At 42.6% G+C, this 144,179-nt stretch overlaps 1 protein-coding gene across 1 annotated transcript; it reads right to left on the reverse strand.

The window, feature by feature from the left end:
* Positions 1-26,498: 26,498 nt before the first annotated feature.
* On the reverse strand, positions 26,499-105,098 carry SHB (SH2 domain containing adaptor protein B). The gene is made up of 6 exons (XM_086479966.1): positions 104,297-105,098; positions 86,686-86,803; positions 62,785-63,000; positions 56,004-56,172; positions 51,183-51,302; positions 26,499-26,682 (listed from the first exon to the last, which is right to left on the reverse strand). Exons 1-6 carry the CDS (start codon positions 104,876-104,878, stop codon positions 26,499-26,501), a joined length of 1,389 nt encoding a protein of 462 aa, XP_086336092.1. The 5' UTR covers positions 104,879-105,098.
* Positions 105,099-144,179: the final 39,081 nt, after the last annotated feature.

Consider the following 144,179-nt stretch of genomic DNA (forward strand, 5'->3'; position numbering starts at 1 on the left):
ACCTAATCCAGTGTAATAAATTATATGATACATACACACTGGAACACCAATCAGTCTGAATTTATATATATATAAAACAGACTAACCTTAATTAATGCAAGTAAAGTACTCCAATAACAATGTGGCATCATTAATCTGAAATTATTCTTTTAAAAATAAACAATAGATTTGTAACATGTAATATAGATTTGAAAGAACCATCATGTTTTAAAACTTCCAATTACTGTATTTTTGCTGTCGATGCCACTGTGAATAAGTGGCTGCATCCTTTCATTACATGGAATAAACTCTTCCTTTTCTGACTTACTCGCTAGTACAAGATTTCGAAGCATAGGTCACTGTCTAAAGAATCATTCCCATCTTTTACTGGAATATTTTATACTATCAGTTCCTAGAACAATTCCATTTGGATATGAATGGAAAACATTTTTAAGGGGCTTGATGTTCTTCTGGAAATTTAGATACTGATACATCTTAAAGGAAGTGACAACTTTATCAACAACTTGCATAACTGAACTAGGACAAAAAAAGATGTTTGGGTTTTTTCCTTTTGTACTGTTGTCTTTGTGTGTTAGAACTGAAGAAATTAATTTACTTTATTAAACCACATCTGACTATGAGAAAGAAGAGGAAGAAAAAAGTAAACAAAAGATACTGCCATTAAGACAGGATTCTGTAATTCAAGAGCTTTCAACTCATTGAAAGTCTGTCACATACTGATTATGTAATAGCAGGACAAGACTTATACACTTTTGATGTCTCATTTTGCTAGACATAAAATGTGCTGGAGAGTGGGGTTCTGATCTGACAGTGATATTGGAAAGCTCTAAATTAATGAATCCAGTCTGTAGAGATGTTATTCTGGTGGTAGACATGGAAAGATCTGGAAATACAGATTGTGCATTCCTTCCAATCACAGTACTAGCGAGTACTGCTAGAGTGTTTCAGGATTCATTTTCCTCAAAACAACAACAAAAAAGAAAAACATCTAATATAAGTATTGTTGATGTAACAAGTTCTGGAATTCATCTTATCACAAGTTTCACTATGAAGTTATATGATCTCCTGCAAAACCTACATCTTTCATTTCATCAGCTAACTCAACAAAAGTTCTATCTATGCTGAAAGAAGCATTCTTGACAATTATAAAAGAGAGAACATCTAATTTCTTTTGAAAACAGAACATAAAAGTGAAGACATTTGTCTTTTCATAAAGAAAGGCAACTTTGATTGTCTAAGCTAAATCACAATCTTTCAGTTTGGAATATTTTCTTCTTCGTTCTGTGTTCTTAAAATCAATTCATTGCATCATAAAACTTCCCTAATGTTATGACATTCCCTCCAATGTTTTCCTCAGTCAGTTGACCAAGTTCCACTTAAATTAATAGCAGTTCAAAACCAATCAAATAAAGTAGTTTTTCATGCTACATGTGATTACACTATGGAACTCACTCAGGAGATAATTGAATGCAAGAAAATACAAAATTTTAGGAAATGTTTAATATTTTTATGGGAAATAAAAAAAAAACAGAGTTAATGAACTTCATTAAAATAACCATATTTTTTCAATGTTCAACTGTTTTTTCTAGCTCTAAGTCCAGAAGAAGGGTTTCATTACAGTGTGCATACACAGTGATCTTATTATGAACTGCTTCTGCTGGTAGGATTTTAAAAAGGCTCATCTTACAGACCTTTCATACCCAAAGTTAGACACACAACAGCTACTAGCCCCATTATGCTACATGTGCAGTTTGACTGCTCTGGGCACGGTGCATCAGGGCTCTGAGGGCACTGACAGCTTTACCTACCCCTGGCCACCCACCACACTGCCCACGGCCCAGGAGCCATGCCAGCCCCCAGGTCTGTCAGCCCCTGACCCAGTGACCCTGCAGGAGGGCCCATCTCCAGCTCTCTACAGACCTGCCCTGCCCAGCCATGAGCCCTGCCAAGTTGGGCCCACATCTTACAATCATAGAATCATAGAGTGTGTTGGGTTGGAAGGGACCTCTGAAGGTCATCTAGTCCAACCCCACTACAACAAGTAGGGAGTAGGTCAGGTTGCTCAGAGCCCTTACAAACCTGACCTTGAATGTTTCCAGGGATGGGGCGTCCACTGCCTCTCTGGGCAAACTTGCAGTGATCTACCGCTCTCATATTAAAGAAATTTTTTCTAACGTCCAATCTAAATCTACACTTTCCTAGCTTAAAACCATTACCCGTCATCCTATTGCTACAAACCCTTGTGAACAGTTCTTCCCCTGCCTTCTTATTGGCCCCTTTCAGGTATTGGAAGGTCTCTGTAAGGTCCCCCCCGAGCCGCCTTTCTCCAGGCTGAACAACTCCAACTCTCTCAGCCTTTCTCCATAGCAGAGGTGCTCTGGCCCTCTGATCATTTTTGTGGCCCTCCTCTGGACCCTCTCTAACCAGTTCACATCCTTCTTGTGTTGGGGGCTCCAGTGCTGGACACAGTACTCCAGATGAGGTCTTACCAGGGCACAGTAGAGGAGCAGAATCACCTCCCTCTACCTGCTGGCCACACTTCTCTTGATACAGCCCAGGATGTGATTGGCCTTCTGGGCTGCAATTCTGCATTGGTGGCTCATTTCCAGCTTTTCATCCACTAGTACCCCCAAGTTTTTTCCACAGGGCTGCTCTCTAGCATGTTTTCTCCCAGACAGTATCGATACCAGCAGTTGCCCCAGCCCAGGTGCAGAACCTTGCACTTAGCCTTGTTGAACCTCATGAAGCTCACATGGGCCCATCTCTCCAGCCTGTCCAGGTCCCTTTAGATGGCATCCCGTCTCTCTGGCATATCAACTGCACCACCCAGCTTGGTGTTATCAGCAAACCTGCTGAGGGTGCACTCAATGCCACTGTCAATATCATTAATGAAGATATTAAACAACACTGGTCCCAGCACGGACCCCTGAGGGACACCACTTGTCACTGTTTTCCATCTGGACATTGAGCCATTGACCACTACTCTCTTTTTTTTTTTTTTTTTTTTATGCAAGTATCCAGCCAATTCCTTATCCACTGAAAAGTCCACCCATTGAACCTGTATCTCCCCAGTTTAGAGATAAAGATGTTGTGGGGGACCATGTCAAAGGCCTCACAAAAGTCCAGCTAGACAACACGAGTAGCTCTTCCTTTGTCCACTGATACAGTCACTCCGTTGTAGAAAGCCACTAGGTTGGTGAGGCAGGACTTGCCCCTAGTAAAGCTGTGCTGACTGTCTTGAATCACCTCTCTGTCCTTCATGTGCCTTAGCATATCTTGTAGGAGGCTCTGTTCCGTGATCTTCCCAGGCACAGAGGTGAGGCTGACAGGTCGGTAGTTCCCAGGGTCCTCCTTTCTACCATTTTTAAAAATGGGCGTAATGTATTCTTTCTTCCAGTCACTAGCAACCTCACCTGACTGCCATGACTTTTCAAATATCATGGAGAGTGGCTTGGCAACTGCATCAGCTGATTCCCTCAGGACTCTGGGATGCATCTCATCAAGTCCCATGGACTTGTGTATGTTCAGGTTCCTCAGATGGTCACGAACCTTGTCTTCACTTATGGTGGGAGGGACTTTGTCTCTCTGGTCCCCATCTTGTAGGCCATTAACTTGAGAGCTGTGAGGAGAGAGGTTGCCAGCAAAAACTGAGGCAAAAAAGTTGTTGAAAACCTCAACCTTCTCCTTGTCTGTTGTAAGTAGTTCATCTTGCCCAGGCTTGGCCTGTCCTCATCCCCAGGGAGGTTCCTGATGTCTGGGGCTGGGGTTGCCCCTGGTGCCCCGGTGCTGCACTGCTACTGGCTGGGGCAGTGTGACAGGCCGGGGCTGGTAGGAGGACCACCCCTGAGGAATACAACACCACTCCCCACCCTAGGCAGCCCCCTGCTTCTGGCATAGCTGCACCCTTTGATAGTAATACACCTGTAGGAGAGCAGTTATCAGTGTGGGGCATGAAAGGTCAGTGGTTCTCCAAAGATTTTTGCAGGAGCTGAAGCTTACAACACTTTTACATCTCCAGAGTGAACATTGTCTTCCTCTAGAGTATGCACACAGGTTGGGTGCACATCACTGAGCACAACCTAAACTTATTTTTACTTTTATGCCAAACTGTGAAATAGTTTGGAATAGCAGTGAATGTGGAAATAAGTCAAGAAAACACAGCAGTAAACTGTCTGAAAGTAACAGTTGCCTAAGTGATGTTATCAGCCTGGCAAAAGACTTACTTTACTGCACAGTAGCACAGGGTGGAGGTAGGAACTGTGAAAGGCAAGATAGTAACTACAATGCATTTGTGTGAGATATAGGTGACTATATGACTCTGGCTTGCTTCAGTCTTACTAAATATAAGTTTAATTATAATAAACTCCTGTCTTGTCCTGGCGAAAACTTCCCCACTCGAACAGGATTTTGACAGAAATCACCAATTTCACAGAAAGCATCAGCCTTCTGACTGACTTATGTTTAAACAACAATTGTCAGCCAAATTTTTTTCAAGAGTTTTGAACAGCAATCTGAGGAGAAGCACTATCTCCCGAAGAGATTAAGACATCAGGCATATTTTGATGTCTTGAGACCCAGCAAGCATAGGATTTGAGGTGAAAGTAAATTACATCATTGAACCCTTGTTCCTCCACCAACAGTATGGTTATGCTGCTGCAGCACAATATACTTTCACTCTATCCTGTTCATGTGAACACCATCAGCCATCTGATCCGCACAGGAAAGGAACAAGAGGATCTGAGTGCTCCTATGGCTAAAGAAACTCTGCTAGATGGGATTCTTCAAAAGGCCTCACCCTTTCTCTTTTTCATGACTGATCCTGTCACATTTATGTTGTACACAGAGGTTCACACTTTGAGGGAAAACAAATTTGAGAGACCTTCTGATACAATTAAAGGAAACTGCTGGCAAAAATATACTGGTGGACTATGCTCTGACTTCCCACACATACACACATTCCTCCATCTTTCTCCTTTCACCCATGAGTGTCACAAGACCCACCTTCATATTGTTTTCCAGACCTATTCGCAACCTAACTCTGCATCTTCCCTCCTCCCCACCCCCGGCCCCATAATGAGCAATAGGCTGCTTGGTATGGTAGTACTGTTATTCCATGAACAGTGATGGAAAAGAGATACTTTGGAAATACTTTTGGAGCATTTTGCCAGACTACAGAAACCTAAGTAATATGCAGTGCATATTAAAAACCCAACTCATACCTCCCTCTACCAGATTTAGTGGTTAGGGGCATCATTGATACAGATCTTGGCTGCAGCAACTTAAACATTGATTCTTCGTAGGACTTCCTTCAGATCCCTTCAGTGTGACTTTGAATCAGATCAGAAAAATGACCAATGCGCAGGAACAGCAATGTAATATTGATTTATCATGATAAAACTTGCTTTATGAAGTACCTGGTGACTCTCAACGATATGTATGGGTTGGAGCCATGCAGTGGATTGGAAAACTGGCAATGACATGACTAGCAAGTAGGAAAAAGAGAAATTTCAGTATGCCCATATAGGGAAAAATTATAAAAATTAACTTTATCCCTTTCCCTTTGAGTAGGACATGTATGCACCCACCAAAAAAATGAACAGAAAGGAAGCTGACTGAACTTAATGCTAAAGGTGTTGCCACAGCAGAGGGCTTAATCAATGGCTTGCTGATACTCTTATGCCCTCCATCACGCAATATGACAATGGCATGCACTTTAAAAATAAAACTGTCCAAGGATAGTGTGAATGCTGTGGAGTCATCTGGGTATTCCAGCTGCCCTATAGACCTCAAAGTAATGGTATGGTCGAGAGGCGGAATGGTCTTTTAAAACAAGATCTAAGACAAAATTTGTATACAGAAAAATAGGTCAAAGTCTTACCTGAGGCTATTTGATGCTGAAATAACCAACAAACATGCACTGGATACCCAGTGAAATGAGCTCATTTTCCAACCATCCAAACCTACAAAACCTCCAGAGACCCCACTGTGAACTTGTCATTTTTCTCAGGGTGACTCTGTTCTTATTGGCCACTCTTCAATTGGTAGAATGTCTGTCACTTTACTCACTCCTCAAGAAGAAAGGCATATGGATTTCCAAATGGGGACTCTCTTTCACTGTCACTGAGGCTTAGCTAATCTCCAAAACTGGATAACCTCTTATCTCTTTCAGGTAATGAATTGTATCTGAATGGATTCTTTGGCCTGGACAAGGCTAGAATGCACACACAAAATCATATCCTTAAGATAACCATGACATCTGTGATACTGTGCTGATCCTTATATGTATCTTGTTTTTCCGTATTCCAAGAATGGAACAATAATCCTATCATTCGGTTTATGAATACAATTTATTAATTAGGTAAAAAGTACTAGATTTTTGGCATTGCCTACACCACCATCAATCATTTTTTTGTAGCTGAACCTGTTTCTGAAGCATCTTTATCAACCTAATTCAACACACTTGCTCCCCAACACTCCAAATTATACACACCAATCTTTTGAGGCACCTTCTTATGATAGAGCCCCACAGTGCATTAGAATGCCCTAGAGCACAAATTCAGCCTCGGTGGGAAAAGCAAGCAACTGTGATTACAGCCTGTATTGCTATCAAACCCAAACACAGATTTAATTTAAATGTAACAGAGTATAATGGTTGTGACCTGAAAGCCTCATGGACCTGCAATAATGAGGCAGCAATAACAAATGATCATGGTTTCGGTAGTTTAAAACTCTGGAATCTTACATAAAGTATTAACAATAAAAATTGTGACAGATTCTACAGCTTCAGTGGTCCTAATTAAATCATGGTCCAGCTGTTTAGGCCACTACTGTTTTTGGATAATCCTATTAAGCCAAACATGCTTAATGAAATTTGATTATTCTTCCTATTCATAGTGCTCACTTTGCCAATATGGCAAAAACTGCGGCAAAACTGATGACCTACCATTCTGATAACTGGATGGTTCTGGCTCTGCAACACAAGTGCCTATAAAAGTCTGCTACCACAGTGGGCAGGTACTTGTCTTGCTCAATATGTATCTCAATAAAAAGATTTAACTTCTACCTTTTTACACAACCATTATTCTGTACATAATAAGTGTAATGTGGTTAATTCCTTGGTAGAAAGACCAATCAAATTTCATCAATTTACACATGCATTCTTTCTAACTACTCTTGAACTTGAAAGAGCTATTGTAAATATTTCTACTATGCTTGAAGCTATCTGGAGTGCTATTGTAAAATTTTTAAAAGATTTACAATCTGAAATTGACTCACTTTATATAATATTAAATTTCTAATTATAACTGCAACCTTGTGGCCAGTTCTCATTCTACAAAGGATCCTTAAAAGAACGTGCCCCCATTGCGTCAGGTAGTGTTTGGTGACACACACCACAGGGTGACATGCCCAACCAGAAGCCTCAGGATTGGGAAATGTTACTTCCTGGGCCAGGAAGTGTTGTGACTCTTTTCTTCTAAGCAGAAGTGGAAATGTGAGGTGGGTGGGGGTTCTGGCGCCAAAGTTCAGGGGTGCCTGTTGGGATCCAAGCCCTGAATCCACAGCTCATCCAGGGTTTGATTCTAGGTGAGCCACACCTTTGGAAGGCCTGACTTCCTCTGCCGGGCTCCAAAGCAGCTGAAAAGTGGACCAGGTCAAGGAGGACTGCCACACCTGTTGGCTTACAGCATGCCTCTGTGGTAGTGCTGGCCTGCACAGGCCCAAGTGGCAAAGCCCTTGAGAGAACAGGGAGTGGAGACAGAAATCTACAGAGGCAGGGCTGAGATCTTAGCTTCAGGGCAGGACCTGGCTGAGAGCCCTAACCTGTGCCCATGCTTCCCTCAAAGGCACTGGGAAGAGGCAGCTTCAGGTTGCCTGAGTGGAAGCTTCTTAACTTTTCAAGAAAGAGATGGTCAGAAGCTGATTCAGGCAGGTAATGCACTCCACAGCGCTCTCACATACAGCTGCTGGCTGTGAAGTGAAGGGCATCAGGACCTGGAAAAAGAAAATCTGCTGCTCTGCTCTGCAACCTGACAGCTGCTCCAAGAGGCAGCTCTGCTGCCTGACCAGGTTTACACTTTGTCTCATTGGAGCAGGAACAAAGACTGTAATCCAGTGCTCTCCTCCAGAGTTGTTGGCAGCCAGACTGACATGGAGTGGCAAGCAGAGAACCAGATCCCATCCCTTCTGCAATCTCTGCTCCTTTGCAAAAATGGCCCAGGGACAGAAAGGTTCTGGAGCAAGCACTTCCCTAATGAAGGCAGCTCTAGGCCCATTAGGAAGACAGAGGAACAAAGCCTCAGGACTGGGACAGGCAGGTCCCAGTGGGTTGCTGCCCTGCTGAGTCCTGGGGAGGAAAGCACAGTGGAGAGTGGCCAGTGATGCCAAATACCAGCTGTGTAGGGCCAAGGAAGGAGGTTCCAATGCCTCCTCTGCTTTGCAGCAAGGGAAGGGTTTGGATGAGTGTCAGCCTGGAGTGGTAGAGGGCAGGTCTTTTCCCTTATACTGCAGCAGTAGGCTGGAGAGAGATGGGACTCAAACTGCGAGTGGGAGACATTGGACTCACAGATGAGCATGGTGGATGTATTGGGTCTGGCTAGGACGGAGTTGACTTTCCCTATAGCAGCCATTACAGAGCTGTGCTTTGTATTTGTAGCCAGAATGGTGTTGATAACACATTAGTGTTTTGGTTATTGCTGAACAGGGCTTGCACAACATCAAAGCTGTCTATTCAAAACCTGCCCAAAGGCCAGTAGGCTGGGGGTAGGAAAGAGTTTGGGAGGGGACGCAGCCAAGACAGCTGACACAAACTAACCAAAGGGATATTGTACAGTGTATAAGCCATTGTGCTTACCCATAAAATAAATGCTAAGGGCGGGGAGAGGGATTTGTTATTAAGGGATTTGTCTTCTGAAGCAACCACTACAAGTACTAAGGACTTACTTCCCAAGAAGTGGTTGGGCATCACCTGCTGATGAGAAATAGAGAATAAATCTTTTTGCTTTGCTTTGCTGCCTTGCACAGCCTTTGTTGTTTTTCATCAAACTGCCTTTATCTTGATCCATGAGCTTTTTCAACTTATTTTCTCCCGCATCCTGTTGAGGAGGCAAAGTCAGACAACTGCTTAATAGGCATCTGGTAGTCAGCCAAGGTCGATCCACCACAGTCCATTTTGGTGCCCAACATGTGGCTTGACACAGCAGGAGTTCTGAATTCAGCATGCTATAGCTATAGCAATTATTAGTTGGCAGGCTCCTGTGTCTATGGACTTTCCTTGCTGCACTGATTACCTCTTTTACTGAGCTTGGGAACATGTTAATACAAACAATGGCCATGTGCTTGACCATGGCACTGATGCACTTACTATGCTAGGGGAGCTATGTTGTGAAGAGGATGAGAGGATGCACATCCCTCTTCTCATCTGAGACTGATGTGGGAGGTTTTATTGCATAGGCTGCTAAGGTCCTTGTTCACCCTTATACGAGCTGTTTAATACTACTGACTAACATTGTTGACTTATTGTCGGGTTTGTGGCAAAAACATCCCATTGTGGCCAGTTTGGATTTTTGGTGTAGCCATCATGAATACAGAGAAGATTAAACAGCTGTCTAGCTTGCCCGGCCTCTTGAAAGATCCCTTTGTTGTGGGCTTATTGTGGTGCTGATTGCTACTGTGACAGTGCACCAGCAGCAATACTGCACCAATTGAGACTCCCTTGTTCCCATCCATGAGCTGATTCACCCATTGGAGAGCCAAGGAGTGATCAGCAAGACTCAGTCATCTTTTAAATGTCCGTGGAAGTTAACAGTGGACTATTGTGGCCTGAGCAAAGTCACGCAACTGCTGAGTACTGCTGTACTTGGTGTGCTAGAGCTCCAATACAAGCTGGAGTCAAAGACAGAGAAGTAGTATGCTACAACTGATGTTGCCAATGTGTTTTTCTCAATTCCTTTGGCAGCAGAGTACATTAGTTTGCTTTCCTGTGAAGGAGTGTTCAATGCACCTGAAATTGTCTGCCCCAGGGGTGGAAGCACAGTCCTATGATTTGTCATGAACTAATCCAAGCTGCACTGGAACAAGGTGATCCCCCTGAACATCTAACATACATCAATAACATCATTATGTGGGGCAACAAGCCAGTGCTAGATGGGCTGCAGGGTCTAGGAGTGAGAGTCTGGGATTTGATGTCTAAGGAACTGAGTAGCTGGGGCTGCTCAATTGTCTACACGGGCTACTCTAGTGGCTGGTGAAAAAGCCAAGACACCTGGGTTCTTTTGGTGTTGAGAAAATAGTTGGGGCTAGCAATTATAGCAGAGCAGGTGTAGTGAGCAGCAGGGCACCTAGTGCTCATCTCCCCAGCCTCTCCTTTCATGAGATGGCAATCTCCTCCCAGTCAACTGTGCTGATGGTTCAGGGTTATGTTTGCTTCCCCAGTGTTGCAAGTAGTTTTACATAACATCCTGTCACTCAGCTCAACCTGGAGCCTCAAATGGCCTTGCTGAGCTCAGCCCCATGAGGGAGCTATGTCCCCAAGACAAAGAGATTCTGTGTGGGGTGATACCCCAGTATATCAGCCCTAGAGACCTAGAATGGGTCTGGGGGAAAATCTCCTTTACCTCTTCCTGCACTCTCTGCCCAGGGGGTGTATCTACACAGCCCTCAGTTGTGCCATATAAGAGACATAGGGGCAAGGAACATGAGGATTTAGGGCTGCAGGGGACAGGGCAGGGAGACATAAGAACAGGGAAACAAGGGTTGCTGCCTGTGGGAGGGGAACTACATCTGGAGGAGTTTCCCCATGCTCAGCCCCTATATCAAACAGGGCCCCACAGAGGGCCAAATTGGGGCAAGTTCAGTCCTCACAAGGTCAGGAAAGACTGGATTCTCTCCAGCCCTTCTCCCTGCAGCCCAGCAGTGTCCTCACCCATCCCAGCTTGGAAAGTGCCAGCAGTTCTGGGCAGAGCATGCAGTCCCACCCACTTCAGCCTCTCCAGAGTCCTGGGGTCTGCACTGGCTCACCGGCCCCATCAACACTAAATGGGCTGGGAGTGGCCACACCATGCCAGGCTGATCTGGAGAAGATTAAATAAATTAAAAGACAACATTTTAATTCTCACATCAAAACATATACTTTTTTAATTTTCCAAAACTGAAACCAAATTATTTGGCATTTAGATATGAGCTTTTCCAGTCAGTGGCAAAAGGAGGAGGAATGGGAAATTAAGATAAAGGAAGGAAGAGAAAAATGCAGCTGAAGAGACAAATGCAAAAACTGAAATGACCACAAGCAGGCTAAACAGAGTTTCTGTTTTCTTTGTTAATGTTGTTGAAATAACCAAAATGCTAGGATTCAGTAACAAGAAAACTCAATATGAAGAAAAAACTCCAATATGATGAATATTAAGTTAACATTAAGCTTAAATAAATTAAAAAAAAATCGCAATAGTCCCCAGTATAATTGCTCTGGGTTTGGTTAATGCGTCGTTTCTTTAAAAGCAGGAAAACTTGAACCAGCTTTCCTCAACCACTGCATGGCACAGGGCTGTCAACTGAAGAAATGCAAACCGTGAAGGAAGGACACACACACGAGCAGCCAGAGGCTCCACGTTGAAAAAACACGGCAGCTCCACAGCTTTGGTGATCCCAGAATGATGTCACAACGTGCGTTTTCAGGAAGGCTTTGGGCTTTACAGAATGTCGACAAAATGAATGTAACTAGAGTTGCATCTAAGAACTCCACGAACCAGTTAGCAGCATGTCTGATGGTGCAGGGAAGAACTCTGTCCTGCAGCCGAGATGGTGAAGTTGAACTGGATCCAGCTCTAGAATTACAAGTTACAGCACAGTAGATTTTGTGAGTGTGGATGGACTCAAACCACCAAAAACAGAAAAACAGCTGGCAGGAGAAAAAGGAAAAAAAAATAATGGAGAACTGCTGGACTAGGTAAATGGCAGGGCAGTTTGAATGCCTCCTTCCTGCTCAGCAGAGCGTGCTCACTGCAATCCAGGTTTCCCAGAGTATGTTAAAACTTGTGACATGTTAAAACTTACTTTCCTGCTCCCACAGTTGCCTTTTTTTAGATGAGATTTACTGTTATCATGGCTGAGGGCAGCCCTGCTACCACACCAAGGCAAATGATTGCAGTGACCAAGACAGAGAACAAGCCTGTCATTTTTCTTGCTCTGTCACACCCCTCTTTCTTCCACCTCTGCTACAGCAGTACCTGATGTGTGTCACATGTCACACTGCTGTGACAAGCAGCACACTCAGGTGCCTTCTAATTCACTGTCTTGACTCTGTTTCCTTCAGTTTCTTTTTGCATCTCTGACTCTGGTCCTGATTTCATTGACACCCCCCCCCCCCCGAGTTCAAGCAAGCATAATAAACATAGACTGTGCCAACTACGCAGAATTATTGCTTTCTCACTGCACAAAAATGGTAAGAATTAAGAACCAGTGCAATGAGGAGGGCTACAGTGCTTCTGCAGAAATCTCTGTTCATGCACAAAGAGCACCCTGTTGAATATAGATGGAAGGTAGGGCATTGCAAGGAATTAACAATGAGATTTTCTGTCAAAAGTACTTCCTTTCTCTTGCGGCTAGATTAACTCTTCCAATGCTGCCAGGAAGAAAGTGAGGGAAGCACCATGCCAAAATTCAAATGTTTCGGATTTAGAGCAAGACATACAACCTCTTTGTCGTGTTGTCAGGGAACACATCCTTCTATACAGCAAAATGCCAAATTTGGACCAGATTTTTTGGGGAGGCTCAATGTGGGATAAAGTTCTTCCTTCCCTCCTTGTCAAAAGCAAGAATGTCAGCCTGTGTTTCTGGTTTCATTGTGGGAAGCAAAGCTTAAATAAAACTTTACATTCACCCCAAATTGCTTTCTCAAACAGGTTCAGATTTAGTGCAAAATATTTAATTCTGCAACTGAACTGTAAATTTAGCTTTACATAACTATTTGTTTAATCCCATGTAAACAGGTTGTAATGCTTTTACCCAAAGCTTGCTGTTGATTTGTTTAAGAACTGCTTAGCTGTTCTATCATCCAGTGTGCTGTTGTGGCTCCTCCAGAATACCACATATACTTGTCTTGGTATACTGGTACTCATTTAGAAAAATATTATTTATTGCCTTGGCCTTGTTCATAAATAAGTATATAAGGAGGTGAATTTTTTTAATTCAAGAATCTTGTCATGGAATGCTTCAGAGTACAAAGCCTGAACATTCAGTAAAACAGTGGTGATGTTCAGCCAGCTACAATGAATAGTATTTGCATGGCTCTCGTCATTCTGTAGTGATTAGCAGGAGCTGCCTAAGTAGTCTTAACTACAGCTGAAGCCAAGAGGAATTGGCTTCCGAACTTGGTAATTACAGGGAAGTCTGCAGCAGAAAAGGTGAACAATCAACACCTGTCCCACACAATAACATAGCAGTATAGTGCATTTTGGTCTTATGTCAATATTCAGATCAAAGATTCAGATGATCATTTCAGTCTATGGGTCTTCCACAGACAGGAAACAGTAAGGGGAAGTCTAGGACAGAGAGACTACTTGCATAAAGAAATATTGTATTATTGAGCCTAGACACATTTGGAATACAATTTCATTTGAAAAATGTTAATCTAGACAGTACCAAAGTTTTCTCTCAGCGGAGAATATTCTCAGTTACACCACTAGAAGATGTAAGGGTATTCTGGAATTGTACCAGAATCACAGTCCTGCCCTGTTCTCAGTGTTTGGGATGTGGTCTCAAATTCAGATGGGAGCAGGTGGGGGTAGGCAGAAGACAGAAGCTACTTCATTTTCCACCCATAATTATTCATGCAATTTTTTATTTCATCTTCTTAGGCTGTGGATACTTTTTCAGACATTCTATACATCCTGTTCATCAACAAGAATGAAGAAAATGAGAAATTTGTATGGAGTTAGTTTAAGAACCAAATATCTGGGAATTAACATAAAGAAACAAAGATGTCTGTATGTATTGGGTTTACATGACAAAATTGGCGGCAGGGGGTGGGCTACAGAGTCTGGCTTCTGTAAGAAGCTTCCCAATGCTAGTTGGCTCCAAGACGGACTTCCTGCTGGCCAAAGCTGAGACAATCAGCAACAGTGGTAGCGCCTCTGTGATAAGAAGGTGGAAAATCTTTTGCACAACAGCAGCTCAGAGAAAGCAGTGAGAGAAACAACTCTGCAGACACCAACGTCAGTGAAGAAGGAGGGAGAGGAGGTGCTCCAGACGTCAGAGCAAAGATTAGCCTGCAGCCTGTGCATTGTCATCGATATTAAAGAAATGTAAAATGTGATTGAAGCAACTGGAAAACTGCTAAGAGTCCTTTGTATGGTCCTGATCCAATTTTGGTGAAACAGTAACTAGACATGATTTAAGACTAGATTCAGGAACTATTAGACAATGTGGCTCTGGCAGTCCTAAGCACTTTTTCATGGTTTGCTGGCCAAACCACAATCCATCACCCTTTCTGACAAAATTAGAGAAGTAGACAAAAGGTAATTCTGGCAAGGGGAGATCGCAACCACCAACTCATTGATCACCTACCCAAATTATACCACCTACTCAAAAAGGACAATAGAAGAAGAAGACAGAGACTGCGCGCTAATTTGCATCAGAAGTGAGGAAGAAGAACCAATCATTTAAGGGAATAATGATGAACAGGTATTAGTTAAGTGTATAAATGTGGGAAACTCTAAGGCCAGGTGTCCTGTCTTGGGACAGACACCCATTGATGCACATCAATGAAATGAAATGAACCTTCACTCTGTGTGTGTATTGGTGTTTTGCACACCAGGTACCAGACCCTGCTGTGGGACAACATATGGAGGTCCATGGTGGGGCAGATATCCACCCTGCAGCCTACGGAAGACCCCATGCCGGAACAGGTGGGTGTGCCCAAAGAAGGCCATGACTCTGTGGGAAGCCCACACTGGAGCAGCCTCCTGGAAGGACCTGGGAGCACGTGGAGAGAGGAGCCTGTGCTGGAGCAGGTTTTCTGGCAGGAGTTGTGACCCCATGGATGACCCATGCTGGAGCATTCTGTTCCTGAAGTGCTGCACCCCATGAGGAGAACCATGCCGGAGCAGTTCATGAAGAACTGCAGCCTGTGGGAAGGACTCATGTTGGAGAAGTTCACAGAGAACTGCCTCCCATGGATGGGACCCCACACTGGGCCAGTGGAAGAACATGAGGAGAAAGGATTGGCAGAGACAACATGTGACGAATTGATCACAACCTCTGTTCCCCATCCCCCTGCACTGCTGGGGAGGAAGTAGAGAAAACTGTGAGTGAAGTTGAGCCCAGAAGAAGGGAAGGGTGGAGACAGGTTTTTTTACGATTGTTCTTATTTCTCATTATCCTACTCTGACTTAGATTGTCAATAACTTAAATTAATTTCCCTGAGTTGAGTCTGGTTTGCCCATAACAGTAATTGCTGACTGATCTTACTGTCTTTATCTTGACCCATGACCTTTTCCTTGTATTTTCTCCCCCTGTGCCGTTGAGCAGTGGGAGTGACAGAGTGGCTTGGTGAGCATCTGGCAGCTAGCCAAGGTCAACCCTCCACATCATATCAGTAAATGGAAATATATCTTATAACATAAATTCCCAAACAAAAGTCAGGATGAAGTGAATTATTTGTGAGTCAACTAAATACCACGAAAGAATGCCCACGTATTTAAAGAATAGGGGAACAAAAAGAAAAGCTTGCTCCACATTGCATCTTTGCTACTATTCTACCTTGTTAGCTATACATTTTACTTTTCATTTGTCATGCAACAGGTCTGGAGAAGTCCTAACTAACCCATGCAGGTATTACTATACATACTTCAAAGTTTGGTTCATACCACACTGCACAGGCAGTAGAGATTCGGAACCTGAACTTACATAAGTCTATGAGACCTGATGAGATGCATCACAGAGTCCTAAGAGAATTGGCTGATGCAGTTGCCAAGCCACTCTCCATGATATTTGAAAAGTCATGGCAGTCAGATGAAGTCCCGGGTGACTGGAAGAAGGGAAACGTTACACCCATTTTTAAAAATGGTAGAAAGGAGGACCCTGGGAACTACCGACCTGTCAGCCTTACCTCTGTGCCTGGGAAGATCATGGAACAGAGCCTCCTACAAGATATGCTAGGGCACCTGTTGGACAGGGAGGTGATTTGGGACAGCCAGCATGGTCCTGCCTGACCAACCTAGTGGCCTTCTATGATGGAGTGACTACATCAGTGGACAAGGGAAGAGCTATGGATGTTGTCTTTCTGGACTTCTGCAAGGCCTTTGACATGGTCCCCCCCTTATATCCTTATATCTAAGTTGAGAGATATGGGTTCAATGGGTGCACTGTTCAGTGGATAAAGAATTGGCTGGATGGTCACATCCTGAGGGTAATGGTCAATGGTTCGATGTCCAGATGGAGACGGATGACTAGTGGTGTCCCTCAGGGGTCCATGCTGGGACCAGTGTTGTTTAATATCTTCATCAATGATCTAGCCAGTGGGATCAAGTGCACCCTCAGCAAGTTTACAGATGACACCAAGCTGAGTGGTGCAGTCAACATGCCTGAGGGACAGGATGCCATCCAAAGGGACCTGGACAGGCTGGAGAGGTGGGCCCATGTGAGTCTCACGAGGTTCAACAAGGCCAAGTGCGAGGTTCTGCATCTGGGCCGGAGTAATCCTTGTAATCAATACAAGCTGGAAGAAGACATGTTAGAGAGCAGCCCCTGCGGAAAAAACTTGGGGATATTAGCAGCTGAAAAGCTGGAAATGAGCCACCAATGCAGAATTGCAGCCCAGAAGGCCAATCACATCCTGGGCTGCATCAAAAGAAGTGTGGCCAGCAGATCAAGAGAGGCGATTCTCCCCCTTTGCTCTGGTGAGAACCCATCTGGAGTACTGCATCCAGCTCTGGAGCCCTCAATATAAGAAGGACATGGACCTGTTGGAGCGGGTCCAGATGAGGGCCATGAAAATGATCAGGGGCCTGGAACACTTATCCTATGAGGACAGGCTGAGCGAGTTGGGGTTGTTCAGCCTGGAGAAGAGAAGACTCCAGGGAGACTTTATAGAGACCTTCCAGTACCTGAGGGGGGCCTACAGGAAAGCTGGGGAGGGACTGCTTACAAGGGCATGTAGTGATAGGACAAAGGGCAATGGTTTTAAACTACAAACAGGTAGATTTAGATCGGATATTAGGAAGAAGTTCTTTGCCATAAGTGTAGTAAAGCACTGGAACAGTTTGCCCAGAGAGGTGGTGGAGGCCCCATCCCTGGACATATTAAAGATGAGGCTTGATGGGGCTCTGGGCAACCTGAGCTAGCTAAAGATGTCCCTGCTCACTGCAAAGGGGTTGGACTAGATGACCTTTGGAGGTCCCTTCCAGCCCAATACATTTTTTGATTCTATGATCCTAAGAGCTTCTCCCATATATTGATACTTGATGGAAAGGCTCCATAGCAAATTAATCTGGTCAAATTTGTATGTGTCAGGGCCCACTCCTGCCTTCCCATGTTGTGGTCCTCAAAGAATCACAAGACAACACAGGATAACAAAGGCATGAGCTAAGGCCATCAAAGATGGATCACTTCCTGACTAGAGGAAGGAGAGAAGGGGAAGTGGGGTTGCCTGGGGGTAACCTAAGACTAATTAGCATGGTAAAAATCACACCTCTAGGAGAAGACCCCACATGCCAATGTCAGGCTGCCTCCGTAAAATGACTGAGTGTGCAACTCCTTCTTAGCCACTAATCAGAGCATGGACGGAAGGGCATATAATATAATCGAAAGGTGACCAATGAATAAGTGTTGTGTAACTTTTTCTTTCTTGTAACCTGTAAAAAAGTCTGTAACCCCTCTGCATGTCCACTAGCTTTGTGAACTATTGCCTGGCACCCCTTTCCGTACAGAACTGCATTAAAGGTTAGAAGGTAGATCTCAATTCTGTGTGCTCATTGGCTCCTGCACACCAGGCATGAACTTAAACCCTGACTGAGGTACAACATTGTCACATGTTCCCACTCATCTCTTGGTCTCCTGCTGCAAGGGGAACCAGTTGTAACAACTTTCCTTGCTGAAAGCTCATCAGCAAAATAGTGATGAGTTTTTTGGTTGACTTGACTTCCTGAGGTTCGGGAAGGGTCAGCTCAGGCAAATGAGGTATGAGGGAGCAAAGAGCCACACATTGTCCCATTCTACCATGGAGCCACCTCCTGCTTTAAAAACTGCAATAGCAGAATGGAACTTTTGGCAACAGTATTCTTGCTGATGCAATCAAATAATGGAAAAATGGACTGTGTATAGTAGATACATACCCGAACACCCAAGAAAGGAAGAATTGCTGACTTTGTGTTTTCTTTGGATGTTGAGTTTATCTAAGCTAAACCACGGAATAAGAGCATGAAATCTTAACTCCAACCAAAAAGGTAGATATGGTCCAATCTTCAGTCATTTTGAACTGACTTTCATAAGAATATAACACTTCATATCATAAAAAGTTTGGATCTTATGTGTACTATTTCCTCCCTTAAAATGTTTCTTTGTTTATGTTACATACAGCTTGACTTAATATTTATATCAAGGGTTGTAAGAAGACACACTCAGGGTAGGATCATGATGACTGGAAAAATGTAAGCCTCACACTCACCTTCAAGAAGGCAAGGAGTGTGGTCTGGGAAACTACAGGCCAGTTAGTCTCATTTCAGTCTCCAGGAACCTTATGGAGCAAGGCTTCCTTGGAAACCACTCTATGATGAGAAGATTGGCTGACGAGAGAGGGGGAGAGCAGTGGATGTTGCACAGTTTAGCAAAGCCTTTGACATTGCCTCCCATAGAATCCTTGTAGCCTAATGGGTAAGGCAGGGATTGACAAGTGACCTGTAAGGTGGAAGGCAAACTAGCCGGACCACTGAGTGCAAAATGCTGTGATGTGTGGTACAAAGTCCAACTGGCATCTGGGCATGCCCTTATGGACTGATAAGTAGTCCATCACCTTTTAATGTCTTGATTAACAACTAGGGATGGGCATAGTGCCCTGGCAGCCAATTCACAGAAATTAACAAACTTGGGGGGGGAGCAGTAGGTGTGGAGGGAAGGGCTATTATTCAAGAGGGATATTGACAGGTTGGAGGAACGGGCCAAGTGTGAACAAAGGGAGATGTGAATTCATGCACACACAGGATTGAGGCCCTGTACCAGTAAAGACTTGGCACTGAATGGGTAGAAAGCAGCTTTGCAGAAAAGAACCAAGGAGTTCTGTGGGACACACAACTGTATACAAGACAGCAATACACACTTGGTGGCAATGAAGGCCAACTGCACCCTGGGATACCTTAGCAAGAGTATAGCTAGCAGGTTTATTCCAAAATAAATTTCCAGAATTAAGTGACTCTTCCTCTCTACTCGGCCCTTGTGACACCATATGTGAACATTGTGCCCATGAGGCTGATTGATTTGCCCTCATCAGCTCACTTCCCAGGTAATCTTACTCACAAACACCTTTGGGTGGTATTTGTTCTGTACACCTTCTCTCACCCTCTGGAGATTAGTGACATGCAGCGTTCTGTTCCCATAAGGAAGCTATGTAATATGCTCTCTTGTAATGAGTGTTGCTCCCTTGAACCTCCTGAGGTACGAAATGTCTTCCCTGGCATTGTAAATACTGTATCTCAATGATGTCTTTTACGCCTGCTTCGTCCCTGTGCAGCCCAGGGTGGTGCTTGCTGCCTTTGCAGGAGATGATGTGTCCTGTTTCACCCTATCCCAAGAACCACAGATGGCAGGAGATGTAACAGCAGTGCTTGCTGCCACTCAGAGATGGGAAAAACTCAATTGTTCAGGAGAGCTGTTCAGCTGCCCTGAGAATAGCCATCCAAGTGGGTGTTTGCTTCTCAGTTCAGCCAAGTGGGAGTCCCTTTTCTGGTACTCAAACCTGAGGTTCTTCTGCCTTGAGTTTGTCTCAGATGCTCTGTATTTTCATTTGCAGGAAGGGTGCTGCTGCCACCTGATGAGACCTTCAAGAAGAAGAGGACTCTGCTCGTCATAAAGTGTCTGACCTCAGATAGCTCCTCCTGAAAACTTCCAGGCAGCCATAACCTGCAGTAAAGGGTGACTGGGAGCAATGCTGATAGGAGCTCTGTGGTGGCCGGTCACAAGTGGTATTCCCCAGGGCTCAATATTTGGGCCAGTTCGGTTTAATATCTTTACCAATGAACTTGATGAGGGTATCGACTGCACCCTCAGTAAGTCTGCAGATGACACCTACTTGGGCAGGAATGTTGATCTGCTTGAGGGTAGAAAGGCTTTTCAGAGGTATCTATACATGCTGGATGGCCAAGGCCAACTATGAGATTCAATAAGGCGAAGTGCTGGGACCTGCACGTGTGTCATAACAACCCCTACAGGCTTGGGGAAGAGTGACTAGAGAGATGACTGGTGAAAGAGGACCTAGGGGTGTTGGTTTACAGCCAGCTAAATATGAGCCAGCTGTGTGCCCTGTTGGCCAGGAAGGCCAACAGCATCCTAACTAGTATCAGAAATAGTGTAGCCAGCAGGAGCAGGGAAGTGATTGTCCCCATGTACTCAGCACCGTTTAGTCTGCACCTTGAATACTGTGTTCAGTTTTGGGCCTATCACTACAAGAAAGATATTGAGGTGCTGGAGCGTGTCCAAAGAAGAGCAACGAACCTGGTGAAGGGTTTAGAGCACAAGTCTTACAAGGAATGGCTAAGGATTGTTTAGTCTGGAGAAAAGGAGGCTAAGGGGAGACCTTATCGCTATCTACAACTACCTGAAAGGAGGCTGCAGCAAGGCGGATGTTGGTCCTTTTTCCCAAGTTACAAGTGAAAGAATGAGAAGAAACAGCCTCAAGTTGCACCAGGAGTGGTTTGGACTGGATATCAGGAAAAATTTCTTCACCAAAATGGTTATCAAACATTGGACAGGCTGCCCAGGGAAGTGGTTGAGTCACTGGCCCTGGAAGTATTTAAAAGATATGTAGCCATGGCATTTGGGGACATAGCTTAGTGCTGGACTTGGCAGTGTTAGCTTAACGCTTGGACTTGATGATCTTAAAGGCCTGTTCCAACCTAGATGATGCTATGGTTCTATAAAAACAAGAATATTCTCCATGAAAACATAGAAACAAGAATATTCTCCATAAAACCAAGAATATTCTCCTTCGTTGATAAAAGCAAGACTAGGGAAAATGTGGATCCTCTCTGGAAGGAAATGGGAGACCTGGTTATCCAGGATATGGAGAAGGCTGAGGTACTCAACGACTTTTTTTACCTCAGTCTTCACTGGCAAGTGCTGCAGCCACACCACCCAAATCTCAGAAGGCAAAGGCAGGGGCTGGCAGAATGAAGAACCACCCACTGTAAGAGAAGATCAGGTTCACGACCATAAGGAACTGAAGGTGCACAAGTCCATGGGACCTGATGAGATGCAGCTCCGCATCCTGAGGGAACTGGCAGAAATGCCACATCAGCTTTGCTTATAGGTAGGCATTGAAGGTGCTGTGTGCCACTTGGGGCAATACCACGACCAAGGAAGGTTCTGAAAGTCTGGCATAGAATTCAACATTTTATTTTTCCTTTGCTACTACTGCAGGCATCAACATATAATTGTTACCTGTATCCAATGCGATGTCACTATAATATCAATCTCCAGACCAAGCTTAGAAAGAAAATTGAGCCCTGCAAATGTCCAATTAAGCTACTGTGTTTGTATCTTAGTACTGTCAGCAGCAATAAATTCAATCCAGGGACCCTGAAAGACACTGGAGAAAACATGGGCAATGTTTGGATTGATCTTGCCACTGAACTCACTACAAGGTCCAGAGCACTGAGGTCAACACAAGAACTCTGAATTGTGGGTACATGGTTCTCAGAGTAAGCTCAAGACCTCAGAGAGGCAATAACATTCTGCAGAAAATGGGATTGTACATGGTCATCCCTTGAAATCTATGAACATCCCCTTTCACAGAATGGTACAGGTTGAAAGGGACCTCTGGAGATCATCTAGCCCAACCCCCCTGCTAAAATAGGTTCACCAAGAGCAGGTTGCACAGGACTGCGTCCAGGCAGGCTTTGAGTATGTCCAGGGAAGGAGACTCCACAACCTCCCTGGGCAGCCTGTTCCAGTGCTCTGCCACCTTTAATGTAAAGAAGTTTTTCCTCATATTGAGGTGGAACTTCCTGTGCTCCAGTTTGTGCCCGTTGCCCCTTGTCCTGTCACTGGGCACCACTGAAAAGAGTCTGGCCCCATCCTCTTGACATCCACCCTTTAGATATTTATAAGTGGGTAAAGTCCTCTCAGTCTTCTCTTCTACAGGCTAAAGAGCCCCAGGTCTCTCAGCCTTTCTTCACAGGAGAGATGCTCCAGTCTCCTAATCATCTTAGTAGCCCTAAGATAGGGCTTCAGTAGGACTTCAGTAGGGCTTCAGTAGTACTTCTATTTGCTTCATTTCAGACCAACCACTTTGTTCAGCTGCTGCTATTTCCTTCCTTCCTGTCTTCTTCCCTTCTTACTGGAGACTCCAGCAAGAAGTAATAAAAGGAAGAAATTTGCAGTGGTTTATGTGGGATCATTGCTGATCATTTAAAAAAGAAAGGATGTATGGAAAATAGTTGACTCTCCACTGTTCATTCCTCCTCTGCTTGGTCAGACCAGGAGCGCAAACAGGACTGTTTCATTTCCGTTTTTTTCTCCTTGTCCAAGGAGCTAGTGCAGCAGTGTGTTGGGTGGGTTTTGTTTATTTCTTTAAACAAGTGTTAAGGCCTTGCTTGTTCTGCTCAGGCACCACCCTAGGTACAACCTGAGGACAGCATGAATAACTAACAGCAGCAGAGGACCAGCTGAGCACCCCAGAGTGTAGCTCAGCAGTGCAGCAGGGTGAATATGGAATCAGAGCCTGGGTGAAATATGGCATTTGCAGTCTCCACCAACATTGGCACATGGTGTTTGTGTTGACAGCTTGAGCCATGACAGCAAGAGGAAGGGCAAATCCTGGACCCTATTGGAACGGCAAGAAGCAGCACATAAATGTGTCATCCTCTGAGCAGCAACCAGTCTTCCTTAGAGTCCACTCAGGCCATGTTCTTTGAGATGCTGGAAAAGTGTATTTTGAACCTTTGCACATAAGAGAACCCTGTAGTTTGTGTTCTGGCTCTAAAGACAATCTCAGAGTCAGAGAGTAAACTATTATCAAGTACGGAACCCATGGTGATGACTGTACTTCCACAAACCTTAATTTTTCTAATTATAGAAGGAGCTGTGAGATGTAATCTTGGCCACTAAAACTCTCCTACACATCATACAGATGTTCACAGCTCTGGGGCTTTCATCAAGCTGTGAAATACTCAGCAATATAGAATCCTAATTAACACCTCTTATAAAGTCTGCAAAAGTGGTTCACCGGTGTTATGCTGTAAACAGCAATAACTAGATTCCTTGAGCACCTCAAGCAATTGGACAGCAATGTCATTCACACATGCACCTGTGTTGTTTTGCTGCAGCCATTGCAAAGGTGAGCATTGCAAAGAGAATTACTCAGGGCAGAACTGATCCATATGATTTTCCAGACTCCAAACCAGATTATAGCCTAATGATTACCTTCACTACGCAGTTAAGACACACAAACACAAGCTGTTCTGAAAGGCCGCTTCAACTACAAGCACTTCAAGACAATCTGAGTACACATTGACAATTGGAGGAAGAAAAGGGAGAGGTTTATAATTTTTTAAATAAACTTTTAATGAGCTATATAGACACGATCATTGCAAGATCTTCCACCTATATGCAATACTACACACTGCAACACACTGCATTTTCACTGTACATTAAAAACTCTAGGAGGAATATTCCTTCACTAGAAAAATAACATACAATCACTTAAATAAACAAAGATAACATTATAGTGCAAACAAAATCCTGGTTTTATGTATTCTGCAAATACTGAGTACTTTCTAAAAGTCTTATTAAAAAGTAATCAAAAAAACTTTCCCACAAACAACCAACAATTTCCAAGGTGATTTTCTGTTGCTGAACCAAGAAACCTGATCTGACCCTTGAAGCTGTAATAAACTGTGTACATAATGATTTGTATGATGCATATTGATCTGAGTTGTATGAAGCAAGGGATCCTAAGCCAAAACCTGCAAATGGCAATAAAGTGGCACCTGCTGGCTTCAGGTGACTTTTGATCAGGCCCATGACAAGAAAGACTCAGTACAACAGTTATCTTCATGAGCTAAAGACAACGTGCTCAAGGAAGCCTGGCAAGGCCTTGGTTAATGGTGCTGTTGGTTTCTACCAGTAATTGTTGTTAGAGAGAGCAGGGACTTACTTTTCTATTACAGAAGAAGAAGAAAAACAGGCCATAGAACAGCAACAATGCCAGATTCTCAAAAATGCACTTCAACATGCAGAAGAAGAAATATTACATATTTCTGTGCCAAGGGGCATGACGGAGTTGCCAGAGCCCACCACAGACAAAGACTCAGACAGCAGCAGTTGCAATTGGAGTCCTAATCTCTGTGAGCTCTGTCATCTTCATGAACTCCTACTCTGGTGAGAGAAGAATGTGCTAACTTAGAAGTGCCTGCATGCCTTTGCCAATCCAGTGATGTCAAAAAAACAGAGTTCTGCAAAGGCTTTAGGGAGATAAAAAGCACATGTAAGTCAGTACATGAAAAAGGGGACATTTGGTTTCACTTGGACCGGAATGTTGTCTCTTTGTACCCCACTGTGCCACCTTTCTCTCAGAATACCTAAGAATCTATTCCAATGCAGCTTCAAATTCTGAGTGAGACAGGGACAATTTGACGTGCTACTGCTGCTGCACAGAATGACACTGGGCTCCTCACATATGTGTGATCCACTCCTGTTCAAACTGTGTCGGATGTCATAGAAAGAACAAGACAGGCTTAAAAGGAAGAAGAACATTCACCACCAATCATATGGGACATCCTTGAGGTTCTTATCAGATTAGACAATACAATGAAGGACTGCTTTTACAGGTGGTAAGTGGTTTTTCCATTACAATTTTCAGATTTATGCTTCTTTCTAAGCATATGTAAAAGGGAACAGTAGGTAAGAAAGCTAAATTAAATAACACTCAATTTCACGGTCCTATTGCAGTCTGTAAAATACATAAACTGCATATAACCAATTTGCTACTACAACAGCTTATGGGTTAATGCACAACATTCTAGACATAGGTGGGAGATGGCACAAAATGAGGACTACCAGCTTATTGATTCCCCAGTTCCAATTTCTGCATGATTATACTTCTCCACTTACCACATTCAACGAGCATACAGAGCATGCAGAAAATATCTCTCAAGTGAATGGGTACTGAGTTGGCAGGACTAAGGTACAGAACAGCTTCTGCAGTGCTACGGGCTGACAGTGAGTGAAATACAGCAGTAGGCTACTGCTCATGGTGAAAAAGAACACTGGCCAGAAGGTATGTGTCAAGGGACCATGTTTTAAGAATGCCTTGGTATATCAGAAAAACAAATTCTACTCTGCTACATATAAAAGTTCTTATTTATACAGCTGCAAAAGCCATTTTATGGAAAGGCAGTGTACACACACTTGTTAGTCTGCTACATCAGTAGGACATCTGTTTGATCCAGATGAATAAGCAAGTGAAGATTTTGCCTACCAAAGCTTTATAAAAGCTTTTGACCACCCTCATGCATAAATACTAAACCACATATTAAAATGACTCATTCTCAACTACATGGTGTAACTGCCTCAAACAGAATTAGCTGACTGCATCTATGAATGAAACTTGCAAATGAAGACACTAACCCTTAAGAGATTATTGTACCAAAAAGGATAAAAAAGTATAACAAACATTCCCTATTCATAAATAATCGACCACAATTTGCTCTCACAAAATTATTTTAAGATTGTGTACCTAATAGGAGTTCAACATTTGACTGTCCCAAGAAACTGCATTAAAAACCCCAAACCCCACCAAGCTAAGTGACCAGAGCCACAGGGACTTGCCTGCTAAGCAGCTCCTTCTCAGGTCCACCAAGTACACCCTAGGGTCCCCCAGAGTCAGGTTACTTTTTCATATCGAGAAGTTTCTCAGGGTAGCAAGAGAATAAAAGTTTCATGCTTAAGTTGCTGGTGTTTTAGTGCTGAGAACTTCTTGACTCTTCTCAAAACACGGAGGAAGAACTTTCGTTGGGAAGTACTTTCATTCACAGAGAAGCTCTGGGAAGGTTATCTCTTCTCCTTGCACTAAAATAAGATTTCTTTCTCCTGTGTAGAAGCAGTTACGAGGCATGCTGCAGCATAGAAGTACCCTATATACAGTCCCATACACAACTCTGCAGAACACCCATGTTCCCAAGACTAAAGGCTGCTGCTCTCCATCAGAGACTCAAGTGCTGAATTCAGGCAATGAATTCTGTGCAACCCAGCTTACCTCTCACCTCCCATTCACAAGAAGGGGTGAGGCTAGGTTATTAGAGGGTCCGCACAGCCACAGGGTAGAGCAGTGCCAAGTGTTCTGCTCCTTTGATAGGCAGCTTTTTTGTGGTGTAGTAGTGGATGACTTCAGGAACACTGTTGAAGGGAGGGCTGTTCTGACCCAGGATGTATTTCTCTTTGGTTTTCGTCAGTTTCATGTGCATAAAACCTTGACTGCTCCTGCAAGAAAAGCAAAGCATTAGTTCATGCTGGTGCATAGGGAAGAGGGGAGTAGCACCATGACAGGCTGTCCTTCATGATGGAGGGGAATGGAGAACAAAATGCAAGTAGTTGTTGGGTGACAGGCCAAGACAGTGGCCAGACTCTGACAGAGAGTGACTGCTAGGTGCAAATCCCCGTGGACAATCCAACACAAAGGCAGTCTAAGCTACTATTTTGTTTTCACCACCTATGCTGTCTGGATCCAGCTGCAAGGCCATCTCACCCTGGAATTGATCCAGAGATGTGCCAGAGGATAACTCTTTCCTGTTGCCACCTTTCACTACAGCCAATCACTACTTCTGGACCAAAAAGTATCATCGTTTTTGGTCTGTCTGAGGCCTGAGGCTCTCTTCATAGACAAGTAGGCAGGCCATGAGCCTCACTCACATGGCAAGGCCTGCCCTGTCCTGTGGAGGCCTTAGGACAGACCACACCCATACCACGCTGGCAGCAACTGGCCAAAACATGGCTATGTGCAGAACCTGGTGGCTTCAGCTGGGAAAATTTCCTCAGATGAGCCTGTTCCCAAGATTAATGGCATAAAGATGTTCACCTGCACTGTACTGAGTAAAGGCTGCTATCTTGCAGCCTTTCTGCAGGCAGAAACTGGCCTGTGACTTCCACACCAGAAGCATGCAATTCCTAGATGACCCACCTGCCTGCACAGTACACTGCCTCTTTGAGGGAAGGGTCATGACTACACAGGGAGAAGTGGCACGCTAACTGCCTTGTCTGCTCCTGCAAAAGCAACACATCCACCATGATGCCACTCTTAACGGGTAGCACCCACACTACCATATAGTACAGTGGCTGGTAAAGCTGATACCATCTCTTCCCAGCAGTGACCCTTCAGTGTCTGCTGGTTATAGCATGTCATACAGGCTATTTTAAGTGTAAAGTTTAACCAGGACAAAATAAAAGCAAAGGACAGCTCCTAGACTTCAAGATGTTAAATGAGGCCTAGAGGGTTTTTACAGCTTGCTTGACGTCCCAGTCCCTAACTTTCTGGTTGCAAACCATTGTTTCTTCCAAGTGTGTCCAAGGACAAAGACAATAGTGTTAAAACTGGAGTTTGTCTATGCCAGCAAGGAAACCCAGTTTACAATGACACAGAAAGCTACAGCAGGAAAACAAATCATGCTATGTTAAAAGCAGCTTCTCTAAAATCTGCCATTCTCTAGTTAGCAGGTGCAGCATTTCCTCCAGAAGTGCATGTAGCACAATGAAGTTCATATCTTTCAGATGTGTTTAACAATTCTTTGATGAAGTGACCCTTTCTGGTGAGCTGAAACCACTGCAGGCACTGTAATTATAGCTCTACGTGCTTAAAATCTTTCTTTAAATATCAATGTCTTGGCAGAAAAAAAAATCTCTCAAATCATAATTGCTCTCTAAATTATTTCCTTTAAACAAGGGTGGCATCTTTAAATACTTTATTAAGATGACAGAAGTATTGTTCCCTTCCTTCAGCTCATTATGCATATGCTTTGCTATAAAATATCTTAAAAGTGTGCAGATAAATTAATGGAATCACAGGTGCATCCTAATTTCAGGAGAACTAGAGAACAATCTGCCAAGTGCACTTAATGCAGAAAGGGCAAGGACACATGCCCTTTTTAAAACAGAAAGAAAATATAATGTAAACAAACTGCTATGAGCCATTTGTTCATGACAGATAGCTCTTGCTTTCCCCACAAGAACCTATGTAGGTACTTAGGTTTGAGTAGTTGTCCTGGTTTGAGCTAACCTGGAACTAATTCTGTTCAGTGATTTTGATTTTCAGTTAAGTCTCTTCTAAGTATCTGCACTTTCTGAAATCAACAGCATGTTTTTCCAGACAGTGACTGCTTCTAGTAGTGATAGTGCTTGATGTTTATAGTTAATATCAAGGCAGAAAGGCCTTGATAGTATGCAGAAAGGCTCTTGCTCCTATAGCAACCAAAGTCACTGCTAAATCTTGTGCCCATGTTCAGGCCCAGGAAGTGAAAAGCTTCACAAGTATGTAAAAAGGTTGCACCTGCAGGGAGAAGCGAACAGGACAGGTGACCCAAAACTGAGCAACTAAGTATTCCATTGCATATAGATCATATGCAGCACAAATCTGAGGGATCACAAGGGTCAAGCCTTCTTCTTCAATGGCCAACATCTGAGGAGGACTCTGTCCATTCTTCTGTCTTTGATTCCAATCTGTGCATTCCTGAATCCAGTGCTTGAATCCAGCTCCTGCATCTGGCTCCTGTCTGCTGCTGAGTCCAGCATGGGACTTCCCCAGTGCCAGCCCTACAGTGTCAGCGGTGATGTATCATCATCAGGGAGCGTTCAGTTCTGTACTGGTTTTATATATAGAATCATAGAATCACAGAATTACAGAACAGTTTCGGTTGGAAGAGACCTTCAAGATCACAGAGTCCAACCTTTGTCCTATCTCTATCAACAACATTAAACCATGTCCCTACGTACTACCTCTACCTGTCTCTTAAACACCTCCAGGGATGGTGACTCCACCACCTCCATGGGCAGGCTGTTCCAATGCTTGACAACCCTTTCAGTAAAGAAATTCTTCCTAATATCCAGCCTGAACCTCCCCTGGTGCAGCTTAAGACCATTTCCCCTTGTTCTATCGCTTGTTACTAAGAAGAGACTGACCCCTGCCTCGCTACACTTTCCTTTCAGGTAGTTGTAGAGAGCCACAAGGTCTCCCCTCAGCCTTCTCTTCTCCAGGCTAAACAGCCACAGAACCCTCAGCCATTCCTCATATGAGACATACTCCAAATCCTTTACTAGCTTGGTAGCCCGTCTCTGTACCCTCTCCAGCACCTCAATGTCCTTCTGGTAGAGAGGGGCCCAAAACTGGACACAGTACTCGAGGTGCGGCCTCACCAAAGCCCAGTACAAGGGAATGATCACCTCCCTACTCCTGCTGACAACACTATTCCTGATACAGGCCAGGATGCCATTGGCCTTCTTGGCCACCTGAGCACACTGCTGGCTCATGTTCAGCCAGCTGTCAATCAGCTCTCCCAGGTCCCTCTCTGCCTGGCAGCTCTCCAGCCACTCCTCCTCAAACCTGTAGTGCTGCTGCGGGTTCCCGTGGCTGAAGTGCAGGACCCAGCACTTGGCTTTATTGGAACTCATGGAATTGGCCTTGGCCCAGCAATCCAGCCTATCTAGATCCCTATGTAGAGCTTCCCTACCCTCAAGCAGACGGGCATTTCCACCCAGCTTGGTGTCATCTGCAAACTTACTAAGGGTGCACTCCATCCCCTCATCCAAATCATTGATAAAGATGTTAAACAGGAGTGGCCCCAGTACTGAGCCCTGGGGGTTACCGCTTGTGCCGGGCTGCCAACTGGATTTAACTCCATTGACCACAACCCTCTGGACTCCGCCATCCAACCAGTTTTTCACCCAGCAAAGCGTATGCCCATCCAAGCCAAGAGCAGTCAATTTCTCTAGGAGAACGCTGTGGGAAACAGTGTCAAATGCCTTTCTAAAGTCAAGGTAGATGACATCCACAGCCTCTCCCTCATCCAACAAGCGGGTCACCCTGTATTTCATTATTTCCTTATTTTTATATTTTCTTTTATTGCTATTGTTTCATTAAAGCTGTTTTTTGTTTTCTTTTCCAACCTGGAACTCTCTCTCCCTTATTCACTCTCACTTCCCCTTCTGGGAGGTGAGAGGAATTAATAGAGAACATCTGTCATTCATTAATGGTCAGCCCAGCCTCAACCCATGACAGTAGTATATACTGATTGAGCTTAAAGTATATGATGCCTGTGGCTACCAGAATTCCAGAAATTAACTAGAAGCATCTCCTCTATATCATGACAGGTTAGCCTTTTATGAGGCCACACTGTGAAGATGAGTAAAAAAGAATGTGACCTAGAAGTCATGGATAGCAGCCTAATTGAATTCAACCAAGACAAATAGAAAGCTTCTGTCCTTGGGATGCAAGCTGGGGCATGACTGGCCAGGAAAGGAACTACAGTGGACAGGACACAGAACACGATTCAAAAGTCCGCCCATGAAGGCCTACTGCAGCCTGGGCTGTGTAGCAAAAGTATAGCCAGCTGCTGGAAGAATGTGACTACTTGCTCTAGTGAGCACTGGTAAGGCTGCATCTCTATCTGTAACTGTAACTGGTGTGAGGACCTCCCATCAAAAAGAGAAGCCAACACTGAAACAAGTCCAGAGCAGCGCCACTAAACATGGTCTGAGAGTGGAAGACAGGCTGAGGGAACTGTCTCTGCTCAGTCTGAAGAAGAAAAGGTGAGATGGAAGGTGTCAGGTTGCAGTCATCCATTGCCTAAGTGAAGAGTTACAGAGAAGAGGAAGTTTCTGAGAGTCAACAAGCACAAGCTGCAACAGAAAGAGCACTCAGCAACAAATCATTTGGCAACCTGATGAGTGTGTCCTGCTTGGAGTAAGGGGTTGGACTAGACACCTCCAGAGGTCCATTCCTAACTAGACCTCTCTAAGAGTCTATGATTAATGTTTACCATCTGTGTATTTTCAGAAACCACTAAGTAGAGCTTCTAGTTCAACAACAATTTTGATTTGAAACATTTGTAAAAAATCTATTATTAAAGAAAAAATATCAAAAAAGAATCAAAGAAACCTGTGAAATTAAATTTCAGGACTCCTAAGTAAAACTTGCCTGAAATTGAAAACGTGTTTTTTGGTTTTATTTCACAAGAAAGCACAATAAAATCCAACTCCATTTCAAGCTAGACACAAAGCACTGTTAAGGGAAAGACCTGCAGAAGGACAAGTTTTGACACTTGAGAGGTTCAAGAAAGTGAGAAGTCAATTCAACGTGATGGCAGACACTACAAGGTGCAGGCTGCATGGCAGATTGCTCACCCACCTCCTGCTGTTTGGATTTGCCCTTTGCCAACCAGCCAGCAGGGATGACATTACCTTGCGGCTGTCTATATATAGAGAAATCTTGCAGTTGATGGGGACAGAACTGTAGACAAGCTATTGCCCTGAGCAGATGTCTATCCTAGTCTGATACAAATGCTGAGTAGCCAGCTATCCTAAACGGGGCAGAAGAGCAACTATGGACTCCTGCAAGCAGGGAACATGGTACTTTCCTATGCACTTGTGCATTTTAGAATTATAAAGTCTTCCCTTTTTTTTTTTTTTAAATGTAATTGGTGCCATCTACAATTTGGCAGCTCAGACCTGGGAAAGCAAAATCTGATTGCACGGAGAAAGGATGAAAACACTTTAGCTTAATGAGCTTGCCAGACCAATATAGTGGAGACCATCTCCATCAACAAGCTAAAGCCATGACCAGGAATTAGTAACCTATTTCTATTTCTATCCTATCCACTGCTTCAGCTCCTTTTGGAGCAGTGTTCTGGCAGTCGAAACTTCCCATTTGCTTATAAACAAGGGAATATTTCTGCTGCTGTTTTTTCCGTTCACTGAAAAGCAGCTGAAGTATGGCATGAACTAATAGATCTGTGATTGTATTGTTTCACCAAAGCACTGTCTATGACTCATAGTGATGCTGCACAAGTTAGCTCCAGCAGCCCTACTTCTTATAAAAAGAAGAATCTTGTCAATTTCTTTTCCTTTGCCAAAACATGTTTGAAGAGCAAGCTGCAATCACAGAGAACTCCCGAGCAGGTAACACATCTCATTAATGTATGCAGTCTTTAACACAATTCACACCAATGCTGGATATCACTCATTATCATAACAAAACAAAGTTTTCAATAAGATTATGAAATATTGCTAATGAAATTGATCCTAGTAGCAAAGTCACTCGTTCCGAAAAAGCAAGATATTTAATAATACATTAAGTAATTTTGCAGCTGCTGGTGCCTATTGCCGGCAGCTAGTATGCACTTTGCATACCTCTTAGTTTTCCTGGTAATTGCTCAATTAATTTTTCATTAAGAATATAGGGCAACACTTAAAATAAATCAATTCCTTTCATGACAGATGATGTAAAAACACTTGCATACAAAACTGATACAACCGGAGGTAAAACGGTCACCCTCATCTCTCATAAACAGTAGCATGCAATCCACATATATCTTTTGTTTGCATTTTGAGGACCAAAACTCCATCACTGGTTCCTGATATACCTATCTTATTTCATGGCAATGGGATGTTACCCCACACCCTTCTTTTCAGGCAGATAGCATTACAATTGTTAAGGGGCTTAGTCCTGCAATGTTAAAATCAATAACAAAGCAAACTGACTTGTGGGGTAGAAGGATTAAGCTCAATGAATAAAGGACCTCTCCTTGCATTCACTGAATCATCATTTTACCATCACAGCCCTCTGTGACATTTGGCTCATTCAGCCATTTAAAGCTGACTGCCTAAGACCAACAAACCTGGAGATTTTATTTGCACATATCTTTCCTGTTAAAACCAAATGCTAACCAGGATCTTTGTGGAACTTCCCAAATGATTCAACTGTCAACTGGCCATGTGAAGATGAAAACCTGTGAAGTTATCTTTACACAGTTATCAGTAATCTTCAGTCATCTTCATTCTCAGCTGTCTCCTCTGATTATTCAGTGACATCTTTAACAGCCCTCAGTCAAGCAGTAGTTCCCATTTTCTTTTCAAGGCAGTATGTTGGAAAACTGGGAGGAAATGGATGGCCATCTAACGTAGCATTTTGACTGTTGAAAAGCAGATATGTCCCACTCCATACCATCTCATGTTCTAGCTCCTTTGTAGCCTCTCCCCTTCTGCAAATATGGTATTTCATCGGATTTTAGAGTTAGAGCAGGTCAAAACCTAGAGTTCCTGTTTTGCAGGTCTTCCTCTTTATAGCATTTTGTGGCTGGTTTGAAATGAAGGTGGATTTCATTATGGTTTCTTGTAAAATAAGTCCACAAAAATCACACCCTAATCTATTTCTTCCCAGATATTTTATGGGTTTTTTGGCATTCCTAAAAAAAACAGATTTAGTTTCATTAAATAAAACCCATTCTGAATGGAAATCCCTCAGAAATGGATTTCAGAGGTAATTTTGTGTGAAGGCTGAGGAAGAGCAGAGGTGGCAATGGGCAGCTGTAATTGACCTCAAAGCTTTGTAATGTCAAGCATGTAAATTTGCTGTTCACAAAGGAGAAGAACTGAGACCCAAGAACATCCAGTCAATTAACTGATTTTACTGATTACTAATGTGTCCTGGTTTGAGCTAAACCAGAAGTAATTCTGTTCAGTGATTTTACTTTTCAGTTAAGTCTCTTCTAAGTAACTGCACTTTCTGAGAAACAGCAGCATGTTTTTCCAGACAGTGACTGCTTCTGGCAGTGATAAGGCCTGGTGTTTATAGTTAATACCACGGAATGGTATGCAGCAAGGCTCTTGCTTATACCTGCTCCTGTAAGCAACCAAGGTCACTGTGTTGAGGTGTCAGAAGAAAAAAAAGGGTCAGAGCGAAGTGAAAGGTCGCCCTGGCAGGGAGGAGTGAGCCAGACATGTGGTCCAAAACCGACCAAGTAAGTATTCCATCCCATACATGTCATATCCATTACAAAGCTGAGGATCATGAGTGTTAAGTTCTTCTTCTTCGATGGCTGACATCTGAGGGAGACTGTGTCCATTCTTCTGTCTGCTATCCTGATCCATGAATGCTTGAATCCAGCTCCTGCATCCTGTCTGCTGCTGAGTCCAGCCTGGGATGGCTCCAGCACCAGCCCTGCAGTATTAGTGGTGACATATTGTCATCAGGAGGGGGTTGGGTTCGGTATTGGGTTGTGTATATTTGTATGTATTTTATTATTTTCTTATTATTTATGTTTTCTTATTATTGTTATTGTTTCCTTAAAGCTGTTTTAGTTTTATTTTCCAATCCATAAGCCTCTCTCCCTTATTCTCTCTCCCTTCTGGGGAGGGGTCAATAGAGAGCATCTGTCATTCTTTAGTGGCCAGCCCAGCCCTAACCTGTGACATAGTGTTTGCAGCCAATATTTATCATCACATTGTTAATGATGGGCTGAGTTCTAATTTCTATCCTGGCTACTTTTCTGGATGTCCAGAACTCTTTAAATTGAGCATTATTCCAGGCTTACTAGTGAATGAAAGCAAAGATTATGCTTTCAAATATTTTCCTCTTCACTCTTCCTGCCTCCTTTTAGTTTCCAAAATTGACATTGTGAATCTGTTATCTGCCTTCCTTGTTTCAAGTAAACCAACTGAGCTGTCACTAGGTGCAGCTAGAAACACCAAACCAGACATTTCTCATCTTCTAGAATGAAGAACAAATTTAGTTGGAAGAAAGTCAGCTCAGCACTTTGAAACCATGCCCTTGAATTAAGCACTTCCAGGTATATAGGATTTGAAACTGTTCACATCTACACCAAGGATCCTTCTGTGCTGCCTCCCCTTCCTCATTTGCTCTTGAAGTTTCTTACAGTCTCCCTCTTCTGGTATACCTGTACTCATAGAGAATCGGTGCCTACTAGTAACTGGAAAGGGCAGAATGCATCTACACTTGTTTAACAGCACAAAGACACTGTTCAGAAAGGAACCTAGAAGTCATATTCCTCCTTCTTCCTCTCCTCCAAACACTTTTGATCTAAGCTCTGATTTTAGTATGTAGAGAGATTACCAAAATTTCAGGTAGCAATGATGAAAATTACCTCATGGTTGAACTGGTTGTAAATCAGTTTCTGCTTAGTTTTCTGAGCACTGTTGGAGTCTACCTGAACAAGCACAAGCAGAACATGTGCCTGATTGTGAGTAGTCCTAGTTTTGGAATACCAACTTCTCAGCTCTTTCAACAGCAGTAACTATTAGAACCTGCCAGGTCTAAGGTTTTCAAAGAGCAGAACCTAAATGGCAATCCCAAATTCACATATGTGAACAGTGATGAAAGCCAGTGGCTTGAAGAGATAAGACATACACGTTTTGCAACAGAAGATGCTGGGACCCAACATAAGTCATGTGATATTGTTAATATGCAAATTCTAAAAGGAATCATAAAATCATTAGGTTGGAAAAGACCTCTAAGATCATCAAGGTCAACCATCAACCTAATACCATCATGCCCACTAAACCATGTCTAGAAGCGCTACATCAACACATGTTTTGAACACCTCCAGGGACAGTGACTCCACCACTTGCCTGGGCAGTCTGTTCCAATGTTTGACTACTCTTTCAGTGAAGAAATTTTTCCTAATATCCAATCTAAACCTCCCCTTGTGCAACTTGAGGCCATTTCCTCCTGTCCTATCACTAGTTACTTGAGAGAAGAGACCGACCCCCACCTCACTACAACCTCCTTTCAGGTAGTTGTAGAGAGTGACAAGGTCTCCCCTCAGCCTCCTTTTCTCCAAGCTAAACAATCCCAGTTCCCTCAACTGTTCCTCATAAGACCTGTTCTCTAGACCCTTGACCAGCTTTGTTGCCCTTCTCTGGACACACTTCAGCACCTCAACGTCTTTCTTGCAACAAGGGGCCCAAAACTGCATACAGTATTCAACATGCCACCTCACCAGTGCCGAGTACAGGGGCACAATCACTTCCCTACTCCTGCTGTTCACACTATTTCTGATACAGGCCAGGATACTACTGGCCTTCTTGGCCACCTGGGCACACTGCCAGCTCATGTTCAGCTGGCTGCCAAGCAGCATCCCCCAGGTCCTTTTCTGCCAGGCAGCTTTCCAGCCACTCATGCCCAAGCCTGTAGCGTTGCATGCGGTTGTTGTGACCGAAGTGCAGGATCGAGCACTTGGCCTTGTTAAACCTGATACAGTTGACTTCGGCCCATCATTCTACCCTGTCCAGATCCTTCTGTAGAGCCTTCCTACTCTCCTACACTCCCACCTAATTTAGTATCATTTGCAAACTTACTGAGGGAGCACTTGATCCCCTCATCCAGATCATTGATAAAGATACTAAAGAACACTGGCCCCAATACCAAGCCCTCAGCAACACCGCTTGTGACCAGCCACCAGCTGGATTTGACTCTGTTCACCACAAGTTTTTGGGCTCAGCCATCCAGCCAGTTTTTAACCCAGCTTGGAGTACACCTGTCTAGACCATGAGCCGCCAGCTTTCCTAGGAGAATGCTATCGGAGACAGTGTCAAAGGCTTTACTAAAGTAATGTTGCTATAGTTTCTCAAATGTTGCAATAATTCTTTCCCAGGTTCTTGTTCAACTAGGAGAAAATAGTGACAAAGTAGCGCCGCTACAGACAGTATGACTCCTTCCTTTCCTTACTGCAATGATTTCTGAGTTTCAAACACAGAACAGAATTCCTAGTTTCTAATCCCTGCACCAAATTGCTTTGGAAATCTCAAGCACAGGTGTTTACACAGACACAATACTTGATATATGACTAATAGTCACACCTTGTTTAAAATGTTTGCAAAACAACCATAAAACCAAGTGACTTTGAATTACAGCTTTCCCACACGTTTTCCTTCAGTTTTCAAAACCAGGTGAAGATGCGAAAGGAATTGTGCAGCCAGCCGTTCAGACTGTGCATATTTCAATCTTATGCCTGAAGTCTGACAAGAACACTCAAGATATATTCATTAGATATTAAACCTATATTTTTTTTTCCAGAAAATGTTAATGGCTTTGAAACATCTTTCATGTTCACAATCAGAAAAGTTGGCCAAGCCTTCTGAATATTGTTTTTGCTGAGGAAAGTGTTGTTTTTTCAGAACAGATTTTCTGCATTCATTTTGATGAAATGTTACTTGAGCAAGGAAAAAAGAAAAAACTTTGCAGTAATATCAGAAAAAAAATATTCTAGCAATGTAGGAAACACATGTTGTGTTGTTTTGTTTTTCCATTCTAAAATGCCTTTCCAGGCATTAATCCAAAACCCAGTACTACCCAAAGTCTATGTTCTCAACTTTGGGAAATGAGGAGTTGGTTTTCACACAAGCAACATATAGCAGACTGAATGAGATGTTGAAGCCTGCATGTGAGACCACACAGTCAATAGAAACCCTGGCAGTTCCCTTACACAATGAGTAGGGGGAATGTTCTTAGCAACAGCATAGGAAGAAAAGCAGAAAGTCACAAGGAGATTTGACAGAGGTGGGGAAGCTGACAGATGTTATGATTGAAATCCAGTAAATATTTTTATTTCAGATGTTCTTAGGAAGCCTTTGTTCTCCTCCTCTCTCTTAATTTTCAAGGTAAGAAAAATGCACTGACAAGAAGAGAGAATAAATAGCAAGGTGTGGAGAGCAACATGCTATCCAGCAAGCAGTTTATGCAGAAAAAAAATCAAACAGAAGTTACTGTATTTGTACCAGAAACATGGACACTCGCATGGTTATTGGGAAATGGGGGCAGTATAGCTCTAATTAAGTAGCCTCTAAGAAACAGATATCAAACACCTGGCAGCCACTCCCACAGGACACAATGACTAGAACAGAATCACAAAATACAGGGCTTGAGGCCATTGCCTATATTCCCTACAACCTCTTATCATCAGCTTCAATTTGTATAGCAAGGAGTTTGGTGAAATCATGGCAGGAAACAGTTTAAAACTACAGCCAGCAGTTTCATGTTAGTATATGCCTGCACTCTCTAATATTAGTGTTACAGAGTGCTTCCTGAGATGTCATTCCATGGCCATACAGTGCGTGCTAAGCAGGGACACTGTACAGACCATATCAAAGCAGGACATATGACAGGGACGTAGGGCAAGTTTCAGAAGCGAGAAGCAGAGTCCAACCAGCATGGACATTTAAGAATGACTCACAGAGAAGAGCGGCTTATTTTTCCACTGCAAACAGCTCCAGAGCTAGGATTCAAGAACTATATCCTAATGCAGTTATTGTAGGTTAATGAATCAACTGATAAGGCTGCAAGTTTACAACAAGAGTAAATTACACATGGCTGGTCAGACTTAATTTTGTGATACAGCTTTTTAACAAGTATCCCCCATAAGTACCATGGGTCTTTACAGTGTGCTAGAAGATGCTCTGCAGCTAGTGCTTTTCATGTCACACATCATAAATAAACCAGTAAATAAAACAGAATTTTGATGCTGTAAGGGTGTGTTCCAAACATCATTTGACTATGCAATTCAACAGCAACCTTCAAAAGCCTCCATCTTTTGTAGGTACCTCACACCTAAAGAAGACCTCAAGTACCCTCAAGACTGTCTATTGAAAAAAAAGTGAGCAAAGCCTGTTTTTACACCATCCTATGATGCCAGTTCTGATGGTAGCCCCATGTTGTAAGGAGGGCACTGGATTGGTACAGCAACACATGGTCAGGTTCTGTGCAGCAGTTGTAGGACAAGTGCAAATAGTCACTTATTTGGTTGGCATTATCCAAAACACTGCAATAAAGCACCTACACACAACCCTTGCCATGCTCATGCCACAGCCCAATGCCTGCAGCTCCTTTATGAATTTTTCAAAAGTGAAGTCCAGTTGCATATCCTAGTGATCATAATGGAAATTAACTGCCTGCCACTAACATCAGCCAGTAACTTAAACCTACAATTGAACGTTTCAGGGGCTCTTTTCTGTAAACAGAAGTAATTTTACTTCCAGCAGTGGGATCACCACCATGAACTAGGCTATAGTCAGTACAATATGAGGGAGCAGATGGCTGGTTGCCATTGTGTCTATGGTTAACTCTGCCAAATACCCCATGCACACCTTGTCTGAGTACTTTTGTACAAGACATACATCTGTCCTGGTGAAAACGGGAGGTGAAATGGAGTGTCTTATATAAATGTCACTCAAAGGTGAAGCACTGGGAAAAGTACAAAGCCACCTGAACAGCGACTGCACCACAGGTAGATATCTTAGCCTATTCACCGAAGTCAACAAAACTATGAAAGAACAGAGAGGCCTGAAATTTCTCTTACCATCACACAGAGGAAGACATAGGACTGCTTAAGCTGGAAACATGTTGGGACACAAAGTACATTAGGAATAGAACCACAGAACAGTTTGAGTTGGAAGGGACTTTTAAAGGTCATCTAGTCCAATCCCCCTGCAATGAGCAGGGACATCTTCAACTAGGTACAGTTGCTCAGAGCCCTCTCCAACCTGACCCTGAGAGTTTCCAGGGACAGGGCATCTACCACCTCTCTGGGCAACCTGTTCCAGTTTTTCACCACCCTCATCATTAAAAATGTCTTCCTTATATTTAGTCTAAATCTACCCTCTTTTAATTTGAAACCTCTACTCCTTGTCCTATCACAACAGGCTCTGTTAAAAAGTCTGCCCCCATCTTTCTTACAAGTCCCTTTAAAGTATCGAAATTCTGCCATAAGGTCTCCCCAGAGCCTTCTCTTCTCCAGCTGAACCACCCCAACTTTCCCTGCCTTTCCTCATAGGAAAGGTATTCCATCCCTCTGATCATTTTTGTGGCCTGCTCTGGACCTGCTCCAACAGGTCTTTCCTGTGCTGAGGACTCCAGAGCTGGACTCATTACTCCAGGTGGTGTCTCAACAGAGTGGAGCAGAAGGGCAGAATCACCTCCCTTCACCTGCTGGCCACACTCCTTTTGATGCAGCCCAGGATATGGCTGTCTCTCTGGGCTGCGAGCACACGTTGCCAGCTCACGTCCAGTTTTTCATCCACCAGGCTCACATTCAGCTTTTCATCCACCAGTCCTTCTCTGCAGGGCTGCTCTCAATCTCTTCATAGCCCAGCCCGTATTGATACTAGGACTTGCCCCAACTCAGGTGCAGGACCATGCACTTGGCCTTGTTGAACCTCATGAGGTTCACATGGGCCCACTTCTTGAGCTCGTCCATGTCCCTCTGAATTGCATCCCATTCCTCAGTGTTAATTGCACCACTAGCTTGGTGCTGTGTGCAAGCTTCCTGAGGGTGCACTTGATCCAACTAAATTGTTGATGAAGATATTAAACAGTACTGGTCACAATATGGAACGCTGAGGGACATCACCCATCACTGATCTCCATCTGGACATTGAGCTGTTGATCACTACTCTCTGGACAAGGCCATCCAGCCAATTCCTTATCCACTGAACAGTCCATCCATCAAGTCGGTCTCTCCAATTTAGAGATAAGGATGTTGTGGGGAACCATATCAAAGGCCTTACAGAAGTCCAGATAGACGACATCTGTAGCTCTCCCCTTGCCCACTGATGTAGTCACTTCATTGTAGAAGGCCACTAGGTTGGTCAGGCAAGAACTACCCTTGAAGCCATGCTGGCTGTCTTGAATCACCCTCCTTTCCTCCATGTGCCTTAGCATAGCTTCTAGGAGGCTCTGTTCCGTGATCTTTGCAGGTACAGTGGTGACGCTGACAGCTCTGTAGTTTCCAGGGTCCTCCTTTCTACTTTTTTTTTAAAAATGGGTACAATGTTTCCCTTTTTCCAGTCACCAGGGACTTCAGCTGAATTAAATATCATGGACAGTAGCTTTGCAACTACTTTAGCCAATGCTCTCAGGACTTCGATGCACCTCATCAGGTCCCATAGACTTAGTATATTCAGGTTCCTCAGGTGGTCACAAACCTGATCTTCTCTTTTGGTGGGAGGGACTTTGTTTCTCCAGTCCCCATTTTGTGGACCATTCATTCGAGAAGTGTGGGAAGACAGGTTGCCAGTGAAGACTGAGGCAAAAAAGTTGTTGAATACCTCAGCCCTGTCCTCGTCTGTTGTTACCCACTTGCTGGTCTTGCTCATCATGAGGGGTACGCTTTCTTTAATCTTCCTTTTCTGGCTGACATACCTATAGAAGACCTTCTAATCATTCTTTGCATCCCTTGCCAAGTTGAGCTCCAGCCGTGCCTTGGCCTTCCTGACCCCATCCCTACGCAAGCTGGCTGTGTCCCTGTACTCTTCTCGGGATACCTGAACCTGCTTCCATTGCCTGTGAATTTCCTTCTCGCCCTTTAGTTTGACCAGCAGGTCTCTACTCATCCATGCCCGTCTCTTACCTTCCTTTCCTGATTTCTTACATGTGGGGATCGAGGATCTATAGAGAGCGTCCTTAAAGATCTGCCAGCTCTGTTGTGTGCCTTTGTCCCTGAAGGCAGTTTCCCAGGGGGTCATACTGACTAACTCTTTGAACAGCTGGAATTCTTCTTTCCTAAAATTCTTCTTTCCTAAAATTCTTCTTTCCTAAAATTCTTCTTTCCTAAAATTCTTCTTTCCTAAAATTCTTCTTTCCTAAAATTCTTCTTTCCTAAAATTCTTCTTTCCTAAAATTCTTCTTTCCTAAAATTCTTCTTTCCTAAAATTCTTCTTTCCTAAAATTCTTCTTTCCTAAAATTCTTCTTTCCTAAAATTCTTCTTTCCTAAAATTCTTCTTTCCTAAAATTCTTCTTTCCTAAAATTCTTCTTTCCTAAAATTCTTCTTTCCTAAAATTCTTCTTTCCTAAAATTCTTCTTTCCTAAAATTCTTCTTTCCTAAAATTCTTCTTTCCTAAAATTCTTCTTTCCTAAAATTCTTCTTTCCTAAAATTCTTCTTTCCTAAAATTCTTCTTTCCTAAAATTCTTCTTTCCTAAAATTCTTCTTTCCTAAAATTCTTCTTTCCTAAAATTCTTCTTTCCTAAAATTCTTCTTTCCTAAAATTCTTCTTTCCTAAAATTCTTCTTTCCTAAAATTCTTCTTTCCTAAAATTCTTCTTTCCTAAAATTCTTCTTTCCTAAAATTCTTCTTTCCTAAAATTCTTCTTTCCTAAAATTCTTCTTTCCTAAAATTCTTCTTTCCTAAAATTCTTCTTTCCTAAAATTCTTCTTTCCTAAAATTCTTCTTTCCTAAAATTCTTCTTTCCTAAAATTCTTCTTTCCTAAAATTCAAGGTCCTGGCTTTACCTGTCCCATATCCTCAGGACTGCGAACTCCACTGGTGCATGATCACTGCAGTCCAGGCTGCCTCCCATCTTGCTGTCTTTGATTAGCTCACTTACGTTGGTGACCATCAGGTCCAGTATTGCATCCCTTCTGGTAGGGCTGTCTATTACCTGGCTCAAGAAGCCATCCTCAATGTACTCCAGGAGTCTTTTGGATTGCTTACAGCTCGCTGTGCTACTTTTCCAGAAGATGTCAGGTTGGTTGAGGTCACCCAACAGAATAAGAGCCTGTGAGTGCAATGCCTCCTGTAGCTGAAGCAAGAAGGCTTTGTCAATAGGCTCTCCTTGATTAGCTGGCCTGTAGTAAACATCAATCACAACATTCCCTTTGTTGCCTTGGTTTCTAATTGCTACCTGTAAGCTTTCAACCTGCTTGTGGCTATTCTTCACAGTTCTTCACAATCTATCCATTTCTTGATGTAGGGGCAACCCCTTTGCCCCTCCTTCTTCACCTGTCCTTTCTGAATAGCCTGTAGCCATTAATAGCCACACTCCAGCCATACGGTTTATCCCATCAAGTTTCAGCAATGCCAACTAGGTCATAGCTTTCTAGCAGCACAACGGCTTCCAACTCCTCCTGTTTCTTGCTCATGCTGCATGCATTGATGTAGAGGCACTTCAGCTGGGCTGTCAGCTGTGTCACCCTCTCAGAGGAACACAATTCCTTTGAGTTATTTCATGGTGTTCCCCTGTTGGCTCCTATTACCTCAGGAGCCCCTGGCTCATCTCTGTAAGACTTCAAGTGTGCTCCAGTGTACCTGGCCTGTCTCAGAGAAAACAGGCTGAGGGCCCTCGCTAGCATCCCATCCCTCTAACCTTGGAATGTTGTCCCACAGCTTGTCATGGGCAAGCCTGATATTATCCCCCTCCCCCTGCAAGTCCACTTTAAATCTCTGTCAATGAGCCCCACAAGCTTGTGAGCAAAGACTATTTGAAAGGCTCCCCCTTTGAGAAAGGTGACTCCCATGCAACACCAGCAGGCCTAGTGCTGTGTAGACCATCCCATTATTGAAAAACCCAAAACTGGCAGTGACCACAGAACCATATATTAATAGACTGGTTCCCTCTGTTTCTTCCAATGTTGCTGCCCACAATTGGAAGGCTAGAGGAAAAAGTTACCTGTGCTCCAGATTCCCTTAGCAACTATCCCAAGGCCCTGAAGTCTCTTGATTATCGTTGGACTACATGTTGCAGCTTCATTGCCACCCACATGGAAGAGCAATAATAGGTAATAGTCAGAGGGCTGTACCAGGCTAGGAAGTTTCCTAGTAATGCCCTTAACCTGGGCCTCAGGGAGGCAGCAGACTTCCCTAAGAGGAAGGTCTTTCCAGCATATTTGACCCTCTGTTCCCTCAGAAGTAAGTCAACTATAACCCGTCTTTTTTTCCTCATCAAGGTGGGCACAATATGGGGGGTAGGCCTTTCTAACCTTGGCAACACCTCTGGTGTAGATGGACCATCATACACATCATCCATTGACTGACCTTCCACATCCAGAGCCTCATACTTGTTGTACAGAGCCACTTGGGAAGGCGAGGTAGGCAAAGAAGGGGCTTGCCTGCTGCCCTGAGCATGGACTTGCATCCATTCATTCCTTTCCTTTAAACTACCACCTTCTGCCTGGCAGGGGGAGGACAGAGGATCCCCTTGATCCTGTTTTTTTTCTGGTGGCTGTTCCTGTTTCTGTCTTATGGGGGCAGAGCATGGTTCCACCGTTTCTTTCTCAAACTTCCTGATGCTTTTAAACCTTTTACTTCCTCTTGTAGCTCTGCCACCAGGCTGAGCAGATTATCCACTTAGGTTGCACCACTGCCACCCATTATTAGTGAAAGGCTCTGGCACGCCCTGTGTTCACATTTCAACAAAAGATGAAGGAAGCAGGAGGTCCTCCAAGTCAAACAGTAGTGAAGATGTATGATTGCACCGCAATGAAATGAACTAAGGGTTTTCTGGTTGACCTCAAGCTAAGCAAGCATAGGTGCAAAATTACCTCATCACAGACTGACCAGATGCCTCTAGGCAAGGGAATCAGAATACAAAATAGTTGCATGTGTTTAGCACTTTGAAGGGCTAGCTTCGCACGGCTAAAACTAGTCATAAACCAGGCTGACTGTGAGGAAATATTTGAACTAAGGATCATGAGTGAAACCTGAGAACTATCCAATAACTTAACTCCGTAAGCTTAAGCAACGAAGTCTCCACCATTACCAAAACTCTTCAAAATCTGACTGGAAAATCATCTTCATTAAGGAAAGTATTAGAAAACAACAATGAATGAGAAATTCAATGTCCTAAATAGGGGTAGAAGGAGAAGGCAACCTTATGACAGCGAGTAAAAATCGGATGTGAACAACAGCATCAAACATAACTTTGCCAGTAGTTTGTAGATGGTAATGGTCAGTGAGATGGCAAGTAAATAGAAGCAGGTTTCTAGCAAAGGAAGCAGGTTTGCACAATAACTTAATTGTGGTTAAATTACATGATCCTTTATTCAGCTGAACACTTTGAGAGAAAACACTGATTGCATTTGCAGGATGTCAGGAGAGCTCCTGGAAAAAAAGAAAACTGATGACTGGCTAATGGACACGATATGAATTCTAACTGCAATACAATGGGCTTAAGATTATGTAAGCTTTGGAGTGTCATAGGAGAACGATCATCATAGGGAGCTGGTATACAGAATTAGTAGACTCCATCAAGAGGCCAGAGTCAGCACTAGTTTTGGGCACAGCTATGCCAGAAGAGCTGATGAGTGGTGGAAGAATCTTATGCTCCAGAAAACACAGATTGGAGGAGGTCAGTCACTTAGCTACATTACCATAGGGCAAGTTATGGGGAGACTTAAAATAAGTACCGCCAGGAAATCTGGTTTAGAAAACTTTGGAGTACTACATGCAAAGGGATTACAACACACAAAAGGACATTATGGGACTGCATCAAGATGTTCGAAACTTCAAAATATAAATTGAACGGTCACTTTTTCCTCTTGAAGTTCTGCTCCGATTGAATAACAAAAATCACTGTATTGATGCAAGAATTCAGTGAAATAGTTAAAAACAAAAGTCATATTCCAAGAATTGTAAGAATTTAAGGGAAAATTTATACATATATCCAAAGCATGTGCCATTAATGCTTCAATGTTCGAAAATATCTAGAGGACTACTGCATCAGAGAACACACAGATCAAATGACAAAAGGGACAACAGGAGCTGAACCATACTTCTAAAGCAGGTGTGTTCCAGTTCAAAGCAGATCTCTGTATTACAGAGAAATGCCAACAATAAAAGCAAAGGAATTGAGATTTAAAAAACAGTCCTACAAAATTGTCCTGGTTTCAGCTGGAATAGAGCTAACTTTTGGGTTTCCTTTTTTTTTCTTTTCTTCTTAGTAACTAGACTAGTTCTGGATTCAGTATGGGATTTGGTATGAGAAGAATGCTGATAATATACTGATGTTCTTGATTGTTACTAGGAAATCAAGGACTTTTCAAGTTTCCCATGCTCTGCCAGAGAGCAGGTGCAGAAGAGGTTGAGAGAGAGGAAGCACAGCCAGGATAGGTGACCTGAACTAGCCAAAGGGATATTTCATACCACAGAATGTTATGTTCAGTATATAAACTGGGGGGAGTTGGCTGGGGGAGCAGGTTGCTGCTCAGGCATCAGTGAGTGGGTGGTGAGCAACTGAATTGTGCATCACTTGCCCTTTTCTTTAATTTTATTTTAACTCTTTTCATTATATTTCTTTTCATTACAATTATTAATAGTAGTATGATATTTTTAGTATTGTTATTATTATTATATAATATTAGTTATTAAACTGTTCTTATCTCAACCCATGAGTTTTGCTTTTTCTTTCAATTCTGCTCCCCATCCCACTGGGAGAAGGGAGGAGTGAGAGAGCTGCTGTGTGGTGTTTAGTTGCTGTCTGAGGTTAAACCACAACAGTCCCTTTTGGCGCCTAACACAGGGCACAAAGGGTTGAGATAATGATAGATCTGACCAGCATGTGTTAAAATGTTTTTTTTATAAGCATTCAGTATCTTAGTTTAATAGTTACTGATTGATTGCTGCTGATTTATTGGCTCTTAGGAGTTGTGGCTCTCATTCTCAGAGTTGTGTTATGTAAAACCTCACTTGCTGTATAAAGTCCCTGGGCTGCTGCTTAGCATCCCTGTGAGGTGGACTAAGGTTTTCACATTACTGTACCCTAGCTTACTGTACAGTAAAATCATCAGTCATGGGACTAATTCTCTATTTAAATATAGTCAGCTTTGTCATCATGGCTGTACTTCGGGAGCCATCTATCGGAAACTGTTAATAATTACACCCTTTACCTTTTCTCCTCAGAGATCTATGGGAGGGATACTTTCCTTCCCCTTCTCCTCCAGGCTAATTACAAAACTGTTTGAGAATTTTGAAAAATCTGAATGTCCTTGGAATGCTGAAACCAACTCGGTCCTATTGCTAGGAACCAGAATGTCCCTGAATGTGGTCCAAGCCTTGTTTAGGGTTAAGAACACCCCTCCTCAGTTTTCTTTACCTCAAGCTGGATAAACCTAGATCTCTCAGCATCTTCTCATATGCCATGTACTTCAGCCTGTCCCCGTACCACCTTCGTGGTCATCCTCTAGTATGGTGTAGTGGTTTGGTGTCTGGCAGGGTTTTGGTAGTGGGGGAGGGGGCTGCAGAGGTGGCTCCTGTAAGAGGCTTCAAGAAGTCCCCCCCGGCTCAAATTCAAACCCGCCTCTGTCCAAGGTCAGGCCAGTTGGCACCTCTGCAAATAATTCTAGAATAACTCTATCTAAGAGTAAAAGAACCTGTTGAACAAGTTCTTTCTTCATTGTTCTTTGGATTGGAAGAGAGGAGGGGGTTGTGAAACAACCCTGCAGACACCCAGGTCTGTGAGGAAGAAGAGGGGGAGGTGTGCTGGAGCAAATATTCCCCTGTGGCCCAAGGTGGGGTGGTGGGCTGAGCCCCTGCAGCCCACAGAGATCAGAGGTGGCCCAGAGGCTGGCCTGCAGCCTGTGGAGGACCCCAGGCCAGAGCAGGGGATCAGGCCCAAAGCAGACCGCGATTCTGAGGCAGCCCACGCTGCAGCAGCCTGGGACGACTGTGGGCCATGGGAGGGACCTGTGCTGGGGTGGTTCGTGGTGAGCTGTAGCCCCATGGGAAAGGACTCATGTTGCAGAAATTTATAGAGGACTGTCTGCTGTGAGAGGGACCCCACGCTGCAGCAGGGGAGGACTGTGAGGGCCCTTCTCCCTGAGGAGGAAGGAGCAGCAGAGACAACTTGTGACAAACTGACTGTAACCTCCATTCCCTGCCCCCCCCCCGCTGTTGGGGAGGTAGCAGAGCTGAGCCTGGGAAGACAGGAGGGGTGGGAGAAAAGTGCTTTTAAGACCTCATTGTATTTCTCATTATCCTTGATGGTGGTGGTTGTTCATTAAATTGATATTGTTATCCCCAAGTCGAGTCTGTCTTGTGCCTGTGACCATAATTGGTGAGTGAGCCCTCCCTGTCCTTTGTCTCGATCCTCAAGATTTTTTGTTATATTTCCTCCTCTCCAACCATCAGGGGATGGAGTAGGGGTGAACGAATGGCTGCATGGTATGTTGTTGCGGGCTGGGTGAGCTCAAACCACAACATATGGCCATGTCTCTTTGTCCAGAAATGGACACAGCACTCCAGATGGGTCTCATCATCTGGTATCACCCAGAGATCTGCCTCAAGGCTGGAGAGTTACGAGTGGCAGGGTGTGCCAAATGCCTAGGATAGTGAGCACCTCCAGTATTTTGGAATTTCTCTCTTGAACAAGTGCAGAATCCTGAAAAATTAGTAGAACATTTGGAAAAAGTATGTTGTCACCCCAACAATTCCAGGCAGATGCAAATTACAGCAATACACTGGGGCCTGGCCCAAGCCTACTGAGACCTGTTCAACACTATTCAGTACCCCCAAGGGGAAGAGAAGTCTCCGGATCTGACAACAAAATGACAGGCGCTGCAGCTACTCCAACCTCAGTGACAGGCACTCTGTACACTCCAGCTCCCATAACAGGCACTGCAGCTGAACTAGAGAATCAACCAGTGCCAGTATCAGTCACCCTTACATGGAAGAAGAGATACAAAAATTCAGGTTCTGTAGTGAGGGATGACGATGAACCAGCATAGGAGTAAGTCAGAGGTGACCTTTGGAAGCCAGCCAGGCACTGTTGCATTGAGGAGGAACGAGGAGAGAAGGGATGGAAAGAGTTAATAGGATTCAGGCAGTTTCTGCCCTGAACCTTGAACAAGAGTAAAGAAAGATAACAGGGAAGAAAGCAGGTGCGGACTGTTAGATATGAGAGGAACGTGAGCCTCCTAAATAGCAGCTGATAGGGTTAGCAGTAGTGGCGCACGTACTAGTAGAGAAAAGTATATAATGACATTGTAGCAAACAATAAAGGTCTTCGATCCATCAGACCGTGCATCAATCCCCTTGTCAAACCAGAGTCATCACAAGGACAGGAGGAAGAGGCAGAACCAGAGGTATTCACTCAATCCCTATCCCTGAGTGAGCTGCAAGATATGGGAAAAGATTTCAGCTGTTGTCCAGGCGAGCTGTTGTCCTAGCTGCTCTGATGCTGGGATAACGGAGCCAGTAGCTTGGAATTAGAGGGTAAGGAAGGTAAGCAGCTGGAATCCCAGTCTACAGAAGGGGGTATTGACAAAGAAATTGGGAAAAAGACACAAGCCCTCAGCCTCTGGAAGTCACTTCTGTCAGGTGTGAGGGAAACGTATCCCTTCAAAGAAGACATTGCATGCCAGCCAGGCAAGTGGACCACCATAGAGAGAGGTAACCAATACTTGAGGGAATTAGCATGCCAGAAATGGTTCATTATGACCCAGGCAATGCACAGTTACCCACAGTTCCAGATGAAGTCCAATGTACATGACTTATGTGTTGGAAAGTTTTACGGAATGCACTGTCATTGTACACCAACTCATTGGCAGCAATGGACTGGGGAGACGAAGAGGCACGAAGGTGGATGATGTGGCTCACCAACTCTGGTGTTTCAAAGAAAATACCTCTTTCTCCCTCATCGTGGCTCTGAAGAAACTGTTCCAAGAGTTCCAGCAATTCCAAGAGGATACATCCTACTCCCAACCTGTACAAACCAGTATCTCAGCTATTAGGAGTAAGCATGCCCCTGCTCAAGAGAGGGAATATAGAAGGTAAACACCACAGGGTACCCTGTGGTTTTACCTGCATGACCACAGAGAAGACATGAGGAAGTGGGATGGAAAAACCCACTTCAATCCTAGATGCACAGGTACACGAGTTGCGAGGAAAAACAATCAAAAAAGGGAATTTATCCAAGAAAAATGCCACTTCAGTTTCCAGCAAGCAACTCCCCAGACAGTGTAGAAAGGCTGATCTTACTTCTGATCCTCTTGAAGGGACTTCTAAGTCATTTTCACAAGAAGTGAGTGGTTCTGATTAGGATTAGAGGGGCCTGGCCTCCAGCCAGGTGGAGGAAAGCGACAACCAGGGGCAGAGGTTAAACCATGACAAAAATATTTTCTTAAGCCCTAGAAGAGCATCTTAAAACTAGGTTAACAGATGCACTTCTAGTCAACCCAAAGTGGGGATATAAAACCAATTTGAAATTTACTGATTAGACCATCAGACCTGTAAATGTGGCTCTCTATTTCTATTGAACCTACAAACATAAAAATGATTAGGTTTGTTTCAGTCTAGGAAACTGTTACCTTCTTACCATCAAGTAAAATGTGTCTCCAGAACAGACCTATGAAAAAACCATGCAAAAGCCAAACTGGCACGAGTAATGCTAGCAAAAAAGGCAAGCAGGCCTGTGTCCCAGACCTACCTGGACGGGTAGGTTCCATATTAGACCCTATCCTGTCAGAAGGAAAGAAAAGACACAATTGCCTTTGCTCTTGTACAGCCTATACCAAGGTCAAGGGGCTTCTTGTTCTCCTTCATGGAAAACCTGGAAACTTTTCCTCTGCTAGAAATGCAAATGAGCTTATGCCCCTGCTTGTGGCAGGAGGGTTGGAATAGAGGATCTTTGAAGGTCTCTTCCAACCCAACCCATTCTATGATTCTGTTCTATCATGTTGAAGCAAACGTCTGTAACATACCCTGATCAGCCTGAGGTAGGTAAGGCAAGTTCAAAGCAGCACTAAGACTGGAACAATGCTCATTTTCTAATTCTGTAGATCTTTCATCCTTGATTCTGGGCTTTTTATGTTCAAGAATTATAGCAATACTGTACAGCTTTACCACAGTAAACCATAAGAAGACTTCCTTTCATGTGTGAAGCAAAAGGAATAAAATCCCCAAACAATAGTGTTGCTTACTCAGCCTGAAGCAGAAGCAGCAGGAGCATTTCAAATCAGAACCAGAAAAAAAATTCCAAATTTATTTAGTTAAATGGGCACCAAATGAAGACTAGAAATCTCTTAACATCCCCAAATTGCAGTGTCCTAACTCAGTGGCTGTCACTATACATCATTCAGACTGACAGTCTCAAATTCTCTGGGTGTCCTCCTGAGCTGAACCAGTATAGCAACAGACTGGATCATTTTTCTTCCTGCACCAGAGAAGTTACGGCTTTTAAGTTACATTTATTACGTTTTACTGACAAGTACTTACTTCAGTGAAAGAGAATAGTCATGCTTGCTTGTTTGACTATTTCTTACAAGGTAGCTACACTCTTTACATAAACGTAACAGGTTTTCTGCATCGGTCCGACTGATTGCTCCATGATACCATCTAGGAAAAAGCAGAGAGATTAACACACACACGTATTCCAATTCATATTCCTTTCACTACTTCATTTCTTTAAGGCATGAATAATGGTTAATATCACAAGGATATATTTAAGATCTAACATATTACGGACAAAAATAACATTGTTTGCATCAGCTGAAGTTAACTTTATAACTTGTGGAGGCTTGTAGTTCTTGTCAGCTGAAGGAAAAAACTGAGATCAGGAGAGCATGCAACAGGATTAGTATATGTATTTATGTAAGAAATTCCCACTCAGAGCAACACATTATAATCTATCTTGCAAGTAGCAGATCCACTATATGCACATTTACTCTATTTCATCTCTGTGATATATCAGTATTTCAACCAATATAAAAAAGAAAACAAACAAAGGCAAGAGAAAACACATCTGAAGAATATGAACAGTTAACAGTGGAAAAGGTTTCCTCAAATAAATCTTTGAGAAAGGTGAAAAGTGTTAAAGTGTGAAGATCTATAACAAAGGCACTTGTTCTAAACACAGCTGTGACAATTCAGAGCTGTTTAGGTAAATCTCTGGCGGATCTGTGGAGTGGGTGTGATCAATCCAGGGAAGAAAGGAAATTGGGAGAGACGAGATGGATCCTTCCCTAATGTGACACTACAAACAAAGAATCCCTTCAGCACATGCTGCTCTGCATCAGCAATTAAAATCTCACAGTCCAGTAGCTTTGACCCTTACCCTGAGTTTCCCATGCAATGTAACATGCCTGGCCCTGCACTGGATGAATCACATCTCTGAGGAAGATCTCTCCCTTCCTGCAACTGCCAGACGCACTTTGAGGCATTATGTAACACCTAAGCAGGCTAATGCATACATCAGAAGTCCTCTCTGTCTGTTATTATCAGGAACTGTCACCGACCTTGTGCAAAAAGTTTTCTTCCATTTGTTCTTATTTTATTTCTCTGCTGAACTTACTTTAAGTGAGATGTTCCAACTATAAGGTAAATGAATAAAGACCAGACAGACCCCTTTGACGGAAGTCATACTCTTAACTACCTTGTGCTGATGTCAACTCCACCATCAAATCTGATGAATGTGCTAAACAAAAGTTGGTGCTCAAATTAAAAATTTGTTGTCTGCCTAGTTACAACCAAACTCTGCATTAGAAAAAGCTAAACAGAGGGTTATACTACTGTATATTCAAGACAGACTAGAAAGGGAGGCCAGAACAGCTCCATCACTTCACAAATAAAATTTAGGCACAGATGCAAATGTTTTCAGACAGTGTTCTCCCTATCTCCCATTAGATATTTACTCAACAAGCAATTTAAAGACTAGTTTGTCTTCTGTGTGTAAAGGAAGAATATTAACACTAAGTGTAAATCAGAAAATTGATTTGGAAGAGTCTAAAAAATATTTCTATTAACTAGAAATACATTTTCTTTCTTTTCTTCACAAAGGGCCAAATAAAACCAGAATAAAATATGACCTAGCCAAAACCAAGGAGATACCTCTGAACCTCAGAGTCCAGGGTAAGTATTTCATACATTCTGCAGACCTGGTGTTCCCCAGTTGGCAGATATATTCATGGAAAATGAAGGCAAGGCTGGTTCCAGGAAGCAAAACCTGCTTTTAAAAAAGTTGGAAGAAAAACATTGAAGTATGAAGACAAGCGCTGATGGGAGAACAGCTGATTCAGAAGTGATGCCTGGAAGCTGTTTTGGCTAGAGCTGAGAGTAAACAGCAATACCTAGAAGTGTAATTACTTGTGAATCATATGCCCGTGTAAATGGGACACTTAGCTGGCTCCTGTTCTGGCTAGCTAGCGAGATAAGCATAGTGCTATAATCAGCTTAAAGTGTCTGACTAATTTGCTGTTTCAATTGTATTGCATCTTTTTGCCCTGGGTGTGTCTATTTTTTTAAATGTCAGCATACAGTTATCTGTGCAGAAAGGTCAAAGATTCAAATGTCAATGATGTGATCACAAAATAATGAAATGACAACTTGTGAAAGATACCAATGCAAAAGCATGGGACAAAAACTTGAAGACATGCATATCTTCTAAGATATTCTGGAAAACACAGGCAACAATGCAAACCCAAAAGCAAAATTCAAACATAATCACACACTTCAACATTTATCAGGGTCTCCTCCCAGGATTGAAAGCATTCTCATTGTGGTTTATAGAATGTTCTTCCTGATGTCCCTTACTTTCTTAACGCTCAGGTTTCACCAATTAAGTGGACCACAGCTTCACTGAAGACAGGACAGCTGCATCAATTATACAGTAAGTATAGTCAGTTATTACAGCTCATATAATGCACAACACTACCCTATTTCTGAAATGGTCAAAGCAAACCAGGAAGTTAACAGATCTTGTATATAAAGCTGGGAGGGATTCACTTTCAATAAGGCAATGGAAACAGCAGAACACGCTTTCTTCTTTTCACTGTGCTTGAGGAAATGGAACAAATTCATTCCATTCCCCTGGGTCCATGAGACACTAAGTTCATAGTTAAAGATTCCATAATCACAAACAAACTGAAAGTATTTTCTTGATATGTTATCATACCTTGGTATTTCTGCCTGTTTGGGAAACTTCCTAACCTACCTACCCACCTGTCAATTTGCATGCTTCCTTTCCTTTAGATCTTGTACTCCTTTCTACAAAAACAGGCTCTCATTTTTGTAGAGAAAGATGGAATTGTTTGGCACATCCTGTGAAGAGGTCTCACACTGCTAAAACTTGAGAAGTTTGAGTGATTATGAATAATCTACGGTACAGTAAACTTAGACTCTTCCATTTTCTGAGACATCATTGTTAACTGCATTCAATTCAGATTTGATCCTGCATAATGAAGAATCAAAAAGAATCTCATGTGATTAACACTTAAATAATTAAAGGAAGCAAAACTAACTCTGTGGTTTTCAGTTGTTATTATCAATTGCAGTTATATGAAGAGAGAACTACATAACAATATACTTATGAGTCAAAAGTTAATTAACAAATGCTCAGCTTCCTGCAGTATTTTAAATGTATTTTTGAGGGGTAGGGTTGACCAGAACTACCCAAAGCTGAGGATCAAATTTTATAGTCAAGTGTATAGACTTTTAGTTGTTTACATAACAGTATCAGTGAGAGATTTCACAGTGGTTCCTGCTTCCTCTGAGGGAGATAAATGTACAATCTATCAATGAGCAGATGGTTCAAAGGCTGAGATTGATTAGATGCAATATGACACCACGCGGGTGATATGCTTTGTTTCAAGCTTAAGTTTCCAAATCTTGCACATAAAAATAGAAAGTCAAAGGAAAAGGAATTTCTGGAACTACCTTCTCTCAGATGCAATTGGCAGAGGGGATGCTCTCCTACTGAAGATCTGAAGTGCAAAAGGCTTGCTAATCCTCTCAGTACTGCTACCATTCAGGAACAAAGTATTGTCACAAAAAGCACACTCACATTAAAGCTAAATTATGCCCTCCCTCTCCTGTGAAAATAAATTATGTATCTAAGCTAGAATTACACTGTCCAGAGCAAGACTGTCTTCAGGGATTCAAGACACAGCTTCCTTACTTCACTATGTGAATCCATCGGCTTCTCAGTGCTCACAAATATCAGTGTAACCTGTGTAAATTGCTCCATAAGATTTATCTATCTTTGTGTAACAGGGAGTTTTGGCCCCTTCTATCAGGCTACACCTTTAGTGTGATACTAATGTTGCAAAAAGCACCAGATTTACGATTTTAGGATACTGCTTAGAAATCCCCTTACTTTTCCCATCTTGATTTAAATATCAAGAATTCTAATTAGTGAATATTAATAGGAAAAACTAATGATTATTTTGAGAAAATAAGTCTCAAATGGAATAAATGATCAAATATAAAATAAAATCCATATTGCCAATGCTGCTAGCATTCTCCTGTAAAATTCCAGACCTGAGGTATTCATTAACCAATAATCTGTTAGTGGTTAGAAACAAGGATAGTATGTTGTAGTCCAAGATGTCCACTAGACAGGATTTATTATGGTACCCATTGTGTATAATCTGTGAATCGTGACCGAAGTAGGTACAAGCCAAGAGCCTGCGAGCCAAGGAGATGTTCCTTGACCAAAAATGGTCAATTTGAGGAGCGGTTGAGACCTCCGACTCATGGTCCACCTACCCAAATTATACCACCTACTTAAAAGAGAACAATAGAAGACTATGACTGAGGCTGCGCGCTAATTTACATCAGAAGTGAGAGAAGAACAACCAATCATCGAGAAGATGATAATAAATACGCATTATATAGACTGAATATGTATGAATTTAATATATAAATATTTGTTGATGGCAAAATGCAGGTGGACATCTTTGGGAAGGATCCCACGTCCCTGGTGCGCATGGTGTGCATCATTAATAAAGGAATTTGTGTAGGTAAGTTTTCTTACCACTGCAGATTTGCAACACTAATGCAATATAATCAACATGGTTGAAAGTGGAATAACCACACATACTTGGCAGATAAAATTCACTATTCCAGAGTTAACATTGTTTTGTCCCCCACAAAATTTACTCACACTTCACAGGATTAATAAGAATAGTTTTTTACGAGCTTTAACACACAAAATGTATGGGGATACTGAGGAGGGGGAGCTGGAGAGCAGGATCCGGGATGCTTGCTGCTCCTGTAAGTGGGGAGGCAAAGAGCTAGAGAGCAATTACTGTGCTTACTTACATCTGCTTTTCCAGTTGAATAGTTGGATCTATTCTCTCTCCCAGGATCCCACAAAATTCTGGTCTGCCATGTTTGATGGGTTTAAAGCCTCCTCCAGGTGCTCTTAACTGCCTGCACTGGTCATTTGAGGGAGAAGATGCTTGCCGTTTTTCACTTCCATTAAATTGGGCTGCAAGATACACAGTAATTACCCCACCAGGCAAGGTTGACCAGGACCAAAATAGTTGTAGCACTTAAGAGAGGTTTCACACTTCCCAGGGGGAATAAACATGCACCCACTAGCGTTGTAGATAAACCACTACATCTTAAAAGTTATATGTATCACAAAGTTTTTTCTACCTACTCAAAATACAGTAGTAAAAGTCTTGCTTTTCCAGTAACAAAATCCAGAGTCTTCTAAACCTTGTTACAATAACTAGCACTTTTCTTAACATTTGGTATTTTCATTCCCAGGAGATGACACTGTTAAACAAGTAACAGTAACAAAGACTGGCTTCCGGTCGACTGCCATAGTTACACTAACAAACGAGTGAGAACATAAGAATCCAGCTTGCCTCAGTTTATTTGGAATCATCCCAACAGTGATCCGGGTGCAAATCCAGACAGCTAACACCCATCTATCCGCATCAGAAGTACCGGCATTAGCAATGAATTAAAAATGTATCCACTATAACGATGCTGGTACAAAGCTCATTCTACACTTACTACATTTACACTTACTACATTCTACACTTACAGCGAAACGAGCTACCCCCACCATCTTCCTGACTATCACTGCCTGCTATGGTTTGCTTCTTCATTAGAAACTGATACTTCCAGCTGCATATGGATTGTTTTAAGGTCACCTAGTGGGGACCAAACAGAAAAAACTTCACTGTATCAGAAGGCAAACACAAACACAGCACAATCAGCTTGTCTGTGAGTTTCAACAGCAATATCAGAGAAATGTTACAAGGACAATTAAAGTGACTCCGTACATGCATGTAGTAGATCTCACGCATTTAGAACTCAACTTTTAACACACAGCCAGTTAGGCGTGTGGCTAGTAGTACTTACTGTTCTAAAGCAACACTATACAACAGGAAGACAGCCATAATGTTCAAAAAGATAAAAAAGATAAATGCATAAAGAATAGAGATGTGCTGGATGTGGAAAATGTTTTGGAGCATTTTTTTATTGTTCTTTTTAGATTAATTTCTCATGGGGCTTAGGACACCTCTCCTAAGTGAATTCTTCCTCTACTCAGAGAAAGTAGGCAGAAATTATTGCAAAAATTGGGCAAATGTATTCAAACATATTCTGAAGTATGTATGGCAGAAACATGTTGGTTATTTCTTAAAATGGAAACTCAAGATTTAACCTCACTACTGGATAATGAAATCTGATTAGCATAACAAGGAAAAACATTGCATGTGTGTACTTGCCAGTGACATACATGAACAGCACTATTACTTCAACTGTAAGAAAAACACCTGGATGTAATTTAGGAATGTTATGAAAACTGATAAAATTAATATCAGCCTCTGACCACGGAACATCCTTCAGACACCAAAAAATTCAGTTCACAAAACAAACATGAAACTCAGTTCTGATTGTAAACAGCAATATATTTAGATGATGGTTAGAAGTAGGATCAGTTCTTCAAAAACAGCACAAAGTTAAATTTCAAATGCTTTTGAATGTTTGTCTGAAAAGCTCAGACATACCTCTGGACTCCTGCTATTTTGTGGTTTTTTTTGGAGGAATTAAATTGGCAGGAAGAAACAGTCGTAAAGGGATATCCAGGCAGATTAAACTGACAAGTGTGATACCCAGTCAGGCACCAACCCATGCAATGTTGTTATCAGGACTGAGTTTCAGCTGCTATAAATACCCTCTTAACCAAACCCGTAGCATATACAGTGAAGGTTCAGAAGCTCAATTCCATGCATCTGGAATTGTAAAGTTTTTTTATTGCTATGGCACTTCTGTTTACATAGTCATTACAGTTATGAAACTGGCTGCATGTCTGACCCTTCCTCACTCTCCCTGTACCTGGTGCCATATCCCTCTGGTGGCAGCATACCAGAACTCCCCTGCTTCAAGTTCCCCAGGTTCCTAGGCACCAGTTTTCTGTGCAAGAGCAGTTGCAGCCGGCACAGCAACCAAGTTTGGCAGCTATAGATCCTCCTTCAAGGACCCCATGATGAGTGCTGAAAGCTCTGAAACTACTGCCACGTGGCCCTCTTCATAACAGAGAGCCACTTATTTTCTAAAGCAATACTAAGATGGTGTCTACAGATTTCACATCCGTTTCCTTTACCCAAAGGTTTGCTAACCCCACATGACAGCCTGGAAAGGCCTGATTACTCACAAGCTCAAATCGGAGCCAGGGTCAGCCTGACATTCCTGAATGGGCTTTCTAGTGTTGCTATCTCCTTTTCCAGCCAGACTTACGTAACAGAAAGCTACTTTGTTCCTGTTACTTTGCCAGACCCAGCACTTCTGGCAAAACCAGTTTGCCTAGCTCAGCAGGAGCTCTAACAACACCTACCCACTTCCCATAAAAGCCATCAAAAACACATTACAGCTTCAGCTGTGCAGCCTCCAATGAAACAAAACCAAATTTGTTAGTCAAAGAACTTAAGCTGAAGACAGCCAAAATGTTGCACTCTAGCTTCGCTACACAAAGACACATCTGTCAGTAATACAGTTAACAGCAGAAGTCCCTGAGGAAGGCTATACATAGCTTGCTCCACAATGTCAGCATGACAGCAGCCCCAGCCCCACACTTATGAGCCATAGTACAAACACACTCCCCTCAACCTGAGCAGACTTCACAAGTCGTGCATACTTTCAGTCTGGCATACATCAAACTCCGGGTTGGAGATAAACAAGTGTTATCCATGCTTCAGCAATAAATCTTGAAATTATTCCTCATGGCAGCAGAACAAATGTTTTCCTTAAAAGACTTGCGTGGGTAATTAACTTTACAGTAATTCTAGGGTTGCTTGCTATTTTGGCTTGTTTCCTAGGTCTACCACCCGACAAATGAAAAACATTTGCTGCATAAGTCTCTTTGTGACTGCACATCACAATTATCTATTGTTCCCTTCAGATGAACTTCTCAAAATAGGAAAGTTTTAGCAGAGGGTCCCTTCAGGTTCATAACTTCCACAACTCCAAGTAGTTGGGGGATGGTAGTTGTGGGCCTGTAAAGTAGGACTTGCTCATTGCTGGAATTTCTTATACCACTTAGACCAACATTGTGCTCTTCAGAGAAATCCACCTCAGCTAAAAACTGAAAAATACCCCCCCACAAGTCAGGAAAGCACTTCACACATGTCCATAGAGGGTCGATACTTCTCCACTGCAAACCATCCACTGTTTCAGACTTAGAAGCTGGACCTCTTCTTTCCTTACTTTAAATGTTTATAATTCCTAGGAGTTAGATTAAGTACAGAGACACCAGATGAGACAGCAGCTTGAATCTATGCTTGCAACCAGTCCTTACACGTTACTTCATCACAAATAACCAGGTACCTAAGACATACTAAGTTATAATGAATGACGGATGCAATCAAAGAAATCTAATTACTCTTAAAAAATGTTTACTCTCTTACTATTTTAAAATGGAACTCTGCATGCTTAATCCTAAGGAATTCAACCATACAATAATACTTTTTAATTAAACTTCTTCGTAGTCTGTTACTTTCATAAAGCAATATTTTAATTTAGTGTGCTTACATAATGCTTAGGAGAATATTTACACATAGGCCAATCATAAAATCTTATATTGGATGGATTGTACCTTATTAATTTACAGTTACATGTGGACAAACTGAAAGCTACAGATGAAGAAAAATCCACAAAACTAAAATTATTTTTTTTTAAATCAACACTCAAAAAAACTATTTCAGAATTTACCTGAATAAGACCAAAAAAGTGGGCACGAAGATGATTACAGAGCTCAAAGACTCAACGAACACCCAACAAGTTGTGCACAAAAAATATGCAGTAGAAACGAATAAATTTGTTCTCTGGATTCAATGAATTAAAAATCAGCCATTTCATATAATACAAACGATACATGAAAAAAAAGTCTAAGATTTCCATATGCACACATAAAACTCTTAAGACAGTAACTTTTAAAACTAATAATCCCATTTCTGTGGCTGCTGTGTTACTAATTGAGAAATCTATAAAGTGTGATCTCACTACAGACAGACATTTACTGGTCCCACAGCTTGTATCTCAGTGTCGCTAAACAATGAAGTTTCCGCTTTAGGTATTTTGCATACTTTGAAAGAAAAATTACTTCTGGGAAGCACACAATTATCACCTTTGTGTGAGAAGCTCACAATAACTCTGATATTACTCTTAGCCTTTGGAAAATTATCAGAACTAGTATGTAAGGAAAAACTCAACTCACAGAATCCCTGTGCTACACTAAACCACAGAAACAAGCTGCAGAGAGATAAATAGCCCTAAAGAATTCCAGCTTGGAAAACTTAGTTGTCACCTGCTCAATCATTTGTTCCTCCCCACTCCTCTATGCAGTCCAAGGGCTTTTGCTTACCCTCTCACCTTCAAAATATTCTTTGCTCAAGAGTAGCTCTAACCCCAAGAACTCACGCAAGAATAGCTAAACATACCTCCATCCAAGCAAACACTGGACAGGTTCACTAAAAATAACAGGAAGCCTTTCAGCTAACACAGTCGGCAAGAATTAACTATTCAGCTTCCTTGCAAGAGCTCTTCAACAGCAATCTATTGTCACTGTATCCCAGACATTCCCATGGCATCTGGCCTAGAAGGATGGGGATGAAATGAGAAAGCACAATATCCTTCTTCCTTGTGGGCAGAAATGCACATACAGCTAATAAGACAGGGTCTTGGGTGATACGGAACAGGTATCTGAAGGAGGGAGAACAGAAATCCCAAGCAGACATAAGAAGGTAAAAAGGTGGGACCAGTGTCAGCTAGAAGGATGAATGAGAGGGTCTAGACATAGATGCAGTTCTGTGAGACAAAAGAAAGGGGACAAGACCACAAACAAAAGAAAGCAAGATGGGCAAGAAGCAGATGTGGTGGCAGAGAAAATGGTGGAATATCCTCCAGAATCTGGAATGGAGAATAGAGAAATTCTCTGGAAAACAACACAGAAAGCAGCCTAAAACCCACTCAAATCTACTGCTTGTGGCTTTGCACAGCCCCTACACATGCTGTGGGTAGCTTGTGGATCCTTCCAGGTAGCAGGCAGCCCCTCTACAACAGAGTTACTGTGGGCTATGCTGCTGTGTAGTAAGGCCCACCCGTCAGGAAATGGAGGCTGCACATATGCTTTAGGCAAAGGCAGCATTGCTGCTGTCATAGGACACAAGAAAAGGCACAGAAGTATCTACTGAACTGGGGCAGACATCAATGCCATAGTAAAAACGCAAAGCAGCAGGCTTAACACACATACTCCAGACTGATATTCAGCATCTGCAAAACAGCCATTGTGGCACTAGAAACCTGGTGATGCACATCTCTGCTGATTAGCCTATCTTAACACACAATAGATATCTCAAATCATAGCCAGGACCTCACAGCCAGGCAATGACCCTGACAGGTTTTCACACACAGCAGTAATCCACCCATCTAGGTTTCAGCCTTCCAAACCAGCTAACACAGCTGGTACCACAGCACAACATGCTGAAGGCTAAAGTCAACACAGATGACACTTACCACTCTCCTTCCATTAACTGATCTAGTATTTTCAACATAGAGAGCAAACAGGTTTGTCAAGCAGGATTTATCAAGGGTAAATACACACTGACTAACCAGAAGCATTGCTCTCAAGCTTCTTCCATGCTCCCTCCCAGAGCCACATCTCTTTTCTTCCCTCCTCATTCTCACAATCATCACCACACACAACTCTCCTCTCCAAGCTTTCTGCTAAGCCAACTCCAAAAAGGAAGGGGAACAATGCTACTCGCCAACACAGCTTTTCACTAGAATATGCCATTGAGGGGAAAATCATAGAACATGTATGACTCCAGCACCCCACAAGAGCATCCTGGAACATAGTCAGACCAACTGATAACAGCTGGGCTTTGCTGGGCACACAGAGGTTCTACGAAAGAAAAAGCCTTGGCCTTTAGAATCACATACTCACTGAATGAAGCCCCTCTCAGCCATTTCCACAAAGCAACATAAGGGAAAAAAAGGAGCAGTGTAACCAATACCAAGCACAGACATTCACAGAGACAGAAAACTGTTTTTATCTATCTTCCTGACTGACAAGTGCTGATGTGGAAGAACTTCAACAGTTAGAAAGGATTAACACAAAACCAAGTTCTACATATCCACAGAAATGCTTGCAATTATCATGAAAATACTCCAAATACCAAGAAATTGTCACTGAGTGGAAATATGTTACTGCAGCATATTACACAGCTGTTTTTTTCCTGCACCTTTAAGAATTGCCCGCAACTTAAGGACCTTGCAAAGGAACTCCCTCAACAATAAACACTACCTACATTACATCCATTAAAACCAGGGTAAGGGCAAGAAGTGGAAGAAACAGAAGTTTTACTAGCATAAACCAAGTGCTGAGACGGTTGACAACAGGTCAGCTGAAGCACCAAACAAGAAGTGCAATGTTCCACAGCAGGTAAAGATTTGAGACTAACCACATTTGCATTTCAGAGATTCACACATACACACACGCACAAAATATACTTGAATCCTCCCAAAGGCAACTACATATGACATGAGTGAGAGACAGAATTTCCTGCTTGGGATCTAGGAATCCTACCTGCCAGAGCTGGGATGGTGACTTTGTTCCACTCCCATGGCTGATCATACTCATCTGCGGGCCTGTCATCATCCTGTGGCAATTTGCTTTCTTGTAAATGGTGACTCACCACACTTTCCGAATCAGATTCAACACCACTGCCTTCTGTTTCATAGGGTGTCTCATAGAGCTGCATGTTTTTCTGATGGGACTTCATGCCTTCCTGCTTCTGAAACTCTGTTGGCGAGAAAGAAAATTGTGTCAGCATCACTACTAACCATGCCTTATCATAGCAGTCAATAATTTTAGAGCATTCAACTTCCATCCATTCCTTAATAGCCATATAATTATACAGATGGCAAGCTTGTACAAGATTTCTAAATTCTACCTCTACATACGGTAACTGGCTGGAAGCAAAAGTTTGCTCCAGCTAACAACCACAGCGCAACCAGTCTCATGCCCTCACTAACATTCCCCAGCTTGCATAGAGCCAGATTACAGGAAGCACACAATTCCTGTCAGCCTGTGTAAAGCACACTTACAAGCAACTATACATAAATCCCCAAGAACACCGAAATTTATGTATGCAGTCAACTCTTCAAGAGGAGATCATTCAGGAGTGCAATTTGAGGATACAAAGATCACAAAAAAATACATCCCGCAGTATGCTGATAAAGAAATTCTCTGCAGTTACCTCTATCAGCAGAAAATGAGATAGGACTAGAGTAACAACACTAAACAAAAGCATTGTTAACTAAAGCATGGATCCCATTGTATTAAGGAACACGTATTTCTTTAAACTAGCACTGATAAATAAACATGTTGAAGCTTCACAGAAAGGAACAGTGTACTGCCCTCCTGAATACAGCAAACCAAAAACTGGTCTTTGTTAGGAGAAGCACAGCTAGCAAATCAAGGGGCAAGCTTGTCATGCCTTCACCCTTGGTCCCAAGAAGGCTACACCCACCAACAGGTGGGTCCTACTGTGTCCAGTCTGCACACTTCCTACAAGGAGTAGAAGCTAGTGCAGAGCTACCAAGATAGCAAGGTCCTGGGGCCTGTGATAAGGAGAGACGATTATGATTAGTTTGATGAGGGTAAGGCTAAGAGGGATGTAATAGCAGTTCTCAGCTGCCTGAAGTGTGGTCAGAGCCAAATCCTTCTTGGGCAGTGTCAGAAGATGCAATAGCAAGAAACAGACACAAGATGTAGCTTGAGAGATCCAAGTAGGGCCTTGGGGGAACCGTCTTCCCTTCTTGTGCAGTGCAGACAGGTCAGCAGGTAGGTCATAGGTGGTGTCTCCATTGTTTGGAGTTTGCAGCACCTTGGTTAGACAAAGCCAGGGTCACTCCATCCACTGATGGAGTGGATGATAGACAAGATGGCTGCGCCATTCAGAGGGACCAGGAGATGCTGAAAAATTGCAGTCTAACTAGGTGGAAAGCAGCTCAGCAGAAAAGGACTTTGGGGTCCTGGATGACAGCAAGTTGAGCATGAGCCAGCAACTGCACCCTCATGGTAAAGAAGGCAAATACTAACCTGGGCTGCATTAGGAGTGTTAAAAGCAGGTTAAGGGGGTGATTCTTCCCCTCTACTCAGCACTGCTAAGGCCACATCTGGACTGCTGGGTCCAGTTCTCGCCTCCCCAGCACAAGACAGACATAGACATACTGGAGCAAGTCCAGCAAAGGACCATGAAGCTGATAATGGGACTGGAACAATTTTCGTATGAGGAGAGGATAAGAGATCTGGGACTGGTCACCTGGAGAATACAATTTTTGATGGGGACCTTATCAATGCATATAAAAACCTGACGAAATAGACTGAAGCTGGAGCCAGACTTTTCTTGGCAGTGCCCAGTGACAGGACAAGAAGCAACAGGCACAAATCAAAATACATGAAAATCCATCTGAACACAAGAAAACACCTTTTTACTGTGATAATGGGCAAACATGGAAACAGGTTGCCTGGAGAGGCTGTGGAGTCTCCATCTGTGGAGATATTCAAGACCTGACTGGACAGAGTCATGGACAACCTGTTCTACCTGTCCCTGCTTGAACAGGATTTTTTTATTAGATGATCTCAAGAGGTCCCTTCCTACCTCAACCATTCTGTGATTATCTTGACCTCTGCAAGGACAAAATAAGAATTTCATTAATTGTAGCAAACTGCAAAGTTACTTTAAAACAAACAAAAAAAAAAGACTCAGAGAGAAGGGAGAGAATTTTTTAATCTACAAATGAAGTAAAGATTTAGAGCAGCTGTCTCCATTACTATAACAAAAGCCATTTATGAACTCATCTATTAGCAAGAACATTATAACCAAGAAATCGGTCCAAACGATTTCAAAGGTACTGTGAAATGTCTACAATATGACACTGCCCTTATTGCTTGGAGGGGAAAGAAAAAAAAAAAAAAAAAAAAAGTTTTACACATTACAAATGCAGTACATTTGAAGAAACAGACATCAAAACCAGTGATGTAAATACAAGCAATATAGGTCACAGTAATTCCTAGTTATGAATGCTAGCCACATTACCGCCTTTCAATACAAGGAAAATCTAGAAAACGATATCTTAAAAGGCAGCTTATTTTTAATAAATGCTTTAAACATTTTCAGTTAAAATACAGTCTTTGTTTTTCAGCTACCTTTTGAAAAGAATTTTGCTCAAACAAAAATGCCGCATTAAGAAAAACCTGTATTAGGAAGAACACACAGCTGATCTCTCTGAATTCTCCTGGATCAAAAAGATAAACATTTTCTTTCTTCTAGAATCAGAAATGCAGTATGTATTTGTCTTTCAGTACTGTGAAGCCACTGCTACACCAGGAAGCGTGTGTTTCCGAGGAACAGAAGCCATGATCTGACAAAATCAAAGACTACAGAAAAACCTTCACAAACCAAACCAAACCAAACTATTCCATTTAAGTGCCAAACACAGCTACACCACTGGCTCCAAGTGTGTGAATACATTTCAATACAGGAGCCCATAATTAACATTTTTCTTTTACCCACAGGACGAAAGCATCAGACTGCACAGAAAAGATTACCTGTAAATAGAAGGTGGCATACTACAGATTCATGTTCAGGGACCATAATTAGAAAAATTACAACTATTTCATCCTAAAGCAGAAAAGTGTCTGTAGGAAAAGCTAAAACCCAGGGAGAGCAAGAAGTGGAAGGAGAAAATATATATATATTTATATATGCATGTATACACATATACACATACACACATACTTACATACAGCCTTTTCTATAAAGCTTCCTATAAATTTGCTTGAAAATCCATCTTTTACTTAATATATTGGAATAGTATTTGTAAAGAAAAGTTGTTTTACTAAAAGTTAAATCAGAAACAGTTCCTTTCAATAACAGATAGCAAAGCTGAATCTGTACCATAAGCAATACTAGCCTTATACACACTGATAGTTCAGTGCAGACTTGATATTTAAGAATTAGGTAGTTGAAGCAAACAGAATATCTGTGATGAAGCATTTCTCATGGCTTTCATGCAATCCCTAACAATGACAGCTCTAAGTGCTAAAATAGTTACTGGAAGATGAGGGAGTTCAAAACTGTTAATTTCACTTTTTTTTTTATTTTTCACTTTTACTAATTTTATCCTTTGAACTCTTACTGCTGATAAAGAAAAGTGCATTTTTATAGAATTATGCTCATTAATTACTTAGCTACTAGAAGCAGAAACAACTGAAGTTTTGAAAGAACTTATTTTGCTAGCAGGCTGGAAGACCCCCACAAATAATTCTTATTCTTGCAGATTAGCAGTTATAACAGAATCAGGCTCCAGGAGTTTGGACTCCTGTGTAAGACCAAGAATGTGACCAGCAAGGTACAGAAACTGAGAGACAAGATTATGAGATACAAGACTTAACTTGACATTCTTCTTCCCATTTGGTGAACAATTCTCACACACACACAGAACAGACAAAGCTCCACAGGACAAGGAGATAACCTCATGGTAATCTTTCTAGCAGCCGCACTAAACCTCTTAACAGCGTTAAATAATTCAACAGCATTAGCCACAAATGCACAGTATTCCTGAGGTCAGTTTGGAGAGAGTTGGAGGATATATTATCAAGAAAACAGAACAAGACTATGAAGTCAACAAAAGGAAACTTTGATGACAGTACTACTGTTTTACAGAACCCAGTAAGTGAGCTTCTACAGCCTTTTATTCCAAGAGGATGAAACAGACAACAAAACAATCAGATTTTTCTACAATGTGCAGATGCCCATAGATATTTCCCTCATCTCAAGCTAGAGCATGCAGTAACAAAAGGCCAAACAATGTAGTTGCACATTTCTGATAACATAAAAACTCGTTTTCCCGAACCAGGCATGCCTGTAAGTGTTACCAGGCAGTAATAAACTCAACATCATTTTACAGCCCCTTCACAACATTTCTTTGGATGAAATAGGATAAGAGCAAAATGTAGGAGGAGTCCTACAACAGTTAGGTAAGGAATGTCAGATATAGAGAGATTCCCTGAAGTTAAGCACTTTTAAGAAAGTTTTTGTTTTCCTGTCTGGTGAAAGATTGTTGGGCAGGCTGGGAAGTAAAGGCAGGTTCCTGCATCATAGTAGGGACACATCTTGCTTGCCTACATCCCACATGTAGGAAGAGTTTTAGCCTGCAAGAAACAAAGCACTGAGTCACATAAATCCCCCGATTTTTTAAACCTCTACTGTTCTACTGGGAAAGCCAGGAGTTCAGAGCATCTGTGGTAACACAGGCATATGAGCTTCCTTATCACACTGACAGCAAACAGTAATTTATGCATGCCCCACTGAGAAATCAAGAGATTTATAAGGTAATTAGATACAGACACATTAACTTACAGACGAATCAACTGCAGCACAATAAAGCTGTTTTGACTTACCAGTATGTCAGATTCCAAAGTGTACCGACCCACACATATCAGATGTAACTGTGACAAAACACATCCACCTCCACTTCAGCTACAGATTTCAGGACTGGTGCAGGATTTAAAACAAGAGTCCTACCAGCTCCTCAGCTGCTTTCTCTACCACCAAAACACTATTCTAGTGTATGAAGGTAACACGCTGGGAACAGTATTGCCATGCAGGGTCAACTTTTTGAAAAGCTACCACTGAAATTGACTTTTAAGCAAAGTACAAGGACCACCCTTTGTACCTGGCAAGCCTAAGAGCAGAACTCAAGACAGATGACAGAATTCTATTGCTGGGATTTTACACAGCAATTTACACTTGGTTGCACACATCTCCATTCAACGATACAGAGCTCAGTGTAGAGTTTAAACTGGTCATCCTGGTGGACAAAGCTTCACCCCATTTCCTAAAGCATGAGGAAAAATACTTGGCAATGCTCCTAACCCCAACAAATGTCCGTTGACAGAAGCCCTTGAATGAGAATACCATGATTTTTCAAGGTCATTTGTGCATTCACTTAACTTTGTTCAGATACAGAGCTATTTGAATGAGGCCCAGCAAACCGTTCATTCATTTAACACACATGAACATGTAAACACTGTGCTGGAATAGGATCACACAGAACAAGCTGTCAGCTTTAAGACTTTCTGCCCCCTTATTTCTGGATTGAGACTACAGGTCTCCTCCAGATGGTTGCTTCACTTGTGCCCTCTTCTCAGAAGTCTGCATTTACACAGCTTCAATCCTAGTGACCTGGATTCATTTTCCTGCTAACCACATCAAAAATGCCACCTGCTATCAATTACACAACTTACAAAACTATAACCAAACTGGAGTGAATACCACTGTGATTCTATTCTCACTTAGTACATTTGCACCACTCAAATCTACTAGATAATTCCATTTGCAAGAATCCCAGTATTGAAGCAACCTTATCTGTAAATCATGGATCTTTGTGGTATAAAGTTTTCAAGGCACAGACAACCTAAGCATTTTTCATCAGAAAGATCTGGATGCTTAATTAAAGCAAGCAATAAACCAACAATACCTTGCTAGAGTCCACTACTTGCATCTTGTTCTCCTGTATAAAAAAAATGCCCCACAGGGAGAGGGAGTGTTTCAGCAGTTAGGGAACAGGCTGACCTGTCTTCAACTAGGATAGCCAGAGCAGAGTTATGAGCAGCACAGCTTTTGAAGTGTGAGTTCAAATATTTCATATTCAAGAGCCCCAGGAAGGTAGTCTGCAAAGTGTTTGTAGAACTTGCTGTAGCACACTGGCTTTCTATAGATAAGCTTCGTAACTAGAAGAGCACTATACTAAAAAGAAAAAATAGGTACCCAAGAAAGAACATAACTCAAGAACAAGGCCTGTTTGTGGACAACAGACATTTGTCTTCCTTGTGTTCTCACCTGTCACCGAAAACGTGAAGTTATCAGCAGGAGTAGAAAGAAACTTGGGAAGGCTCAGACTCACATTGAGAGGTACTGGTGAATACCTTATGGATCTCCTCAGACATTATCATGACAGCCTGGTCATCTCTAGCAGGTGAAGGACACATCAGAGCCAGGTCTGAACACAGAAAGCCAAGTCTCATCTGGAATTCTTGCTTTCTATCACAGAACAGGTCTTGCTGAATCGGCCCAAACCTCCGCTCTCCACATGCTCTGCTCTTGAGGCTTCCCATGGAGACACACTGGACCAGCACATAAGGGCACTGAGCTGTTTGTATCAGGTGTATGGGTAGACTACACATCCAGCAATAACTTGCCAGTTTGCCAGAGGCATAAGACAGATGCTAATGCAAAGACCACCCTGACACAAGAACATTTGCTCCCATTGAATCCATTTCCTCTCTCTCTCCATAAACTGGTTAGAAAAATACTTAGCCAACGGCTGACTTATTCCAAGCCTCACCATTAACGTTTCTTTTCACGCCCATCTTGGCCAGATAATCTGGAAATATTTCAGAACTTATGCTGCAGAATTCTCACTGTATTAGTGCAAAGTCCATTCACCACAGAAGCTAAGTTTTACCTCTGCTCAAATTTCACCTCAGGCCACCAGAAGTCAAACTGCTTTCTGCTCTGCTTCCAGGTCCAGCTGGATGCCTCCCAACTGCTGGAACACAAGAGAAGACCAATAACATTCCAATAGCAGGAAGGGCTGTTTTGCTTTAAGACTGCAGCAACTGCCTTTGAACGCTCATGATTCCAGATTTTTTGCAGGAAAAGCTGGATATGAGAAGACCTTCCCTCATTTTTCCTTCTGAACAGAAGTCAAGTGACTCAGAAGCGAGACACTTTCCAGGAATGAAAAGCAGACATTTGTTCACCTGCCTTGCTTGACACCTCTTGATGTGAGAAGCAATGTCTTCAAACAGCTTGCATAATGACACAAATCCTACTGAAGTCCAAGTATGATGCATTACCCCAGGAAGAAGCATTCAAAGCAACTTCACGTTCCAACAATCCTGATAAAGAAAGACTATTAGGCCAGTCAGAGCAAGGGCAGGAGGAGAGAATCCCTTTATGACAAATATCAATAAACCAGCAACAAAAAACATTAATATCTTCCACAGAATATATGTACTGAAACAAAACAAGCCAGCATACCCTGCCAAAGAATACAGAAAATACATCTTTTTCTTCAGGGGGTGGGGAGGGGGTGGTGTTGGTGGAGTAGAGGTTGCCTGAGGGCAGAATTTTATTCTACAATTCTCCCTCAACATCTAATTTTCTGTTAACTGAGCAGTGATTAAACATCGTAATCACCGATTTTAATTCATAATTTCTGCAAACTTTATCTCTTCAGAAGTGCTTTGATGCTGCTTAGCTACTTACTCCTTACACATTTCTCAGAAATACAAAGAGGAGAAGCAGGGATGCCCTTTTTATTTAGGGGAGGGGGAAAAGAATCAAAAACACCTCCACAAGACTCTATACATTTACTGTTGCTTAGCCAATAGCCAACTCCAGATGTTACTACAGCCAGTTGCATATAATACTATGTCTATGGTTTGTTTGTACGTTTTCTTGACCTTTCTGATCAGGAGCAGTGACCTTTAGGATTCAAGGATTATTGTTCCATGGGCTACAGGGAGCAATTCAAGTGGCAACAAAGCAAAACAGAGAATTTGGCTCAATCAAAATCCATGATTCTCGTTCCATACTCAAAAGTTTCTAAGCTGTGTAAAAGAGGATTCATTCCTTGTGGCAAGTGGGAATGGAAGCCCTCTTGGAAACAGTGCAGCACAGGTATTTTCATGTACACCTGCTAGCACAATGGTTCTCACCAGCCCATGACATAAAACTGCAGTGTCCCAAAAAATTTGTTCTAAGACTAGCACAAGTAGAATCAATTCTCCTTGAAAGACATTCTAACATCAAAGTAGGTACATATAAGTTGGTCGTAGAGGAATCGGGGGTATGAAGCGCGGATTCATAGGAAGCCTGAGGAGAGAAGTAAGGTTTTTGTGGCTAGGGTGATGGGGAATAACTCTAGGGAGGGGTTGAGTGAGCTGGGGTTTAAGAACAAGATGGTAGTTAGTGTGTTTATAAGTATAATGTTTGTACCTAGGCTATTTTAAACAAGCTAACACTCCAGTGTCAGGACAGAGAAGCTTGCAGCAAATACGACTACTATTTCCTTCAGTTAGATCAGTCTTGCCACTGATGGCTGTTACTGATGCTTACAACACCCTTGCCAGCTCTGCAGGCATACAATCTCAGCCCTTCACAGGAATCACCTTGAGAAGGGAAACGAGTGCAAAAAGAATCCATTCATAATGTATGCCATTCAGGGCTTACAAAGAAAGAAGACTTTCTTGAATCTTGACCGCCTGTGACAGTCTGCTTACTCAAATGCACTGAATGAGATAAGCACTGAGCAAAAAGATTTTTAGTTAGTATATATATTTTATCTGTATTTATACATTCAAGATGATATTACAAGAGATATCTAGTGAGTTTATTAAAACCAAGACAAAATACGCAACTGTTAGATCACCCTGATAGCTGGAGGTTTAAGTTCAATGAGAATTACCCCGAGAGGAGTTATCTTCTCTGCATGTAACTAACTTTGAACGTGGCCTTACATCAGGCATGGGAGGGTGCAGAGAAAAAGGGGAAGTGGATAGAAGCCTCCCTCCAGACTTAATTATCTGGTGATATATAGTGGTGAAGAAGGTGCCTACAGGAACAATACATATGGCAGACTGAGGCAGTAGACATAAGAGCTGCCATATCTGATTTAACAAATCCAGATGAGATGTCCTGTCAGCCAGATTAAATGTGTTCTTATCTTCTTTAAGCCACATGCTAGCATTCCCCATAGACAGTACAATGCAGAGAGAAAGACTGCTCCTAGAATAGATTTCTTCCATAGACATGGTGGCTACATGGTGAAAAGCAACACAGAAATGTGAATTGCACATTGTTTCTAAAGAAACATCTAGTCTGTGAAAGATTGTGTCATTATGATTAAAAAACAAAACAAAAGTGAGAGCCCAAAACATAGCCTGAAGTTTCCTTGATCACTAATGTTCATTATTTTACCTTTGTTAGTAATTTTTCAGAAAAATGCCATGAAAACAAAGAAATGGCAAACCTTTGGAAGTGATAGCTGATGCATCTACGAGAGATCTTCCCTCTGACCAGGGTTACAGCAAGAGCAGGCACTATCTGTATTCTGAAAGCCCATCCATCCAGCCTCTACTCTTTCATCCCAAGAAAGGATAATGAACAGCTGTCAGGAATCATACTCCCTGCTGTAACAGCTTTGAGCATGCATAACCCCCATCCATTGTTACTCCAGAAAAGTGGGATATTTCTGGATGAGCCCCTGCTGAATCTATATTTCAGCAGGTTGCTATTTTATGGCTTACAAGCACCTCTCTGGTCTTTCCACTAAGTTTAAAAAGACGAGAACTGGGAGTATATCAATGTGGTGGCAAAACTGGAAATTGACTGAGATCAAACAAACATGGATTCTTACAAGCTAGCCTCGGATATCCTGATTCTCACAGCCACTTCTCTTTCACAGAACAGCTACAGATTTGTCACAGGATCATAGGATAAACAAGGTTTACAATAAACAAGGTTTACAATAAACATTAGGTTAAACAAGCTCTCAGGAAGTCATCTTGTTGAATCTCCTACTGAAAGCAGGATCAGCTGTGAGGTTAGACAAGGTTACTCAGGTTCTGGTTCCTCAGTTCAGTCTTGAAAAATTTCAAAGATGGAGACTACACATTCTCATTGGGCAACCTTCTCCACCATTTGACTGTCCTCACAGTGAGATTTTTTTTTTTTCATTACATTTAGTTAGAACCTCTCATTTCAGCTTATGTTCACTTATCTGGTACTAGGGGGTAGGGGTGGGGAAAGGAGGGTGGGAGTGAGATGGGAGGGAGACTAAGATGACGTTGAACAGAGTGGCAGCAAGTTGCTTAATCCAGCAAGATATGAAACAAGAAAACAAGGAGCTCTTTCACCTTTGTGAAAAAGATTTTCACCATTTCCAGTGAATTTAGATTTCACTGAATTCTTCTCACTCCAGGGTCACAGTTCCCTTTTTTTATTTCTCAAAAGACAGCTGTTAGAGTTCTAAAACGACAGATTGTCTTGGACCAAACAGAGCTCAGTGCTCCTCAAACTGCTGCCAGTAGCATCCCTGTCTTGAAGCGATAGTCAATCCACATCCAATATTAAAAGGACCACTGTCCTTAAAAAAAAAGCAGCTCAAAATCTTGAAACCTGTCTGGAGGTGAGAGGATGGGGTAGAGAGAAGACCTGTGGTAACCGGCAGGCTAAAACAGACAGAACTGAAGAAGCGTTTTAAGAAACTTAAACAAAACCCTCTATGCCAAGGGCAATGCTGTAGTTCAAAGCACATACAGGAGCCAAGGAATAAGCACATTACAGATGTCTCTTGTATTAGGAAAGCACATCGGTTTTGTCTAAGTAACCCTCTTGATCAAAGTGCCTTGAAACTACTGCTTCTTTATCAATATGATGCAGGGAGTCTTGCAAACTGGAGGCAAGGGTTTAACAGCATTTTGAGCTCAATGGTTTCTCTTTTGCAACCATCCAAACATCCATTCCTTCACTTCACTTGTGAAGAACATAGGCCAGATTCATCAGGCATTGAACAAGTAAATTGCATGAATAAAATTAAGTTCCTTCCACATATTCCTTCCTCCTCACCTAGTTTATCATGAAGCTGACCTACCTTTCCAAAGTTCTGGACACCTTGTTCCCATTATCTTGGGTGTAAGTTGTGTCTTAATGAGAACAAGTGACAAGAAACTGAAAAACCCCTCAATTTATATTCAGGCTTGTGATTCAATTTTCACCACCTAGTCCATTCCAAGACCACATTAAGTTATAAGAGCAGCATAACAGTGCTGAAACAGAAAAAAAAAAAAACAAAACAAACAACAAACAGCTCACATTTAAATCTTGGCTTAAATCTATCCATTCTGGATAATAAGTTTGTACACTGAAACTAAGAAACAACATTCTGGGCATGCAACTGATGCATTGAGTGGCAAGACACAGGGTCTCTCTCTTTTTAACTTCTATTCCAAAGCAAGGTGGGTGGATGGTTACTTTTTCAGGAGAAGGCCAATTTTACAGTTACACAGTTGTACAGAGTAGCAAAGAAGAGTTAGATTTTTATTTTCATGGATTTGTAAGCTGGTATGCATTATCCAGAGGAGCAACCACAGCCATAATATTAAAATTACAGATAATGCCTTAAATTATTTTAAGGGAGGAGACAAACTTAAACATAGAGGAATGCTATTCATTTTATGTGCAGCTGGTTTCCACACCTAGTTATGCATTTAGTTATAGCAACCACAGTATACCACAGTCTCTCTCAACATGAGAATTAAGACTCTATACATTCTGGCCTTATCCCCTCACAGTCACAGATGGGGTATGAAGTGCTCCATGAAGACAGAAAGAGAAGTACTGATCATCATAGCAACTGGACATTGATCTCAAGTGATACAGTTTCATAGCACATATGAGATCTATTGCTACGCTCAGAGAGAAGGTAAGGACTTGTACTGAAGCAGATCCAGCATTATTTCAAACACGCCTCAACCCATGCACGTCAGACATAACACAAAGGAAGACGTTCTCTTCTATAATTGCCCCTAGACAACTTCTTTCTTTTAAATTATTGCTGAATAAAATGTCTGTTCAAATTTCTAATGAAGTAAGAAACAACTTGAAACAGATGCTATCAGTACTTCTAGCATATTTTAAAGGAGCACAGCTGTTTAGAACACATGTCCGTTGCTTCTACTAGGCTGCAGGGAATTCTGCCCTACAATCAGGCTAGCAGCTGGTGAGGGCCAAGCTCTACGAACACACACAGTCACAGTAACACTTAGCACTATGCTCCAAATGATGAGTATGCTCAGGACACATCAGATATCCCCTTCTTTGCCAGCTCTAGGAAGAGGTCCCCAAGATTTCCAGTGGAGCCCTTTAGGAAACTCGCAACACATAAATAAACCAATCTTGTCAGTCACAAGCTTACTTCTGTGTGCTACTGAACCTCTTCCAATCTTCCTCAGTGGCTCTCCACATTGCAAACAATGAGTTGAGACCACATACACATCAAACTTCAGGAATGAAGAGTTACCTTGCAGTTTTTCTCACAGTTATCTTAAGGAAAAAAATCTTAAAATTTCCGCTAGAAAGTCCATCATGTAGAACAATGAACATAAGACTTCTAGTGAGGAATACACAATACCATATGAGATGGATTGATGATGGATAAATTCTCATTTTGGGCTGATTTCTAGTCATGGCTAGACTAGTGTTAGACCCCCAAAGAAATTCTAAAACTGGAACACACGCAAATGCACGAACAAGAGAAGAAGCTTAAAGTCTTTTGAAAACTATGTCAGCTGATGAGCTTACACACTGCCTTTTGTGTTGGCTTCAGCTGTTTGCCATGTTCAAATACAAGCAGACAGTAAAACTTAAGCAGATCCACCACAGTGCTTAAAGATCACGTGTTGGCTTGCTAGGCTCAGTGACCTTCAACAGACCAGAAATATTCTTTTTAGCACATACAGCATGGAATGTTTAATCTATGTAGCCTAATATTTATCAAAGTAATTATCATTGCTCTTTTTACATTATTTGCAGTGGTAAACTCAGTGCCAACAAGCAAGATGCCAGAGGCCACAGGGTAAACGATTTTACAAGAACTGACTCACCACCAATGTGCTGTAGTCACTATTCAGATGAAGTTACATGTCTGAACAAAAAAACCAACCTCTCCCGTTACAAGGGAAACTGACACCCAAGACCTTTTGAAGTACTTGTACATTCATGGGAATGCTGTCTTCCCCACACTCCCAGCATTTCTGTGATAGCTTGCAGCTACTGCTCCTATGATGTCCATGGGGAGCTCACAGTTAAGGCAGGTGCCCTGCTTTTGCTAGGCTGCCTGTCACGCATTGGAGATTCCACTGTGATTCAGGCACAGACTCTTACCACAGTCCCTAGAAAAAGAAACAGTGAAGTGCTTGAAGGCATTTGCTCTTCCAGCACAGCCTGCATCTAGAGAGGAGGCTCAGCCTTCCACATCCACAGAAAGAGAGGTATGAGCTAGCTAAACTTGTTCACTGCTGTTCTACTGCGTAGCCAGGATGATGTATATAGGGACAGGATGATAAATACACAGAAAAAGAAGAAAGGAATGAGGATGCTAATGTGATGAGCCTGTGAAAACGCTGTGCATTTTCCTTTGGAATTCTCTCTAATATCCCCCTTGTTTAACCTCAAAAAAAATCTCCTGTTGACAGAATCCTCATATTTATTAGGATGGAGACTCTGCCCTTCCTCATCAAGCACTTCTCTAAGTTTATTCACCTTTGCTGATAGTACAGATGTGTCATCACCCAGTTTGATGAACATTGAACTACACAGGCAACACAACAGGTATCTCTCTGCCATGATCCAAATGCTCTAAGGCATCCCTAGAAAACATTTCCAGCTCTTCAGGTCCAGCACACAGATTCTTCTCCTGCACCAATCACCCACCCCTGAAGCACGTACACAAGCTTGTCTATTCAGTCTGTCCTACACAGACAGGGCTCGCATGGGTGTATTGGGTCTGTGTGGTGGGATTTTGGTAGCGGGGGAGAGCCTACAGAGGTGGCTCCTGTGAGAAGCTGCTAGAAGCTTCCCTGGCTCCAAGTAGGACCCACCTCTGGCCAAGGCCCAGCCAATCAGTGGTGGTATTAGCATCTCTGTTATAACGTAATTAAGTAAGGAAAAAGAAACTGCTGGAAAACCTGCAGAAGAGAGAGGAGTGAGATGCGAGAGAAACAACTATCAGCAAGGTCAGTGAAGAAGAAGTTGGGAAGGTATGCCAGAGCAGATATTTCCCTGCATCCCACGCTGAGATGGCAGGCTGTCCTCCTGCAGCCTGTGGAGGTTAATGTTGCAGCAGATACCCATCTGCAGCCTACGGAAGCCCTCATGCTGAGCAGGTGGCTGCACCCGAGGAAGGGTGTGACTCCACGGGAAGCCCACACTGGAGCAGTCTGTTCCTGAAGGACCGCATGCTGTGGAAATGACCCACAATGGAGCAGTTCACGAAGAACTGTAGCCCATGGGAACGACTTGTGTTGGAGAAGTTTGTGGAGGACTGGCTCCCATGGGAGGGACCCCACAATGGAGCAGGGAAAGAATGTAAGGAGTCCTTCCCTGAGGAGGAAGGAGCTGCAGAGGCAACATGTGATGAACTGACCACAACCCTTGTTCCCCATCCCCCTGTGCTGCTGGTGGGAAAGAGGTAGAGAAATCAAGAGCAAAGTTGAGCCTTGAAAGAAGGGAGGCATGGGTGAAGGTGTGTTTAAGATTTGGTTTTATTTCTTATTATCCTACTCTGATCTGACTGATAACAAATTAAATTGGTTTTTTTTTTTTCCCCGAGTCTGTTTTGCCCACGACCATAATTGGTGAGTGAATCCTCCCTGTTCTTGCCTTGACCCATGAACCTTTCATTATATTTTCTCCTCCTCATCCCACTGGTGAGCAAGTGGCCATGTTCTGCTTTGTTGCCAGGTGGGCTTAAATTGTGACAATGGGGAAGGACATGTTCTGTTCAGATTTACCTACATCTGGGAAACTTGAATTCAGCTTTCCATCTATGGCCAGAAGCCCTTTTGCAACCTACTCCAATCTTCCAGTCTTCAAGGGGTACGGGAAGCATGCTGATTTGAGACTGACTCAATGCACATTGAGCACTTTCCCCAATCTTGTGAGTCAGTATATCCCACCTACAAGATCTAAAATGCCCAGTTTCCAGGATGACTGTGTGACTAGGTTCTTGTGAGAAATGCATCAATACACTTCCCCAAACACCTGCCTTTGACTGTCCAGAAGGAGATATTTTTTTTTATGCCCTGAGTAGCCTCTAAAATTACCCTAAATAGAAGAGAGGCACAGTGTACACTTTATCAATAGTGTTATGACAACCTTCTGAAGTCTATTCACAATACAGCATTTGCTCCATGAAAAATACTACATGGCATGTTACATCTGAAGGAAAGTAACTATTTTCAGAAATGCTAACCATTGGAGTCTACAGAATTCTGAAACACGTGAAGAGGGGTTTCTCCATGTCTACTGTATATTCGAGGCAGATGCATGATACAGAAGCTAGATGCAGGGCTGATGTCCCTGGCACAGTGCCGGGTGATGCCCAAAAAAGCAAAGGAAAAACATGGCGTGCATTCAAACTTCCAGGCAGGGCACTGACTTGAGGTGCTTCTGGGCCACTAAGAAATCAAGGCACTGACGTACTATATGGTTAACTCAACTTTCAAACCATTGTCTAAACCAAGGGCCTATCGGGCCTCAACTGTCCTTTGCTACCCATTCTAGAGCACAGAAAACACAGCTCCTGATCTGGAAAAGACAGAAGTGTTTTTGCCAACACACATCCCTCAAGGTAGGCAGGCCCATCAGATAATGCTTCTTTTTACTTCCCCTCTCACAGAACACCCCACACGCATTTTTGATAATGAGGTTTCAAATGAGTTTGAGACTTGAACTGACCTTAATTTTACTATTGTAAAATTGATTTTTATACTATAGCATATATTATGCTAGGCACCTTGTACTCAAAAAATTGTGAGTTGGAGGTAAGGGGCTCCCTTCAAAGCCAAGCAGCAAGTTAAGAAGAGCACAGATGCAGTCCATTATATCATTTTTGTAGCCAGTATTCTTTATCGTACCTTAAAGAGCATCCAGATCTTTGTGTAACAACTTGGCTGACAGCATATCTCCAACTGGATCCTCCTCCAAAGGTGAGTTTTAGATGCACTCTGTGATCCAGCACATAGATGGCTGTGATATAGACTGCCTTGATTTGGCATTTGATTGTAAATATTTCATGTAGTCTGAGGACTTGACTTAATTCATTCTGAGAGGCAGAGATACCTGGAAAAGCTGTGCAGTTGTCAGGAGAAAGGGGAAAGGCAGTAACCCTTCCAGCTCACATGGTATGGCTGGGATAGGGCCTTATGACTTCACAGAGATTTTAAAGGGGAAAAAAAATACCCACATTTTCCACCAGCACAGCCATATCCATGAATTAAGGGCAATTAAGGGCATCTTTCCTCCTCTCAGGTAAGGGATTACCACAGAAAAGAAACAGACCCCTCTCCAGTATTTGACAGACAGTGTAGGCTGATAGGAATAAATACTCAGGTGGAATCCAACTTCTCTTCCCCTAGCATTCCCTGAAAAGAACGGATGACGGAAGAGCCTGGATGTTATGGGTACCACCACTCTGGCCTGACAGCATCTCAACCATTCACTTCTGTTCAAATGCAGTATCTCCAGCCACTGCTCCTCTGGGGACCTCTCTCTCAAGCATGAATTACCTCCTACACCTGATCCAAGTAACGATGCTTGGTTACAGGCTTGGTCAGGCAGCACAGGCCTGTTTCTGTGATGGGCCACATGTTACTCCAGCAGCTATTGCAGCAGCTACAGATTGATGCTAGGGGAAGAGTAAGAATTGAAAGGCTGCGTAAGAAAGCAGTGGAAACATCGTACTTACAACACACTTGGATAGACAGTCTAGCCCTTGCAAGGGAACAACTTATACTGCTATTCCAAGAGAGAACAGAGTCCTTTCAGCTGTTAAACAGCCCAGCTGTAAATCAGCACACGGGGTTGCAGCTTTCTGAGGAACACCAGTCACAGTAATGTTATCCTGCATTGTTTTTTCTTGCCTCTTCGCTTTGCCTCCAACCCTTCCTCATCTATTTATTGCTAGGATGTGGTTATCCAGGTGCAGGAAAATAACAGAAGACTGGTGAGGAGGATTGTAAACATGCTCAACGGACTTACATGTAGGGTGTCAAAAACACTTATACTAGTTGTTGTTTAGTTCTGTGTGCTTGACAAGTAGAACACCTGTGTTCAGATAACTTAGGCTTGTGATAGACTCAGAGGCACCTTATTGAACATGCTTGAGATTCCTGTCCTGCTGTGAGAAAGATCAAAGCACAGTGGAAAACTATGCCTGAAAAAAATCCTGATATCCAGGCAAAAGCAGCAGGTTCAAAAGCTTTCCGTTCTCTAGCAAGGACTGTGCAAGTGTGAGTGTCCTGACTTATATACCTCCACCCGGGTGCTGCTGCAGAAATTCGCAAGGTCACAAGAACAAATTTACTCTTTGCATTTCATCCATGGTTTTGTGGTTGTTCCTGCATCTTGCCTGTGCTGGCTCACAAACTAGGCACTATCAGAAATGCCAGTATCTTCTTGGCAGGTTGTTTTTTTCTCTCTGGTCCTCTTACTTCTCAAGATCCTTAGAAATCAGCATCTTCTTACCTACCTCTACTTGTTTTCACGCATGTATGCATGCATGATAGCTCCTAGGCTAGAATCTCACTCCATGCATACTCCAGGATACAGTATGTCAGATATTAAGATCACAGAGAACTTCCTTCATACTCTCTAGAGATGTGTGCTGCTTACAGGAGGCTTGTATCAGGGATGTCACTGAGAGACTCCCAAGCCTAGTAGTGTCCACTGACTGTTATCCACTGCTCATTTCACATGGGCACTAGTGATACAGCCAGGAGGACTGAGGGGTATGAAGAAGGATTACAGAGCCCTGGGAGTGGCGATAAAGAACTGGAGCGCAGGCAGATTTTTCATCAATCCTCCTGGTCAAAGGGAAGGCGTTTGAAAGGCCCAGTCTAATCTGGCAGGTCAACAATTGGTTACGGGACTGGTGCCACAGCCAGGGGTACAGCTACTTAGACCATCCTTTGAGAAACCCGGTCTACTGAGGGCTGATGGAGTCCATCTCTCAAAGGAGGGGAAGAGCATCTTTGGTCATAGGCTTGCCAAGCTGGTGAAGATGGCTTTAAACTAAAGTTGCCGTGGGAGGGGACAGCACCTGAAGAGAAGCACAAAGGAATTCCAGCCAGTAACTCAGCTTCATCTGGGACCCAACTTAAATGCCTTTATGCAAACACATGTAGCATAGGGAATAAACAAGGGGAGTTAAGAGACATGTACACCTGCAGGGCTATGACTTTATTGGCATCACAGAGACATGGTGAGATGGTTCCTATGACTGGAGCATTGGAATGGAAGAATACAGACTCTTTAGGAAGGATGGGCAGGGGGGACCTCTATGTCAATGACCAGCTGGAGTGCACGGATTCTGCCTGGGGATGGATAAGGATTCAACCAAGAGCTTATTGGTCAGGATCAGAGGGAGGGCAGGGACAGTAGACATTATAGTGGGGGTCTGCTACAGGCCACCGGACCAGCAAAATTCAACAAATGAGGCCCTCTATAGACAGACAGGAGCAGCCTCACGTTCACAAGCCCAGGTCTTTATGAGGGACTTCAACCACCCTGATATCTGTTGGAGGGACAACACAGCAGCACAAGCAATCGAAGAGGTTCCTGGAATGAGTTGATGATAACCTCCTTCTCCAAGCAATAGAGGAGTCAATGAGGAGAGGTGCTATACTGGACATTGTTCTTACCAACAAGGAGGGGCTGGTGGAAAATATGAAGCTCAAGGGAAGCCTTGGCTGCAGTTACCACAAAATGATGGAGTTCAAGATCCTTAGGGCAGCAAGGAGGATGCACAGCAAGCTTGCTACCTTGGATTTCAGAAGAGCAGACTTTGGCCTCTTCAGGGAACTGCTTGGTAGAGTACCATGGGATAAAGCCCTGGAGGGAAGAGGGGCCCAAGAAAGCTAATTAACATTCAAGGATCACTTCCTCCAAGCTCAGGAGCAACGCATCCCAACAAAGAAGAAGTCAGGCAAAAACACCAGGAGGCCTGCGTGGATGAACCAGGAGGTCCTGGACAAACTCAAATAATAAAAAAGAAGACTACAGAGGATGGAAGCAAGGACAACTGGTGTGGGAGGAATACAGAGAAATTGTCTGAGCAGACAGGGACCAGGTTAGGAAAGCCAAATCCATGACAGAATTAAATCTGGCCAGGGGCACCAAGGGCAACAAGGAAAAGTTCCATAGGTACATCAGTGATAAAAGCAAGACTACGGAAAATGTGGGCCCTCTTGGAAGGAAATGAGAAACTGGGTTACCCAGGATATGGAGAAGGCTGAGATACTCAACAACTTTTTTACCTCTGTCTTCACTGGCAAGTGCTCCAGCCACACTGCCCAAATCTCAGAAGGCAAAGGCAGGGGCTGGCAGAATGAAGAAGCACCCACTGTAGGAGAGGATCAGGTTTTAGACTGTCTAAGGAACCTGAAGGTGCACAAGTCCATGGGACCTGATGAGATCCATCCATGGATCTTGACGGAACTGGCGGATAAACTGGCTAAGCCACTAACCATCATATTTGAGAAGTCGCAGCAGTCTATCAAACTTCCCACTGACTGGAAAAAGGGAAACACAACCCCCATTTTCAAAAAGGGAAAAAAGGAAGACTTGGGGAACTACATGTCAGTCAGTCTTACCTCTGTGCTCAACAAGATCATGGAGCTGATCCCCCTGGAAACTATGCTATGGCACACAGAAAATAAGGAGGAGATTGGTGACAGCCAACATGGCTTCACTAAGGGCAAATTGTGCCTGACAAATTTGGGGGCCTTTTACAACAGAGTTAAAGGGTTGGTGGATAAGGTAAGACCTACTGACATCATCTATCTCAACCTGTGCAAAGCATTCAACACTGTCCTGCACGACAACATTGTCTTTAAATTGGAGAGATATGAATTTGGATGGATAGACCACTCGGTGGATCAGGAATTGGCTAGATGGTCGTGCTCAAACAGTTGTGGTCAATGGCTTCATGTCTGAGTGGAGAACAGTTACAAGTGGTGTCCTTTAGGGGTCGGTATTGGGATCAGTGCTGTTTAACATCTTTGTCAGAGACATGGACAGTGGGATTGGGTGCACCCTCAGCAAATTTGCTGATAACACCAAGCTGTTTGGTGCAGTTGACATGCTGGAGGGAAGGGAGGCCATCCAGAGGGACATTGATGGGCTTGAGATGTGGGCAATCCAAGCCCAAATACAGGCTGGGTGATGAGTGGATTGAGAGCAGCCCTGCAGAGAAGGACCTGGGTGGATGAAAAACTGAGTATGAGCCAGCAATGAGCACTCGCAGCCCAGAGAACCAATTGCATCCTGGGCTGCACAAAGAGAAGCATGGCCAGCAGGTTGAGGGAGGTGATTCACCCCCTCCACTCCACTCTCATGAGACCCCACCTGGAATTCTGTGTTCAGCTCTGGGGCTCCTAGCATAAGAAAGACACAGACCTGCTCAAGCAGGTCCAGAGGAGGGCCATGAAGATGATCAGGGGGCTGGAGCACCTCTCCTGCAAGGGCAAGCTGAAAGAGCTGGGCTTGTTCAGCCTGGAGAAGAGAAGGCTCCAGGCAGATCTTATAGCAGCCTTCTAGTACTTAAAGGGGGCCTATAGGAAAGATGGGCAGGGACTCTTTATCAGGGAATGCAGTGATAGGACGTGGGGCAATGCTTTCAAACTGACGCTTACACCACACAGCACACCAGGAGCAGGATTCCCAGGCATTCCCTCATAAGGACAGACACTCATGAGTGTCAGCACAGTCCAGCAGATCCATTTGTCTGCCAGGAGATGACAGCTTCTTATAAACATGCATTTGTTCTCAACATGCTCTACTTTAGCCTCATGTCAATCCTTTCCTTGAAAAGCCTTTCCAAACCTTCACATAAAGGCTGCTTTCTTTCAATCAACACAACCACAAATCTGGGAAAACAGTATTTTTGGTGAATTCTATCAGCAGAAGAAACTCCAAGCCTGACTGAGCCCAATTCTAACCACAGACAGCATGGAATCAGATAGATCATTCAATAGGTTACTGAAATCATCAACTGAAAGACTTTTTTTTTTTTTTTTTAAATTAAACATCAGCTGAGAACCAACTGCATCACAACTGCAAAATCACAGAGCTTTCAGTGAAGAAGAATAAGTTTTGAATGAACATATTAGTTATTTCAGACAGTGTATGTTTCTATTCAGGTGTAAGCTTAGCTTCTCAAACTGAAATAATAGGCTTTTATTTCATAGGGACATTTGCTTTTGCCTAATCCCCTACTAATTCAAGGAGCATGCAGCATGCACAAAAACATTAGGCTCCTGTTTCAAACTAGCCCTTACACCTTGTTTCCAGAGTTGATCAAGAGTTAGGGTACATGGGTAAACAAAGAATAGCTGACAAAAAGCTGTTTTGTTTCCTGGCTCTTCTACAGTGCATTCTGCTAGGATATGCAGATTCCCTGTCTCTGGGACTAACCCATGTTAAATACAGTCAGAAGGACTTCATCAGATCAGCTAAGCTAAATCAATAGCCATATAAGGTTCTTTTGTTTATCAGACAGCACAGCTAACAAACAAACATAACAAACAAAGCAACAAACATTTTGAGGCCAAGCAAACTGCAGTCCAAAGGTCTTCTTTAGAAGTGGTAGATACATAACAGAACTCACCTGAGAAATACAAACTGAATCTTTAAAAACTCTCCAAAAACATGCCTTTGGATTTTCAATTGTCAAGTAAAATGCAAAGGCAACATCTGGGCAATAAAAAACCCAAACATAAACCCACATGCTTGAATATAGTGGAATATAACCAGACCTCACCGAGATTTATGGGAATACTTTCTCTATTTCGACCAGCATTAGGACAAAATGACTGGAAACCAAATACCCAGATCCCAAAACACTAAACATCATCTACTGGCTCAAGCATCTTCTACTGGCTCAAGCATCTTCTACTGGCTCAAGCATCTTCTACTGGCTCAAGCATCTTCTACTGGCTCAAGCATCTTCTACTGGCTCAAGCATCTTCTACTGGCTCAAGCATCTTCTACTGGCTCAAGCATCTTCTACTGGCTCAATCAAATGCACATTCAGAACACTTGCTATATCATTATACTCAATTAAACCCCAGTTTTGAAAGTGCATTAAGCATCTTTGAGAGCCGTTCATGTTTGCTTTATAATAACATACGGAGCAGATATAACAGCTTACCTGCTGCACCAAACACCAAGTTGGCAAAAACGTGTCTTGTAATTGCAAGGGTACACAAATTTACTGTCCCTTACTTTAGCTAAGCCATCCAGTATTGTTCACTAAACCATCCCATCTATTATGGCTAGCCCAGAAAAGAAAATAGAATAAGACCCTGTCCTAAACACAGGAAGAAAGAAATCAAAGCACTGTAAACTTCATACTTAAAATTACAAATGCTTGTCACTGCTGTATAAAGAGCAAGAACTACTTATTGGGATCAATTTGTTTTTCTGAGAAATTACTCAACTAGAATGAACAGATTTACAGTAAATGAGAAATAAAAGCTTCCATCCTCTCTGTAAGATACTTAAAACTTCCAAACAATATAGTCCACACGCCATTTCCTGTGTCTCTCTTCAGAAATGCTAATTAAGGAAAGAAAAATAGGCACACTTGCATGGAAAAAGGATCTTTGCATCCAACAGCCTCATCTTCCCCCACTGATTAATCTTTTCTGAGGGCCCAAATCAGGAGCTGCCAATAGAAAAGGAAAGCATACAATCAACTTAACTGGGCACAAGAGTGACTTTTACCTCATAACGAGAAAAAGAGGACCTGCTGTACAAATCTGAGAAATGCACAATTTATCTGCACAAAGGTGCGTGTTGACTGAGTCAAATCATCATAAGTTAAAAACATATGGCCCCATACCCCAGACAGTTTACAGACTGCCCAGCCAACAAGTAGGAAATGGATGCAGATAATATAAGGAAAATACACGGACAATACAGTCACATAATGCCAAGATAAGGGGTTCAAACAGTCCAAACTCCTACAACGATATACCATTAACCACCTCGCTACATGACAGGTAAGGAAGGACGCTACCATGAATAGCAGTTAAAGGCTGATGGGCATCCTAAAATGTCTCATTTTGACCATTGGTACAAAAAAACCCATCAAAGCAGCGAGGAAGAAAGGATGGATGCTACACAAAGATGTAGCTTTGCAGCACTCCTCCATCAGAGAGAGGACCAACAAGTCCAAATGTGATTGAGCAAAAAAAAGACCATAAGCGAATTGATCAACTGTTCTTAAGTGAACTAACACAATGTCATACTTTGGCCACCCCTACTATGTACACAGATTGGCCTTGACATTGCCAGGCTGAACAATACACACTTCAACTCCCACTGCTCACATTTTCAGTTTCCCACATGACAGTACAAATAGATATATTCAATTGTGAGGTCCAGAGCAGTATTTTTAGATATCAAGGCATGTGCAGGCACACGAAAAGCCTCCACAGCATTTACTGTTGACTACCTAAGCATCTTCAGAAACGTGGATTTGCATGCCAAAGGATATTTGTTTCGTACCAGCTCCATGTGAACTGCCAATGGAATTAAAGCTTACATGTGCAATTGTCTTTCCTTACCAGTCATTATTCTCTGGGCTTCATATGGTTCCATATAGCCAGTGCTCTCCCCTTTTCCCATTCTGTTCAACTCACTTTTGGCATCAAATGGATCTGAGTAGTCATCAGCCATCAATACCTGAAAGACAGGAAAGTAACTGTTAATCCAGTCAGATAGGCAAACCAGAAGGCAGCAACACCCTACCAGCAAAAAAGTGCCACACAGCTGCATCCTACGCCATCTTCGAAGTAGAGTCTCAGTTCAGAGGACAAATAAACAATTGCCATAAATCGGTTATTAAATCGTACTGAAATATAAGTGTACTCCTGTTCATACCAGAAACCTCACAAAGACAGACTCTCTATGTCAAAAGATTTCTGACTAGCACAAGATATGGAATAATTGGGATGGACAAACTAGAAAGATCCCATCGGTCAGCACATTCAATCCAGTGCAATTCTTATCAGAGAGTTTGCTAATATACAGGAAAAAAAGCACACTTTCATTTGCACAAATTCACCCCGTCTGCTTTTTAGGTTTATCAGCTACAGCTGAAAATGTTGCTAAATTTTTTTCAAAGAAATACTCAAAGACTCTTCTTTTCACTGCTGTGGTGGGTTGACCCTGGCCAAAATGCCAGGTGCCCACCAAAGCCGCTCTATCACTCCCCCTCCTTAACTGGACAGGAGAGAGGAGAGAAAAAAAATAACAGGCTTGTGGGGTTGAGATAAGGACAGGGAGATCACTCAGCATTTACCGTCACGGGCAAAACAGACTCAACTGAAAGGAAATGTGATTTATTACCAATTAACTCAGAGAGGAGTAATGAGAAATAAAACCAAATCTTAAAACACCTTCCCCCCACCCCTCCCTCCTTTCCCGGGCATAACTTTGATCCCGATTTTCCTCCCTCCTCCCCCCCAGTGGCACAGGGGGGAAAACAGGGAATGGGGGTTGGGGTCAGTTCATCACACTGTTGTTTTCTGCCACTTCTTCCTCCTCAGGGGGAGGATTCCTCACACGTTTCCCCTGCTCCAAATGTGGGGTCCCCCTCATGGGAGAAAGTCCTCCATGACTTCTCCAGCGTGAGTCTTCCCACAGGTTCAGTACTTCATGAACTGCTCCAGCGTGGGTCTCCTCCATGGTGTGCAGTCCTTCAGGAACCGACTGCTCCAGTGTGAGCTCCCCTCACGGGGTCTCTGGCAGCAAACCTGCTCCAGCGTGGGCTTCTCTCTCTCCACGGGCCACAGGTCCTGCCAGGAGCCTGCTCCAGTGTAGGCTTCCCATGGGGTCACAGCTTCCTTCAGGTATCCACCTACTCTGGCGTGGAGTCCCTCCACGGGGTGTAGGCAGTCATCTGCTCCACCGCCCATGGGCTGCAGGGGGACAGCCTGCCTCACCAAGGTCTTCACCACAGGTTGCAGAGGAATTGCTGCTCTGGTGCCTGGAGCACCTCCTGCCCCTCCTTCTGCACTGACCTTGGTGTCTGTGGGATGTTTCTCTCACATATTCTCACTCCTCTCACTCGCAGCAATTACTGCTGCACAACAACTTTTTCACTCTCTTAAATACGTTATCACAGAGGTGAAAAACGCTGTCGCTGATTGGCTCGGCCTTGGCCAGCGGTAGGTCTGTCTTAAAGCCGACTGGCATTGGCTATATCTGACATAGGGGAAACTTCTAGCAGCTCCGTACAGAAGCCACCCCTGTAACCCCCCCGCTACCAAAACCTTGCCATGCAGACCCGTTACAACTGCATTAATAAAAAGTTTTGTAATTTTAGTTCTCAGCTAAAAAGCAATAAGAGACAAAACAAGGTTCTTGTTAAAACTTAGTTCCTTGAACACATCTGTGCCATTTTTTCTCTCAAATGAACATTATATTTAACTGTATTTTGTGAACTAGGAAAAAAGACAGCAAAAAGAAATTATCCATCAGAAGAACAAGTTTTACTCCTCCATTATGAGACTAGAAAAACCTGAAGGTTAGAAAATCTCACCCCTTACCCTACATTACCACACTCCCCTGACCCCTTCAAAATCATTACATGCTGTGTAAGTTCCATTGGTTATATAGGCTTTTCAATCAGCTAATTAAAGTAACAGGAATTATTCCTCCCTGTTATTGAAGAAGTAGAGTTAATCTTCATTTCTACAAGCTGACAAGGGGATGAGGGCAAAGAAAAAAATCCTCATATGAGAATTAATGCAGAGCACAGAGATGTAATATAGGACAGGCAAAAAGATTCTGAAGCAGAGAAAGCACAGGCAAGGAAATGACCCCAGGAGATCACCCTGTCCAACCCTTCACTCAAAGAAGGGCTAGCCTAAAGGGTTCTGCCCTGAAGGCCTACTCTCTTTAGGAGTGATTTTTAACCAAGACTCTTTCTGTCCCACCAGTTACTTTACATCTTTAAGACCAGCACCATTAAGACTGACAGTAGACTGCTATTAGAACCACAGAATCAAAGAATCATTCAGGTTGGAAAAGATCTTTGAGATCATCAAGTCCAACCATCAACCCTACTCTATCAAGTACACCTCTAAACCATATCACCAAGCACCACATATAAGCGACCTTTAAACACATTAAGGGATGGTGATTCAACCACCTCCCTAGGCAGCCTACTCCAATGTCTGACAACCTTTTCAGTAAAATAATTTTTCCTAATGTCTGGTCTAAACCTATCCTGGTGTAGCTTGAGTCCGTTCCCTCTTGTTCTATCAATTTTACCTGTGAGAAGAGACCAGCACCTACCTCTCTACAATGTCCTCTCAGGTAGTTGCAGAGAGCAATAAGGTCTCCCTCCCCTCAGCCTCCTTTTCTTAAGACTAAATAGCCCCAGTTCCCTCAGCCGCTCTTCGTAAGACTTATTCTCTAGGTCTTTCACCATCTCTGTTGCCCTTCTCTGCACTCTCTCCAGCACATCCAACAGCTTAAAACTTTTCAACAAAGAACCAGGACTACATTGGCAGCTATCAGACTGAAGCTGCATCTGCTTCTCTCTCCTGCTGCCAGCATACCCCACCAGACAGAGCAAAAAAAAGGACACACAATTGTTTACAGATAAAACACCTGCACAAATGCCATGGAGTAAATGAACTCTGTGTTAGGAAAGGCAGAGATCTCCTTTAAGATTAGGGAGCAAAACATCTAACACACTTTGGAGTCACTACTCAGGCCCTGCAACACTGCCACACTGTGATTTTATACTACTTATTTTGCTTACAAAAAAAAAAAACCCAAAAAACCAAAAGCCCACCAAACCAAATGTAATGGGTCTGCCTGAGATGCAGCCCTCATCATGCTAGATAACACACCAGTGTTTTGACTGGTGCTGAGTAGGGCTCACACAACATCAAGGCTGTTTCCCCAACATTTCCCCAGTAGGCTGGGGGTGGGTAAAAACTTGGGAGGGGCTATAGCCAGAACAGCTGACCCAAACTGACCAAAGGGACATTCCATACCACATGACGTCTGCTCAGCAATATAAGCTGGGGAAAACAGGAAGAAGGGGGGGACATTCGTTTCGCATTTGTCATCTGGAGCAACCGCTACATGTACTGGAGCCCTACTTCCTAGAAAGTGGCTGGACATCACCTGCTGATGGGAAGTAGAGAATAAGATCTTTTGTTTTGCTTTTGCTTCCGCACGCGGCTATTTTCTTTATTAAACTGTCTTTATCTGACCCACGTGCCTGTGGTTATATTTTCTCTCCCCTGTCCAGCTGAGGGGGTGAGAGTGACAGAGTGGCTTTGGTGGGTACCTGGCACCTGGCCAGGGCCAAACCAACACACCAAATCAAAAAAAACCAGTCAATCACAACATTCTTCAGCGAAAGCTCCCAATCCCTGGACTACAGATCACTCACAAGTGCATCCCAAAGAAGGGTCATTGTAGCAGATGTATTTGTAATCACTGAACACACAGATGTGTCAGAGCAAGACTTAGCTGTCCTGCAGTCACAGTTTAACAGCTGGGATACCATAGTACCTGGGATTGATGTTTTAACTATAAATTAATTGTGTTTCACTCCACTCGAAGTTTAAAGTGACTGGAAGTTTCTGTTTGACCAGTAACCACCAGGCTGACATGGATAATAGAGGGAGGAAAAAATAACCCTTTCTTTAACTCAATGTCCAAAATTACTGCCTCATCATTGTGAAAAACAGTTAACCCAAGGGAAAACAGTCCCCTCCCCCATGTCTGGCAATATATACCCAAGCAGGAAACCACATAACAGCAGCTGCAAACACAAGGAAGACAACAATGTGTATCGAGCAGCAGTAATAGGGCTAAGATTTAAACCTAGGTAAAAGCATGCTTCTTGCTGGGTCTTTGCATTAAAGCAGCTATCTTGGGTCAGCTATTTTGACATTAAATATTTCTTCGTTCTCTTGATAGGGCTAAGATTTTCTTGTATTTACCATGTTAAGTCTGGTTGTTTTAAACTATGTAGTTTAGTCTTTTAGAACCATTTGATCTTACACCCTTTGTCTGTAGCTTACATTGTTTGTTAGAGAATAATACTTTTACCAGTTAAGATATAGGGAACTTAATCATGTGTCTGTGTCAAGGAAGAACAGTTTGTGTGATCTCTGGTGTCTGGAAGGTATAGACATACCAACATATGTAAATGACAGGAACTTGGAATAACGCCCAAGCACAGCATGAGACCAGGAGACATAAAAAAATGTTCAAAGGACAACTGAGCATGCACGCAGGTTGGGGTTAAACAAAGGACAACGTGAGGAAGACTACAGACGACCACCAGAGGGAGAAGAGACCCCTACTACAATTTAACTGCGCATGTTCCAAAATCATTAGCATATAGTAATGAGTTCTAGGAAAGTACTAAATATTATAATTAGTTCTGAGAAATATAATGAATATGCACAAGTTAAGCTCTACTTAAGCTACTTTGTGAGACCACTCTGGTGGAGCACTCACGGTGGAACAATCCCCAGTGCTGCCCAGTGCTGCAATAAAGAATGCCTGCTTAATAACACTCTGTTGTTATTGAGTTTTCATCTCAGAATCCTCACCCAGCCGCACCTAGCCCCCCACCTTGGTGAGGAACATTAGAAAGCAAGGGGGCTTGGAAGCTCCAAATTTTGTTTCTATTTTTCCTAGTCACAAGGATAGGTTTATCTCCAAAAGTGCTGCAGCTGAAATGCCATCTATTTAGAGTTCTGATGCAATCCTGTCAGGAGCTGCCGAATGATAGCATTGGCTCTGTGCTGTTCTCCTATTACAAATGCTGACAAGTAGTACTTGCCAATCCTTAGCATAATTGTACTAAAACATGAACAGAAAGCAGTTTAACACAGTTATTTGATATTTCTTCTCCATTTGCCAAAAATGTACTAGGAGGAAAATTATACACATAAAATGCTATCAAACAAGATAAAAATCAAGACTGATTTGCTTTAAGCATAACAGTAATATATTCAAGAGCTTACTGTACCAAACATGAACTGAAGGACTAAAGCAACTAACTTGTTATTCAGAAGAAGTCTAATAAAGCAAAAGCTAATTTCTAAGAAGGAAATTTAAAAAAATAAGAAGGTGGTCCAAATCCACATTATTTCATTACTATATTTATTACTATTACTACATTTTGTTATACATAAATCTGTACTAGATCAGACTGAGGCTGGAAATATATCCACTATAGTAATCCCTGGAGTGAAAACCTCCCCTAGCTTGGACAGCGGGTGTAAACCGCTCCACCCTTCAGATGAATAATAGCGGCACAAGCACCATGAGATTCTATATGGCTCACCATAACTACATTTTTAATCACGTCACCTATCAAATTTGTCAGATTTGGCAAATCTGCTCCCCCAAATGACTACCCTCTAAAAAACCCACCCAAAGCAAAAAAAAAACAAACAAAAAATCCAAACAAAACAAACCAAACCCACACTCCCAAACAAATCCCAAACCCACTTTTCAGCACTCAGACAGAAAGAGCAGTCTGCCTCACCCTCCTGCAGCTGTCTATCTATATTTCCTTATTAAAAGTAGCTTTAGTGCTCTGAGCCGTCAGAGGGCTCCCCAGGTGACTGTTACTTTTTCCATATATACTAAAATTTTCTAGTTCTGAGCCTAAATATAGTAGCTGACCAGCGCCAAAATTTGATTTCTTCTATACTTGCTAACAGCTATAAATTCTTCACATCGAGGAAGTCTCTAGTTTTTCTACCTCTTTCAAAAAGCCTTCATTCAAAAAGGCTTCAAAAACATCAGATAAGTATGCCTCTTAGTTCTATTATAACTTACCTACTGTAAATGTCTGAACTCCTTTTCACAATCTCACTACAGAAAATTATTTCTCCTGTTCTCAGAGATCTCAGACAGAAAAAGGGCTCCTACTCTGCAAGTCTTTGTGGCATCTCCCCAGAAATTACTTTTACCACTTAGCAAGCTCGTCTTCCAAGCATATATGCTGTAGGTCCGAGTCAGACAAAGTACAGGCAAAGTCTTTTGATGAACAACAAGGCTCTGAGTACAAGAGTCTACTAGTCATGGTACACATAATAAACAAAACTTTTGCTTCGTGCCAGAGGATGCAAATACAGTAGCCTTATACCCCTTCATGTCATCCTCACAAAGCACAAGCTTGCCAATCTTACATGCAAGTTCCTTTCACAAGCCTATAAGTACGCCAGGTACATCCCTTCCACGTGCAGTGGGGCTCTACAGATCATTATCTTAATCACCTCTGTGCCATGTGGGGAAGACCTAATTGTGAGACCACCATGCTGTCACCCCTTCCCCATGGGCTTGTAGGAACAGGCCTTTCTTTGTGATAAAGTGTCTCCATGTTCATCAGGGCTCATCAAGCGCTGCAGAGATATTTACGTTGCCTTTTTTTTCCCCAACAACCTTTCAGCCACTGCCCAGCAAACTGGTGTCAGTCAGTCCCTTGTTTTCTGTGGTCCAGAGGCCAAGACCAGCACAGAAAATCCCAGCTTAGGGCCTGCATGCAGAGCCCCTCCCACATCTTGGGTTAAGTGCATTTCCAAGCCAAATGGCTGAACTTGTTCAACTGGCCTCCAAATTGATCTTACATGTTAGTGACTGACAAAGGACAGGAAAGAGAAGATAATGGATGCCATCCATCATCTACAAATGCATCCCTCCCAGAAGTCTCAACTAGTCAGGCTACCCAGGATCTAATGCTGTACCTGCCACAGCATTAGACAAATCTGCCTTAGACACAATCAGCACGTTAACACACTGAGGTTTTGTAACTGCAGGCTAGAGAGGGCATTCACACACAGGCTCTGACCTCTGGAGTGACACACAGTTAATTTGCCTGTCCTCTCTGTCAAATCCAGCCACCTTTCATGTGGGTCCTACCTGTCAAAATGAATCATAGCCACCAGGGAATCCCTGGCCTCAGATAGCCATTCAGATACCAAATTCATGTCTCAATTGGCTGCGTTTGTCAAGGCTATTGTTAAAGACCTGTGGCCTACTTCTTAACAGAATGCAAATTATCAGAGTGGATGGTGAGCTCCTAGAACTACTGGTTCCTGTTCTATACAAGCCCATCCTATGGCACCCCATACATACATGACATGATTTTCTATCATGTAGATATAGTAGAAATAACTTGAAGCATGAGTAACTCCAAAACAAAAATAGAAGTGCAGTGATCAAAAGCAAGTGAAACTTGTATTTGAACTTCTGCTACCAGAGAGATGAACAAAGATTTAGGGATCACTCACAGGAGTTCTCCCTAGGAGGTCATCTGTTAAAACACAATGGCAAAAACAAAGGAGAAAGGTTCAGTTACCATCAAGATGGCAAATTAAAAACCATAGGTTTAGCTAAAAAGTCAGTTAGCAGGTACAAGATCAAAAACCATTAACAACCACCACCATCACCCCCTCAAATTAAATACAAGCTGAGATTCTGGCTTATCCCTCTAATACGCATTTACTGAGCTGCAAGCTTCACTGTAGATGCATAGTCTTTGTTCTTCTACAGTCTTAAAAAACACCATTTAAGACCTACTTATATTATTACATTAAATACAAGTTTAAATTAGTATTTGCATATGCAAAAGCACTACTTGCACATGCAGCCACAGGAAGAAAACCAAGAACATACTTAAATGCGTAATTTTGAAGATACCTCTATCTGGCTAAAAAGTACAATTTAAAGGGAACAAACAAAAAATAAACTAATGAGAACTTACAACACTGAAATAAACTGGGTCTTCAGGGATAACTCCTCTTTGAACTGGAAAGAAATACAACAGATCTATCCTTGAAACAGGAATTTCAGCACAGAACTATTTGTTATTTGACCGATTTATGGCTATTGTGATTAAGGATACCCTACTCTGGAAGCATCCCAAAGGAATTACGATAAATAACATGAAGCAAAACAACAAAAGACCTCTCCTGCCAGTTAAATCTTTGGGAAACTATTATGGGAGACTATTTTTTGGGGAGAGATTTATTATTATACATTATAAATATATTATTATTATATACTTAAATTTAAAAAAAAAAAGACAAGACAGACCATATATTCCTCTCTCTGCTTTTGTGACTGGCAATTAAGTCCACTAATATCACAGACAAGAACATGTGTCTGTCAGCAGAGATGCAGAAGACAAGCGCACTTATGAACTGTGCATTAGTGTCAAAGAACACCATGGTTAACACATTTAACACAATGTAATGAAAATTACTTATCTTCTCTGAAGAATTTATAGTCACAAAAGACCAATCACTAGCTAAAGCAGAAGTCACTCTATATTAAGTGGGGTTTTGTTTTGATTTTTTATAACAACCATGTGAAATTTCTGACAAATACCAAATTCCTCTCCTTGTCACCAAGTGATCTCCAGATACCATATCCCAAACATGCCCTAGGCAGACATTTCCTTAAAAATAATATTTTCATTTAATGCTGAGACAACTACACATTAGAAATGTGTCTGACAATAATGCCTGGATAAAGCTCAGCCTGGCTACAGAAGGACTGCAAAGTCTGGTCTAGAGTTGTTTTCCAAATGAATAGAGACTTGCACTTACACTTTCTTCCATGAAGCACTGAGTACAAGAACTTGTTGGGTAATCCTCCCCATAGCCTCAGCACCGCCTTTTTTCAAATTAAAGTTCACAGCCTTGGAAAACCTGCAAATACAGTGATCCATACATGGTCGAATTCCCAAAAGGATCACAAAGAGTAAAAGAAGGATTTTTAATATCTTGAGTCAGAAATTCAGGTCATGGTTCTAGAGGACTACTTGACAGATTAAGCTGTGCATACAGACTTTCCTTCTACTCCTAAACTTGAATGTTGGAAAGCCCTGCATCACCTCTGCCCCTGGAAGAAACCACAGGCCTCATTCATAGCTTTAATTTCCAGAAAGGGACTCATTCCTTGTCTAAAATGTAACTGAAACACAAATTGCAAAAGGAAGCTCCTAAATTTCTAAGACAGATGTGGACTGATAGTGAGGTGTCGGGGAAAAAAAGGAAATAAAAGACAGTATTACTAACAGCATTTAAAGAGCTACTACCCCATACACAAGGCTTAGTTTTCAGAGAAGATTAATTGCTCTAACCCTAACCCTAACAAGGCCACACACTCCACAATGACAGGACCCAACAGCTAACAAGCTGATATATAAACAACAGTTCTTGCCTTCTTACCTCCCCATTTCTCTCATCTATGCCCTTGATTCCCCAGGCAGTAATTGCAGTTTTCCGCAATCCCATGTGTGTCCCTACTTGACATAGGGCAACACAGGCCACACAGACACTGCTGCTGCAAGTTTAAAAACAGAATTCTATGTGCTTACTCCTCAGTAAGGAAAGGGTCCTTCCTTGACCCATCCACTCAACTACTTTAAATTTGAAAGTACACCTCCCAGCATCTGCAAAGAATCCAAGAGTTATGGAAGGAAGGACAGACAGAGACAGAGCAGTTAATAGGTATTGTTCCCTTCAAAAAAACAGGTCAAAAAAGTCTAACAAAACTAATATTTCTATCTCATGCACTGCCATTAGCAGAATATGTCTTGTAAAACAATCTTCTACACTTCATGCACAATGCACAACTACTCCAAAACCACACCTTATATCTGTTTCCTTGTCAATGGACTGTTTTACAGTAACATTTACAGAAACACTGACATGTCCAGGAAGATCTGTACCTGCCTTTCCTATCACCAGAATCCACCATATGCTTTTTCAGCTGTCAGGCCTCACATCACTTCCTCCACTTTCACACAGAGCCTAGCATACTGTTAGTCAAGGATACAGGCTCACTGACATAGGGCAGCAAAGGAATGAGAAGTCAAATCATATTCTTTGCCACAGAGTAGTGCTCTGCATGAATGTCTGAGAATCAGACACTATCATCAACTGCTGGTAGGAAAGGTGATATACAAAGACATTTAGAGACACAAATATGTCTCCTACACCAAAGAGTATCAGCGAGCCTGGGGAGCAAAGGACCTTGTAAAAAATAAAGAATAGGCATTTCTTCAGCGATTCAAGCAAATACAATGGCAAACTGGCCACCACAAGTTCCAATGGCAAATCAGAAGTTTACTAGCGAACTTGATGGTTAAACAGAGAAACACAGATTAACGTTTTTCCTTTCTAGATCCTTTCTCCTCATTAATCAGGCTAAAAGCCATTTAGAGAAGTTCCAATAAATGTTCTTACTGTGCCTTATTTCTCATTTAGAGTTAAAATGCCCTTTAAAGCATGATAAACTGCATAACCTTATTGTGTCTATTGAAGGTTTCACTTCCACATATAGATTACATTAGAACAGTCCTAATGCTAACAGTTTGGTTGCAAGCTTGCTTTAAGTTCGATGTGTAAAAAAGTGTAATACAGACCTCTCTCCTTATCTGAGTAGTTTTGAAGAAAAGGCTGAGAAAATGTCAGTGCTACCATGCAGTAGTGAGAAAGCTGGATTTATGGTGGCCCAACTGTTGAAACAGAATTGTGCAATGCTATTTTAGCTATGCTTAGTGTCTTTGTACTTCCGTGTTCACATACAGACTTAACTAACTCGGCCCCTACACACACCCATGTGAAAATTCAGAGGACAATCTATAGAATCAACCACAATTCAGTCCTCCTTACTCATCAGCACCAGTATTCAGCCCTGCTTTAGTGTCCTCACAATATAATTCTCGCCCATTGACTCACTCAGCCATGCCCAACTATATACATATGTACATGATCTGAACAAAGCCCTACTCGTTCTTTCATGTTTTTGCAGAAGGAGGGATGGCTTGCATGCTTTAGAGACTATTGCCAGGCTAACTCTACAGTCACTTACTGCACAGAACTCAGAAAAGCACTCCAGCTTGACAGAGCCGTACCTTAGATCCTGCACTACCGTCCTTACAGGAATGCACTATAGTAACGTTAACATAGGTCTGATGGCAACACCCAGACTCCAGGGCAGTTTTTGAACACCAGAGTTACATTAAGACTTAGGTTCCATGAAATCTCTGAGGACAAATCACTCTTTTGCTTAAAGCAGTGCAATATGAAAGCTAGACCAGGTTATTCAGGGTCTTGTCCACAGAAGTTCTGAAATTCTCCAAAGACAGAAGGTCCACAATCTCTTTCTCAGCAATATGCATGTACATAAAATATCACTTAACAATGATAACCATATATTTCATACTTTTGTATATGTACACACATATAATGTAGATTTCAGAACTTTACAAATCATTTCAACTTATGTAACAAGAAAACCTAAATTTACTTAAATAAAACTGGTAGACTACAGCAACAGTTTGAGATCAGACAGAAGATGTGTAGAACAGAGAGACAGAAAATGCGGAGACCAGAGGATGTGATCAAGTAGGCATTTGAATTCCATTCACAGATATTATGGTTCCCACGAAGATGGCAGACATGCAAGTGCAAAACTGATGGACTGCTCTGGACCCGGCTCAGTAATTTAGAAAAATCCTCTAGTATCACAGTATCTACTGTGTAGTTGTCACTCGTATTTAAAGTCAGAACCTGTAAGGCAACAAATCTGCTGTTGGCATTTTGACTCTTTTCACCTGTCGCCTTTTGCCACCCTTGCAAACTCCAAGACTGCATTCATTTTTACATAATTTGTTTTCCTTCACTATCCAATTTAACCTTATCCAACATTTAGCCTTATGCAGATTTTTACTACCTTTTGAGGTTAAACAATATACCTCTTCCTTGTCTCCTACATTTATTACCTTAATTGGTCTGAAGACTTTAATTAGACTTGCTGGCTGAACATAAAAACACAATGACAAAAAGAAAGTGTAAACATAGGCACATATCTCACTACTGCTATTAATATTATTTGTTTCCCTAATACTTTTTATAAGCTAATGCTTGTTCACTGACGCAAATATAACTTTTACAAGGAATACTGTAGTATCTTCATATGTGACATACCAATCTACAAATATTGCAAGACATGAACTGCATATACAGCATGCAGCTTTCTCTTCTGTCTCCATGAAGTTGTCAGCTGCTGGAACTAGGTCAAAGTCATCACTACTGAATCAGCAAAGACATGTAAAAGCAATGGATTACTTCCCTCTTTCCCACAGCTGGCTTTTTTGAGTATAGATCCTCATAGCAATCAACAGATAGAAAGATTAAGTGGTGAATTTATGCAGAAGCAGCAGGAGGTAAACCAACTGTGAAACACACAAGGCAAGCTTGTAATGGGCATGTCAGTGCTAGGACCTGGAAGGCCACTGCATGTAGTGATATCCTTCCAGAGGCATCCCTGCAGCCCACATAACCTCTCAAAATTAAGGCACCAACCTGCTGAGCAGCAGTAGGGCCACATGGCTCCTCTTTCTGCACCAGAAAGCTGAGGGGACGAGAGAAAGAGGTACAGACTTCTGCTGGCTCAGAGAGGCCCAGCTGTCTAGCTCCAGCCTATCACCCTATAAAAAGAACACAGCCAGCATCCTGCCGTTCTGCTCAGAGGTCTGCACACAGCTGGCCAGTTCTGAGGTCAGGGTGTTTCAGTCTCACCTCCAGCTGCCATTGCAAATTGTTTGTGGTCCCTTCCACCTTCCGTTCAGCAATAGGAGCACATAGGCTCCTCCAGCACACTAAATGCTCTAACTTAGAGCCATAGAACCCCCTCTATGCAGGCATTCCTGCTGCGAGAAAGCCACTCTACAATACTATATTATAGCTGGAAGACCAGTACAACAACCTAGATATATTAAGTGCCAAAGAGTGGCAAACCACAGCCCCCCTGACAATTTTCCTGATAACACAATGGTGGTGGAAAACTCTGTATGATTAGCTTGTTCCCCTGCACAGCCCAGGAATTACTGAGATGCATTATCCTGGCTGGAAAGTCACTCGACTCCCCACTCTCCAGCCTAGTGTTCAGCTTTACTCAAGCCTGTTTCATGGAGCAGCAACATTATAGACCAGCACTCAATCCACACTGGACCAGGGAAAAACAATCCCAAGACAAACATCACTCTCTGATGAACCAGGATCCCTACATCACAGCTCAAGACTTCCAGCTGAAATTCACCCTGGACTTGACATCTCCTCCCTGTGTGCCACAATTCATCAACTCTTCCGCCATGCCAGATCAGCAGTAAAAATTACTTCAGTATTTAGCAGACACATATACCACCAAACAACCTCAGAGGTATAGTGACAGCAGGTTCTGTCTCTGGCACCCATCTTCCCTCCAATACTTGCCATCATCCTTGAAAGCCAGCTGGAAATGTGTCAGCAACACCTGTGCAGTTCAGTGAGCCCAGACTATTGGAGTCATCTATTTCAATACACATAGCACCACAATCAGGTACAGGCCAAATCAACAATCCATCGATTCACAGAGCAGGGTGTTACACATAACAGCTGGCAGCTGTGCCCCACAGCCAAAGACCTCTCTGAGTCCCCCAACGGAACTTCCTTGCTTAAGCTTCAGAACAAGGCAAAGTCCTGCACCTGGGGAGGAGCAACCCCATGCACCAGCACTTGCTGCAGGTCACCCAGCCAGAAAGCTGCTTGGCAGAAAATGACCTGGGGGTTGTGGTAGACACAAAGTTGAATATGAGTCAGCAACACACCCTTGCTGCAAAGAAGGTGAATGTCATCATGGGCTGCATTAGGCAAAGCATTGCAGCAGGTCAACAAGGTTAAAAACCACCCACTGTAGGAGAGGATCAGGTTTTAGATTGTCTAAGGAACCTGAAGGTGCACAAGTCCATGGGACCTGACGAGATCCATCCATGGATCTTGACGGAACTGGCGGATAAACTGGCTAAGCCACTAACCATCATATTTGAGAAGTCGCAGCAGTCTATCAAACTTCCCACTGACTGGAAAAAGGGAAACACAACCCCCATTTTCAAAAAGGGAAAAAAGGAAGACTTGGGGAACTACATGTCAGTCAGTCTTACCTCTGTGCTCAGCAAGATCATGGAGCTGATCCCCCTGGAAACTATGCTATGGCACACAGAAAATAAGGAGGAGATTGGTGACAGCCAACATGGCTTCACTAAGGGCAAATTGTGCCTGACAAATTTGGGGGCCTTTTACAACAGAGTTAAAGGGTTGGTGGATTAGGTAAGACCTACTGACATCATCTATCTCAACCTGTGCAAAGCATTCAACACTGTCCTGCATGACAACATTGTCTTTAAATTGGAGAGATATGAATTCGGATGGATAGATCACTCGGTGGATCAGGAATTGGCTAGATGGTCGTGCTCAAACAGTTGTGGTCAATGGCTTCATGTCTGAGTGGAGAACAGTTACAAGTGGTGTCCTTCAGGGGTCGGTATTGGGATCAGTGCTGTTTAACATCTTTGTCAGAGACATGGACAGTGGGATTGGGTGCACCCTCAGCAAATTTGCTGATAACACCAAGCTGTTTGGTGCAGTTGACATGCTGGAGGGAAGGGAGGCCATCCAGAGGGACATTGATGGGCTTGAGATGTGGGCAATCCAAGCCCAAATACAGGCTGGGTGATGAGTGGATTGAGAGCAGCCCTGCAGAGAAGGACCTGGGTGGATGAAAAACTGAGTATGAGCCAGCAATGAGCACTCGCAGCCCAGAGAACCAATTGCATCCTGGGCTGCACAAAGAGAAGCATGGCCAGCAGGTTGAGGGAGGTGATTCACCCCCTCCACTCCACTCTCATGAGACCCCACCTGGAATTCTGTGTTCAGCTCTGGGGCTCCTAGCATAAGAAAGACACAGACCTGCTCAAGCAGGTCCAGAGGAGGGCCATGAAGATGATCAGGGGGCTGGAGCACCTCTCCTGCAAGGGCAAGCTGAAAGAGCTGGGCTTGTTCAGCCTGGAGAAGAGAAGGCTCCAGGCAGATCTTATAGCAGCCTTCTAGTACTTAAAGGGGGCCTATAGGAAAGATGGGCAGGGACTCTTTATCAGGGAATGCAGTGATAGGACGTGGGGCAATGCTTTCAAACTGAAAGAAGGTAGATTTAGGTCAGATATTAGGAAGAAATTCTTTTCTGTGTGGGTGGTGAGACACTGGAACAGGTTGCCCAGAGAACCTGTGGATGCCCCCTCCCTGGAAGTGTTCAAGGCCAGGTTAATGGGGCTTTGAGTAACCTGGTCAAGTAGAAGGTGACCCTGCCCATGGCAGGGGGTTTGGAACTATATGATCTTTAAGGTCCCTTCCAACCCAAACCATCCTGATTCCGTGAGATGATCTTCCCCCTCTCCTCAGCACTAGTGAGGCCACACCTGCAGTACTGAGTCCAGTTCTGGGATAACCAGTACAAAAGAGACATGGACATACTGGAGGAAGTCCAGCAAAAGACCACAAAGATAATGAAGGTTATCGAGTACCTCACATATGAGGAAAGGCTGAGCAAGCTGGGACTGTTCAGCCTAGACAAGAGAAAGCTCAGGAGGGATCTTATCAATGTGTATAAATACCTGAAGGGAGGGTGCAAAGAGGACAGAGCTAGGCTTTTTTTCAGTGGTACACAGTGACGGAACAAGAGGCAATGGGCACAGACTTAAACACAGGAGTTTCCATCTTGAACATCAGGAAACTTCTTCCACTGTGAAGGTGTGAACACAGATGGGGAAACAAAAGTTAAAGCACCAAGCTCAGACTAACTGATGTAGCAGATGTAGTTTCAGCTTTGAAAATTACTTCACTAGAGTCTAAAATTTAAAGATTATTGGGAAAAAAAATCATCCCCTATTAAAAAAAAAAAAAAAATCAGCAGTTGCACTTCGAAGCATTTTGCCACAAACAGTTATTTCCTCTGAACTATGAATGTGCTCAAAATATTTGCCTAAAAGCAGATACATATTATCAACACAGGCAATTGAAAGATGATGGAATATACTACAACTGCAACATAGGAAGACTCTTAACTTTAAGCAATTACTTCCACAAAAGAAGTTGCTTCCAGTCAGGAACTACACCTAAAATAACAATGTAATAAATTCTAGGCTTTTAATCTTGTATCATCATCATCACAAGCTGACTTATTTGGAATACCACCTGGTCAGGATATAATTTATCAAGTTGTCATATAAATGTGTCACTACTCAATGCAATTGTGTAACATATTCAAACATGTACATACAGATAATTTAAATTGATAACATTCAGCACATACTTAGAATTCCTGTGATGTGAGTAGTACAGAGAAGACGTAAAGCCGATTTACAAAATGGAGAAATACTAATTTCCAATATATGAAAAAACTAAACTATACTCACAGGGCCAACAGAGGTGAGGGGATATGTGCTGTGCTTACAAAATACTTAACAGTACTTCCCTCTGCAAAGCTTCCCATCTGTAACCCAAATTCCTGAGCCCAGCACTTCCCAGTGCTTTGTCTACAGTATTTTGCTAATATTTGCAGAGAACAACCAGTAAAGATAGGAGAACATTTGCAACTGAGCTAGTAGCTAGACTTTGCTTCAGGTATCTGCCAGGTACAAACAGTTATCATGGAAGTTGTGATGCTGTTGTGACACAGGACTTTTAACTAATCCACCTCTGCCACTGAACTAGGAGGCAAAGAAGTTACTGAACATATGACAAATTGTCTCCTTAAAAACAAGCAGTCTGACTTGCGATGGCATCAGATTTTATTTTTTTTTTGAAGTTTTTTTTATATGTGGCTGCTCCAAACCACATGCAATGGAGCTGAGGCCACAACTTTGGGTCACAAGCACAAGGCTTCCCAAGTGACTCTATGGCTCCCCAAACAAGCACCCTCTCAAAGACTCACATCCTGTTCTGCAAGAGCATGCCAACCCAAGAAATTTGGTGCCAATCATGAGACCAGCAGTGTACTCTGCCCCAGAGCAGGGCTAGGCACACCTGCAAACCTGCCACATCAGAAGGGAGGCGAGTTTGATAACCCAGAGGACAGGGCACCACCACTTCATGTGCCAGCCTTGCACATGCTCTGCCTGCCCTGAGGCACTAAAAAGGGTCAGGCCACCCAGTGAAGCATGGTGGAGAAGAAGTGACTGCTCCATATGCATTCAGACAGGAGCTAGTCCCCTGACCAAAGGTCCTTCCAGGGGCTGACATAGCCCCAGCCCTACTACCTAGTCTATGTAGTCAGGAACAGGAGCACGACACTTACTTTTTCTTTCATGGCAGAGGGGACAGAGGTTGCCAGCTGCTTAGAGGCCTTGTTGAGCTTCTTGCCTGCACCATCGCTGCCACCACCACTCTCGACCTTGATAAGCCGGTGCTTTGGGGAGATGTACTTCACATCGGGCAGCGGTGCCGGATCATGCTCACTGTGGCTGCGAAAGAGGTGCGGGGAGCCGGCTGCACAGGTGGTGGTGGGTGTGGCGAAGCATGACGAGGAGGAGAAAGCCTTGGGGGCCATCTGTCCCAGGTCCTCAGCCGCAGAGTAGTCCGGGCGGCACATGGCACGCAACTTGCACAGGGACGAGCCAGGCCCACAGTAGGGGTCCTCGAAGTCACGGTCTTTCTGCGCACGGTAGGCACGGAGCAGGTCACTAGTATCGTCGCGCAAGTGGTGGTGTAGAAAGCCGGGTGAGGTGTGGTGGTGAAGGTAGAGATGCGGCAGCCCGTCAGGGCGGGGCGTGCTGCCGGCACCGTTGCGTTTCTCTCGGTAGTCGGGCCGTGGAGGCTGCGGGGGACTCTTGGTCTTGTTATTGCCCAGGCTGAAGTACTTATTTAGCCATTTGGCCATCCTCTCTCCTGGTTGCGGCCTCTCAGCGCCAGCCCCGCGCGCCAGCCCCGCTCATCGCCGCCGCCCACATGGAGAAGGAGGGCAAAGGGGCGGGCCAGGTGGCCCACGCCGCGCACACGCCGCTCTTCCACTACCAAAGACTGGAAGGGCCTCGCTTAGGCGCTCAACCTCCCGGCTGGCCGGAACCGTTCCCGGCCCGTGCCAGGCGCTGGCCGTAGCTCCGCGCCCACCCCGCAGCTCCGAGGCTCTCGCGAGCGCAGCCCGCACTACCCGACTCATGCAGCGTAGCCCGGCCTGACCTCAGCACGCACCGGGGAGGCGGGCGACGTATCTGCATGCAGGTCTCTCCGCCAGGACCCGCCCACCACCGCGTCCGGAGGCGGAGAGAGCCGGGCGGTGCTGGGCCAGGTGCCGGCGGGCGGTGGGTGTGCGGTGCGCTCTGCCCTAGCCGGAAGGAATCTGGCCGAGCGTCTTCCTGCAGGGAAGCTGCTCCGGGGCTCCTTGCTGTCTCCGCGCAGCAGCAGCAGCGCTCAGCAGCAGAAGGGACGTGGCAAGGCCGTGTCAAGCCTCTCCGCGCCGGTGCTGCGGCGGGTGGGACCTGCTGAGGCTTCCGCTCTGCGCCCGTGAAAGGGTGAGGAAGCGGGGCTGCCGCTGTGGGGAGGCAGGAGGCACGGATGCTTTTCCTTTACTGCCTGAAGTTCAGGAGCCTCTGTCTGCCCTCTAGCCTGTCGTTTGGAGAGGCTGCGACATCTGTGGCCAGGGTGATGTGGTCTCAATCACTGCCTGCACAGTTAGAGCTCTGACTTTTCTCGTACTCCTGCCTGTGTGCATCCTCCTTCCCTGCGGTGGGATAGGGGGTCTTAGACTGGGCCCTGCTGGCACCTATCAAAGGGCACCAAACCCTGTTTTTGGCTAAGGCTGATGCTAAGCAGACAGGATATTGTGCATGTGGTTGGTACATGCCTTTCCCAGGTGTGTTCCTAGGTAAGGGCTAAGGTAAATCAAATGCAGAGATGATACCTCTGTGAATCATGCATAATGCCAGGAGGATTTGTCATCTTCTGGGCCACCATAGGTGTGACCGGTCAGTATTGCTCTTTCTATCTTTCTCCATCTGCCTGAAGGTAAGCATCTACTATAGCAGGTTTTCCCAAGTTCTTTCCACCCAGCTGTGATACTTACCTGAATCTTTGCTCTGGCTTTAAAGAAGACTGGAGGCATTGAATGGATGTTCAAATGGGGATAGGAATATCCTTAGGCTGGTGTCTCCAGGTCCATCTATGGCCTCGGCCACAAGCAAGAGGTTAAGCAGACAGAAGAACTGCCCAGGTAATAGCTTGGCTTGTGGTGCTTCAGTTGTGCATGCTGATCATGAACAGGAGGGTTTCATTGTGGTTTTGTTCTGTCTACCCCGCACAGGTGGAATTTAGCTTCAAATAAAGTATGGAGAAGGCCACACAATTACATCTTTGGGAGGCTTCCACTAAGCAGAATTCAGAACCATCAGTTCAAGCAATAAAAAGTTGGTTGTTCTTTTCCTTTTGGGATAATCTTTTTCCTCCCTTCAATTTAAACTATTCCAATTTATGACAGGGTTTTCCAGATCTATACTTTCTTGCAAAGCACCAGCTCCCTGTTGCTTTATCAAGCCCATGAATGAAGACAGATGAGCAAGCTGGGGACCTGCAGCCCAGGAGTTCTGTTCCTTTCATACAAGTCAAAGCTCTGCACAAGAACATCCCAGTTTCATTAGGAGCCGTGGACATGTTCTTAATGTGAACAGGAGAGGTTCTATCATGCTTTCTGTGCAGAAGGGTGGCATGAAACTAGAATTGAGATGTAAGCCCTTTTTGAAGATGGGAAAGGCAATATTATGCAGTGTTTGGAGGGTGTTTGGTTGCTGGTCAGGAGCTAGTCATGTTTTGCATCATTGAGAGATGAACCTCTTCTTATCTTTTTATATTCAGATTAGAGGAGGGGAGAGAAGAGGAACCCGTTATCTACTTCTTATTACAAGTCACCTGTGTTGTGCCCCTTTGGCATTGTTGAAGCCCAACATCAGTCATATCTGTAGTATATTTTACACCCCCACCACCACTCACAGTTTCTGAGGGCAGAATGGAGTCAGTTATTTTTAGGAGTTAATTATCTTCATGTGTTAAAGATAGATTGAAGTTTCACATGAAGTTTTTGTCTGGTTTTATGGATCATTTTAAGCTTGCTCTTGCCTCCATATTCTCTGTAGGAATCTCATCCTCTCTTTTGAATGCAAAGGAATTCCTTGAGTTTGGTCATTATCGTGCACCTTGCTCAAGGGAAGTGTGTCTGTATGTTTTAGTGACCTCCTGAGAACAGAGCTCCTCCACTATGAACACAGGGTTCAATTATAATTCCTGCCTGGCAGGACTTCTTACAGCATTGCCATCAGCTTGTGTGGAAAGCAGGATAGCATGCTCCCTTTACTGGCTTAGGTAACTGGAAACATTTCTGGGTTTACATCCTTAGTGCTGTTCTCCCGTCTCTGCTCGGTGTATTCATCCTGTCCAGCTTTAGGGTTTTTTTCAGAGCAACTTGACAGCCTGAGCCTGAGAAGTGTCATGTTTCTTGATGGGCTAGTACCAGTGTCTTTCAGGGGGTTGCAAGACTCCCAAGAGTTGCTCTTTCTAAGAACAGCATGCTCTAGGCTTTTTATACAAGGGCAAGTTTTTGCCATGAAGCAAGATGAGTTGCAATTCCTTTAAAACTTGAAGGATCTCATTACCTGGAAGTCTAGCAGCTCCCTAATTCCTGTTCTGCCAGTCTTTCCACCAAGAATTTGGCTCTAGCATGGAGGCATGGGCAGGGCAGGAAGACCACAGGAGTACCGCAAACTCAAACCAGTACTGTTCTTTGTGGCTTAATGAGGAACTACATTTTCTCAGCTGCATTGACAGGCAGCTTTGGAGTGACAGGTGAGCAAAATTATGCCAATGCAGGGCAGGTTCTCTAATGTTTCAGAGGTTCTCTTAATTTAGCTAGCATTGAATGTCAGCAATGGGAGAGGATAGGAAAGATGTGGATACTGGATAACCCCAGGAAAAGCAAAACCTGGATAATACCTATGAACGAAACCAGAAGAATCTGCAAGACAGGCATAGCAGAGAAATGAGATTAGTGTTTCTACTGCTTGTGGAGCATGACAGTCTCAGAGGTTGTTCCAACCTAAGTGTGCAAGGACCACAGCACTCTTGGATGTGCACAGGCTGCTTTCCAATCCCATTCTGTTCATGCTGAGTATATCTGCACCTGCAGCACTCCTAGTCCCTGCTCTGAGCAATTTTCACATAGCTGTTTGGAGGAACCAGACTTCACTTTTCCAGAGCTTTGACTGGAGTTATGAGTTCTGGTTTGTTGGCTTCTAGCATATTTTTTTTACCAAACATAGGGAAGGAGGGGTAGTGGCGAAAAAGAACTTTCTTAAAACTTCTCTGTGAAATAACAAATCCTGAATGGAGCATCTCCTTCCACTTGGCTCTGCATCTTTTGAAGTAGAAGTACCAGGAGCTGCTTTGCCATTTGTTCCAACTTAGAGAATGAGTAACAAAGAGATTCTTATCTCCACTGAGACCAACTGAAGAGCTGGTATTTTATACATGTATATTATTGCACACAAGTGGTTAATTTGTGCTAACCATGTATGCACACTCCTAATAATAGTAATTTAATTAAATAATGAAGTTAAGTAGCAACTACTCTGGAATTTACAAGACATTTGTTTCTTCTCATGCTTCTGGTTTCAATGTGCAATAAGTGCATTCGTTTCAAATTAAGGTAAAGAAGAAAAGTAACAAATGACATACAGAGTAAAGAACTTTCTGGATTAAGACACACTCCAGCAGTGCTTCTATATCTAGCTTTAGTTACCCTACAAGAAAACAAGTCCAATATTTTCAGTATTGATCAGCTCTTCACATTGAAATATCCACAACAAAGCTGGAAAGGAGGAAAACGCTTCTGGTTATTATGGCTTTGCACTAGGCAAAAAATTCTCAAGCATTCAGCACATTATGAACAGCTATCACAAAACAGAGAACTGTTTTCTTTCTTAATATGCTTGTTTCTTGGTGACTGATGTTGGATAGTTCAGAAAGGGTGTGTAGCATCCATAATGCATTTGGACTCCTCCTATTTGCGCATATTGCATCATATTCAGATAATGATTGCAGATCATTTTGTTACCCACAAGCTATCAAAATTTTGAGTGTTTTCCTTTTCATGTATGTGTAGGACTAAATGATGGATTACTAGGGAGATGTGATTTTTCTACTTTCCGGAAAGACATCATCCAGCAACTAGTTTATTCCTGAGTAAAAAGGAGTGCTCACGCTGTGATCGTGTTTTAGTTATTTAAGACCAACCAATTTGTCCCATATTTTCATGCTTCAGGAAAAGAGAAATGGATAATATTCCCCTTGAATTTTACTTCTGTGATGATCTCTTTCCCTTCAAGAACCAGTGTGATTCACATTCGATCATCTTTAGTTTTCTTGTATCTCATGAGCTATTCAAAGTCAGATTTTGAAGGGTTTTGTCACATACAGATGCCCTGTAGAATTTGTAAAAACAGTTTCATAAGGCCAGCTGGAGTTTGAGTATAGGGTGTTTGCAAGTGTCCCACTTCTTGTCTGCTTGCATCCTTTAGGTGCCTGTCTTTCTGGAAAACTCTGGCTTAGGTGACCAATATGGGCTGCATCAGAGGTTTGCTTTGGGCATGGGCAGTCTGTAATCATTAGAACTGTGTCCTTCAATCACAGCTACCCTTCAGAAGATTATGAATTCTGACAGAGATGGGGCTGCAGCAGCACAGGGTTCTTCATGGGTTGCAAAATCTGGCTGGGACCTTGATTCAGCCTGAACTCATCTGGATAAATGGGAGCTCTGTCACCTTGATGCAAGCAGTTTCCCTGCTTTGTGCTGTAATGTGCAATGATCTCAGAAATTCTGACTTCTTCTCTGCTCTGAGTTCCAGCACAACATGTGACCTCCTGGAAGTAATGGGACCTTCTATACAGTGATGAAAAGTTGAGCACTGGTACAGGGGCTCAGAGAGGTAATGAAATCTCCATTGTCGGAAATTCAGACCTCAAATGGAGAAGTCCCTGAATATGCAGATTTATACATATATATATATATGTGAGCCAACACAGGCAGGACACAGGAACAGCAAAACCACAGATGAAATGCAAAGAGTAAATTTATTCTTGTTACTTCGCAATCCGGGGGGTGTCTGCAGCAGCACCTGGGTGGAGGCACATAAGCAGGGACGCAGGCACCACGAAGCTCGGTCCTGCTAGTGAGCAAAAAGCTTACAACCCTGCTGTTTTCCACCTGTTATAACAGGGACTTTTCAGGTGTATTTTTCTACTGTGCTTTGATGTTTCCCACAGCAGGGCAGGAATCTCAATGTGTTTGATAAGGTGCCTTCAAGTCCATTGCAGGCCTATGTTGTCTGTTAACATGTTCTACTTGTCAAACACACAGAACTAAAAACCAATTAGTGTGATATGTGTTTTTTGGCACCCCAGCTGCAAGTCCCTTGAGCGTGTTTACAGTCCTCCTCACCAATCTTGTTACTCTTCCACGTTCCACCCATTGGCTGAAGAGCCTACTTCCACTGGGGCTGGTAAAGTTGGAGGTATCCATTTGAACTTGTGGAGTGTAGCATAGAGTATGGCTGCTCCAGTGCAGTTGGAGTAATGAGCTCCTTCGGGCCCAGTTCCCTGCTCTGGCCTGGGGTCCTCCATAGGCTGCAGGCCAACCCCTGGGCCACCGCTGATCTCAATGCTCGGCAGGGGCTCAGCCTGACACCCCAGCATGCACCTCGGGAATCTTGGCTCTGGCACACCTCCCCCTCTCCTTCCTCACTGACCTGGGTGTCCACATGGTTGTCTCTCTCCCATCCCACTTCTCTCACACACTCACCAACACAAACAGACAAAGCAAAGAAAAAGCAATCAACCCCTTCTTTCACTCTTAAATAGTTATTTGCAGAGGAGCCATTGGTCTGGCCTTGGCCAGAGGCGAGTCCAAAATTGGAGCCGGGGGATCTTCTCGAAGCCTCTTGCAGGAACCACCTCTGTAGCCCCGTTCCCCACTACCAAAACTCTGCCAGACACCAAACCACCACCACAAGCGGTGCTCCCTCCTTGGAGATAAGAGAGTGGCACCATGTTCTCCCTTCAGAAACTTTAGTTGGGGTGATCAATAAGGGGGCTTCAGTTGGAGTGGCTATCCAACATCCCCTACCCAAACAGACAAACCCTGCAGAAGATGGGTGTTTCTGGACTTGGGTGTCACACTCCCTTATCTACAAGTGAACACTGGACTTGAGGAAGTGCACTCCCTTATCTACAGGGGACGAAACCACCTTGGAGCCCCCAAAGTGCTGTATACTGCGCCTGTGTCCTAATTAGCATGAAAAGTGAGAAGGGGATAATGTGAACAGGACTCATGAATATTAATGGAAAGGGACAATAAAAATATCAATAATCAAGACACAGGCGTGCACCCACCATCAAAGAACCAAAGATCAGACCAGACCTGCGAGATGTCACTGGACCCCAGGAGTAGTGATATTTCTTTCTCTCTTTCCTTCTTTCTTTCTTTCTTTCTCTTGTTCAGTCATTTTTTTCTTTTTTTTTTTTCCTCTTTCCATATTACTAGATAAAATTAGGGAAAGCAATAACTTTGTCCAATCTGTGAAATATTACTGTTATTCGATCTGTGAAATATTACTACTATTAAAGTGGGTTATTGCTGCCAATCTACTGACCAAAGAGGGTTATTAACTCGCTACCTTTGCCAAGAAAAAGATCTCTGCCATCAGAGGAAAACCCCTTTTAAAAGGGAGAACACAAAATATTCATCTACTCCGGAACCCACCGAATGGGACAGGACACCCTCCAAACTTGCCACGCAAAACCAGTAGACCCAGCTGCCCTACCCTTAGAGGGGGCAAAGCTGGGTATGCATTTCTTATGGAAGTTGGCAGGGCTACTGTTTTTTTTCAGCTGACAGTCTTTCCTGGATAGTAATGCTCTGCTGGGCTTTTGGAATCTGCATACAGACCACGCCTGGCCTTTGTGTCACCATGTTACCAAAGACCTTAAAAGATACAGCTTCCCCTTGAGGCTGGGAAAGATGGAAAATAACATGTTCAGAGCCAAGGCTGATGCTGTGAAAATTGTTGTCCATTTAAAAGCTCCTGAAGTAGGTTGTTAAAGGAATGTAGTGACTTTCACAGTTAAAGTGCCCCCACGTGAAAATGCCTAGTCTCTTCTTATATTCTGACCTCTGCTGACTCTTCTCCCTGCTTTGCCATCTGTGGCTGAGATCAATTTAGGAACTCTGAACAGGAACAAGGTGCTTTTCAGTTATTGAAGAACTAGTTTTCCTTGTGTGTGGCAATTATCCACCACAAGCAAGAACACAGCACTTTACAAAACAGAAGAAAGCAGGCGGTTCTGGATAAGTAACAGCTTGGAGACCTACACGCTTTGCATTAGTGTCACATATATCCATCAGTAAAGTCCAAAAAAGGCCTGTTCTAGTCCATGAAGGAAGTGAAAGATTTCTTAGTCACAATGAAGAAAAGCCCCATCTGAGTCAGTCGCTGGGAAAAGAGGATGTTTCTTCTTTCTTTCCATTCTGATCTCTTCCAGGAGTCAAATGCTGCAGAAATCCTAGAAACCAGGTTGTCCTGGCTGTTGTTTTCATTGTTTGTTGGCAGAATTTGCTTTCAAGTTAAGCAAGCAAAGTCTGTTCCTTTTCTGTCAGTGATAGACAGTTCCTGAAAAATACTGTGACTCAAGTTTGCTGCTAGTGAAGTAGATAAGGATGTAATGCGAATGGGACCAAAGGATTGTGGTGATTCACATAACTAAGGGCCTGGCTTTAATTTGTGCTTTGGCTAGCTGGGGAGTTTAAAATTCAGTTAGCCTGTAGGCAGGTCTTTTACAGAATATACCTTTACACAGCGTATTTGATCAGCAGATTTCAAGTGCAGTATTCAAGTTCACATATTGAAGTGCTTAATCCAGGTTTGCTACTTGTTGCTGTCTTTAAAGAAAATACAACTGTAAATATGTCCATAAAGTATCATTCCTAACCCTACAATGAACTTGATCTCAGGTTCCTCCTTTTCCCCTAACCAAAAAGGGTTCCATTCACTCACTTAAGCTGGAGTTGATCACTGATCAGAGAAGCTGCAGCAGGCCAAGATGTAGCAGATGGGGGAAAACAAGAACAAGTGTACAGGGTGGTAGATATGCTGTACTCTAGCACCAGGGCAGAACAGTATTGCTAAAGGGAAGGAATGGTCTGCATCCACTCTGCGCATTTTTCTCTTCAGCAAGACTTCTACCTGCAGCCACTGGAAAGCTAACTGAAAACATGCCCAGTAGCACAGCAATAGTGGTTGGGTTTGTGAATCTGCTTGTTGTCTGTCACAAATAAGATTTTGAGAGGATTACAGAGTGGAGCTGGATTCTGGACCCCCACAGAGGTTCCTGGCACAGACCTCCCTACTACAATTCCTGGAAGACATGTTCTCAGCCTTCATTTTTCCACAGCTGTGGCTTCTTGTCTGTAATCACAGTAGGGTCGGCAGAGTTGGAGATTCAGTGAGGAATTCAGTGGAATTCTTTCAGCCTTACGTCATCCTTTCCTGTCTTTGCCCCCTGGCAGATGTGTCCCCGGGAAGACAGAGACCATTTGTGTCACCGGTCTTCTGAAGGAGAAGGGGCATCTCCATATCTGACAGTCTGCCTAGTAGACCAGGTGAACATGTTCTGTTCTTCTCCAAAAGCAAAAATGTCTGGTAGTAGTACATATGTAGTAACACATTTCTCAGGGCCATGTGTCCGTTAGGTGTGTTATTGGACAACATCAAGACAAAAAGCAATGTTGACATTTTTTAATCTGGTAAACTTGAATTACACCCTTAATAATAAGGACAGAGCTGTCAGAACTGTATCTCCACTCTGCTTGGACGATTCACAGATACAGGATCAGTACAGATAAGTTTCTAATGGCTCAAGCAAAAAGGCCCTTCCTTAAAGTAGAACTGAGATAATATCCAGGTCATTGCCAATATTCATAAGCATAAGTGATGACTCATTTTCCTCAAAGGAAATTGGAAGTGTTCAGTGTGCTAGCACAGACAAACTTGCTTTAACACCAAGTCTTGTCTTTGTAATTTTTGCATGGGAGGCTATTCTTAACAGGAACTCAGACATCTAGGCAATAAACAGTTTGCTAGATTGAATACATCTGCATGGAAGATAGAGTTTTTATAAGTTTGCAGTCTACTCCCTGTCTCTTTGCGGAGTTCTTTCGCAGATCACAATAACCCTGATTTTGTTATAACTCCCAGATCATGAAAACATAGAAAAAGAGCCTTTGAAACAACTGAGCAGATGGATCTGTAATTAAAACCACTGTGAATTCCATATGGTAATCTTTCTGAAAATTACTTTGGGAAGAGAGCACTGTTTATTGTTTCTTATGGTTGGGGAATTTGATGCAGGGTTTTAAAGGGCATTCTGAATAGATATCAGCCTGGTATTCCTCATGAATAATATTTTTCTTTTTATCAGTGTCATGACTTGGATAAACAAGAATGTAATATATAGTTGCATTTTATGGTCATGTTGGTACATTTCTTGACTCTGGAGTATCTTGAAGGTTGAGAGATTGAGGTTTGGTTTAACCCTACTGAACATTTTTATCTGTAGCCCAGATGATGATATAAACTTTGCAGGCAAAATCTGTAGGAAGCACAAAGCTTACTCGAATAGCAGCTATGAGGAGCAGAGGATACTGTTTCAGAACAGTTGCAGGTAATTTAAATGTCACCAGGTATGTTTTAATACAGGCAGATTTGATTAAATGTATCTCTGAACAAAGAGTTTTGTCTCAAAATAAAGGCATTCGTAATTAGAAAGAAGTAAATGCAAGGAGGAAGTTAGTGTAGTTAAGCATCCTATCAAAAACTCTCAATTTTCTAGTGGCAATTATAGTTAAATATTGAAACATCTTATTAGAGACCATGCTGTTCTTGAAAGAGCTAAACCCTGGCAATCCCTGACTAAGGCCTCACTGTGATCTGTTTAGTTTCGCTTGCGTCTTTGTTTCCCTGAGTTTTCCTTCCCCCACAAGGATGTTTTAGCTATTTGATGAGCAAAATTGGTAAATAGATAACATGTTGCCTAACACTGAGGAGACAAAGCTCCAGATATCAAGGAGCCATTAAGGAGAGATCATGAAGACAAAGCTCCAGATATCAAGGAAACACTAAGGAGACAAACATCTACAGGATTGCTCGTTATAAGAGGAATTTGCATCAGAAAAGGGGCCCTGGCTTGTGCTCAGGAAGGAAGATTCAACTAATGAAAGGAAGATTAAGAGTGATCACTGGAGGTGTAAATGAATCCCGGGAACTTATCACCATAAGACTGCCCTTCTCAGGAAATCTGATTAATATGTATGATTTTTGTGTATATAAACCGATGTGTCTTGCTAACCCGTTGGAGCACTCATGGTGGAACATCCCCAGTGCTGCCCAGTGCTGCAATAAAGAATGCCTGCTTAATAACACTCTGTTGTCATTGAGTTTTCATCTCGGAATCCTTACCCAGCTGCATCTAGCCTCCCACCTTGGTCAGGAGTGTTAGAAAGCAAGGGGGTTTGGAAGCTCTGAATTTTGTATCATTCTGTCTGTTGCTTGGAGTTTTAAAGACAAAGTAAGACCTTCTTCTAAAAGTTTCTCAAAATGTGCTGCATATATGCACTGTAAATTGGATGGAATGACCAAGGACTAACACAGTTCTTTACAAAAGTATGGGAAAGAAATCGAACCAGCATTTATCACTTTCTCCAAGCAGATTCACCCCTAACAAAATATTTTCAAACACACAGTTGTAAGGTTCTGACTTATAAAATGTCTAAAGATGTGAACCCACAAATCCTTCATAATGTGTGATTTAATTATCTTTACAGTCTGTCTGTCTTTCTCTGAAAGTTGATCTAAGTATTTCATGGTAAATTTACTACTTCTAGGTCCTTATGCTTCTGAATATGAAAAATTTACTTTTCTACTTCACATCTTTGCATATTTTTTCTTATTACCTTTAGAATATAAGAATAATTATAATTACCTCATTATTATAAACACTTGAAGCATTGCAGGTATTTTCCAGGCATTCAATAAGCAGATCTCTTTATTTATTATTTATATCATGATAATATCAACAAAACACATGTATCAATATACATGATATGTTTGTTTCACAGTCTAACCCTGTGACAGTGGCACTCAATCCCACTTAACCAAACCAGCAGCAGTTTGGTACAGGCTCCAAAGAAGGTAAAACCTGAGCTGAAGCTATGCCAAGAACTCCTCTAGAAAACCCATGAAAGAGCACAGCAAACAAAGGGAGCTGTGGGTACAAGGAGTCTCGTGCATAACTTTCCCATTGTATGCAATTTGACTACGAGCCAACCACTTTATCCCACAAATATGACAGCCTAAGTGAGCCTTATTTAAGCCCTCCCTGCTAGGCAACGTGACTGCTTGGTGGTCATCTCCAGCAACGAGATCTTTTACTAACGGCAGATCAGTGGATGAGCCCAGTTTGAATTCTCCCTGGATGCCAACTGGACTGCACGCCAGGCAACTCTCCTCTAGAGCAGGGATGCCTCTCAGTGTTGCGAAATATTAGTCGTTTAGCTTAAGTAAGTAAGATTTTAATAGAATGAATTATTTATAATGTTGTTTGATTTAGTATGCTGTTTGCTTAGCTTTACTTAGCATGAGTAGCTGGATTTGCTGAAGCCTTAGGCCACTAGCTGTAAATTTCCACTTAGATTTATTGAACATGTACCTACTTAGTCAAAACCGGGCCTCCAGAACCAGTGTGAATGACAAGGTAAGGAGGCTTCAAGACTACAACCATCAACAGCAGCTGCAACTAAACAAGATAACAGCCTGTCTGTAGACAATGAAGAAATTCAACAAGGAGTCAGAAGATGTCAGACCAGGATCACTTTTGGATCAAAGAGCATGTGAAGAATGCGTGAGGGTGGGCTGAACAGTCTGTAAGGGTATAATTACCCAGGGATTTCCTTGTTTGGTCCTTCCTTTTTTCAGGTCTCTTTGGAGGGCCTCTCTCCAGAAGCACCCAGTTACTGCATGCTGAGAGGAGCATAGCACTTGTGATGTCCCTGGGGTTGTCTGATAGGGTTTCTGGGCCCTGGCAATCTTGGCCTGTGCGTGTGGAAGTACTGGCTGGCACGTGGCAGGTCTCGTTAGATAAGAGGGACATACAAAAGCTGGGTGGTGCTGGCAGTCCTTGAGGCTAGTTCTCACTGTAGGAAACCACATATAACCAGCCTAAGGGAGTGCCAGAGACCAGAGTGTGTAAGCAGGGAGCAGTGTAGGTTGGGAGGGGCATTGGCAGTTCTTACAGAAGGGCATGCAAGAAGGGCAGTGCACTCAGCCAGTTGTTGGGCTGCTGCCTGCTCTGTTCATTCCAGAAACTGATGGTCTGGTCGTCCCACTTATCTGGTGGCTGTGCAAGGTTAGCAAGTAGCTTGAGGTCTCCAGGGAATTAGAAACAGAAGGGTGACATCTTTCAAAATAATTATCTTTTCACAGAATCACAAAATCACAGAATCTCAGAATCTCAGAATCACAGAATGGTAGGGGTTGGAAGGGTCTGCTGGAGATCATCTAGTCCAACCCACCTGCTAAAGCAGGTTCGCTTAGAGTGAAGCTTTCACAGGTGGACTCTTTTTCTAATAACTATAAGGAGACTGTGACCTGCTGAAAGGAAATGGTATCCACTTGCCACAACTGCAAGGCTGAAGCTGAAACCCAAACAGAAGCACTACAGCTTCCCTGTGCTGTTGTGACCACCCAAACAGACCTCCCAAGGATTGAAATAGCTGTCCAGACTTTAGGTTCCATGAAGCTACAGTGCCTGGAATTTACCGTAGCACCTGCATACAGCAGCAGATGTCATAGCTGCAAGTGGGCCCAGCTGGAAGAACTCTTCAAATTAGTAGCTGTGATAGGTGAGGATCTCTACATTCAGCACAATGTCTGTGAATGTTGAGTGGGAGATTGATATGTGGTATTGTGAGCCATCCAGACTAAATAATGGCCCTGCATTAAGTGTTTGCATCAGGAAGGTAAGCATGAGTTCAACCTTGAGTTGGGCCCTTGTCTCTGCATAGGGCAGAAGGTGTCTTCCCCCACCCCTTGCAGTGACCCTAAATAACAGACACAATGCCCTGCTGCTGGAGAATGAAGAGCACATGAGTAATGGACAGGACCCAGGAAAACCCAACCTTTCAAAGCTAATCTGATCACCCGCATTAGAACTATTGCCACCAGAAAAGCATGTGAATTGTTAGTAATTGGAGATTACTTAATGAAAGGCATTGAAGCATCCATTTGTCATCCAGAAAATTTCTCTAGAGAAGTTTGCTGCCTACCAGGAGCTCACATTCCTAACATCACTGAGAGGCTGTCAAGTCTGGTGAACCCTACAGTTTATCATCTGCTCCTACTATTGCACATAGTGTCTCACAATACTGTGATGAGGCAACTTATAATGATCAAAAGAGACTATTTGACCCTCAGAGCAATGTTAAAAGGATCTGGAGCACAGGTGGTGTTCTCCTCTATCCTCCCAGTCAGAGGGTTTTAGGAAGGAGGAGGTGAATTGAACAGGAGATGGATGCCTGGCTGCCTGGTGCCATATTCAAGGCTTTGGCTTCCATGATCATGGATCTACCTTTGTGAAGCCTGGTCTATTGTGAGCTGATGCAATTCACCTGACCAACTAGGGCAAGAGGGTCTTTGCCAACAAGCTGGCTGGACTTACAAGGAGCTAGATGAGATTTAGTGGGAGAAGGCAATGGAGTTTTGAGCAGCAGAGAAGAGCCAGGGGCTGCTGATGTATTAGGAACCAACAAGGAAACACCTGTGAAATGCCTGAAAGAAATTAGGGTGTGTTCATCTGAAAAAGTGAAACAATTGACAGCCTAGATGAAGTGACAATGCGTGCAGCATAGGTAACAAACAGGAAGATCTGGAAGCCACTGTGCAGCTAGAATGCAATAATCACTAAAGTGACTAGAGTGCTGCAACTGGTGGCTACAAACTATTCAGAACGGACAGGCAAGGAAGGAGTGGCAGGGGGTCACCGTCTATGTAAAGAAATGGATTGATTGCACAGAGCTGCCTTGAAAAACAGTGATGAACAGGTTGAGAGCTTATAGGTAAAAATTAGGGGCCAAGCCAACAAAGGAAACTTTGTGGCTAGTGTTTAATACAGGCCACACAATCAAGGGGAGAATGTGAATGAAGTGTTCTTACTTCAACTACAGGAAGCATCACACTTGCAGGCTGTCATCCTACTGAGAGACTTCAATCACCCTGGCATCTGCTGGAAAACCAGCACAGCAAGCTGTAAGCAGTTGAGAAGACTCTTGAACTGCATCGAGGATAACTCAATTCAAACCTGCATTCTTGAAGAAAGGAACCTCTGCTGTTTCCTTTACAATGAATCTCATCAAATATAAGATACATTGCATTCTCTTTGATTGTGAAAAAAACCTAGGACATCCTTTGCAGTTTTCCATTCTTTAGTAACAGAGAAAGCAGTGATAGTTATCACTCACTTTTCACTGCAAGATTGCAAGCATATTATTCCATACACATTTCCCTGATACAAAATCACCAGTCTTATATCACAAAAAAGAATCTAGAACAGCTAGCTATTAAGATGACCTTCATTACCTTTTTCAAAGATACCTGCTTTGGAAAACATAGAAAGACTTATCTGTTCAAGAAACATTAACACCTCTATTCACTTCCTATATCAGAATAGGACGGTCCATTGATTTTTTTCAATCACACACAGCAGTGATCTCCACAGCAAATAGTGTGGGACAAAAAAGGGTCATGTACCAAATTAAGCTGTTTTTATAGAAAAACTGGTTGCCTACAAGGACCAAGATTACTTGGACCTCTCTTCCCTTTCAGTGAAAAAATAGTGAAATGGAAGGTGTAATGCCTATCGAATCTACAGGGACTGAGCAGAAGGAAGGTCATAGATACCTACATGTTTAATTCCAGCATGTTACTTTCTAGATACACATATAAACACTGAACTAAAAGATACTTGTACTGTGTATTGGTGCCCAGGTGCTGGCAGTGGGGGGCTGCAGGGGTGGCCTCTGTGAGGAGAGGCCAGGGCTGCCCCATGCTGGACACAGGTGGTTTCAACTGTCTCCAATAAAGCCACTGCAGGGCATGGCTCAGCCCCTCAGCCAAGATGATGGTACCTCTGGGAAAGCATATTTAAGAAAATGCAAAGTACTCTGAACAGGCAGAGGAGAAGAGGGGGGGGGGGGGAAGAGTAAGAAATGCCAGTGTAAGACTCAATGTCAGAGAATGAGGAGGAGGAGGTTCTCCATGGTGAAGCATACATGCCTTGCAGCCTGTGGAGGACCCCATGCCACAGCAAGTGGATATGCCCAAGGGAACTGTGACCCATGGAGAGGAAGCACATAGAAGCAGGTTTTTTTCATGGACTGTGGCCATGCCAGCATCCACACTGGAGCAGAGGAAAAATATGAGAGGGAAGGAGCGTCAAAGAAGAATCACTAGCACTGATCATAGTCCTCCTGCCCCATGCCCTCCCCCCCTGCACTGCTGAGTGGGTAAAGGAGTTTGGACTGGTGCAGTGAAGCTGAGCTTGGGAGAGTGGGAGGAAAGGTGCTGGTTTTGTCTTTGTTTCTCACTACCTGAATCTATTTTAATTGGCAATAAACTAAATTAAATTTCCAAAAGTCAAGTCTATTTTGCCACTGACAGTAACCTGTAAGCAATCTCCCTGTCTTTACCTCAACCCATGAGCTTTCTTATCCTATTTTCTCCCCCTGTCCTACTGAGGAGGTGTTTTGCACCAGGGGCTGCTGGTCTGTTATTATCCCAGTAGGAAATAGACTCTATGAAGTATGATTAGAGCTAACACTGTGAGGATAGAATACTATAGATAATCTTACATCCCCATGGATGCTGGGAGCCCTGCGTGGTGTACTATCATATGGTCCTCTGATCCATACTGGCCTGACCCTGTCCATAGAAGAGATTCTCCCATTTTGATATTTTGAGATATTATGGGATTTTTCTTACAAGGAAACAACTCTATTAATTGTTTCTACTGTCAAACAGGAAGGATGTTCACATGAGAACTTCTTGCTGCCCTGTTAGATAAAGGCAAGGCCATACAGGTTGGTATGCAGCAGGAACTGTCTGCAGGCTCCTCTGTTACAACGAGCTGGCTGAGTTTATGCAAGGGATTTATGCAGAACAACATAGGCCTGAAGGCCACCCTGTATGCATAGCTTGGCATAAAACAGCACAGACTTGAGTGTGCTCAGGTTAATGGTTGTGTGAATCAATAAATCTTGATGTACAGTGCTCTTCCTATTCAGATCACTACAGGAGGGGGAGCCAGATGCTGTGTGGGCATTTGGCTGTTAGTCAAGGCTAAACCATCACAGCTACAACATCCGTGCATTGGTATCAGTACTTAATTATTGCCTTTTCTGAAAGAAATATAAAAAGATTGCTTCCTTGCAAAAGAGCTAGCATTTTTTTCCCGCCTTGCTGGAGTAATTTCCCTGAAAATAATATTAGTTGCAAATGAAAGGCATTCATGTGCTGAATGTCAAGATACTGCCAACTGTGCATGGCTGCTTTAGATTTAATTTACATCAAGGAACTTTTAAGCAAGTGCATGAGATTGAAAGACATGTCAGTGTTTACAAGATCAAGTGTAAATAATAATATATTTTGATGGACGGTTTCTCCAGCATGGTAACACTATTCAATCAAATATGATGCACTAGAGAAAGAAGAATCAATCTAGCCTGGAGAAGAGAAGACTGAGAGGAGATCTTCTCAACACTTACAAATATCTAAAGGATGGGTGTCAAGAGGATGGGGTCAGGCTTTTCTCAGTGGTGCCCAGCAACAGGATAAGGGGCAACAGGCACAAACTGGAGCACAAGAAGTTTCACTCCAACATGAGGAAAAACTTATTTTCATTAAGGGTGACAGAGCACTGGAACAGGCTGCCCAGGGAGGTTGTGGATTCTCCTTCCCTGGAGATATTCAAAACCTGCCTGGATGCGATCCTGTGTAAACTGCTCTAGGTGTACTTGCTTTAGCAGGGCGGTGGACTAGATGATTTCCAGAGGTCCCTTCCAACCCCTACCATTCTGTGTTTCTGTGATTTTATTGTGGACTTTCCTGTATCTCAGGAGTGTACAGTGGTGGTCATTGTGATGGACTTGTTTACCAAGGTGGCTATTTTTATTCTACTGAAGAAGCTGTCCACAACCCCTCAGATGTCACATTTGTTGCTGCAGCATGTTTCTCATTGACATGGCCTGCAGGACCGTGTGGTGATGAATTGTGGGGCTCAGTTTTCTGCCTGGATCTGGAGGTGTAATTATTTGTTTCCACCTCATATGACCTAAAGTCTGATGGTCAGAGGCAGCAGGTGAACCAAATCCTGGAGCAGGATTTTCTTTGTGTTAGTTACCATCAGGATGACTGGGTTTCTTTCTTACTGTCAGAATTAGCCTGCAACAGTAGTATCCACTCTTACGTGCAGCAGAACTTTTTGAATGTGTAGTGTGATTTTCAACCTTGTGAACACCCAGATATTCCAGCATTTGTCCAGGGGCTGTCCCCTGCAGACTCCCTTTAGTGATTGCTGCACATGCATTTGTTTCTTCAACAGCAGACAGGAAAAGCAAGACCCCTGCCTCTTTGAGCAATTGTCTGCTAGAAACTTTGAAACTTGTGCCTTTGTCTCTGATTTTGGGCAAACCCTGACAGATAATGGGAAAATCCATGGATTCTGGGGTTCCATGTCTGGGGGGGAGTGTCAGGAGGTGTGTATATATTGTGAAAATGTTTATAACTAGATGTCCTAGCCAAGATGAGTTCAAGAGTGTTAACATGACAATGTTACAATAATGGTATTTATATTTTATTAAGTTACTCACTTTATGGTCGGAGAGCACTCGAGTGAGCTTGGAAGACAGGAACTCCATGTTCTTTGTGCAGTGGTGCGTTCTGCAGTAGATTAAGCCAGTGATTGACAGGCAGAACAGAAGTAACAGGTCCATTTCCAGCAGAATGCTTCCTTCTGAACTCTTAATGCTCATTTGTGATTTGCAATACCTTCCTGTGTCCGGGACAAAAATCAGTTTTTCAGCAAGTGAATTGGAAATGGTGGGAAATAAGGTCCTTTGATTAGATGGTTTACTTTTCATGCAGTCTTAAATGTGTGTTAGTAGGAAGCCAATGAACAGTATTTTTTTTGCACAGTGTGTGAATTACAATTAGATCAATTCATCAGTAGTTATTCTCAAATGCTTTTTAGCACTTTTCCCCTTTCCATTCATAATTCTTTTTCTCCTGCTTTTCCAATGTGCTGGAAAAATTTTCCAGATTATTTGGAGGACCTAACTTGGAAGAGACTGTATATGCAAACAATACACATGACTCTTTAGGACTGAATCATGATCTGGTACCTCAGCCCTATATCTGTAAACTGCAGCTGCATCTCAGGAGTTATCTGTCTTTGTATTTTTCCTCCCCTAACTATTCTTTCTATGACTTGTATGTTTCTTCCTTTAAGGTAAAGTACATAGATTTTAACCATATTATTACTCTGCTGCTGAATACATTACTAACAATGTAATAAATGCCTGGCAAAATGATCACAAAACTTCCAAGGCCAACCCAGTAGAAAACTACTTTCCTGCTCTCTCTATCCTATATTAGTAAGAAATTAAAAAGAGTACAATTAACATCTGCTCATCTAGGCAAGGAAATGACTGTCCTTCAGTTAGAGGGTAAGCAGAACTTTGCCAGAGTGGTTACAGCATGATGAACTTACATTTTGGTTAAAATTTAATAACAGCATGTCCTTAGGGATAGTCATATTTTGTCCAAGCTGCTGTTGCCAGCTGTAATAATGTCACACAAGGCCAAGTCTGATGTAACTCTGCTTTTTAAATTGCAGTTCTTAGGCTTGCCATGTAGCATAGGAATGCAAATGCCTTCACTGACATTTCTTACTCCCTGATTCTGCCGGTTTGTACATTTAAATGGTATAGTATAGCACTTCTGCTCCTAAGTGATGAAAACTCCTCAGGTGTTTACTTCTGTACGCCATTCTACAGATCAGAATACTGTTCCTTGCATCTGTGATCTAATGTACTAAGAAGCTTCAGCTTCAGTTTTAATATGAGCTACCCCAGCTCAGCAGTGAGTGCCATAGTTGGCTAACAATTAGCTTGCCCAGGAAGGAGAGATTCTCAAAAAGGCAGAGTGATAAGTATCTGATGAAATAATCTCTGACTTGAATATTGGGCAGATTGCCAGCTGCTTGAAAAAATGCTGTAGGCATGTGGATTCAGCTGATATCTTGAATGGAAATCTTTAGCTTCTAAAATGAAAATTAGACTGTCTTTCATATTGGTTGAATGTAAATTCATAGGAGGATTAAAACTGAGTGAAAATATGATCTGGCTAGATATTTGTGAAATATTTACATTGCCGATTTAAAATTCTGCATATTTTCTTAACTTTTTACAAAACCTGTATTATTTTCGTGGAAAAATTCCACAAAATCATAAAAAGTAATCTTATTCCAAGCTATTCCAGAATGCAAACATGAAGTTTTATGATACTTTACCTCTAAATCAATATGAGAGGGAGACATAACAAATACATTAAAATGCATTCAGCAAAATCAGAGGAAATATTATGTAAGTTAAGCATTGTTCTTGTGACTGTGGCAGATTGACCCCTAGATGTACTTTGATTCAGACTGGATAAGGAGTAACAGTCCTCATGCTCTATGGTGAACCTGTGACTTGGGAGGCTCCTGGCTCACGTATGAAGGAGTGAATGTGCCTTGGAAAAATATTTCAAAAGGTGGTTTTGAAATCCAAAAACGCAAGAAAACTAAAGTACAAAACAAGAAACTAGAGCTAAAATTAAGACATCTATCTTGTCTATGTTATTGATTAGCAGCCAGCTACTTCACTCTACAAATATTACCAACAGAATGGGCCTAATTTGAGCTCTCTCCTTAAGTGAATTGCAGCTGGACTGCACGTTATTAAGTAAATTAAGTGAATTGCAGCTGAGCTGCACGTTAGGTGACTCTCCCCTTGAGCAGGGACACCTCTCAAGGTTTGAGATTCCTTACCTGAGACTACGTGATCCTTCCTTACTCAAGATGGAGAGAACCCCTACCCACGATACATCCTCAATAAGTGACTGATAGCATGCTGAATTAATACTAATGAAACATTACTAATCCATGTAACTACTCAATATTATTATAGACATTGTATAGATAATTCTGTTAGGCATAAACATTGTCCAAGTCTGAGACATGGGGCTCCTAGGCTCCATAAGGAGTTTAGAAAGCACTTCCAGGCATCCACTGTGAACCCTGTGACTCAACAGGAGTGTCTCCTTACTCTTTGTATCTCTTCCATTAGACATAAACCATCGCCCATGTCTGAGACTAAGACTGGACCCAGCTGCACATAGGCTACATAAGGAGTGTAGAAAGCAAGGGAGTCCAGTCTGAACCTTGTGACCCAATGGGAGGGTCTTCCTTACTCTTTGTGTCTCCAGTCTCTATGTGAATCATTCTAAAAGTCAATTCTAACTGAATTTGCTTTTATTTTTGTAAAAGCATTTTTTGCTTCCTGACAGATGTTCTCTTGTAGTACTGTATACTTATTCCTTCAGATCATGAGAGTTTAAAATGCTGGAGACGACTAGTACCGACAAGCAGCCTGTATGTTGAACTGCTCAGTAAATTGTATTTAGTGACATGTGTTCTCACCTGATTTAAGTGATTTGCAGCTCTTACAGTATGCCATGACCTTCAAAGAAAAAGGCAAACACTTGCAAATATAGGTTTGTAAAGTGATATCGAATCTCTAAAATCCTACCAACATGAAAACAGCTGGATTATCACAGATGGTATTCATCTCTGCCACTAAACCCTGAGGAAGCCGTAGGGTTTTGTCTTCTCCTTAGATGGTATCTGACAGTCAACTTAGTGTTATCCAAGATGCACCAATCTTCTGGGAGAGCCAGGTAGCTAGGAATGTAGATTTACTACTGAGAAGTGCTTCTCAGTGTGATGCTAGCTTTTTTGTTTTGTCCTATAAATCATAATAAAATAAAAAGTATTTTCAATTTTTTATCTTTTGCACATTTTTTAATATCAATTATTCATAATGTGGATAGCTGTCAGGAGCAAGGAACTGTCTTTATCACAGAGGCAGGGAGAAATAAAGAAGAAAATATATGTGATTACCTGCTGCAACTGCAAAGGAAATATTTATAAATTCCTTTCAGCATTCAGTCCATATTTCCTTGTAGAAAGTGAACTATGAACCAGATAAAAGGCAACAGTTTCTACTTAATTTACATAATGTCAGGAGATTAAAATAACATGGTGATGCCATGATTCTTATAATAGTAATTAAAAATCAGTTTTACAAAAATTCTGTTTGACAAGTCACTCTTACTTGTCAGGGTTAAGACATATATTTTTGTTTGGAATGATAATTGCCTTAAGTAAAAGAGAAATAAGAATATACTCAGTTAGAGAAAAACTGTGAGGATACAGTTTCAATATTCTACATTATTGCTGTAAAATGTTCTCATTTATCTTCACAGATTTGAGTTAGATTTTTTCTCTGTTAGAACTAATTTTTCTGGGAATATATCTTAACTTTTCTCTGGGGATGAGCTAGAAGATGTTTAGACACACCAACAGTAGCTGAGCACAGTACTCCAGGTGGGGTCTTACGAGTGTGGATTGGAGTTGGAGAATCAACTTACTTGACCTGCTCGTCACACTTCTTTTCATGCAGTCCAGGATATGGTTAGCTCTTGGGGTTGTGAGCATACATTGTTGGCTCATGCTCAGTTTTTCATCCATCAACACCCCAAAGTCCTTCTGTGCAAAGCTGCTCTCAATCCACTCATTGCCCAGCCTGTGCTTGGGATTGCTCCAACCCAGGTGCTGGACCTTGCACTTGGCCTTGCTAAACTTCATGAGGTTTTCACAGGCCCACCTCTCAAGCCTGCCAATGTCCCTCTGGACCTGTTGACAGCTGTTTTTTCCACTTGGTCATTGCCAATTTGGTCTGCCAGTACTGAATTAATACCATTTGGCGATGGTATTCATTCAGAATCAGAGGGTTTGCTATTGTCAATGGCCAGTCGCTGCCATTGGGTAATTTTTCTCCATTTTCTGTAGTTGCTTTGTTCCATTATATACTCCATGTTTTCCTCATGTTACGTAATTTTGCAGGAAAGAACTGTGGAGTGATGCACTTGGAGATGGTGAATTCAATTTCAAAAGAAAACACTTTCACTGACAACACTATACCTGCCTACTCTGATGTCTTAGAAGAGATCAAGCCAGAGATCAAGATACAATGATGTAATGAGCTACCACTGAATCATTGGGTACATAATAAATGTGTGCAGACATGTAGTCTAATAAATAAAATTTCTTAAATGAATTTACCTTGAATGCAGGCTGTTACACTGTGATAACACTTCTGATTGCCTGGATTTTCTGCTGGTGACATTTTCCCATCCACCTTCTGCGCAATAAACTAGTCAGGAATTTTTGCTTAATGTGTAATGTCAGGACTGAAAAGTGAGAATTTTGAATGACAACTTATCTGAAAATTAGAAACAATACTGGGGTTTATGTAAGGATGAATTTAGGAATGTCAGAAGCTATTGCCCCCCTGCAGAAAAAAAAACACAAGAGAAAGTTTTATATTGTTCCGTTACTTAGGACATTTACCTAAGGTTTGGTTACTCAGGTTACAGTGCTTGGTTTACCTGGCTCAGAGGTGACAAATGCAACTAGATGACACAACCTCAGGACTGCAGAATCACACTATCTGTCTCACTAGTGACTTTAGTAACTCATCTTCTAGGGAGAGATTTTGACCTTAAAACAGTCTCATAATGAGTACTACATATAAGACTGTAAGAATTAGTATGTTAACTAGGACACAAAGGCCTACAATCAACTCCAAGTTCACACCACCATTTGAGGACAACCATATAGTTGACCTTTACTATTGCTCAGTAACATCTTGGCAGACCAGACAATTTTTAGATCTAGGATCAGCTCATTTTTCTGTGGAATTTACAGGCACACACCAAGCCAGAGGGCATAGCCCATATAAGTTCTGCAATTCTCTGTCTCCAGCCATCCCGCTCTTCAGTTTCTGTCTATAGTGATAAGACCAGAAAAAAAGGACAGCTTAATGTGGACATCACAAGAAATCATTAGTTCTTCTTAGTCAAGACAGGTAAGGATCGCCTTCTTCAAGGCTGAGTTAAATATCAGATTCAGGCATATCCTGAGACATCTGCATTTTAGATGCCTACTGTAACTGCCAAGCAGTTGGTTAGATTAATCTCTCTTTAAATTCAACTAAGAATTCCATGTCTGATGTGAAAAATCTTTTCCAACTAACATGTTATTTGCCACAGTAAATTTCTGGGGGGAAAATGCAGTTTGGCAAGTAATATTTTTCCAAACATTTATAGTTTACTGTAAAAACTCTCAACTGGTTCTAGTAAGTGCATGAGTTTTCTTGTAAGTTTTTACTTTTTGTCACTATCAGCATCTCCAAGCATATATGTACAAGACAGATGTTCAGGTCCCTCCAATTTCCTAATAGCTGAATCCTATATTTGTTCTGTAGCTTAAATATTTGTCCGTAAGACGACGAAATATACCAAAAAAATAATGTATCTCAAAGGTAGTTAAGCAAGTAACAGTATTTCAATATTATCAGTTATCTGACAGGTGAGAGTTTGTCCTGAGAATATTGTGCTTCTGGGCTGTGATTCATTGGTTCACATTTGAAGGGGAGATTTAAAATAAACCTGGTGTGACATCATCTCATCTTGCTGGTGTAAAAACAGGTATTAATGTTTTTTTAATCTAATTTTTTGCTAGTATCTTACCATAACTGAATTAACAGGAAAGTTCTTTTCCTTAGTTGGGCAACTATTTTTCAGTAAGATGGTATTTTCTGATGCTTACAGGAACAGCAACTGAAGCAAAGTTAAATAAAGCTAAGTGCATTCAAATCTCAAACCAATCTACATTTTGTAAAGCCATCAAAACACACCTAGAGAGTTTATACTTTCCTGTGTGCCTAAATACTTTTCATCTTTCTTCCTGATTTCTTTTTCACTTGGATTTGAAAGAAACTAACCAACAAGCCTGTTTGCAAGCCTGTTTCAAAGGCAAATCTGGATGCAAGGAAGCTCTTTTGCAGAAGACTCCAGTGTCTTCTGAGTAATTTAAGCCAAATGCTTCATGAAGCTCAGGTGCTCTGATCAGATCTGTCATTATCTCAACCCTTTGTGCCCCACCTTGGGATCCAAAAAAAGGACTGTCATAGTTTAACCCCGGCTAGCAACTAAACACCATGCAGCCACTTGCTTAATCCTCCCCATGTCCCGATGGGATGGGGAGGAGAATCAAAAAAAAAAAAACCACAACCCCATTGGTTAAGAACAGGTTGGGTTTTGTTTTGTTTTGTTTTGTTTTGTTTTTAAATAGGAAGGAAAAGGAAAATAACAAAGAGAGAAATAAAACCCAAGAAAAGAGAAATGATGCACAATACAATTTCTCACTACCTGCTGACTGATGCCCAGCCAGTCCCCAAGCAGCAACCAGCGCCCCTGCCCTGGCCAACTCCCCTGATTTATATACATGACATCCCGTGGTATGGAGTATCCCTTTGGTCGGTTCGAGTCAGCTGTCCTGGCCATGATCCCTTCCAGCTTCTTGTGCAGCTCCTCACTGGCAGATCATGGGAAACCGAAAAGTCCTTGACTTAGGATAAGCACTACTTAGCAAAAACTCAAACATCAGTGTGTTATCAACATTATTCTCATACTAAATCCAAGACACAGCTACTAGGAAGAAAATTAGCATTATCCAAGCTGAAACTGCAACAGTGCCATAGAGCTGACCATCTTGAGGAAGCAGTATGCTCCCAATGCTTACCAGCCCCAGCCTGACTTGTTTATGATCAGCTCAGATTATGATCAGCTGCATGTAAATGCTTTCCTCTATGTCTGTGTAAGTGTGCCCAGAAGCCTTTGCCATACAAAGAAACAGTGTGAGGCAATGCTGTTATTACATACCAGTGTCCTTCAGACACATATTCATCTCACACACTTTTGTTAAAATACGAAAGTGACACCCTGTCTGCTGCCTGTGGAGATGTTTTTTCTTTTAGTAGCCTTCTGATATGAATGTGACTCTTTTTGTTTGTAGTTTGTCTTCTTGTTTGGCAGTCTTAAAGCATTATCTATGTTTGAAATACAGTGTGTATCAGTACTAAGTGATCCAAGGCAGCTGTTGAATGTGCAGTTGACTACCCCTGACATTGTTATGTGGTGATTACATTACACACTCCTAGTATTTTATCAGTACACTGATATTTCAAACTACATACTCTGCAATCCAGCCAGATATCCTACCATGTGTTGCTCTTTTCCAAAACTGTGTGCATCTGGTGGTATTCATTAAGTGTTTTATTTGTTTCCCTCCAGATATGAAAAGTAATTTAAAAGTTTCAGCTGCAACATAGTCTTATCGGCCTTCTTTTAGTCTATATTCTGTCCTTTTCCTTCAAGGCAGTGCCATTTTTCAATGCCAAAGTGTCACTGATGGGTGCTAAATTTCTCATAACTGTAAGAACAAACAGGCTGCCACATACACAACATGTGAATTCCTCAGAAATAGGATGATAAGACTCTTATATGTTATTCGCAACCTTATATTTTATTTTCAATAGATATGCACTTTCTAAGACTGTTGAAGTAGCAATGACATTCCTCGCATCAAGCTACTTGGTCATTGTTCTTGCTGATGTGTCACTGAAGAAGACTAGAGATTAGTGTGGAAAGTTCAAAGCTGTATGCTTCAAGTGAGCTGTTTTCCATTCCCCATTCTCAGGAGCTTGGTCCAAGGTTGCTGAACTGTCCCTTAGGTTCTCTGCCTAGGTTTCTTACACTAATGAGTGTAATGTGGGTGGAGAAAGTAGCATAGAAAGAATGGCATTTTAATTATGGTGAGGACTGATAAGTGCCAGACATGCTGTGGGTATTGTGAGAAGCTAGCTAGGATGTTGGAAGAGCAGGCTATTAATTGCACATGCATACTTGAAGTTGGTTATTCTGAAGAATGATTTTTTCCCTTTTTTTTTTTTTTTTTCTTGCCTGAAACTAACTTGGAAACACATTGTTGCAGTAGGATACCCTAGTTCACCAAATGATAGCGAATAAAATTACTGTGATAGGCAGAGCTTTGTTTCTCCACCTAGCTGGCAACTGTCATATATGCTGTAGAGATTTTATTGCATTATAACAGTGATGATTCTACGCTTGGACAGACATAACCAGTATGAGAACTGAACACATTCTTACAATTAGTGTGCAGGTATGTGTGTATCATTTCCATAGTTTCATTTCCAGGGAAGATAGCAATTTTTTGATTTCTCCATGAGTCTGTGGAAAACTAGTCTAGAAAACTAGTCTTCAGTCCAGAAAACATGGTGTTAAATCTTTAGGTTTTGTAATTCTAAACTACTAAACTACTGAAGTCCAAGAGCTATGTCAGTCTATCCATTCATACCAACAGTGTGGCCCATTAACACAATCTATAGTATACAGAGAGTCTTGACAATTGGGGGCTACCTAAAAAGTTTTCAAAAATTAGTGCACTTAAAACATTTTAAAAATTTAAAATTTAAAATTTAAAAACTTAAAAAATTGCTTAAAGCAATTAAACAGCTAATCTAATAACAGGAATCATATTAAATCAGTGTTTCTTAAATGTGGTCGTGGAACAAATTTATGGACAGAGACTTTCCAATGGACAGGATATGGACTATAATTTTAATGCCAGTAATATTTCTGTAACTAGTTTCTCACAATATGAGCATAACTTGCATCAAGCAGCAGCAACAAGTCCCCTTAGGCCCAATCTATTGCTTACAATGGATAACAGGAATAAAAAGAGGCTAAAAGCAGTAAGTATTCCTGAAAATAGAGAAAATAAGAGAGCTATCTTTCCCTTTTTATTTAAAAACATAGCGGAGTAATTACATTGTTCAATTAGAAACAATTATATGTCTTTTCAACATAGCGTTACCAGGTTACTTGTTACCTGCCTTTCTCGAAGATTTGTTTTTAAAGGAATACTGACAACATGTGATGGATGGACTCTCAGTGAAATAAATAAAATACAGAAAATTCACCACAGGCAAGTGGAAAGAACTCTAGCTGCTGAATATACGTTTAAATCAGAGCTTGAAAACATTGGCAGGACTATGCTTTCTTCTTGCCTTTGTTGTCCCACAAGCAGGGTCTGGAACCCAGTGTGCAAAATGCTAATATACACACAGACTTGAGGTATTTTATTTCATTGATGTGCATCAATGGGTGTCTGTCCCAGCACACCTGGCCTCAGAGTTTCCCACAATTATACACTTAACTAATATATTTCATCATTATTCCCTTCAATGATTGGTTCTTCTTCCTTGCTTCTGATGCAAATTAGTGCACAGTCCCTGTCTTCTTCTTCTATTGTCCTTTTTGAGTAGATGGTACGATCTGAGTAGGTCTCCCCTTGCCAGAATTACCTTTTGCCTACTTCTTTAATCTTGGCAGTCCCAAGCAGTTTTTCACGGTTTGCTGTCCAAACCACAAACCATCACCTTTACTGACAGAGCCACATTGTCTAGTATTTAGTTCTTAAATCTAGTCTTAAATCATGTCTAGTTACTGTTTCACCAAAACAGGATCAGGACTATACAAAGAACTCTTAGCAGCTTCACAGTGACTTCAATCATATTTTACATTTTTTTAATATCAACGAGAACACCTTGAGATGCTGCAAGTTAGATTATCATGGTTTAAAAAAGGCCATTGACATGTGTATCGTATTTACTATATACTGTGATCTCTGTCCTGTTACATATGCTATCTGACTGAAGTCTACATTTTCATAGCAAGTAAAAGCTCTGCAGCCTTCTACATAATTTAAGACTATAAGAAAGCATCACTAAGCAACATTATTTTGCTACAGAAGTATTATTCCCGCAGTTTTCTTAATTTTTCTTTTATAATCTTCTTTAGATGATTGCAAGGGTTTTTGCACTCATGTAAGCCTTGTGCAACTGGAATCAGAGTAGGGATGTCAACACCAAATAGTTCAGAGAAGTATGTGCAGTAATAAGTGTGTGTTCTGTAGCAGTACCCTGGTCATTCTACTATGCCTTGTGCTTGCTCCCACTGTATGAAAGATCGAGAACACATCAACCAGTATGTGTTAATCCTCAAAAACCCTATGGTTTTCTGTGTTCTGTGAAAATGCCTATTGGAAGCCAAGTTACCTACTTTGGATGATTCAGCAGTCTCATATTTCCTAATTCAATACTTCCATGAGTCACATCATTTAACTTTGTGATACTAGCACAAAAATGAATAAACAGATGACATTAAGAGCCCAGTACTAGCTTTGCACTACTTCTGGTAAGTGGATGATAATTTCAGTTCACAGTTCTTTTGCAGTTTTCCAGTTTGTAGAAGGAGAAAATCAGCTAACGGGGTACTTCAGAGATGATCTGTGAGCGTGGATGACTTCTTATATATCCACAATGTTATTACAGTTATAAAAAATAGGATACTTAAGCATCCTTTTAGAACTTACTCATTAAGCACAGTAGTTGAAGTTCTCAAAACTTACGGTCGTTGCTGTGGTTTTACTGCTGTTAATGTCATTTAATGTTGACTTCACTAAGAAAAAAGTCCTGCCAACACTGAATGCTTTTAAAATGCTCAGTGTCAATTTATTCTGACCAGATTCCCTACTTTATAAAGCTTCTGCCTTAGTGCATCAGTTTACTACCATTTTTCCAAATATTTAAGAATAGTTATTTTCAATGTTATAAAGTTTCAATTAGTGGTAGAGGAATAAGGGAATCACCTGTTTCCTGATCTGATCTGAGAATGGCATCATTGGAAAGAGAGCTAAATCTATACATGTAGAAAGCTGAAGAGCTGAACCCTAAGGGGGAGATTGCTGTAGACAGCTAACCACTGGAAACAGAGACAGATCTTCCTTCTCTTCTTTGTGTCTCACTCTGAGCTGAGGCTGCTTAGCTGCATGTTTATTTCTGTGTGGCTGTTGAGACTGGGACTGCAATTGGCATCCTGCCAAATTCTTGTTTTAGGCCATGGAGAATAAAAAATTTGTTGGATTCTAAGAAGGTACACAATTAAACAATTAAAGTAAATAATTTTGTGAGCAATGGGGCTACATGAGATATAGTTGTCTTTACATATCTTAAATCATTGTAGATTCTTGATAGAAACTTTTCTTGCATTAGCATCCCTAGATGCCCCTCTCTTATATACCTCTATATGCACAATTATAAGAATGCAAGGTTTCTCTGGTGTATAGTTCACATTGGAAATTTTTTTCTTATTGAGGTACTAACAGTACTTATCCTCCCAGATCTAGTTTTATCTAACAAGTAGAAATTTTATTGCCTTTGAGATGTTGTCCCTAAGATAAATGCAAGTGGTCTTGAAGCTTCTGAAGGAGATACAGAGAGAGGCAAGGTAACAGTGCAAACTTAACTACACTCTATTCAAAAAGGAATGTAGATCTAGGATGTATTGCAGAAAAGTAGGTTGTGTGACAGCATAAAATACATAGCAATGACCCTTCTGTGGAACTAACTGCTTCTCCTAGAAGCAGACAGATAGATAGACAGATAAGGGTAGTTATTTTGTAAATACACTGCTATGGATTGCTTGGGATAATACTCTGAACAGACAGTGGTTACCAACAGCTGTGGTTCCTGCTGGTAGGGGATAAGGGTGTCAGATTTATGCAGAGTAGTGTGCACAGCAATGAAACAAATTTAGCTTTAAATACAAAACCTTACATTAAAGAGGAAATGAACATGTTAATCAGTAGTATTAACTGCTTCAGTCAAGGAATAAAAAGAGCTTCCCCATTTCTTATCTCTGCTCAAGCTTTAGGCACAAGTATTTGTTGGGGCAGTGTTTTCATCCCCTTTGGGGCAGTTTTTTCATCCCCTTTTAGGGTCATCAGCCAAACGGTTCGCCAGTCCCACACGTGATTCTGAGCTACCTCTGAAATATTTTAGCAAGACTGATGAAGTAATTCCCTTGTCTTCAAATCCCTGGAGTCCTGCCAAATTCTCAACTACAAGGCTTTACTTCCTATTACAGTGTAGCTTCTTGTTATGTGCAGATAACAATTGTAAAACTTCTGTTTACAAAACAATTCTGGACTTTCCACTGTATCAAAGGCACCCAAGTGTCTACCTGACACTTGCAATGTCTATGGGCCAAATCTCTTCCTCTCATCAGAAAAATAAACCAGAATAAAGACAGTCTGAGACATGTTTCCTGCTGTTTAAAAGCTGAAACATCTCAAACATTCTGTAGAGAAAGGAGGTGTTCAAAAATGAGAAAGAGACACGGTTGCTAGCAATCATATTTTACCCCATGGAGAAGACTCAGTTAAGATACTGCTGAATAGAAGCTGCCAAACAAAGGCGAAATGTAAGTCATTGCAGAAGCTTTAAGAATATATTTAGGGCTTTGAACAATTAAAGAAGTGTTTTATTCTGCATCTTAAAACAATCAAACAAAAAACCAAACAAAAAACATTGTGGTAATAGTTGACTTATGGCCTGAAAAAAGAATTAAACTCGTAACACTCATAAGATGTAACTAGAAACTGTGTTATATATTGAAAAGGAGGTGTAACTCATGGACATGTGGATTTTTTAAAATAATGTTGTAGAAATTCTAGGTTTTTAACAACTCCAGCAAAGCTGGAGCTTCAGTTCTGGTCAATTGTGTTCTAAATGTTGTTATACAAAATTACACAATATTCTTCTAATATGGGAGAGATGCAAATAGGTGCTTCTGTGAAATGACCTCTGCAGCTAAATTTATCTGTATCAATATCTCCCATTGTATCCTCTTAAAACTTGATTTTTATAGGAAAATCCAGATATGGAAGTTTCTACACATGTAGTAGAGCATGATCTTATTTTAGGTCTTCTGCTTCAGAGACCAAGCTGATTAAGGATTTTGGACTGGCAAAAATGAAGAACGGTGAAAGCAAGTGATAAGGATATAAAAAAAAGTTATTCAGGTCTCTCTGCAGTCTCTGCATGACACTGTGCAGGATCCCAGCACTGCAGAGTGAGCTACAGGGTTATCAATGTTTCTTTAATATATATAAATATAGGCCAGGCAGGATCAGTGATTAGAAAAGAAAGGTCATAGGACACCTCACGCTATTAAAAGAAATGCTTTGCTGATTTAATAATTTTCTTTTGAGGATGGGCTGTTTTCATATGTTAAGGGGTGTCTAAGAAGACATTGGTGAGCAAATGGTCATCAAAACTCTTATAGCTCTGTGATCAACATTAGGGCTAGTATTAAACTCCACAGAGTTAGCATGAAATGTAACTAATGTATGCTACAGGATTGCCAATGTAACTGTGTGCAACTTTTTCACTAAGGTGGGGAAAAGTGCACTTCTAGGTTTACGAAACAGTCAGAACAGGTTGTGAGAATCGGGACCGTTGAACTCTGTCTCAAACTTCGTATCTCGGTGATTTTTGAGGGGGAGGTGGAGACTCAGGTCGCCACGGCAATGGCGCACTGCCTTGAGGTCTGACGTGGCTTCTTAGAACATCTGTTTTGCACGCCGCCTAGGGGATGGACGTGGTTTAGCTTGTGATCAGCCTGTGAAAGCAGCATGCCGTTGTTGGATGGGATCCCGCCGCTGGATGACAGCCAATCACCATCAGATTGGCCTGAGACTACGGTATAAAAGGGACTCTTGGCAGCCTCTTTGGTACCTGTACTGGGCTACTACTTGACAGAGAAGACCACTCGACTGGAATGGCAGGATGCTGTAGGCTCCCGGTGGTGACTACTGCTACTACCCTGAGTGCTCTTTTCCTATCTCTCTTTCTTTCTCCCCCTCTCTTTCTAAATAAACCTTTGCAGTGGTATTTAGGAACCAAATGAAGCTTAACAGCGGCAAGTGTGGGGTCCTGCACCTGGAGAGAAATAACCCCATATACCAGTACAGGCTGGGGGTCTACCTGCTTGAGAGTAGCTCTGCAGAGAGGGACCTGGGAGTTCTGGTGGATAACGGGATGACTATGAGCCAGCAATGTGCCTTTGTGGCCAAGAAGGCCAATGGCATCCTGGGGTGCATTAAGAAGAGTGTGGCCAGCAAGTCGAGGGAGGTCATCCCATCCTCTCACTCTACTCTGCCCTGGTAAGGCCACACCTGGAGTACTGTGTCCAGTTCTGGGTCACCCTATCCAAGAAGGACAGGGAGCTTCTGGAGAGAGTCCAGCGGAGGACTATGAAGATGATTAGGGCGCTGGAGCATCTCTCCTACGAGGAGAGGCTGAGAGACCTGGAGCTCTTTGGCCTGGAGAAGACTGAGAGGGGACCTTATCAACACTTATAAATATCTAAAGGATGGGTGTCAAGAGGATGGGGCCAGGCTCTTCTCAGTGGTGCCCAGCAACAGGACAAGGGGCAATGGGCACAAGCTGGAACACAGGAAGTTCCACTTGAACATAAGGAGGAACTTCTTTACTCTGAGGGTGGCAGACCACTGGAACAGGCTGCCCAGGGAGGCTGTAGTCTCCTTCTCCAGAGATATTCAAAACCTGTCTGGACACAATCCTGTGTGACCCGCTTTAGGCTAACCTGCTTTGGCAGGGGAGTTGGACTAGATGATCTCCAGAGGTCCCTTCCAACTCCTACCATTCTGTGATTCTGTGTATTAACAATCTATGGCCTCGTTTGTGCCTTAATCTTTCGTCGGGTATTTGAATCAGCAGTCCCAGTACAAGTTTACCTCTTCTGGACTGTAACACAGGTTCAGGACTGGAAATAGGGCCTGAGCTCTTGTGGACCTCTGGCCCTTGTCCCTTCTCTCCCCCAAAGAACAGTTAAGACTAGATTCCTTACTGTTTTCGGCAAAATAAATATAGAGCCTCTAGATTTTGAGTTCTTCAGGGTTAATCAACTCCCATTTTCTTCTTTTCCAACAATCAGCAGATAAAAAATTTCCCATATTAAAGAAAAAAATGTTATTTAGTCAGTCACGTGATAGGACGAGTGTAGTGGTCAGGGAGGTGGAAGCAAGTAAGGCAGTAACAAGGCTAAAAATAGAAATTAAGGTTAAATCGCGACGAATGGAGCCCAGCGGTGAAATGCAGGCAAAGCCAGCCTGGGCCGGCCCGGCGGCATTGCCACAGCCGTCAGGCACCTGCGGGGCCTCTGCAGCGGGCCGGGGCGCCCCGGAGCCACACGGAGTCCTGCGAGGTAGCGCCCAGACCCCACGGCGGCCGTCATTCAGCTTCTCAGCGGCAGGGCGGCGCCCGGCATTCGGCTGGCACACCCAAACTAGCCCAGATGAGCGAAGGGCAGGGGAACCGACGTCCCGACACTCGTTCCCCCGGGCTTGGGAGAGCTGCGCTGACCGTTGCAGCCGCTCAGGCGCCTGCCCCGGCCTCCCCGGGCGTGGGACGGGCGGGGAGGCGGGCCTATGTGAGGAGTAGGCGGTGCGGCGTGGTCCCGCCCGGGGGCTGAGAGGGAAGTAGGTGCCGAGCCCAGGCAGAAGGCGGTTGGTGGGGAGCTCGCTTCCTTGAAAAAGCTGCTGAGCGGGGAGACGCGGACGAAGCAGTACAGGGCCGAGGCAGTGCCCGTCCTGTGAGCGATGCGGCGGCAGGAGGAGGAGTGAATAGTCGTGGCTGCGCCTCTGCGTCGTCTTCCCCCTCGCCCGGGCTTCGCTGTCGCGGGCTGAGGGCGGAATCCAGGAGGAAAATGGAGCCATTTCCCAGTGGTGAGTACCGCGACAGCGCCGCGGCTGCCATGGTGCACCCCGAGCCGGCGGTGGAGCCCGGGACGGGGACGCGCGGTCCCCCCAGCGGCAGGCTGGCCCTGCCTTCTGGCGGAGGCGCGCCTGGGAGGGCCGCCGCGCCGCAGAGCCCGCCAGCAGCTGCGGCTCCCAGCGGGAGCTGCTTCCCCAGAGGAATAGGGGAGGCTTCTTAGTCGTGCCGCCCCCATGGTCCGCGGCTTGGAAGCTGCCTCAGATCTTAATTAGGCACACATGTCTTTAACTAGGAAGGTGAGACGAGGCTCCCTCTATTTTTCGGTACTGTTGTGACTTTTATTGCCCGGCCAGTCTCACGGTGGCAGATAACGGACACTACAAAGTTGAGGCAAGTTCTACACGAAGGTATGCTCTCGCTATGTGTTGCTTCTAGGAAAGAGCCTTACATGCGTCCAGAGTGCCAAAGCCATCATGATCCTCAGATGGGAAGGAGGAACCAGACCCTCTGTTTATGTCGTTTTCCTGATTGAGGCACTCCGAACCGTGTCTCCTCTCAGCGAGTAAAAGGAGAAAGAAAATACTGGAGGATCTAGAGTGTTTGAAACAATGCTTCAGGGTGTTGCTGGATGTCAGAAAGCTTTCAGAACAGTCCATGCATTGACAGAAGTGCTTGATATAACAATGTGGTTGCAGCTTTCAGATAAGCATACAGGAGCATTTGTTGACATCGTGATAACAGCAGTTGTGTGCATCCTGTGCTTGTGACTGAAATGAAGCCCTGTGAAGTCCATGTTACTACTGCCTTTGTATTAGTAACACATTCTACCCGTCCAGGACAGAGGCGGAAATTAAGCTCTCAAATCAAACTGAAACTAAAGTATCTTTGGTTAGACTTGAGACCATAGCCAAATATGGAATTAGGACAAGACGCTGGGTAAAACAGTTGCCTTCCGGTTGAAAATGCAGCGCCTTTATTACAGGTGCCTGTTAAATGACAAGCAGACTGAGTAGCCATTGCTAAAGTACGAGGTGGAGTTCGCTGCATCATATTTTAACTCCTCAGTGACCTGCCAAATCAAGGTACAAAACTCCTGCCAAATTCAGAAAACCCCTATGCAGTAAAAAATAAATTTTCTGTTTCACTTGAGAAATATCTTGTCATTGCCTTGTGTTTCCCTTTTCTCAAATACACTAAAAATTCCCTATTGTTTATATGCTGCTGTTTAGAATCTGAAGGTTATCAGCTCTAAGCATATTTTGTTGATTTAACTAGCAAGATGGACCTTTTCCTTTTTTCTTTTTTTTTTTTTTCAAATTACACTTCTATGGAGGGTTTTTTTGTCATGTTAACATTACAGTTTGTACAAGCAGTTCATGTTTTGGTTTTGTGCTTAATCCTGGCCATACTAGAAGATCTTTCAACTACAGCTTGTTATTATAATCTGCATTCCCATATGCATGGTAAAAAGATACTTTCTTTAATAGTAATGCAGTTTTGGGGGAGAATTTTTTTTTGAAGTCATCTTGCTAAGCCCATTCCCTTTGAGAGAGAGCCATCGTGTTGCTATCACTCTGAAAGTCTGTATGACGTAATACTGTTACGCATTGTGCAACAAAACATTAAAATTTCTGCTCTTTATCCATGCAACTGGAAGATACAGTGGTGTGGACCTGAGCATACAGCTCAAAGGTACTTTGTGCTGCTACTGAGAAGTGATGTTCATGCACAGAACTTCCTAATTTTGTCCCCTTGAAGTGAAAAGCGATGATGGTGAGACTGGAAGAAAATTTAGAGCTGGAGCTGGTCAATAAATTTCCTCCAGAAAGCTGGCTCTGCTGGAAGGGATACTGAAGATAATATGCAAATATTAGAGCAGAGATGTTGCTCATTATTTTGATGATCTTGGGGCGTGCTCAATAGGAGCTGCTGAAATCTGAAGAGGATGTTTACAGTACTGGCTTTTTGAGTAGAGTGTCATTTCTGTGGCTGGCAGTCTGAAAGCTTTTGTGGGCATCAAATCTTTCAGATAGGTTTTTTTGTTTTGTCTTATACACTAGTAATAAGTTCTATTTGTGAGTCTGTGTGTTGATTACCTGTGCAAAGTGCTGTGTAAATTCAAAGGAAAAGATGGCTATCGCAGAAAGCTTACAATATTATATTTGTAGCTCTCTGAGTTCTTTGGTGCTTTTACACAGAGGAAACAGACTGAATCTTAAGATTTTTGAAAAGCATTTCTGTTGGATCCAGAACTCTGATGCCCATTTGTCAAACTGGAAAGAAGACAGTTTATTGTTTTACTTTATGGATGTAGAGCTGTGTCAGAACGGATGTGTATGTTAAAATAGTCTTTAAGGCAGTGAATGCACTCAAGTGGGTATGGAAGATCACTTTTCCTAATCCAATATTTGTTTTATTTTGTTTTCTTTTATTGAAATAAAAGCAAAACCACAGCCATAATTAATTTCAAAAGTCAAAGAAACCTTGTCCTTCCCTTGAATTGCTAGTGGGTGTGCTGAACTCTTTATTGTTTGAATAGTTTCTCCAGTGGAAATACTCAGATAACCTAAGTAAAAACACTTAAGATTTCTTTTTTGACATCACTCCGCACCCCTATACTGGAAACTTAGGTCCTGCCCTCTTTGGACAGATCTCTGCTATGCCTTCCTTCCAGCCCAGGAGTTTAGTTGGGGATAATGTGTGAGGTCTGTAGCTCTGGAAGAACAGTTAATTGCAGATGTGTTTTTAGGGCCTGGAATAGCTGAGTTAATTACAGAATCATAGAATATCTCAAGTTGGAAGGGACCCATAAGGATCATCAAGTCCTTATGGGAATCTCTGCTCCTCACAGGACTACCTAAAACTAAACCACATGACTAAGAGCATTGCATGCTCCTTGAACTCTGACGGGCTTGATGCCATGACCACTTCCCTGGGGATCCTGTTCCAGTGACCGACCACCCTCTCAAGTGAAGAACCTTTTCCTAATGTCCAATCTGCACTTCCCCTGAAATGTTATAAATTAGTAAATGTTTTAGAAATGGTCGCTGGTAAGATTTTATGTTTTGAGACAAATTCCTCTATTTTATGTGACACTTCATAATTTGAGACCTTTCCAGAAATAAGAATAGTTGAAATGTAATTACAAATGCATGGAAGACTTCCTTGTTCTTGTGCATAATTTCTTTTTCTGAGTTGTATTATCTGAAATTCCTCTGAATTGGGAACTGCAAATTAATGAGCAGGATTATTCATTCCGATAGTCATTTGTTACCTAAACAGTTTCACTAAAAAAAAGAAGAGAAAAAAAAAGGTAAATACTGACTGAAGGGGATATGTTGTGTAATTTAGGATGTCTTTCTTTTGAACAATATTACAAAATATTTTGCAAGCCTTTTTATTTCTAAATTGCATGTGTTTCTGTTTCACTATTTCCTGTTTAAGACATTAAACATGGAACTTTTCCATTTGAGATTAAAGGAGAAGGTAGAAGTGAATTACTACACTGTTTCTCACTTGACAGATGACATGCGTAAACAAGTAACTGCAGAAGGGATAATTTGTGATGATCTGCTGAAATGCAATTAACATTCACTGTCACTGATATTCTTGATTTTTTTATTTTAGCCTTTTTTTTACACAGCAAATGGAAGCTTAGAAATTAATTACATGACTACACTGATGAACAAAATAAAAAGACTTTCATGGGATGAAGTGGGTTTGTCTGTAGAAGGCAGAAATAAACCAAGTTAGGTAATGTCGTTTACAAAATGAAAAATGTCATTTGCAAAATCTGATAATTCAGCTAGTTCCTGTCAATTCTGAAATGTTTTCTTTCTTTGTGTTAGTTTTGTTCAGTATTTAAATGTATTGGGGATTGCAGGAGCATGTTCTGTGTTCATGGCCCAAGTCTGTTGGGGGCAACTGGCATAAGCTTAACTGTCAATATTGTATACTGTTATGTCATGGAGCAGAAGGATTCCTATTTGTTTTAAACAGTATTGTTCAGTCCTAAACTGCAGACTGAGCAATCTGTTTTGGTAAGATGGTAGGTAAGAAGATTGAAGAGGTCTGTTCTCAGTGTCTTTTTGCCCCGCCATGTTTTTCGTATCCCAGCATTTTACTTCAGTCAAATACAAATGACAGAAAAAAAAAAACCAACTGATTGCATCTGTTTCTAAATGAGAGTTTTGTTGTTCAAGTGCATCTTGCTAGATAGTATTTTTCCACAAAGCCATATTGTAGCATCTGTATCTTGTGTTCCTGTGTCAACTAAGCTAAAGCGGAACTTGTTTTCTCCATGAGTTTGTGTTTGCTTTTACTGCACTTCTGCGAACTCCCTGTCTAGCAATGGGTGCTCGGAAATTAATTCACTAATTTGGATGCAGTCTCTGTGTAGCTGAGAGCACTCTCTGGGCTCTGTTCATGTATATACACAGACTAAGACTTTCATGCTTTCTTTTGCTGGCACTTTACAGTACAAGCTGGGATCTGGATGTATTAGCAACAAATCAGGTACTCCAGCACCTGTTATAAAGTGAAAAGCAATTTGATAATCAGAATAATGAGGGAAGTAGATGAACGTATGAAGAGAGAAGAGAGAAAGAACTTAGTGTGCTTGCAATGTTTTCTTTTGGCAAGACAGACTCTGTGAGTTGTTAAAACAGTGTCTGAAGATCAGAGTATAGATGTTCATCATGGATTGTTTGTTAGTATTTTTCCACTAAGGAGATGGTATTCCACTTGTAGAATGAATGAAACCACTGAGTATCTGCATAATATCTCATGAGTCAGAAATGTTGAAAGCTTATGTTGATCTCAGTATCCACCTGTAAAAGTATTCCAGGAGTATCTTGTCAACTTTTTTGGGAAGATGATGCAAAGTCCAGCAACCGTGTTTGACATTTGTGAGGCTGTGTGCACATGTGCTAGATAAAGACTTATAACGACTGCAATAGAAAATGTCGAAAACTGATGAAAGTTAGGATAAAACCACTTCTGTTTAACTAATCAGAATATTTTTTTAATATTTAATGGGCATTGGTGAATAATTACCTACGGAGATCCTGAATTTACCTTTATTTAATGTATGTCTCTGATTTCAGTAGTGATGGATTCAGCTGCATTGAGAGAATTCAATGATTCGAGTGAG

The sequence above is a fragment of the Leptosomus discolor genome, chromosome Z, assembly GCF_034619465.1.
Source record: "Leptosomus discolor isolate bLepDis1 chromosome Z, bLepDis1.hap2, whole genome shotgun sequence".
Classification (NCBI taxonomy): Eukaryota; Metazoa; Chordata; class Aves; order Leptosomiformes; family Leptosomidae; genus Leptosomus; species Leptosomus discolor.

Excerpts from the sequence above, each read along its gene's own strand:
- SHB (XM_086479966.1), bottom strand. The coding sequence starts at position 104,878 with ATGGCCAAATGGCTAAATAAGTACTTCAGCCTGGGCAATAACAAGACC. Across the intron at positions 86,804-104,296 it reads CCTCTGCCATGAAAGAAAAA|GTATTGATGGCTGATGACTA; the intron begins GTAAGTGTCGTG and ends CCTGTCTTTCAG. Across the intron at positions 63,001-86,685 it reads AGCCCAGAGAATAATGACTG|AGTTTCAGAAGCAGGAAGGC; the intron begins GTAAGGAAAGAC and ends TCTCGCCAACAG.